At 41.6% G+C, this 121,162-nt stretch overlaps 1 protein-coding gene across 2 annotated transcripts; it reads left to right on the top strand.

Moving 5' to 3' along the window:
- The first annotated feature begins 60,470 nt into the window (after positions 1–60,470).
- Positions 60,471–114,417, top strand: LOC128692558 (zinc finger protein 84-like). Of its 2 annotated transcripts, XM_053781703.2 has the most exons (3): positions 60,471–61,094; positions 104,570–105,064; positions 110,426–114,417. In XM_053781703.2, exon 3 carries the CDS (start codon positions 112,656–112,658, stop codon positions 113,796–113,798), a length of 1,143 nt encoding a protein of 380 aa, XP_053637678.2. In that variant the 5' UTR covers positions 60,471–61,094; positions 104,570–105,064; positions 110,426–112,655; the 3' UTR covers positions 113,799–114,417. The 2 variants fall into 2 exon arrangements, with proteins under 2 accessions (XP_053637678.2, XP_053637679.2); XM_053781704.2 differs by lacking the exon at positions 104,570–105,064.
- Positions 114,418–121,162: the final 6,745 nt, after the last annotated feature.

Raw genomic sequence — 121,162 nt, 5'->3', positions numbered from 1 at the left:
AGGTGATATTTGTATTATTAGTTGACAGGGTGTATCAGGGAGATAAGATGTTTTCTGATGGTAGTTTTGAAGGTGATGAATGTGTCTGCAGTTTTGGAATTTTCAGGTAGGGTGTTCCAGATTTTAGGGCCTTTGACATACATTGAATTTTTGTAAAGGTTTAGTCGGACACGGGGAATGTCATAGAGATGTTTGTGTCTGGTGTTGTGCCTGTGGGTTCTGTCACAACTATCAAGAAAGCATTTTAGGTCAAGGTTAATATTGGAATTTAAGGTCCTGTAGATGTAGACTGCACAGTAGTAAGTGTGGATGTACTGAACAGGGAGTAAGTTTAGATCTATGAAGAGTGGGGGGGTGTGTTGCCAGGGATGGGATTTAGTGATTATTCTTACTGCGGCTTTTTGTTGGGTTATTATTGGCTTTAGGTGTGTTGCTGCAGTTGAACCCCAAGCACAGATAGCATAGGTGAGGTATGGATATATAAGTGAATGGTATAGTGTGAGAAGGGCAGTTTGCGGCACGTAGTATCGTATCTTGGAGAGGATCCCAACCGTTTTGGATACTTTTTTGGTTATGTGTTGGATATGAGTGCTGAAGTTCAGGTTGTTGTCGAGGTATAGGCCTAGGAATTTGCCCTCATTATGCCTGGTAATTAGAGTGTTGTCGATCTTAATGTTAATTTGCGCATCTCCTGCTCTGCTACCAAACATAATGTAGTAGGTTTTGTCAACGTTAAGCGTAAGTTTATTGGCTGTCATCCAAGTCGATATTTTGATCAGCTCCTCATTAACAATGGTGTTGAGGGTTGCAAGATTAGGGTGAGAGATGACATAAGTCGTGTCGTCAGCAAAGAGAATGGGGTTCAGGTGTCGAGATACGTTTGGAAGATCATTGATGTATATGAGGAAGAGCAGGGGACCAAGGACACTTCCCTGCGGAACTCCAGTATCAAGTGGCTGTGTTGTTGATGCTGTGTCTTTAATGGTGACATACTGATACCTATTAGTAAGGTAAGATTTGAAATATGCAAGCGCATGGCCTCTTATACCATAATGGTCAAGTTTGTGGAGTAGGATGCCATGGTCTACTGTGTCAAAAGCTTTTCTTAGGTCAATAAAAATTCCTAGTGGATATTCCTTATTTTCCAATGCTGTGTAAAGCAGATCTAGCATTTTTATAATTGTATCATTAGTGCTTTTATTTTTCCTGAATCCAAATTGGCAGGGGTTGAGTATGTTTTGTGACGTTATAAATGAATATAGTCTCCTGTGCACGAGTTTCTCAAAGATTTTGGATAGCAATGGTAAGTCTGATAATGGCCTATAGTTGTTTAAATCTGTAGGGTCACCATCTTTATGTGTTGGTGTAACCCTTGCCGTCTTGAGTAGTTTCGGGAAGGTGCTAGCTTCTAGTGACTTGTTAAAAAGCAGTGAGATAGTATGCGAGAGGACATGGGCCACTCTCTTGTACAATAATGGTGGGACATGAGACAGATTCCCTGAGTTATTTTTAAGTGACTTTATAATCTCGGTGACTTCCATGGGCTCAATTGGAGCAAGATAGAAGGAATTTGGGAAATTCCCATCTAGGTAGTCCCTGGCATGGGCATTGGTATATGGGATTTTTTTGGCGAGATTAGAACCTATGGTCGAGAAGAAGTCGTTTATCTTGTTAGCTGTGTCGGTGGGTTGCAGTGGTGTTTCATTAGGTTTAGTTAGGACAATATTCTTGTTTTTTTCAGTTTGTGGGTCCCTAGAATCTGAGAGAGTGTTTTCCAGGTCTTTTTTATATCTCCTCTTGTGTCAGTGAATCTACTGGAGTAGTATAGTTGTTTGGCTTTCTTTATTACTTTGGTGAGGACTGATGAATAGTGTTTAAGAATATCTTTGTGTATTAAGCCCTGTCTATATTGCTTTCCATATTGGTGTTTCTTATCAATGGATTTCAGAATGGTGCTGGTTAGCCATGGGCAACCAAGCCGTTTGTTTGTGATCTGTTTCGTTTTTATAGGACAATGTTTGTTGTATAGTCTAAGTAGTTTGTTAAGAAAAATGTCTGTCCAGTCGTCAATACCATTGGCCTTGGAGAATTCTGTAGGCCAGTCAACAGTCTCTAGGTCAGCTGTGAACTTCCTTATTGAGGCCTCATCATGAAGTCTAAATGAGACTTTGTTGTATTCAAGTGGTGGTTTACTAATGTTTGTCAAGAGGAAGGTAGGGTAGTGGTCTGTAGTGCTATCTGTGATTATCCCTGATTTAAGGGGGGCTAGTATATTGCTCCATATGTGGTCTATGATGGTTGCACTTGTTTCAGTGAGCCTGGTTGGTTTAGTTATTGTTGGTATGAGAAGTGTGTTGTTCATATTGTTGATGAAATCAGTTACAGGCTGATCATCTAGTAGGCCAAGGTTGATGTTGAAGTCTCCAGCTAAGAGAAGGTGGTGCTTATTCATTTGTCTGTTTGTTATTAGTGCCTTTAATTTCTCACTGAAGTTTGGGATGTTAGTGTGGGGTATCCAGTAAATGGCACCGATTGTTATAGGCGTCTTAAGGTTTTTTACAGTAAAATTAGCAAAAATGTATTCTCCATATTCATCACTAAAGGAATTGGTGCTGATACAAGATAATTGGTTAGAGTAATAGATTGCAATACCACCCCCAACTTGGTATGGTCTGTAGTTGTGGATTGCTGTGTATCCTGGTAGAGGGTAGATATATATTGTGTCCTGTTTTAGCCAGGTCTCGGTAAGAATAATGCAGGAGAAGGGTGTCTTTAGTGATTCAAGGAGTGCCAGGAGGTCATCATAGTGTTTGCTTAAGGACCTATGTTGTAGTTAAGTACTGATAGACTTTTATCATTGTTTAGGATAGTGCTGGCTTGTGATGCTGTGTAGTAAAGGCAGTTACTTTCCAATAGGTTTTGATTGTGTGTCAGATTATGTAGGTTTAGATCAGGGTCAACGTGATCAATCATCTTCTAGGTTTAAATTATGGTTATTTATATCCTGAGTTGTGGTGTTGAGTTTTAGTACTGATATCTGTAGTGGTGGGAAGTTTGGACAAGTATATAGCTATAGCATTTTGGTCATGTAGAGTATAGTCACTAATACACATAATGAAGTTGGTGTTGTCTATGTGTTGTGCTGGAATGAGCTAAAGTACAACTATGTATAAACTAATAATATAAAAATACAAATTAAAAATAGCACAAGACTCTCACTTGTAATTGCACTAAGGTCTAATGTAATGACTTTGGTATAGTCTATGTATTGACCTAGAGTGAGCAATAGTACAACTAGGTTTAATCTAATAATGTAGAAATACAAATTAAAAATAGCAAAAGGCTCTCACTAGTAATTACACTATGGTCTAATATAATGACTTTGGTACTGACTATGTATTGAGCTAGAATGAGCTATAGTACAACTGAGATAAGATAAGATTTCGTTCGGATTTTTAACCCCGGAGGGTTAGCCACCCAGGATAACCCAAGAAAGTCAGTGCGTCATCGAGGACTGTCTAACTTATTTCCATTGGGGTCCTTAATCTTGTCCCCCAGGATGCGACCCACACCAGTCGACTAACACCCAGGTACCTATTTGCTGCTAGGTGAACAGGACAACAGGTGTAAGGAAACGTGTCGAAATGTTTCCACCCGCCGGGAATCGAACCCGGGCCCTCCGTGTGTGAAGCGGGAGCTTTAGCCACCAGGCCACCGGGCCCTGAGTTTAATCTAATGATATAAAAAAGGCACAAGACTCTCAGTTGTAATTGCACTAAGGTGTTATATAAGTTGTTTACAAGAATTAGAGTATAACTAGATTTAAATTGACAAGATAAAATATACAAGTTAAGGTAGCAAAAGAATAAAAAAAAGTAGAAAAAAAAAATATATGAGGTAGTTGGTACTAGTTAGCAAAAGATAGTTAAGGGCCTTGAACAATAATATAATTGAAATATACACTAATTGCACACACAATATAGTCACTAAGATATGAAAACAATCTTAGAGTAGGACTTACAATATAAACTTATAATATAAAAATACAAATTCAAATGGTACTTGCAATTGCACTAGGGTCTGGTATAGGTTGTTGACAAGATCAAGAGTATAACTAGATTTAAATTGACAAAATAAAATTCACAATTAAAGTACCAAAAGAATAATAGTAAAAAATAACAATAGTAATGTCTTGGTTATAATATGATAGTAAGATGGCAACAAAATGTTATGGGAAGTATAAAATAATGTTTAATGTAAAAAAGTAAAATTGACTGGTAGTAAATATGGTGTTTAATAAAATTTTAGTAAGTAATAATGATTACAAAAAAAGTGAAAAAGTAATGTTTATTTCATTCAATATTGCACTGGTAGTTATACTAGAGGTTATATGGCAGCACAAGGTAATTAAGAGTACTCTAAGATAGTAAATGTGGTATTAAAACTGGTTAAGGTAATTAGACAAGTAATGGTTATTAAATGATGTCAAAAATGTTAAGAGTAAATTGTATTGATAGTAAAAATGGTAATTATTAATTTTAGTAAGTAATATCAATTGATAGTATTTAAAAAAATATGAGGTAGTAATATGGACAGAGAAAGTATCAATTCAGCTAATGTTTAAGCAAACAATAGTAAATAAGAAAATTACATAAGGTGACTTATGCTTACTAGTAAAATCACAAAATGAGGTAGTTGATTATTTAATTACTAAGAGATTGTACAATGAAATTTGAACAATAATGGAGCAAAACATACACTACATTATGTAGGCTTTTAGGTTGGACATTGTTTAGTTATTTTCTGTAAGATTAGTATCCCTGAGAAATCGTAATAGATCATCAACCATACCCCCGGCCGGGATTGAACCCGCGGTCATAGAGTCTCAAAACTCCAGCCCGTCGCGTTAGCCACTAGACGGGCTGGAGTTTTGAGACTCTATGACCGCGGGTTCAATCCCGGCCGGGGGTATGGTTTATTTGCAATCGTGTCATTACGATTTCTTAAGTCAGTAATAGATCATTCTCGTTCGTGATTGTGTACAGTTGACCTACATTTGTTCCTAACTAGAATTTTCCAATCCCATGTGAAGCATTGGTGTATTGTGTCATTATTCTCCCGCTTAAGTTTTCTGACTCTATACAGGAGGTTCTGACGTTTTTTGGTAAGACACTCGTTTATGTATACCTCTTTCTTTACTTTAATAGATGCAATAATTAAGTCTTTTTTCCTGTCATGTGAGTGGAATCTAAGCATAACACTTTTTCTACTATGGGATCCTAGTAACCTGGCTTCTTTTATTTCTGACTCTGGTACTGTAACTTTTGGTTGGTCCTTTATGATCTGCAGAGTAATTTCTTTACTGTTTGTTTGGTTCATATCACTGGGAAAAAGTGGATTGTTAACTATTACTGCGTCCGATAGTTTATCTTGTTCAGTTTTATCTTCTTGGAGAGCAAAGTAGTCACTGAACTGGTTATCTAAGTTGTTCTTCCATTCTTTTACTGCTTCTTCAACCTTTGTATTAAGAGATATTATTTGTTGGGTATGGCTATCTATGACTGTTTGGATGGTCTTGTCACAGTTAGTCATTCCTGGTGTTGATAACTTTTGTTCAAGACTGAGGATTTTGTTCTCGAGTTGTGTCATCCTGGTGTTTTGTTTTGTTAGCGTCTCTCGAAGGTTCATATTTTCAATAACTAAGTTGGAGATGCATGTCTTTAGGGTATCTGGATCGTTGGTCATACCTGAGAGACTACTTGGTAGGTTGAATCCGGGGAAGAGAGGGGAGGATGGGCTCGTGGCAGCCATGTTTGTTGTTATTGTTGTGGTGTCACCTTGAGTTGTTATTGTTGTGGTGTCGCCTTGAGTGGTGGTGAGTGGGGTGGTTGCTGGGCCGCCGTCCTCCTGACTACACTTGTTGAATAGTTGATTTTTCGGTGTTTTCTTGCTGGCCTTGGTGCTGTTTCCTCTTAGATTGCGCCTCATAATACTACAGGAATTGTTGTAGTTAAGAAGAAGTTGTAGTTATACAAAGTTTAGGGTTACGTTGTTCGGCTGGCAGCGGGGTGTTGCTTTCGGTTTGTGGGCAGTCTTCCTTTGATCTCTATTATTTTCGATTTGTAGGTTTCACTGTTGGTAATCTTTGGTCATTCTGGGTGCTACGTTGGGTAGTGCAGTTTTGTTTGTAACTAGGTTATCATAGGAGCATTGGTAGCTCTGATAGTTGGAGAAAAGTACGGAGCTTGGAGGTTGCTGCTGCCGCTGACGAGTGCCGCTGACGAGTGCCGCTGCCTACAAGCGAGCGGTCCATGTCCTTTCGCATGCTATTACATTACTTTTTAACAAGCCACTAGAAACTAACACTTTCCCGACACTACTCAAGACAGCAAGGGTTACACCAATACATAAAAGTGGTGACCCTACAGACGTAAACAACTATAGGCCAATATCAAACTTACGATTGCTATCCAAAATCTTCGAGAAACTCGTGCACAGGAAACTATATTCATTTATAACGTCACAAAACATACTCAACCCCTGCCAATTTGGATTCAGGAAAAATAAAAGCACTAATGATGCAATTATAAAAATGCTAGATCTGCTTTACACAGCATTGGAAAATAAGGAATATCCGCTAGGAATTTTTATTGACCTAAGAAAAGCGTTTGACACAGTAGACCACGGCATCCTACTCCACAAACTTGACCACTATGGTATAAGAGGCCATGCGCTTGCATATTTTAAATCCTACCTTTCTAATAGGTATCAGTATGTCACCATTAAAGACACAGCCTCATCAATACAGCCACTTGATACTGGAGTTCTGCAGGGAAGTGTCCTTGACCCCTGCTCTTCCTCATTTACATCAATGATCTTCCAAACATATCCCAACACCTGAAACCCATTCTCTTTGCTGACGACACGACTTGTGTCATCTCCCACCCTAATCTTGCCACCCTCAACACCATTGTTAATGAGGAGCTGCTCAAAATATGGACTTGGATGACAGCCAATAAACTTACACTTAACACTGGCAAAACCTACTATATTATGTTTGGTAGCAGAGCAGGTGTTGCGCATCTTAACATTAAGATCGACAACACTCTAATTGCCAGACATAATGAGGGCAAATTCCTTGGCCTGTACCTCGACAACAACCTAAATTTCAGCACCCATATCCAACACATAACAAAAAAAGTATCCAAAACGGTGGGGATCCTCTCCAAGATACGATACTACGTGCCGCAAACTGCCCTTCTCACACTATACCATTCACTTATATATCCATACCTCACCTATGCTATCTGTGCTTGGGGTTCAACTGCAGCAACACACCTTAAACCAATAATAACCCAACAAAAAGCCGCAGTAAGAATAATCACTAAATCCCATCCCTGGCAACACACCCCCCCACTCTTCATAGATCTAAACTTACTTCCTGTTCAGAACATCCACACTTACTACTGTGCAATCTATATCTACAGGACCTTAAATTCCAATATTAACCTTGACCTAAAATGCTTTCTTGATAGTTGGGACAGGATCCACTGGCATAACACCAGACACAAACATCTCTATGACATTCCCTGTGTTCGACTAAACCTTTACAAAAATTCAATGTATTTCAAAGGACCTAAAATCTGGAACACGCTACCTGAAAACTCTAGAACTGCAGACACATTCATCACTTTCAAAACTACAGTTAGAAAACATCTTATCTCCCTGATCCACCCCGACAACTAACTACATGATAACCACCTGGTGGTTCACAATTACACTCACTCACCCACTGACTATAAACCCAGAAATACTAATCTTAAAATAATAAATCCTAACTAGTCATAAGTTTGCCTATGATACTCCAATATAGACACCTTGTATTGTGCCAAAACAAAAGCATTCACATTGCCAAACTCACAAATTATGATGTAGTCACTTAGCCTTAATACCATAATCTGTAAAAATTTAATGTTAAGATTTAATCTAAGTCTGTTCGAAATGCCTAGCCATGCTAGGTGTCCTAGTGGCCCCCTCTGTAATTAGTATTTTATAACATGTACACCACACAATACCCAAAACCTGTAAACCCCACATTGTAACCCTTATAGAGAATAAACTTGAATTGAATTGAATTGAAATATTCAAGAAAAACAATATCAAGAGTAAATTGTGTGATGTGGAGAGCTAATAATAAGGCATTGGTCACGAGGCAAATTTTCATTGACTGGGTCCATGAAGTGTTTGGCCTGAGTGTGAAAAAATACCTCCTGGAAAATAACTTGCCACTCAAGTAGCTCTGATACTGGACAATGCTCCTCCTCATCCTCCAGACTTGGAAGACCAATTGATTAGGGACTTCAGTTTTATAACAGTGAAGTTCTTGCCTCCTAACACCACTCCTTTCATCCAGCCCATGGACCAGCAGGTCATTTCAAAGTTCAAAACACTATACCAAAGCACTGTTTCAAAGGTGCTTTGAAGTGACCTCAGACACTGACTCGACCCTAAGAGAGTTCTGGAGGAATCACTTCAATATCCTCCATTGCATAAGCCTTATAGGTAAGGCTTGGCAGAGAGTGAACACCTGTTGTGGAATCTTGTGTGTCTTTGGGGAAGTCTGTGGGTTTGGAGGTGAGTGGCGAGGGTGTGGAAGAGTTGGTGAAGGACCACAAGGATGAGCTAACCACTGTAGAGCTGCAAGACCTTCAACTGGTACAGCAACAGAACACAGCTGAGGAAATTGCTTCAGAGGAGGGGGAGGAAGAGATTTGGCCTCTGGACCCTGAAAGGTTAAGGTCATCAAGAAAGAAGGATTACTAACTGTTTCAGATGGACCATGTGACTGTACTGGCTGAGCAGCTAAGGGTGTGCATCCTTTGTTATGAATAGGAAAATGCTTAACTTGTATATTCTCTGCATACCTGTCTAGAATATATTCCAATTTTTGTATTATTATTATTAACACATCAGCCGATTCCCACCAAGGCAGGATGGCCCGAAAAAGAAAAACTTTCATCATTCACTCCATCACTGTCTTGTCAGAGATGTGCGTTTTCTATAGTTATAAAACTGCAACATTACCACCCCTCCTTCAGAGTGCAGACACTGTACTTCCCATTTCCAGTTTCCCTTAATCCCTTCATAAATGTTATTTTGCTCACACTCCAACAGCATATCAAGTATTAAAAACCATCTGTCTCCATTCACTCCTATCAAATACGCTCACTCATGCTTGTTGGAAGTCCAAGCCCTTCACACAAAAACCTCCTTTACCCCCTCCCTCCAACCTTTCCTAGGCCGACCCCTACCCCGCCTTCTCTCCACTACAGATTTACATACTCTTGAAGTCATTCTATTTTGTTTCAACCTCTCTACATGTCCAAACCACCTCAACAACCCCTCCTCAGCCCTCTGGATAATAGTTTTGGTAATCCCTCCTAATTTCCAAACTACGAATTCTCTGTATTATATTCACACCACACATTGTCCTTGGACATGACATCTCTACTGCTTCCTGCCTTCTCGTTGCAACATTCATCACCCATGCTTCACACCCATATAAGTGTGTTGGTATAAATATACTCTAATACATTCCCCTCTTTGCTTAAACAGACAAAGTTCTTTGTCTTCACAGACTCCTAAGTGCACCAATCATCAGTTCTATGATTTACCTCATCCATCATAGACCCATCTGCTGACACGTCCACTCCTAATTACAGTGGACCCTCGACCAACGATATTCATTCCAGAGAGCTTGTCCTTAGCCGAATTTATCATTTGCCGAATTAATTTTCCCCGTGAGAAATAATAAAAATCCAATTAATCCATTCCAGACACCCAAAAGTATGAAATTTTTTTTTCACATGAAATATACATTTTCTTACACAGAAAACAATGATACATGCACAGTAAATACTACGTGAAGAATAAATGACACTTACCTTTATTGAAGATGTAGTGATGAGATGGGAGGAGGGGAGATGATGGTGGTGTATTATTGTTTGGAAGGGAAATCCTCTTCCATAAGGACTTTAGGTACCAAGTCCTTTTCCGGGGTTACTTCCCTTCCTTTCTTAATGCCACTGGGAACAACTTGACAGTCACTGGACCTCTGTCACACCAAAAATCTGTCCATAGAGCTCTGTACCTAGCGTTCCTTTAAGATTTTCCTAAAATGCGCCACAACATTGTCATTGTAAGTCACCAGCACGGCTTGCAATAGCTGTGTCAGGGTGATGTTCTTCCATAAAGGCTTGCACCTTTGTCCACATTGTACAAATGTCCTTAACCATTGAAGAAGGCAACTTCCTCCATTTCTCTCTCCCCTCCTCTGAAGCAATTTCCTCAGTTGTGATCTCTTGCTGTTGCAGATGCTCTTGCAGCTCATCAGTGGTTCTTCATTGTTGTCCTCCACCAACTCTTCCACATCCTCCCCACTTACCTCCAACCCCATGGACTTCCCTAATGACACAATAGATTCCACAACTGGCATAGGCTCCTGAGGGTTAGCCCCAAACCCTTCAAAATTCCTCTCTTGTACACATTGTGGCCACAGTTTCCTCCAAGCAGAGTTCAAGGTCCTGTTAGTCACTCCCTAAAGTGATCTTTCCAAAACTCTCTTAGGGTCAATTCAGTGTCTGAGGTCACTTCAAAGCACTTTTGAAACACTGCTTTGGTGTACAGTTTCTTGAAATTTGAAATGACCTGCTGGTCCATGGGCTAGAGGAGAGGAGTGATATTAGGAGGCAAAAACTTCACTTTTATAAAGCTCAACTCCCCTGCAGTTCACTCTGGCAAGTCTAAAGGATGAGCAGTAGCATTGTCTAATACCAGGAGGCACTTGAGGTCCAATTTATTTTCCAGGAGGCACTTGAGGTCCAATTTATTTTCCAGAAGGTAATTTTTCACAATGGGGTCAAACACATGATAGAACCAATCATAAAAAATGTCCCTAGTGACCCATGCCTTACTGTTTGCCCTCCACATCACACACAAATTAGCCTTGATGACACTGTTTTTCTTGAACACACTGGGATTTTCAGAGTGATACACGAGTAGAGGCTTCACTTTGCAATCCCCACTAACATTACTACAAAACATTAGAGTTAGCCTGTCTTTCATAGGCTTGTGTCCTGGCAGTGTTTTTTCCTCCTGTGTAATGTAGGTCCTGTTTGGCATTTTCTTACAAAACAGGCCTGTTTCATCACAATTAAACACTTGTTTGGGTTTTAATTTTTCAGTGTCTATGTGTACCTTGAATTCCTGCACATATTTTTCAGCTGCTTTTTTGTCACAACTGGCAGCCTCACCATGCCTTATCACACTGTGTATGCCACTACGATTCATAAATCTCTCAAACCAACCTTTGCTGGCCTTAAATTCACTAACATCACCACTAGTTGCAGGCATTTTTTTAATTAAATTGTCATGGAACTGCCTTGCCTTTTGACATATTATTGGCTGAGAAACACTATCTCCTGATAATTGTTTTTCATTTATCCGCACCAACAACAGTCTCTCCACATCTTCGAGTATTTGTGATCTCTGTTTTGAAAACATACTTGTACCTTTCACAACAACAGCTTCCTTAATTGCCTTTCTGTTGGCCAAGATAGTAGTGATGGTTGATTGGGGTTTGTTACACAACCTGACCAGCTCAGAGGCATGCACTCCACTTTCATACAGTGGACCCCCGGTTCACGATATTAATCCGTTCCTGAGAGCTCATCGTAAACCAAAATTATTGGAAAGTGAATCAATTTTCCCCATAAGAAATAATGGAAATCAAATTAATCCGTGCAAGACACCCAAAAGTATGAAAAAAAAACTTTTACCACATGAAATATTAAGTTTAATGCAATAGAATAATTACAATAACAACAATAACAATAGAATAATTGACACTTACCTTTAATGAAGATCTTTTGATGATTGATGGAAGTTTTAGCAGTAAAGGTCGAGAACCAAAACCTAGTCATTGTGGTAGTCTACAAGCCTCCGGATGCAACATCCCAGCAATTCCAGGAACAGCTGTTAAAAATTGACCACTGTCTGGAAAATCTTCCAGCTCCTGCACCCAACATCTTGCTCCTGGGGGATTTCAACTTAAGGCACCTAAAATGGAGGAATATAGCAAATAATATTGTTGCAGTAATAACACCAGGAGGCAGCTCTGATGAAAACTCACACTCACACGAGCTTTTAAATCTCTGCACAAAATTCAATTTAAACCAGCAAATAATAGATCCTACTAGACTGGAGAATACACTAGACCTCATCTTCACTAACAATGATGATCTGATAAGAAATGTCACCATATCAAAAACAATATACTCAGATCACAACATAAATGAGGTTCAGACATGTATGCGTGGAGCCCCAGACCGACAGAATGAGACTAGTCACGAGGGAGCATTCACCAAATTCAACTTCAATAACAAAAACATAAAGTGGGACCAAGTAAACCAAGTCCTAACCGATATAAGCTGGGAAGATACACTAAGCAACACAGACCCCAACTTATGCCTAGAAAAGATTAACTTGGTGGCACTCGATGTATGCACAAGGCTTATTCCTCTAAGAAAAAGGAGGAGTAGATGTAAAATAGAAAGAGACAGGCGCTCCCTTTACAGGCGACGGAAAAGAATAACAAGAGCGGCTAAAAGAGGTCAATATATCTGAAATGCGTAGGGAGACACTGGTCAGAGAAATAGCAAGCATCGAACTCAAGCTAAAGGAATCTTATAGGAGTCAGGAATCGCGGGAAGAACTAAAAGCCATAAATGAAATCGAAAGAAACCCAAAGTATTTCTTCTCCTATGCCAGATCAAAGTTGAGAACAACGTCCAGTATTGGGCCCCTACTTAAACAAGATGGGTCCTACACAGATGACAGCAAGGAAATGAGTGAGCTACTCAAGTCCCAGTATGACTCAGTTTTTAGCAAGCCGCTAACCAGACTGAGAGTCGAAGATCAAAATGAATTTTTTATGAGAGAGCCACAAAATTTGGTTAACACAAGCCTATCCGATGTTATCCTGACGCCAAATGACTTCGAACAGGCGATAAATGACATGCCCATGCACTCTGCCCCAGGGTCAGACTCATGGAACTCCGTGTTCATCAAGAACTGCAAGAAGCCCCTATCACGAGCTTTTTCCATCCTATGGAGAGGGAGCATGGACACGGGGGTCGTCCCACAGTTACTAAAAACAACAGACATAGCCCCACTCCACAAAGGGGGCAGTAAAGCAACAGCAAAGAACTACAGACCGATAGCACTAACATCCCATATCATAAAAATCTTTGAAAGGGCCCTAAGAAGCAAGATCACCACTCATCTAGAAACCCATCAGTTACACAACCCAGGGCAACATGGGTTTAGAACAGGTCGCTCCTGTCTGTCTCAACTATTGGATCACTACGACAAGGTCCTAGATGCACTAGAAGACAAAAAGAATGCAGATGTAATATATACAGACTTTGCAAAAGCCTTCGACAAGTGTGACCATGGCATAATAGCGCACAAAATGCGTGCTAAAGAAATAACAGGAAAAGTCGGTCGATGGATCTATAATTTCCTCACTAACAGAACACAGAGAGTAGTCGTCAACAGAGTAAAGTCCGAGGCAGCTACGGTGAAAAGCTCTGTTCCACAAGGCACAGTACTCGCTCCCATCTTGTTCCTCATCCTCATATCCGACATAGACAAGGATGTCAGCCACAGCACCGTGTCTTCCTTTGCAGATGACACCCGAATCTGCATGACAGTGTCTTCCATTGCAGACACTGCAAGGCTCCAGGCGGACATCAACCGAATCTTTCAGTGGGCTGCAGAAAACAATATGAAGTTCAACAATGAGAAATTTCAATTACTCAGATATTGTAAACACGAAGAAATTAAATCTTTATCAGAGTACAAAACAAATTCTGGCCACAAAATAGAGCAAAACACCAACGTCAAAGACCTGGGAGTGATCATGTCGGAGGATCTCACCTTCAAGGACATTGTATCAATCGCATCTGCTAGAAAAATGACAGGATGGATAATGAGAACCTTCAAAACTAGGGAGGCCAAGCCCATGATGACACTCTTCAGGTCACTTGTTCTATCTAGGCTGGAATATTGCTGCACACTGACAGCACCTTTCAAGGCAGGTGAAATTGCTGACCTAGAAAATGTACAGAGAACCTTCACGGCACGCATAACGGAGATAAAACACCTCAATTTCTGGGAGCGCTTGAGGTTCCTAAAACTGTATTCCCTGGAATGCAGGCGGGAGAGATACGTGATTATATACACCTGGAAAATCCTAGAGGGACTAGTAACGAACTTGCACACGAAAATCACTCACTACGAAAGCAAAAGACTTGGCAGACAATGCAACATCCCCCCAATGAAAAGCAGGGGTGTCACTAGCACGTTAAGAGACCATACAATAAGTGTCAGGGGCCCGAGACTGTTCAACTGCCTCCCAGCATACATAAGGGGGATTACCAACAGACCCCTGGCAGTCTTCAAGCTGGCACTGGACAAGCACCTGAAGTCGGTTCCTGACCAGCCGGGCTGTGGCTCGTACGTTGGTTTGCGTGCAGCCAGCAGCAACAGCCTGGTTGATCAGGCTCTGATCCAGCAGGAGGCCTGGTCACAGACCGGGCCGCGGGGGCGTTGACCCCCAGAACTCTCTCCAGGTAAACTCCAGGAGGAGGGGAGAGTGTTGAACCTATTGTTTAGAAGGGGAATCCCCCTCCATTAGGACTTGAGGTAGCAAGTTCTTTTCCGGGGTTACTTCCCTTCTTTTAATGCCACTAGGACCAGCTTGAGAGTCACTGGACTTCTGTCGCACAATATATCTGTCCATAGAGGCCTGTACCTCTCGTTCCTTTATGACTTTCCTAAAGTGATTCACAATATTGTCAGTGTAATAGTCACCAGCATGGCTTGCAATAGCTGTGTTAGGGTGATTTTCATCCATAAAGGTTTGCAGTTCAACCCACTGTGCACACATTTCCTTAATTTTTGAAGTAGGCACAATGGATTCCACAACTGGCAAAGGCTTCTCAGGGTTTGCCCCAAACCCTTCAAAATCTTTCTTAATTTCCATACTAATTCTCACCCTTTTTACCACAGGGTTGGCACTAGAAGCTTTCTTGGGGCCCATGGTGACTTATTTTGCAGAAACAAGCACCAAAAACAGTGATAATATGGAATGTACCAAATGTATCCTTAGATGCACGCACACTGGCTGGCTTGTAAACACTGGCACACACGGGGCAGTTCAGGCCACACGTGGACACGTCTCGTACGAATCATATCGCATACCAGGTTTTGTAATGGGAACCAAGGCAAATTTTTTGCGATATAATGCATCAGATACCAGATTTATTGGATACCGATAGCATCGCGAACTGGGGGTCCACTGTACTTTGTGATTATCTCTTTCTTCAATTCCATAGTAATTCTCGCCCTTTTTACCACAGGTTTGGGGCTAGAAGCTTTCTTGGGGCCCATGGTGGCTTATTTAGCAGTTACAAGCACTAAAAACACTGGAATAATACAAAATGTATCGCAGGTACATGTGAAACCAACCTCAGTGGCTTGTAAACAACACACTAGCTGAAGGCTGGGCAGCTGGGGTGCGCTCAGGTGCGGACACGTTTGGAACGAATGTTGTTACCCGAGTTTTTCATCGTTGGTCAAGCCAGTATTTTTATGCAGAAATGCATCGTTAGCCGATTTTATCGTTAGACGATGCCATCATTGGTCGAGGGTCCACTGTATCTGAATACATTCACCTCCTCCTCCATACTCTCTCCCTCCTAGTCTTTTTGTTATCCTCATCACCTTACTCTTTCTTACACAGTAGACAGTCATTTAGCATGGTAGTTACATTCCTGAAAATGCTGTGTTAGGTAAAATCGTGTTAAATGAACTGAAGAATTTATGGCAAAAATAGGGTTACGTTGTTGAGAACCCCCAAAAAGCCAAACAACTTTTTTTTTAGACCAACAGATCTTACATAAATAAAAGCGAATATGTAATTGTAGTTCATTGTCGTGATATATTACTGCTTAAGACTGCAAATTCAATAGAAATAATAGTATTCTTACTTTAAATTGTGGGTAATGGTGTGTGGATGATTGTGGAGAGAGTGGATATGGATGGTATAGCCCTACTGGGCTGAGGTGGATGGTTGTTGGTTGTCGACAAAAGTGGATGTTAGAGGTTCTGGTACTGAAGTCGATGGTTGTATTGGAGTGTGCATAAATTCTGTAATGGATCTCTGGGCTGTTTTACCCTGCAATACATTATACAGCTGACGGTAAGGCATCATCAGCTGGTCTAGACCCCGTTTCAAAGCACTGCTTCTAGATTTGTCAGGGTCCTCTTCAGTGAAAAAGTCTACAACTTTACCAATAATATGGAACTGCTCATGTAATTGCTGCAATGTTAACTGTTTTTCTTCAGGTTCTTCTTCATCTTCTTCTGTTATCTCCCTCCCTTGTATCTGTGCATCAAGCTCTGCCAACATTTCCTCTGGACTCCTGTCTTTATCATCATCATCATCTTCTAAGAGCTCATTCACATCTTCTTCACTCATATCTTCAAAACCATCACCTGGTAACCTCCTTGCCAGCTGAACAATTTCCTGAACCTGACTCTCAAGCAAGGGAAAACCAGTGAAAGAATTAACTACAGAAGGCCATAACTTTCCCCAGCCTACATTTAATGTTGATTGGGGCACTTCATTCCATGCACTTCTAGCATAGCTGATAGCATCTGCAATGTTAAATTTATTCCAGAAGCTTGGTACTGCCAAGTTGGAATCATAGTCCATTGATGCAACTAGTTTTTTCATAATTTTTTTTGTGTAGTTACACCTGAATGACTTAATAACTCCCCAATCCAGTGGTTGTATTAAAGATGTATTTGGAGGTAAAAATACAACTTTTACATGTGGGGTCACATCCAGCAAAGCTTGTGGATAAGTACGAGAATTATCAAGAATGAAGAGAGCCTGGAATGCAAGGTTCTTGCTGTGCAGGTGATGCTTAAAGTGATGCTTAAACCAGTCAATAAATATTTCCTCTGCCATCCATGCTGACTGGTTTGACCTCCAAATTACTGGTAAAGTGTTTTTATCTACACCTTTCAAAGCACGAGGATTCTTAGAGTGGTAAATAACCGTGGGCTTACACTTGAAATCACCTGATGCATTACTGCAAAGGAGCAAGGTGAAGCGATCCTTTGCTGTCTTGAAGCCTGGTGCACTCTTCTCTTGCTGACTGATATAAGTTTGTGTTGGCATTTTTTTCCAAATAAACACTTTTCTCATCAGCATTAAACATTTGATGTGGCTCATAGCCACCCTCAGAAATAATTTCCTGCAATTCAACAGGGAAATTACTTGCTGCTGTATGATCAGTTGAAGCACTTTCACCAGAAAACTTAATATTATGCAACTTAAAGGTGTGGAACCAGCCTGCGCTAAACACATACTTTTTCAGGCCTTCCTTACCACACATTGCTTTAAACAACTGTAAGGCCTTTTCCCTAATTAACATGAAATTAAATGGTGCACCTTTCTTTGTCTTTTGTTCAATCCACTCAAGCAACAAGTTTTCTGTTTTATTTACATGTTGGGACCTACTTGCCATTCTTTTCATGAGATGATGTCTTGGGTTATTCATTACACAAGCTCGTATATCTGCCTTGTTCTTTTTAATTGTACGAACCAACGCTTCATTAATGCCATAGGCCCTCACTATATCCACCACATGTGATCCACTCTTAACCCCTTCAGGGTCCAAGGCCAAAATCTGAAGTGGTGCTCCAGTGTCCAAGAAATTTTGAAAAAAAAAAAATTATTTTTTCTTACATAATTAAAGAGCATATTTTTGTGAAGGTAATAAGACAAAAAAAAAAATTCTGATCAGTACTTACCGAGATACAGTGCCAAGAAGTTTGTCCAAAATGATGTGGTGGTGGCAACATTGATGAATTCCACATACGCGCATTACAGTGGACCCCCGGTATCCGATGGCATCGGTATTCGATAAATCCGGTATTCGATGCATTATATCACAAAAAATTTTCCTCGGTATTCGATACGATTTGTATGAGACCTGTCTACATGTGGCCTGAACTGCCCCTTGTGTGCCAGTGTTTACAAGCCAGCCAGTGCGTGCGCATCTAAGGATACATTCGGTACATTCCATATTATCCATATTATCACTGTGTTTGGTGCTTGTTTCTGCAAAATAAGTCACCATGGGCCCCAAGAAAGCTTCTAGTGCCAACCCTGTGGTAAAAAGGGCGAGAATTAGTATGGAAATTAAGAAAGATTTTGAAGGGTTTGGGGCTAACCCTGAGAAGCCTATACCAGTTGTGGAATACATTGTGCCTACTTCAAAAATTAAGGAAATGTGTGCACAGTGGGATGAAGTGTAAACCTTTATGGATGAAAATCACCCTAATACAGCTATTACAATGACAATGTTGTGGCCCATTTTAGACAAATCGTAAAGGAACGGGAGGTACAGAGCTCTATGGACAGATTTGTTGTGCGACAGAGGTCCAGTGACTCTCAAGCTGGTCCTAGTGGCATTAAAAGAAGAAGGGAAGTAACCCTGGAAAAGGACTTGCTACCTCAAGTCCTAATGGAAGGGGATTCCCCTTCTAAACACTAACACCTCTCCCCTCCTTCCATCCCATCAATCATCACCAGGTCTTCATTAAAGGTAAGTGTCAATTATTTTATTGTTATTGTAATTATTCTATTGCATTAAACTTAATATTTCATGTAGTAAAATTTTTTTTTTCATACTTTTGGGTGTCTTGCACGGATTAATTTAATTTTCATTATTTCTTATGAGGAAAATTGATTCGGTTTTCGATATTATCGGTATTCGATGAGCTCTCAGGAATGGATTAATATCGAATACCGGGGGTCCACTGTACTTTATTTAGCAGTTTTTGTAGTTTTTTCTTTTCTTTTCCAATTTTTTTCTTTTCCTACTAACATTTGGGGCCTGAGAGACTAATACTGTATACAGTGGACCCCCGCATACCGTACGCATCGCATAACGTTCAATCCGCATACCGCTCGCTTTTATCGCAAAAATTTTGCCTCGCATACCGCTCAAAAACCCGCTCACCACTCTTCGTCCGAGACACGTCCAATGTGCGCCCTTAGCCAGCCTCACATGTGCCGCCGGTGGCATTGTTTACCAGCCAGCCTCCGCGGTAACATCCAAGCATACAATCGGAACATTTCGTATTATTACAGTGTTTCTGGTGATTTTATCTGGAAAATAAGTGACCATGGGCCCCAAGAAAGCTTCTAGTGCCAACCCTACAGGAATAAGGGTGAGAATTACTATAGAGATGAAGAAAGAGATCATTGATAAGTATGAAAGTGGAGTGCGTGTCGCCGACCTGACCAGGTTGTACAAGAAACCCAAATCAACCATCGCTACTATTATGGGCAACAGAAAGGCAATCAAGGAAGCTGTTCTTGCCAAAGGTTTAACTGTGTTTTCGAAACAGAGATCGCAAGTGATGGAAGATGTTGAGAGACTCTTATTGGTGTGGATAAATGAAAAACAGCTAGCAGGAGATAGCGTCTCTCAAGCGATCATAAGCGAAAAGGCTAGGAAGTTGCATGAGGATTTAATTAAAAAAATGCCTGCAACTAGTGATGATGTGAGTGAATTTAAGGCCAGCAAAGGTTGGTTTGAGAGATTTAAGAAGCGTAGTGGCATACATAGTGTGATAAGGCATGGTGAGGCTGTCAGTTCGGACCACAAAGCAGCTGAAAAATATGTGCAGGAATTCAAGGAGTACATAGACAGTGAAGGACTGAAACCTAAACAAGTGTTTAATTGTGATGAAACAGGCCTGTTTTGGAAGAAAATGCCAAGCAGGACCTACATTACTCAGGAGGAAAAGGCACTCCCAGGACATAAGCCTATGAAAGACAGGCTTACTTTGTTGATGTGTTCCAATGCTACTGGTGATTGCAAAGTGAAGCCTTTATTAGTGTATCACTCTGAAACTCCCAGACCGTTCAGGCAAAAGAATGTCCTCAAGGAGAATTTGTGTGTGCTGTGGAGGGCAAACAGTAAGGCATGGGTCACTAGGGACTTTTTCTATGACTGGTTACACCATGCATTTGCCCCCAATGTGAAAGATTACCTAACTGAAAAGAAATTAGAACTTAAGTGCCGCCTGGTGTTAGACAATGCCCCTGGTCATCCTACAGACGTGGCAGAGCGACTTTATGGGGACATGAAATTCATTAAGGTGAAGTTTTTGCCTCCTAATACCACTCCTCTCCTGCAGCCCATGGACCAGCAGGTTATTGCAAACTTCAAAAAACTGTACACAAAAGCTCTGTTTGAAAGGTGTTTTGTAGTGACCTCAGAAACTCAACTGACTCTAAGAGAGTTTTGGAGAGAGCACTTTAATATCCTCAATTGTGTAAACCTTATAGGTAAGGCTTGGGAGGGAGTGACTAAGAAGACCTTGAACTCTGCTTGGAAGAAACTGTGGCCAGAATGTGTAGACAAAAGGGATTTTGAAGGGTTTGAGGCTAACCCTGAGATGATTATGCCAGTTGAGGAATCCATTGTGGCATTGGGAAAGTCCTTGGGGTTGGAGGTTAGTGGGGATGATGTGGAAGAGTTGGTGGAGGAGGACAATGAAGAACTAAGCACTGATGAGCTGATAGATCAACTTCAACAGCAAGAGGCCAGACCTGAGGAAACTGGTTCAGAGGAGGGGAGAGAGAAATTGAAGAAGTTGCCTACTACAAAGATTAAGGAAATCTGTGCAATGTGGCTGAAAGTGCAAACCTTTATGGATGAGAATCACCCTCACACAGCTATTGCAAGCCGTGCTGGTGATTATTACACTGACAATGTTGTGAAACACTTTAGGGAAGTCATAAAGGAACGAGAGGTACAGGCCACTATGGACAGATATGTTGTGCGAAAGAAGTCCAGTGACTCTGAAGCTGGTCCTAGTGGCATTAAAAGAAGAAGGGAAGTAACCCCAGAAAAGGACTCGACACCTCAAGTCTTAATGGAAGGGGATTCCCCTTCTAAACACTAACACTCTCTCTCCCCTCCTCCCATCCCATCAATCATCACCAGATCTTCAATAAAAGTAAGTGTCATGTAATTGTGCATGCCTTTTTCAATTTGTGTGTATTAAAATTAACATTTCATGTGGTAAAAATTTTTTTTTTTCATTCTTTTGGGTGTCTTGCACGGATTAATTTGATTTCCATTATTTCTTATGGGGAAAATTCATTCGCATACTGATCATTTCGCATAACAATCAGCCCTCTTGCACGGATTAAAGTCGCTATGCGGGGGTCCACTGTATAATGTATATATATAAACTCACTGTATTGGACACATTAACCGCACTAAAGTTATCATCATATTATTATTTACCACTGTTGTTTATTACAATAAACATGCACAAATCTTGTATAATACTAATGTTCTATCATATATTTACATATTTACAATCACTGGACATGGTTTTAGAACTGCTGGAGCTTGTGGAACTCCTTGAAACAAGGCACCATACACAGAGGCACCTTACATTCCTCACACATAAACCGAGTGTCTTTGCATCTTTGTTGCCTTCGTTTTGTTTGTGCACAGACGATTCATCTCTTCTGAGCAAATTTCTTCTGAGTTGAAGGAAGCTGTATTATGAAATGATCACCTTCCCTCCTCAAACACTTGGGTATATCCTGAGGAATTCGAGGACCTTGTTGTATAGCAGGTGTTCTTACCTGGTACTTCATTATGAGTTGTCTGACAACAAACAAACAAAATTCACCATACGGTGGTATGTTGCCAGTCTTTATTTGGTACATATTATATGCATTGAGCATTGAAATGTCCATGAGATGGAAGAAAAGTTTCATGTACCACTTGTAACTCTTATGAACACAATCAACAAAACCAATCTGTCTGCATGTCACATTTGTCAACCAAGCACATGTTTTGTGTATAATCAATCACTGTCACTGGTTTTCAAATACATTCATTAGTCACTCGATCAACTTTGCCACTGTCTTGCATTTCATTACGGTGAATGGTTGTCAACAATGTGACATCTCGTTTGTCATGCCACCATAATGCCATGATGTCATTGGCAGTAAACACCTGCACGTCATCACCACAAGCACCTGCGTTGAGCCTGGGCATATGTTTACGGTTAGAACACACTGTGCCACACACATCTGTCTTATTCACTTGCAAGAAATCACTGAGTATTGGGCTTGTGTACCAGTTGTCGGTATATAATGTATGCCCCTTACCAAGATAAGGTGCCATCATGTTTCTCACTACGTCACCTGAGATACCCAATAACATCTTGGTATCTTTCAATGTTTTACTTCCCGTGTATACAACAATATCCAACACCAGGCCACTGTCACAGTCACAGAGTACAAACAGTTTTATACCAAAGCGTTTCATCTTGCTCCGTATATACTGCTTGAATGACAGTCTACCTTTGAACAAAATCAAAGACTCGTCAATTACAAGATTCTTGAATGGATAAAAGTATATGCTGAACTTTTGTTTGAGATACATAAAAACATTTCTAATCTTGTATAACCTGTCACTTCTGTCAGGCCTGGTTTTGTCAGAGAAGTGCAACATACGTAACAGTAAGATAAACCTGTTCACTGGGATGATTTCACTGAAGACCTGGGTAGAAATTAGCCGATTTGTGGACCAGTATGCTTTTATATTATGCTTATAGACATGAGGCATAAGCATTATTGTTGCAAAAAGCAAATACATTTCTGCAACAGTTGTCTCTTTCCACTGGTGTAGTCTTGACTGTGGTGATATGATCGTATTTGCCATGGTGTACTCAAAATACTTATTACTTTCCCTGACAATAGTTTCCATCAATGGCTGGTCAAAGAATAATTCAAAGAATTCCAGTTCATTGGCCGTGGTTCCAAGGGGACAAGTAGGTAGAATTCCACTTTGAGAGTCATCAAAGTGGTTGGGCTTGGGAACAAAATTGGGATTTTGCTGCCAATCCCAGATATGGTTTGCTGGTGGATACTGGACATCATAGGCTAGTTGTGTGGGTGGTTGTGGTTGTGGTGGGCTGGTGGCTGACGCTCTGCTTTGTCCTTGAACTGAGGAGTCAGCAGAGTGGGTCCCAGCCTGGGCTGGTGAGTCACGCATGGCGGTGCCACTACCATCACCACTACCACCATCTGCTGAAGCGTGCAGTCTATCCATGCCAAGTGTAGCCACATCATCCTCACTATCACTATCTAAACCTGGTGTAGGGCCACGGGATGTACTCCGGGATGTACTCCGTCCCCTGGGCACAGCATAGGGTACACTACCCGAGCGCATGCGGCGGCGTACATACCGACGCTTCACTGGTGAATATGATTCCTCACTATCACTACTCGAATGATCGTCAAGCGCAATAAAATCACAATCCACGTCACTATTAACATCATTACTGAAGTCAGAGGCCTGGCCACGCGAAAATATTAGTTTTCTCTTGCGTTGAGGTACAACTGGCCGTGACTGATGAGTGCCCACGCCAGAGGTAGAAGGTTGAGGATCGTCAGGGTTTTCTGCACTATTATCGATATCCTGGTCATTCCTTTCGGTCACTAACTGATCAAAGCCAAAGAATTCGTCTTCATTTCCACTTCCATCAGTGTCAGTACTATCAGATAGGAAGAGGAGAGTCCCAATTTTCCATGGAGTGAGAGCTGATTTGCGACGAGGCATGATGAACAAGGGTAACTGAGCCGGCGTTCCCACAATGCTATGCGGGCGCCTAGATTTTTTGTTTATGATGCACACCCACCACACAGACCCGTTCTCTCACACGTAGGCCTATGAGCACTTTTACGCTAAATTTGACGGCGCTAGAATTTTAGCGTAGATCTACGGTTTGGACACTCAATGTGAAGCCGTAGATCTACAGGATGGACCCTGAAAGGGTTAAGCTTGTCTAATATCTCAGTTTTTTTTGCAATTCCTAGACTTGAATGCTTAAACCTTTTCTTGTCACTTTCAGCAACACTTGTATGCTTACTGGGTGCCATGAGTGCTTGGCAGATTTAACAAATGGCAATGAAAATATGTAGTACAATGACTGTAAATAAACACAGCAAGGTTCCCGAGTATCTTCGTTCTGCATATGTATTAACCAAACTGGAGGCTGGGAGTGTGATGGGGGTGGGTGTGGGTGGCAGGGGGATGGCAGTAGGCCTCTCCCATTGACTCAATGGTATAACCCACCACGGGCAACCAGGTGACTGGGCGACCGTGCACTCAAAATTTTTTCCCCTCCCGCTAATCATGTTAAATTGATTATACAACGTGTAACATAAAATTGTGTCAGAATTCTTCAATCGTGCCATACTCAAATCATGCCAAATAAACTCATGCTTTCATAGAAAACCTGGAAGCTTTCTACAACAGATGGGAACATAAAAAGTCTGGGCTGAATGGTACTGCCCTTGATACTGGCCATGTAGTCACAAACTGTAAGGCTGGAGGTGATGTCCTGGGAGACAGTAATAGTAAAGCTGGAGGTGCTGTCCTGGGAGACAGTAATGGTGAAGCTGGAGGTGCTGTCCTGGGAGACAGAAATGGTGAAGCTGGAGATACTGTCCTGGGAGACAGTAATGGTGAAGCTGGAGATTTTGTCCAGGTAGTCGGGAATTATATGCAGGAAGGAATACATATAAATGACCTCATAGGGGACAGGAGCCATAGTAGGGAAACAAGTGTAGTCAAAGATAAGATAAAACCAATATTGCAAACTAGAAATACCGCAGGAAATAGCAAACAAGAGGACTCCAATAGCAATAGTGAGGATAAATTACCAAAAACAACTGGTGGGAGCTCCATTGTTGGTGCTAGGGAGGATAGAAGTAAGACAGGGAAACATGCACCAACAGGGAATACAGTCACAGAAACCCAAGGCAAGCGGAAACCAAGCCTGTGCACATACTATGCACTTGGTATCTGCTGGCATGGGAAATCTGGAAAAACAGATGGGACATGCAACTATGACCACCCTAGAAAATGCCATGCCCATATGACAACAGGAAAATGCAAACTCCCTTCCTGTAAGCTTTTTCACCCTGAAATGTGTACCTCTTCAGTACAGGAAAGACTGTGCTATAACTTAAATTGCCAGGCATACCATCTAAAGGGGACAAAAAGATACAAAACATCCAGGCCATGGGAAAACCTGGGTAGCCACAGCCACTCAAAAGGGAGAGGTTTTTTAGTGCCAGGAAGGAAAAAAAACTGACAGGAAATGGCAGAAATCGTACACCAAATCCAGTCATTCCTGGAGTGGAACCACAGTCGATGGCCTCCACTCCAAACCAACAGATACAGATACTAATGCCGGAAAAAAAATCCCCCCCCAGTACCAACAATACCACCAGTCCGATAACATTCTTCTTTGCAAATATACAGGGTCTAAAGCCAGCAACAAACAACAAAATACCTTTCATCCGTGGACTGCTTGCAGAGGCAAAGGCAATGTTCGCGGCTTTCACTGAGACCCACATAAAGGATCACTTGGACAACGAAATATGGATCCCAGGTTACACCCTATACAGATGTGACAGAGTGAACAGGCAAAAGGGGGGGGGGGTTGGCCTGTACATTGCAGAGTCACTTGTTTGCACAGAACTGCTTAATGCCTCAAATGACGTAGTGGAAGTTTTAGCAGTAAAGGTCGAGAACCAAAACCTAGTCATTGTGGTAGTCTACAAGCCTCCGGATGCAACATCCCAGCAATTCCAGGAACAGCTGTTAAAAATTGACCACTGTCTGGAAAATCTTCCAGCTCCTGCACCCAACATCTTGCTCCTGGGGGATTTCAACTTAAGGCACCTAAAATGGAGGAATATAGCAAATAATATTGTTGCAGTAATAACACCAGGAGGCAGCTCTGATGAAAACTCACACTCACACGAGCTTTTAAATCTCTGCACAAAATTCAATTTAAACCAGCAAATAATAGAGCCTACTAGACTGGAGAATACACTAGACCTCATCTTCACTAACAATGATGATCTGATAAGAAATGTCACCATATCAAAAACAATATACTCAGATCACAACATAAATGAGGTTCAGACATGTATGCGTGGAGCCCCAGACCGACAAAATGAGACTAGTCACGAGGGAGCATTCACCAAATTCAACTTCAATAACAAAAACATAAAGTGGGACCAAGTAAACCAAGTCCTAACCGATATAAGCTGGGAAGATATACTAAGCAACACAGACCCAAACTTATGCCTAGAACAGATTAACTCGGTGGCACTCGATGTATGCACAAGGCTTATTCCTCTAAGAAAAAGGAGGAGTAGATGTAAAATAGAAAGAGACAGGCGCTCCCTTTACAGGCGACGGAAAAGAATAACAGAGCGGCTAAAAGAAGTCAATATATCTGAAATGCGCAGGGAGACACTGGTCAGAGAAATAGCAAGCATCGAACTTAAGCTAAAAGAATCCTTTAGGAGTCAGGAATCGCGGGAAGAACTAAAAGCTATAAATGAAATCGAAAGAAACCCAAAGTATTTCTTCTCCTATGCCAAATCAAAATCGAGAACAACGTCCAGTATTGGGCCCCTACTTAAACAAGATGGGTCCTACACAGATGACAGCAAGGAAATGAGTGAGCTACTCAAGTCCCAATATGACTCAGTTTTTAGCAAGCCGCTAACCAGACTGAGAGTCGAAGATCAAAATGAATTTTTTATGAGAGAGCCACAAAATTTGATTAACACAAGTGTGGCATGCAAAGAGTACGTAACCTTTATTCGGCGCATGGACACACCCTCATTTACAGGCTATCTCCCCCAACCAGCGAACCAGGTTGCTAAGAGTTGATGATGGGGCCCCATCGTTCAACTAGTGACCAGGTTCTAGCCAATAAGAAGGTGGGATTGGCAATCGCAGAGGTTATGTGGATACCGCTCTCCTGTCTGCCCTTGTCATTCCCACTCTAGAGCTGGTTGAAGCACGGTCTGCTATCTTGTGGCTTCTATTTCTGCCTTGCTTACCGTGGAGTGCACTATATTTATCACTGTACATAGTGTACATATTGCTGTTCTAAATTGGTGAAGGATAATATAAGTCTAAACTTTTCTACTGTGTTTATTTGCTCCCATTACACCTGGGATAACAGGCCATTTGAAATCCTAGGTTGTAATATGGGTAGCCTGTCCGAGAGCTGGACTTAGAGAAACGGTTGAGCTTAGGGTGAAGCTTGTAGCAGGAACATTGTGTAGCTTGCTGTTTCGCTTCGCTTTACAAATTTTGCGTGTCAGTTGCTTATTATCAGCCTTGCTATTGTGTGATCGTTCAACAGCTCGCTACTAGCTTGTTCAGTGTGCTCGCTTCGCTACGGTCAATCTTGTGTGCAGTCGGCTTTGCTTGTATGCGTATTCTGCAATCGTACTGTGCATAGCTAAGCGTGTTCTGCAAATTAACGTGTTACGTTGGGGTATTCGTACTGTGCATAGCGAATAACTTATGCCACCTAGACGAGTCAGACGCCTGGTGTCGGCATATACTTTGCATAACCTACCTAAATTGTCCCTACAGCGTTGTTGGCAAATTGCTCGTTCCATTGGCATTCCCTATAAACGCACTCTTACAGCTGCGCAACTGCGTTCACTTATTGCTGACATACTTATTGAAGAAGAGATGGCACATCAAACTCCTCCCTCTACGGGAGCTAGGGAAAAAACTCTTATGTTCTCGCATGAGGAAGATGATACACCTACGGAGCAAAATGGTCAGTATGGTGCAGCTGGGTTGTCTCGAGGTGAATCAGCGTCGTTGGCACTTGAGCTGGCAAAAATCACGCTGGAGCAAACTAGGGAACAGAGAGCATTCGCAAGGGAAGAATTTGATAGGGAAAGAGAAAGGAGGCAGTTTTCGCATTCTGTAAACGATTTCAGTTTACAAAAAGCAGTACAGCTTGTTCCCCGCTTCAATGAGGCCAAACCAGAGCAATTTTTCGAAAGCTTCGAAAATCAGGCTCGAGCCTTGAGGTGGCCGGAACAGCACTGGGCAGCGTTGGTTCATACAGCATTATTGGGTAAGGCACAGGAATTTACGTCGGTATTAACTGACGCTGAATTCTCTGATTATCAAGTAGTGAAGACCACAGTGTTGGGAGCATATACATGTATCCCAGCTAAATATCGTAAGACCTTCAAATTGAACAGGCGGCAGCTTGGTCAATCCCTGGTGGACTTTGTGAGACAGCAAACCAAAGCTTTTACCAGCTGGTATAAAGCGAGTGGTGTCTCTAACTTTGAGGAGCTGGTGCAGCTTATTCTGATTGATAACCTGCTGGAGTCTGTGGGACCAGAGGTTCGTGTCTTTCTGCAGGATCGTGACTTAACCACTGCATTGGAGGCGGCCAGGTTGGCTGATACCTTCGAAACGAACCGCTCCTTGTCCGAGCGGTCCCGTCTCTCTTTTCAACAGTCTGGCGTGAGCAGAGATCGACAACATTGGAGAATGAAGTGCCAGCCGGAGGGAGAGCGTCTACGTCATCCAACCAAGTCACCTGGTGAGCCACGCTTCTCAACATATGGTCCCCCTGCGGAGAGGCAAACTACTTATGGAGCATCTCGACAACAATATCCAGAGAGGCACCAGCCAGAACGACACCACTTGCAACGTCATCAGGGAGTAAAGGGCAAGCCTGTCGTCTGCTTCAGGTGCAATAAAGTAGGTCACATCAGTTCCAACTGCCCCCAAAAACCTCAACCCATCGGGAAAATCTCTAATATCCCTAGTAACATGTCCCCTAGAGAAGTAGAAAAAGGTATGGCCCCTTATTATTGCGAAAGTCTTATTTCCCTTCAGGAAAACTCAGAACCAACTAAAGTAAATACCTTTAGAGATACTGGAGCATATTGCTCACTTGTCAGAGAAGGAATATTACCCCTTTCAGAGAATACTTCCTTGAATTCCTCAGTTTTATTGGAAGCCTATGGAGGAGCTATATATTCAGTTCCTTTGCATAAAATTTATGTACAGTGCAAATATTACACTGGGTACTTGACTGTAGGTATCTCAAAAGGATTTCCCATGAAAAATGCCATGTTATTACTGGGTAATAACATTACTACTGTTACTTCGTGTCCTGAACCTATAATGATTAATGCTTCTCCAGTGTTGGCCATAACTCGGGCAACATCCCAAGGGTTGTCTGGGGAGAATGTTGACCTATCCTTGGACGACTCCGATCTCGGAATAGCCACGTTGTTTTATGAGACACACCGGCCGGAGTCTCGTAAATCAAGTGAACAGACCCCGATCAAGCCTTCCTATTCCCAGGTTGCAGGATTGCCAGATGTCTCTGTTTCCATGCCCGAGGGACTGTCCTTCCGGGAGGAACAACGAAAGGACCCTTCTTTAAAATTCGCTTTTCAGGCAGCCATGGGTAAATCCTCTTGGGGTCATCCAGTCAAGTATGAAGTTAAAAATGATTATTTGGTTTGCACTGAGACTGGTAAGGAGAAAGAGGGCCGGCAATTATACGACAGGTTAGTGGTTCCAACCAAGTATAGACCTCAGATATTAAATATAGCTCATAATACGTCATCAGGAGGTCACTTAGGAATTACAAAAACCTTGTATAGAATCACAAAAGAATTTTATTGGCCAAAATTAAAGAAAGATGTGAAGAATCATATTAGGTGTTGCCGAGAATGTCAGCAAGTTGGAAAACCTGGACATTCCATTAAACCTGCACCTCTCCAACCCATACCTGCTGATGGAGAACCTTTTGCAGATTTAATTATAGATTGTGTAGGTCCACTACCTAAGTCAAAGTCTGGAAATCAGTATTTATTTACAATTATGGATAAAGTAACCAGATATCCTGAAGCGATCCCAATGCGTAGTATCAATACTAAAGCTATTCTCAAAGCTTTAACAAAATTCATTTCTTGTTTTGGCATTCCTAAAACTATACAAAGTGATCAAGGTACTAACTTCACTGCCAAAGCATTTAGGGAAGTATTAACTAGGTTAGGGATAATTCACAACTTATCCACTGCCTATCACCCTCAGTCCCAAGGCGCCTTGGAAAGATTCCACCAAACATTAAAAACAATGATGAGAAGTTTTTGCATGCACTTTCCGACAGATTGGGATGAATCTCTACCTTTGTTGCTGTTCTCAGTACGAGAGACGGTGCAAGAGTCTACAGGGTATAGTCCGTTTGAGCTGATCTTTGGGCACAATGTACGAGGTCCTCTTCGGGTGCTCAAAGAAGGATGGATGGGAGAAGACGTAAGCTCAGCACTCTACAACCCGTCTTCAAGGTTGCAGGTGGCACGTGAGTTAGCCACGGCTAACCTAAAGATAGCTCAAAGTAAGATGAAACAGAGGTATGACAAAAGTGCACAATTCCGCTCCTTCCATCCAGGAGACAAGGTGTTGGTGCAGGAACCTATACCTGGCCACACCTTGAAAGCTAGATATACGGGACCTATGCAGATTGTAAGTAGATTATCTGATTTAAATTATGTGGTAGCTCCCATTGATAAGACCTCAAAAACAAAAACTTACCACATTAATCAAATCAAGGCCTTTCATACACCAGATAAAGTCCCAGTAATGACTCTGTCCTCTACCTCTGAGGACGACTCTGACTCTTTGCACTCTATCTCTGAAATTAATACTAAACTTTCAAATTCTGTCCTCCTCAAGGATCCTAGCCCGTTAATGGATGGATTATCTGAAATACAAGCAACCAACTTAACTGAGCTTCTACAGTCATATCCTAATATTTTTTCGGATGTGCCGAAAAAATGTACGTTAGGTTACCATGATGTAGATGTGGGAAAATCTAAACCAATTAAACTCTCCCCCTACAGAGCTAATCCTGAAAAGCAAAGGCTACTTCAGCAGGAAGTAGACTTCTTGTTAGAACATGGTTTAGTGGAGGAGTCATCTAGTCCATGGGCTTCACCGTGCATCCTAGTAAAAAAGGCTGATGGAGGGTTTCGTATGTGCACAGACTACCGTAAAGTGAACGAGGTCACAATCACAGATGCTTACCCTCTTCCTCGTCTGGATGACGTAATTGACTTTGTGGGTAAGGCTACTTTTGTGTCCAAATTAGATCTCCTTAAAGGTTACTATCAGGTACCTTTGACAGATAAGGCGAAGGAAATCTCTGCCTTCGTGATTCCAGGAGGTCATTATCAGTATACAGTTACCCCCTTCGGAATGAAAAATTCCCCCTCTTCATTCCAGAAACTCATCCATCAGGCTATTAAAGGACTTGAAGGCACGGCAGCATACCTAGATGATATTGTTGTGGTGTCTGATACTTGGGATCAACACCTACTTAGACTTAAAGCTCTGTTTGAGACCTTTAAGAATTCCCAATTAACAGTTAATTTATCTAAATCTTCCTTTGGCCAGGCCACTATCACTTTTCTAGGCCATGAAGTAGGTAGTGGTAATGTTGCACCTAAACTTGCTAAAGTTCTTTCGATTAAAGATTATCCAGTTCCTCATGATAGGAAATCTCTTCAACGTTTCCTAGGCATGATAGGATTTTACAGAAGATTCTGTAAGAATTTCTCAGATATTGTAGCCCCTCTTACCTCTCTTACCAGTCATAAAGTTCCCTTTAATTGGACGTCAGATTGTAACACTGCTTTTAATAAAGCAAAAAGATTATTGTGCTCTGCACCCATTCTCCTGTCTCCAGACTTCTCCAAACCTTTTTCATTACAGGTTGATGCTTGTGAGTCTGGGGTTGGGGCGGTACTATTACAAATCGGGAACAAGGAGCTGCAGCCAATCGCATACTTTTCAGCTAAGTTCCAGCCACATCAGAGAGCTTACTCTACCATTGAAAAAGAAGCCCTCGCGCTGGTAATGGCTTTGGAACATTTCGATGTTTATGTGGGCCAGACATCGCAGGTGGTCACAGTCTACAGTGATCACAACCCGTTAGTCTATCTCCAAGCCATGAAGAATCACAACACAAGGCTTATGCGTTGGACGCTCAGGCTGCAGCCCTACAACCTAAAAATAAATTACATTGCCGGCAAAGAAAATGTGTTGGCAGACTCTTTGTCAAGAGTCTAGTTTAATATTTTATTTAGGTTAGGATGTATTTGTGGTAACCCCCCTTTCAAGCTCTTTTTTTTATCCCCTGATGTGGGGTTTTTTTTTAGTGAGGGGATACGGGCTACCGTCCGCTTGTATCTTGGACCTATGTTGGCCTATCTGACTGCTGTCTCACTCTGAGTTTAGGGTTTGGCTTTTGGTCACTAGGAAAGCTGAGCTCTATCTAAGAGTTGGATGGTGGAGAGGATAGGCGGTCCCATTATTTGGTGCCATGGCGGCACGGTTACCACTGGGAGGTGGCAGCCTAATCCTGAGCCTTCTCGGGGGTGGGGGTGTGGCATGCAAAGAGTACGTAACCTTTATTCGGCGCATGGACACACCCTCATTTACAGGCTATCTCCCCCAACCAGCGAACCAGGTTGCTAAGAGTTGATGATGGGGCCCCATCGTTCAACTAGTGACCAGGTTCTAGCCAATAAGAAGGTGGGATTGGCAATCGCAGAGGTTATGTGGATACCGCTCTCCTGTCTGCCCTTGTCATTCCCACTCTAGAGCTGGTTGAAGCACGGTCTGCTATCTTGTGGCTTCTATTTCTGCCTTGCTTACCGTGGAGTGCACTATATTTATCACTGTACATAGTGTACATATTGCTGTTCTAAATTGGTGAAGGATAATATAAGTCTAAACTTTTCTACTGTGTTTATTTGCTCCCATTACACCTGGGATAACAGGCCATTTGAAATCCTAGGTTGTAATAACAAGCCTATCCGATGTTATCCTGACGCCAAATGACTTCGAACAGGCGATAAATGACATGCCCATGCACTCTGCCCCAGGGCCAGACTCATGGAACTCTGTGTTCATCAAGAACTGCAAGAAGCCCCTATCACGAGCCTTTTCCATCCTATGGAGAGGGAGCATGGAGACGGGGGTCGTCCCTCAGTTACTAAAAACAACAGACATAGCCCCACTCCACAAAGGGGGCAGTAAAGCAACAGCAAAGAACTACAGACCAATAGCACTAACATCCCATATCATAAAAATCTTTGAAAGGGTCCTAAGAAGCAAGATCACCACCCATCTAGAAACCCATCAGTTACACAACCCAGGGCAACATGGGTTTAGAACAGGTCGCTCCTGTCTGTCTCAACTACTGGATCACTACGACAAGGTCCTAAATGCACTAGAAGACAAAAAGAATGCAGATGTAATATATACAGACTTTGCAAAAGCCTTCGACAAGTGTGACCATGGCGTAATAGCGCACAAAATGCGCGCTAAAGGAATAACAGGAAAAGTCGGTCGATGGATCTATAATTTCCTCACTAACAGAACACAGAGAGTAGTCGTCAACAGAGTAAAGTCCGAGGCAGCTACGGTGAAAAGCTCTGTTCCGCAAGGCACAGTACTAGCTCCCATCTTGTTCCTCATCCTCATATCCGACATAGACAAGGATGTCAGCCACAGCACCGTGTCTTCCTTTGCGGATGACACCCGAATCTGCATGACAGTGTCTTCCATTGCAGACACTGCAAGGCTCCAGGCTGACATCAACCAAATCTTTCAGTGGGCTGCAGAAAACAATATGAAGTTCAACGATGAGAAATTTCAATTACTCAGATATGGTAAACATGAGGAAATTAAATCTTCATCAGAGTACAAAACAAATTCTGGCCACAAAATAGAGCGAAACACCAACGTCAAAGACCTGGGAGTGATTATGTCGGAGGATCTCACCTTCAAGGACCAAAACATTGTATCAATCGCATCTGCTAGAAAAATGACAGGATGGATAATGAGAACCTTCAAAACTAGGGAGGCCAAGCCCATGATGACACTCTTCAGGTCACTTGTTCTATCTAGGCTGGAATATTGCTGCACTCTAACAGCACCTTTCAAGGCAGGTGAAATTGCCGACCTAGAAAATGTACAGAGAACTTTAACGGCGCGCATAACGGAGATAAAACACCTCAATTACTGGGAGCGCTTGAGGTTTCTAAACCTGTATTCCCTGGAACGCAGGAGGGAGAGATACATGATTATATACACCTGGAAAATCCTAGAGGGACTAGTACCGAACTTGCACACGAAAATCACTCACTACGAAAGCAAAAGACTTGGCAGACGATGCACCATCCCCCCAATGAAAAGCAGGGGTGTCACTAGCACGTTAAGAGACCATACAATAAGTGTCAGGGGCCCGAGACTGTTCAACTGCCTCCCAGCACACATAAGGGGGATTACCAACAGACCCCTGGCAGTCTTCAAGCTGGCACTGGACAAGCACCTGAAGTCAGTTCCTGATCAGCCGGGCTGTGGCTTGTACGTTGGTTTGCGTGCAGCCAGCAGCAACAGCCTGGTTGATCAGGCGCTGATCCACCAGGAGGCCTGGTCACAGACCGGGCCGTGGGGGCGTTGACCCCCGAAACTCTCTCCAGGTAAACTCCAGGTAAATGACGGTCTACTGGATTCACTTTTAATTTTGTTTTACATACCCTACCAAACTCATCCACCAACCTCTGCAACTTCTCTTCAGAATCTCCTAAAGCACAGTATCATCAGCAAAGAGCAACTGTGACAACTCCTACTTTGTGTTTGATTCTTTATCTTTTAACCCCACACCTCTTGCCAAGACCCATGCATTCAATTCTCTTACAACCCCATCTATAAATATATTGAACAACCATGGTGACATCACACATCCTTGTCTAAGGCCTACTTTTACTGGGAAGTAGGTCTTAGACAAGGATGTGTGATGTCACTGTGGTTGTTCAATATATTTATAGATGGGGCTGTAAGAGAAGTGAATGTGTGGGTCTTGGCAAGAGGTGTAACAGTAGTTTAATTAACCTGTTGAGAGGGTTAGTGAAAATATTTCAGACTGAGGATAACTAATCATGACTTTTTAAGGTCTTATTTAAGCTACCCTACACTAGAGGATGTAGCGAGAACCATACCATCGAAGAGGGGAAAACAACATAACACACTTTAACAATGACAATGAAAGTTCAAGAATGGTAAATGAATTACACAATTCATCTGTACAAGAGGTGAAGTCTAAAGCAGCAGATTCCCAGAGGAATTTATACTGATGAAAGACAGGAGACAGGTGCTACCCAAGGTAAACATGGCCAGTGATATATAGTGTCAAGGACTGCAACTGATTTGGGCAAATAAATGCCTGCAAATTTTTGCACCTATTTCCACACTGCACTCCTAGAATTGTTAGAATTCAAAATTTAAATATTAGTCCACCAAAAAGCATACCTGGCTGCTCATATAACACATCTGCCATGAATTATTGCTTTTTTGAAATCTAGATAGTAGACAGCAGCCCAACTGTATCTATACAGTACCTGCCCCATGTTGCACTTTCGAGTCAGATGGTCACAGCACAATCTAGTGATCACTAGGGAGTACTTTTATGAAAAGGCTTCACTGAGGTTTGTTAAATGACAATTCTAGTGGATGAAAGAAGTAACAAAAAATGCTCTACAATGGGTAAAGCACCTGAGGTTGGAGAAAGAAGAGAGGTGTAGTGTGTAAAGAAAGTCAACTTCATAATTTTAATTTGTCATATTAGATAATGATGGTTATAGTAATGATAATTAGGAATAATAGGGAAGTGGTTACTATTAGAGTGTATTAGGATAATTTGCCATCACTTAATCAAAGTCCAGTGCTACAGTTGAGTAAATCAGTAGATCAATACATGACGAGTATTAGTTCAAAAAACAACATGGACTTCAGACCTGGTATTCAAAATGCATAGTAAAAGTGGTTTAAAATGACTCCAGTAGGTCACATGAGTCACAATAAGACCCACACTATAGAAAATAATGGTATTTAAAATATAAAATAATCAGTGATTGAGAAAAGAATGAAACTAGGAATTATAGGTCATCTGAAAATAAACAGAGAATGAGAAACATACAAAATGCATATTGTGTATAAATTATCTTGAACGTTGACTCGTGTATAATGAAGTCAACTTTGAGTAAACATTCTTGTACATATACAGTGGACCCCCGCATAGCGACTTTAATCCGTGCAAGAGGGCTGATTGTTATGCGAAATGATCGGTATGCGAATGAATTTTCCCCATAAGAAATAATGGAAATCAAATTAATCCATGCAAGACACCCAAAAGTATGAAAAAAAAAAAATTTACTACATGAAATGTTAATTTTAATACACACAAACTGAAAAAGGCATGCACAATTACATGACACTTTTATTGAAGATCTGGTGATGATTGATGGGATGGGAGGAGGGGAGAGAGAGTGTTAGTGTTTAGAAGGGGAATCCCCTTCCATTAAGATTTGAGGTGTCGAGTCCTTTTCTGGGGTTACTTCCCTTCTTTTAATGCCACTAGGACCAGCTTCAGAGTCACTGGACTTCTTTCGCACAACATAATTGTCCATAGTGGCCTGTACCTCTCGTTCCTTTATGACTTCCTTAAAGTGTTTCACAACATTGTCAGTGTAATAATCACCAGCACGGCTTGCAATAGCTGTGTGAGGGTGATTCTCATCCATAAAGGTTTGCACTTTCAGCCACATTGCACAGATTTCCTTAATCTTTGTAGTAGGCGACTTCTTCAATTTCTCTCTCCCCTCCTCTGAACCAGTTTCCTCAGGTCTGGCCTCTTGCTGTTGAAGTTGATCTATCAGCTCATCAGTGGTTAGTTCTTCATTGTCCTCCTCCACCAACTCTTCCACATCATCCCCACTAACCTCCAACCCCAAGGACTTTCCCAATGCCACAATGGATTCCTCAACTGGCATAATCCTCTCAGGGTTAGCCTCAAACCCTTCAAAATCCCTTTTGTCTACACATTCTGGCCATAGTTTCTTCCAAGCAGAGTTCAAGGTCCTCTTAGTCACTTCCTCCCAAGCCTTACCTATAAGGTTTACACAATTGAGGATATTAAAGTGCTCTCTCCAAAACTCTCTTAGAGTCAGTTGAGTTTCTGAGGTCACTACAAAGCACCTTTCAAACAGAGCTTTTGTGTACAGTTTTTTGAAGTTTGCAATAACCTGCTGGTCCATGGGCTGCAGGAGAGGAGTGGTATTAGGAGGCAAAAACTTCACCTTAATGAATTTCATGTCCCCATAAAGTCGCTCTGCCACGTCTGTAGGATGACCAGGGGCATTGTCTAACACCAGGAGGCACTTAAGTTCTAATTTCTTTTCAGTTAGGTAATCTTTCACATTGGGGGCAAATGCATGGTGTAACCAGTCATAGAAAAAGTCCCTAGTGACCCATGCCTTACTGTTTGCCCTCCACAGCACACACAAATTCTCCTTGAGGACATTCTTTTGCCTGAACGGTCTGGGAGTTTCAGAGTGATACACTAATAAAGGCTTCACTTTGCAATCACCAGTAGCATTGGAACACATCAACAAAGTAAGCCTGTCTTTCATAAGCTTATGTCCTGGGAGTGCCTTTTCCTCCTGAGTAATGTAGGTCCTGCTTGGCATTTTCTTCCAAAACAGGCCTGTTTCATCACAATTAAACACTTGTTCAGGTTTCAGTCCTTCACTGTCTATGTACTCCTTGAATTCCTGCACATATTTTTCAGCTGCTTTGTGGTCCGAACTGGCAGCCTCACCATGCCTTATCACACTATGTATGCCACTACGCTTCTTAAATCTCTCAAACCAACCTTTGCTGGCCTTAAATTCACTCACATCATCACTAGTTTACCTGGAGTTTACCTGGAGAGAGTTCCGGGGGTCAACGCCCCCGCGGCCCGGTCTGTGACCAGGCCTCCTGGTGGATCAGAGCCTGATCAACCAGGCTGTTGCTGCTGGCTGCACGCAAACCAACGTACGAGCCACAGCCCGGCTGATCCGGAACTGACTTTAGGTGCTTGTCCAGTGCCAGCTTGAAGACTGCCAGGGGTCTGTTGGTAATCCCCCTTATGTGTGCTGGGAGGCAGTTGAACAGTCTCGGGCCCCTGACACTTATTGTATGGTCTCTTAACGTGCTAGTGACACCCCTGCTTTTCATTGGGGGGATGGTGCATCGTTTGCCAAGTCTTTTGCTTTCGTAGTGAGTGATTTTCGTGTGCAAGTTCGTTACTAGTCCCATCTCTCCCTCCTGCGTTCCAGGGAATACAGGTTTAGGAACCTCAAGCGCTCCCAATAATTGAGGTGTTTTATCTCCGTTATGCGTGCCGTGAAAGTTCTCTGTACATTTTCTAGGTCGGCAATTTCACCTGAAGTGAAAGGTGCTGTTAGTGTGCAGCAATATTCCAGCCTAGATAGAACAAGTGACCTGAAGAGTGTCATCATGGGCTTGGCCTCCCTAGTTTTGAAGGTTCTCATTATCCATCCTGTCATTTTTCTAGCAGATGCGATTGATACAATGTTATGGTCCTTGAAGGTGAGATCCTCCGACATGATCACTCCCAGGTCTTTGACGTTGGTGTTTCGCTCTATTTTGTGGCCAGAATTTGTTTTGTACTCTGATGAAGATTTAATTTCCTCATGTTTACCATATCTGAGTAATTGAAATTTCTCATCATTGAACTTCATATTATTTTCTGCAGCCCACTGAAAGATTTGGTTGATGTCCGCCTGGAGCTTTGCAGTGTCTGCAATGGAAGACACTGTCATGCAGATTCGGGTGTCATCTGCAAAGGAAGACACGGTGCTGTGGCTGACATCCTTGTCTATGTCGGATATGAGGATGAGGAACAAGATGGGAGCGAGTACTGTGCCTTGTGGAACAGAGCTTTTCACCATAGCTGCCTCGGACTTTACTCTGTTGACGACTACTCTCTGTGTTCTGTTAGTGAGGAAATTATAGATCCATCGACCGACTTTTCCTGTTATTCCTTTAGCACGCATTTTGTGCGCTATTACGCCATGGTCACACTTGTCGAAGGCTTTTGCAAAGTCTGTATATATTACATCTGCATTCTTTTTGTCTTCTAGTGCATTTAGGACCTTGTCGTAGTGATCCAATAGTTGAGACAGACAGGAGCGACCTGTTCTAAACCCATGTTGCTTTGGGTTGTGTAACTGATGGGTTTCTAGATGGGTGGTGATCTTGCTTCTTAGGACCCTTTCAAAGATTTTTATGATATGAGATGTTAGTGCTATTGGTCTGTAGTTCTTTGCTGTTGCTTTACTGCCCCCTTTGTGGAGTGGGGCTATGTCTGTTGTTTTTAGTAACTGTGGGACGACCCCCGTGTCCATGCTCCCTCTCCATAGGATGGAAAAGGCTCGTGATAGGGGCTTCTTGCAGTTCTTGATGAACACAGAGTTCCATGAGTCTGGCCCTGGGGCAGAGTGCATGGGCATGTCATTTATCGCCTGTTCGAAGTCATTTGGCGTCAGGATAACATCGGATAGGCTTGTGTTAATCAAATTTTGTGGCTCTCTCATAAAAAATTCATTTTGATCTTCGACTCTCAGTCTGGTTAGCGGCTTGCTAAAAACTGAGTCATATTGGGACTTGAGTAGCTCACTCATTTCCTTGCTGTCATCTGTGTAGGACCCATCTTGTTTAAGTAGGGGCCCAATACTGGACGTTGTTCTCGATTTTGATTTGGCATAGGAGAAGAAATACTTTGGGTTTCTTTCGATTTCATTTATGGCTTTTAGTTCTTCCCGCGATTCCTGACTCCTAAAAGATTCTTTTAGCTTAAGTTCAATGCTTGCTATTTCTCTGACCAGTGTCTCCCTACGCATTTCAGATATATTGACCTCTTTTAGCCGCTCTGTTATTCTTTTCCGTCGCCTGTAAAGGGAGCGCCTGTCTCTTTCTGTTTTACATCTACTCCTCCTTTTTCTTAGAGGAATAAGCCTTGTGCATACATCAAGTGCCACCGAGTTAATCTGTTCTAGGCATAAGTTGGGGTCTGTGTTGCTTAGTATATCTTCCCAGCTTATATCGGTTAGGACTTGGTTTACTTGGTCCCACTTTATGTTTTTGTTATTGAAGTTGAATTTGGTGAATGCTCCCTCGTGACTAATCTCATTATGTCGGTCTGGGGCTCCACGCATACATGACTGAACCTCAATTATGTTGTGATCTGAGTATATTGTTTTTGATATGGTGACATTTCTTATCAGATCATCATTGTTAGTGAAGATGAGGTCTAGTGTATTCTCCAGTCTAGTAGGCTCTATTATTTGCTGGTTTAAATTGAATTTTGTGCAGAGATTTAAAAGCTCGCGTGAGTGTGAGTTTTCATCAGAACTGCCTCCTGGTGTTATTACTGCAACAATATTATTTGCTATATTCCTCCATTTTAGGTGCCTTAAGTTGAAATCCCCCAGGAGCAGGCATTTTTTTAATTAAATCCTCATGCAACTTCCTAGCCTTTTCGCTTATGATCGCTTGAGAGACGCTATCTCCTGCTAGCTGTTTTTCATTTATCCACACCAATAAGAGTCTCTCAACATCTTCCATCACTTGTGATCTCTGTTTCGAAAACACAGTTAAACCTTTGGCAAGAACAGCTTCCTTGATTGCCTTTCTGTTGCCCACAATAGTAGCAATGGTTGATTTGGGTTTCTTGTACAACCTGGCCAGGTCGGCGACACGCACTCCACTTTCATACTTATCAATGATCTCTTTCTTCATCTCTATAGTAATTCTCACCCTTATTCCTGTAGGGTTGGCACTAGAAGCTTTCTTGGGGCCCATGGTCACTTATTTTCCAGATAAATCACCAGAAACACTGTAATAATACGAAATGTTCCGATTGTATGCTTGTATGTTACCGCGGAGGCTGGCTGGTAAACAATGCCACCGGCGGCACATGTGAGGCTGGCTAAGGGCGCACATTGGACGCGTCTCGGACGAAGAGTGGTGAGCGGGTTTTTGGGCGGTATGCGAGGCAAAATTTTTGCGATAAAAGCGAGCGGTATGCGGATTGAACGTTATGCGATGCGTACGGTATGCGGGGGTCCACTGTATAAGACTATGCTAGAAGTGGTCTTACATTGTAGGAAACATCAGGGAAAGGATGAATAGACTGTTAAAGAATGTAGCCCAAGAGAGGAAAGTTGTGGAAAAAGACACTTATGTACAGTTCAGGACATTTATTAAAGGAAACGTTTTGCCACGAGTGGCTTCTTCAGTCCTAATACAGAGAAAACTAAGAAAACATATATATATATAGTGGCAGGAGTCGGGTGAGGTGATGCGTGGGTAGAGGTGGTAGTAGTAGTAGTAGTAGTAATGGAACTAAGGAGGTGAGGCTAGAGAGGGACCTGCTGGCATCAAGTAACACCAGTTCCCAGGATGGGTAATATCCTCTTGCTTAGTAATTTTGAAATACTGTAACTACCGGATTTTTGCTTTATAGTGTTACTGACAGAAATTAGTGCAGCTTCAATGCATTTTCTCCGTCTTAAGTCGTCTTCTTTAATAACTAGTTTAGCTTCATTGAATTTCATCCGGTAGTTACAGTATTTCAAATTTACTAAGCAAGAGGATATTACCCATCCTGGGAACTGGTGTTACTTGATGCCAGCAGGTCCCTCTCTAGCCTCACCTCCTTAGTTCCATTACTACTACTACTACTACTACTACCACCTCTACCCACGCGTCACCTCACCTGACTCCTGCCACTATATATATATATATGTTTTCTTAGTTTTATCTGTATTAGGACTGAAGAAGCCACTCGTGGCGAAACGTTTCCTTTAATAAATGTCCTGAACTGTACATAAGTGTCTTTTTCCACATCTTGTCAGTATCACCATACCATTTCCTCAAGAGAGGAAAGTTTAGTTTCTTGGGGACAAAAACAACTGAAGAATAAGCATCTGGAGCTCTCCCAGATTTACCCAGTATCCAATAATATTACACTGTAAAAATAATACATAACTTATATAAACAGGCTATGAGAAGGCAGGATTAGTGTTTGTGGTGAGGGAGCAGGATTAGTAGGCTGTGAGGAGGCAGAATTAGTATGCTGTAAGGAGAGAGAATTAGTAAGCTGTGAGAAGGCAATATGAGGAGGTAAAATTAGTAGGCTGTGAGGAAGCAGGATTAGTATGCTGTTGGGAGGCAAGGTTAGTATGCTGTAAGGAGCAAGAATTAGTAAGCTGTGAGAGGGCACTATTAGAAGGCTATGAGGAGAGACAATTAGTAGGCTGTCTGGATGCATGCAAGTGGCTTTCTACAGCTTGGACTTCATATTGATTTGTGATGGTTTTTCAAGTGTTTTATAAATATTTCATGTTTATATTTTTAAGTTTATTGATTTTATTATTTAACAAGAATACAATTGTACTGCAACACAACCAAAACAATCCTATGATGTGCAAGTGGCAGCTTATGTGTATACTACCATATACTAGTATGTATCGTTATTCGAACCTCTTTTAACACAACAATTTTTTTTTTTTTTTTTTTTTTTTTTTTTTTTTTTATCTGAAAATGTTCCTTTAACCCTTTCAGGGTCCAGATGCGGGAGGATGACAGTTGGCAAACTTTACACGATCTACAATAAGTAGTGACATCTGAGGACATTTTTGGCCAAAAATAGGTTTCCCTAATTTTATTTAAGGTTTTACGATGCGAGAAATGTCCGGCCACTGGCAGATCATGAGCCATTTTAAGAACAGTCTCTCTGCATTGACTTGGAACAACTAAGATGGAATAGTCTATCTCATCTGAATTTAATTTGAATACTGACTTGTACAAGATACCTTTTGTATATTCAAATTTATATGAAAAGTTTTTCCTTTGGATAACTTGATTTTGTTTAGAGGCATTATGACAATTCTGAAGAGAAAGGCAATTACGTTGTAAATTGACAAAGGAGTCCTTCTATATATCTAAAGGCTTAAAGTCAGGGAAAATCAAAGGATGGATAGTAGGAGAAGCCTGGGCTTTGGTCTGAGCCCTAGTCAAGACATTTATGGAATCAGAGGTGATGTCTTCACTTTCATCTAACAAGTGAGCCGGTGATCCTACTACTTCGCTTTCGAGAGTAGCATCACTGGTTTTTAATCCCACATGAATCTCGCTAGACATTGTCTCATCTGAACTTTCGAGGGGCTTCTCTGACTCTACAGGAAGAGGATCTGAAAAGCTTATGTCCACCTTTGGTGATGAAAGGTCAACCTCAGAAGGAAGAATGGCACCTTTTACATTACCTATTAGTACGGAGCAAGAAGTGATGGGAGCTAGTACGGCTTCAGACCAACCTGTGAACCATTTAGACCTAATGTAACAACGAATGGTAGGAAAAGTGTCCGTACGGCCCAAGTAGTCTGAAAATATAGCAGAGGAATGAGTTTCTTTAAGATTAGGGAACAGCTTATCAGAAATGACTATACATGTGCATCCAGTGTCTCGTAAAATGGTAGATACATTAAGTCCATTAACTGTTCCTGAACAGAAGGGTGCTTGGTCATTACAGTCTTTAAAACATCTTCCAACTTTTTGGACCTTCTCAGAAGGACAATCTGGACGTTTATGTCCCTTAACACCACACAAATGACAAACAGGAATAAAAGAAGTCATTTTACTTTCCACTAGAGGTTTCGACTTCTTAAGGTCTAATGAACCCTTGCCCTTAGGGTTCGATCCCTTTAGGTCTTGATAGGAATTGTGAGCCTCAGCATACAGGTCAGCAGCCTCAGCAACTTCCTCAGCTTTAATCAGGTTACGTTCTCTGATGAATGTTCGTATCTGGTGAGGAAGAGCTGTCAGGAACTGGTCAGCAACCATGAAGTCTCTAAGAGATTCATAACTGTGATCAATTCCTGAACTCTCTATCCAAATGTAAAAAGAAACGAAAGAGTGTTACTTGTAACTGTTGAAAGTTTTGGCCAGGCTGTAAGGTGGCATACTTGAAATCTTTCTTGTAAGAATTTGTGGTTTTTTGATATGCTTTAAGGATTGCCTTCTTCAGTAGGTTATAATTGTTGTGATAGAAACACAGGCCTTATCTCTAGGCTTAACTGAACATAGAATCTTCATAGTACTTCTGCAACAACAAAATATAATGACTAGTACATCTAATAACTGCTTCTACAGGGATGGTGATGTCTTGCATATGTCAAGAGAAAAGTTATAACTACAGGCCACATACTTAAACTCACCATGTAATCTGCATCACTAATATATGGATAGAAGAGAAGAGAATCACACACCATGTGTTGGCGCCCATGACACACACCAAACTGTTGTTGTTGTTAAGGGCCCCGAGAGGTGGTGCAGTATTATCCTGCTGCTGCTCCCCACAGGAGCAGTATCACTACAATCTCCTCCTTCTAATATATCAGAGACAGTAATCTCCCAAACTGTTAGGTGGGCGACGTACACGTCCCGACCTTCGTAGCCCTTGAGCCTCTTCACCTGGTTCAATATTTTCCAGCGGGGTTTGACTAACTGCTGGAGCAGAATCCTCTATTTCCATAGGGGTAGTCTCAAGGGGCTTTCCAGGAGAAAACGAAGCATCTTTCACATCTATTGGTGTATCTTGAGATTCCACACTAATGGGGATTTCAACTGGGGCTAAATGTCTTGTAGATACTGTAGTCTCTTCACCATTTTGGTAGCGAATGTGGGCGTAATGTGGATTAGCTTGCAGGAGCTCTACCTCTTCCACTAAAGGATCCGTCTTGTTCATCCTACGGTGACTCTTCAGGAGAACGGGTCCAGGATGGCATAACCAAGTGGGCACGGAGGCTCACGTAGAGGAACGATGAATAGTTGAGGAGTCTTTCATGAGGGGTTGCATTAGTAGCTGTGCACAGCAATGATCTAATAGAGTGAAGAGCATCAGGTAGGACAGTTTGCCAGTGTTGAACAGGTAGATTGCACGACTTCAATGTCATTGTAACTACCTTCCATATAGTACCATTGAACCGCTCCACTTGACCATTGCCTTGAGGGTTGTAGCTTGTTGTTCTGCTGCAGGCAATACCTTTGCTAGCCAAAAACTCCTGAAGTTCGTTACTCATGAACGAGGATCCCCTGTCTGAATGGATATAAGCTGGCATACCAAAAATAGAGAACAACTGTGAAAGACAACTAATAACAGTTGAAGCAGTCATATTTGCACAGGGGAATACAAAGGGAAACCTTGAATATTCATCTACTATGTTAAGGAAATACCTATTCTGATTTGTGCTTGGTAGAGGTCCTTTGAAATCTATATTCAGTCTCTCGAAAGGCTGGGTGGATTTTATGAGATGAGTCTTCTCTGGCTGATGAAAGTTTGGCTTGCACTCTGCACATACTCTGCATGCTTTGATCACTTGTCACACATCTTCCACTGAGTAGGGCATGTTCTTTGATTTGACAAAATGGTACAGGCGTGTAACTCCTGGGTGACACAAAGCCTTGTGGAGCGCTGAGAGTGATTGCAAATCATGACATGCTCCTCCACAGTGGGACCTAGAGAATGCATCAGGTGAGATGTTCTCTTGACCCGGTCGGTACAGAATATCAAAGTCATAACACGATAGTTCCATCCTCCAGCGTAATATCTTGTCATTCTTTATCCTACTTTTGTGCTTCTTGTCGAACATATACATCACGGACCTTATGGTGAAATGTCTACCAGTTAAATAATGCCTCCAGTGGCGAACTGCTTCCATGATGGCCTGGGCTTCCTTTTCTACAGCAGCGTAACACTTCTCTGATCCTTGAAAAGTTCTCGAAAAGAAGGCTACTGGTCGTCCTGCCTGAGATAAGACTGCAGCAATGGCAATGTCAGATGCATCCGTTTTCACTTCGAATGGTAGGGACTCATCAATGGCTTGAACTACTGAGTTTTCAATGTCCTGTTTGAGAGTATGGAAAGTGGCTTCTGCTTCCTTTGTCACAGGAAATGTGGTGGCACTCAATGGGCGGACTTTACTTGAATAGTTGTAGATCCATTGTGAGTAATAAGCAAAGAGACCAAGAGTTCTTCGGAGTGACTTTTTGCCTTGAGGCACTGGAAGTTCCCGTAGAGGTCGTAGTCGTTCAGGGTCTGGGAATATTGAACCTCCTTCCACTACATAACCAAGGATGCTAAGCCTTTTAGTTGAAAAAGTGCACTTTTCCTCATTGTAACTGATATTTTTCTTCTTGGCGGCTTCCAAAAACTTATCAAGGTTTGCATCATGTTCCTCCTGGGTCTTGCCACAAATGGTAACATTATCTAAATACGCGTAAGTTCCCATGAGTTGCTCTTCCTGAATGAGTGAATCCATAATTCGTTGGAAGCAGGCTACCCCATTGGTGACTCCAAAAGGGACTCTGGTAAACTGATACAGGCCATCACTAGCCTGAAATGCTGTGTATGGTTTATCTTCATTCCTTATAGGGACTTGATGATAGGCATTCTGTAGATCAATTGTGCTAAACACATAGTACTGAGCAATTTTGTTCACTGTATCATCAATTCGAGGTAGAGGGTACCCATCAAGAAGTGTAAATTTATTGATTGTCTCAGAGTAATCGATAGCCAGTCTCCGTTTCCTATAATCATCTTTAACAACAACAACCTGCGCATGCCAAGGGGGAATTACTCGGTTCTATAATACCCTCCTTCAGCAGCCTCTGATTTTCTTTCTCAATGAACATCTGTTCCTCATAAGAATAGCGGTGTGACTTAGGTGATATAGGATGGCAATCCACGGTAAGATTTGCAAACAGCTTTGGTGGATCTACCCTTAAAGTGCTAAGTCCACAGACAACAAGAGGAGGCAGTTCACCCCCATATGTTAAGGTGACACTACCATGCAGCTTCTGAAAGTCCTGACCAAGGATAACATCAGAGCACAGTTGTGGCAGAATAGCTAAATGTACATCTTGATAATCCTTTCCATTAACTCTGAGATTTACCTTACAAAACCCTAAGGTCTGAATAGAGAGAGATGTTGATGCCATGGAAACGGTACCTGATGAGTGATGTACAGATGAGTGGCGTTTAACTAAGTCAAGGTTGATGAAACTCTCTTGAGCTGCCACTATCAATAAGACCATCTACTCCTGTTCCTTTGATGAATACTTTCACAACTGCCTTTGACAGTGAATTTGGAGTAGCCGCAGAAGTCACTGTTGCTAGAGTCGCATGATCACTGGAATGTGTGGAGGCACTAGCTCTTGTTGATGCATTAGCACAACATACTTTAGCAAAGTGACCTTTCATGTGGCATTTATGGCACATTGCTTCACGAGCAGGACACTTTGGACGTGGATGTCTTGAAAAACCACAAAAGAAACACACCTTACCTGCTGCTGCTGTCACTGAGGCAGGTTCCACAGTAACTTCATTGCAAGAGTCTTGGTCAGGAATTGCAGCACTTACCACTCGAGAAGGCTGAGTGGTACTGTATACTTCAGAATTCTTGTTGCCTAGTCAAAGGCAGTGGCTAAGTCTAGAGTTTTATTCTTCAATAAACGCTGCCTTATTATTAGTGATTGCAGGCCACTGATAAAAGCATCCCTGATGGACTCTTCACAATACTGAGCAGCTGTCACTGCCTGGAAGTGACAGTCCTTACCTAAAATTTTCAGTGCTTGAAGGTATTCCTCTAAGGATTCATCAATCTGCTGGCGGCGAGTTGCAAGGCGATAGCGTGCAAAGATTTCATTTGTAGGTTTAATATACTGAGACTTGAGGGTTTTGATAGCATCTTCGTAGGTATTACACTCAGAAATAGCCTCATATATCTTAGATGACACAAAATTGATGAGCAGACTTAGTTTATCTAGATCTTCTTTAGGAAGGGCTCCCAAGAAGTTTTCGAAAGTCTTAAACCAGTGCTTCCATTCCTGAGCAGCTGTTGATAAGCTGGGGTCACAGTCTAGCCTCTCAGGTTTCAGTAAACGCTCCATGTTGTGATGTAGTCTAGCGCAGGATCACCACCAGGTAGCCCAGGATTCTATGTTCAATAAATTGTTGTGATAGAAACACAGGCCTTATCTCTAGGCTTTATTGAACATAGAATCTTCATAGTACTTCTGCAACAACAAAATATAATGACTAGTACATCTAATAACGGCTTCTACAGGGATGGTGATGTCTTGCATATGTCAGGAGAAAAGTTATAACTACAGGCCACATATTTAAACTCACCATGTAATCTGCATCACTAATATATGGATAGAAGAGAAGAGAATCACACACCATGTGTTGGCGCCCATGACACACACCAAACTGTTGTTGTTGTTAAGGGCCCCGAGAGGTGGTGCAGTATTATCCTGCTGCTGCTCCCCACAGGAGCAGTATCACTACAATAATTACATATGATATCCTGTGACAAAGTTGCATAGATATTCAAAGCTGTACCAGAAAATAACATTCCTAACCTGGTAGCCCAGGTGTCAGCAGGCCATTCACAGAGGGTAGCGGTATTTTCAAACCTGATAATGTATGAAGTAATGTCTTCACCCTCTGTGAAGGGAGGTAAATTAGGTGTTGGAATATGTGCACTAGCTGCATGATGTTCAATTACTCCTTCCTCTAATTGTTGTTGTGCAAGAGTTATCTTTTTATTCTCTAATTCAAGGCGAGCTTTTTCGAGCTCGCGATCCTTTTCTCTCTATTAACTCAAGTTCTCTAGCTTTTTCCTCACGTTTTCTAGCTTTTTCCTCATGTTCTCTAGCTTTTTCCTCACATTCTCTAGCTTTTTCCTCATGTTCTTTAGCTTTTTCCTCACATTCTCTATCCTTTGCTCTTTCCTTAATTTCTCTTAATTTAACTTGTTCTTCACGTACTCTAGCTCTCTCCTCACGATAAAGTCTATCACGCTCCTTTTTGTCTTCTCTCTCTCTTTCTAACTGTCTTTCTTGGATTTCTCTCTCAATTCTCTCTCTCTCCTTTTTCTCTTCTCTTTTGATTCTCTCTCTCTCCTTTTCTTCTTCTCTTTCCCTTTCTAACTGTCTTTCTTCTCTCTCAATTCTCTCTTTTTCAAGTCTTTCCTGGATCTTAGCACTAATGAAAGATTCTAAATTTTTCCCTGTTATTCCTAACTTACTTCAAGCGTTCATCCAAAACTGGTATTCCTCCATACTGGCAAGAATAACTTAAACTATCAGGGGAAATGAAACGGATATTAAAGAAAACGGAGGGTTCAATTCCTGCTCCGCTCGAACTGTAAATAAACCAGAGGGCTCGATCCCTGCTTCAATTAAACAATATGTATTAATGAAAACGAAGGGTTCTATGCTGGCTCCGAGCAAACAGTAAGTAGAATGGGGTCACTTGACCATCCAATCTTCTCACCAACAAATCAAGTGTCCTACGACAGTTCCCTTGATAAAATAAAGAGCTCAATGAAACAAATTGTCACTGGAAAATCTCGGGTCCCTAGAGTCTAATCCTCCAAAGTGTTTCAAGCTCAAGCAAAAAGGTGGCAGAATTAAATATTATATCCTGCTTGACTTGACTTACAATAAATTGAGACTATAAAAATCACCAAATCTTTTAAATACCTGTACTGTAGTCCTACCATAGAGAATGATTACTCATGGCTGGTGGTAACCATCTGTGGTATGCGGCATTGAAGTTCCAATGGTAGATTCGAGATGGAGTTGAATCTTGATACAGTCGAGTTGATCCTGGCAAGGTCGCCACTTGTGAAGGCTTACTCAGCCCTGTAACAACTTCAGACAGTATTACCAAGGCTGGCTCCTCCTCAGGAAAATTAATGAATAGAAAAAGAACAAAAACTGACAAACATAAACACTTTATTATTTAGAAAATATAAAATATAAAACACTTATATATGAAATATTAATCCTACATTAAAGAAAATGAAAAATGAAAAATATAAATGATATCTGAATTCAACGCTAATATATATATATAAAACTTGGGTGTCTGGTGTTGGTGACACTGCGTGTTGTTGAAATCGTAGCCGTTGCCGACGATCGGGGGGGGGGGGTCGCAGGTGTTGGTGACAACCCACTAGCTCGTTCTTCACAGATTTTCTAGCCATCAATAATCCGTCCAGATGACAGGAAAGCAGGTTTTTTTCCACTGCAATGATTAAGGGTTATATCCTACTACTTGCATACACAAACAGGTAAGTGCATCAGAAATTGGGACGCCTCAGAACGTTAGTCCGTCTCCTTCAATTTCTACTCGTTGATTAGCAGGTGACCCTTTCTGTCCTTTCAAGTTGTAAAGAGAGGCAGATTACCCACTGCTTAAGAAATCACTCTCCATGATAAGTACAATACCTAAAAGATGTGGTGATTATTAAAACATTTTAACCTATCAAGACTGAAAGGACTAAGTTAATTATTGGTCAAAAGTGAAGCTTTCAACCAATAAGTCCACTAAAATATGATCAGGCGTGTACTTACAGTAGTGTTGGGAGCTGTGAGTCGAGTGATTTACTGTTTGACCGGAGCCCCACACGTCACCTTTCGGGGGGGGGGGGAAGAGGGAGGGGAAGGGATAGCGGGAGCTAGGCTGACCCTACCTTAACAAGCAGCCGGCAATCAAACTATCACTTTCGGGGAGGGGGAAAAAGGGGGGGGGGGAATAGCGGGAGCTAGACTTACCCTACCTTAACAAGTAGCCGGCAATGAAACTATTGTTACTATATACTCCCTCGTTACTCCTATCTATTGAACTTTTCCCTCACATTCATCCATTTGGGATCATTTTTGTTAGATCTAATTTCCCTACTCGGAACAAAAGTTGTCTGGGCAGCTAGAACTATGCTCTGAAAAACGTCATAATGGCAATCAAGACCACCTGCCTGACCCATAGTCAGGACATCCCAATTTAGCCCACCCAGGAAATTTTTGTCCCATGAAATTGGCCAAGCGAAAGTTTGGGACAGAGATTTGATTGCAGTTATCTGGGTATTTCCATGATATATTGAAACTAAGTGATTTGTGATCGCTTTCCCCAAGCTCATCATTAACCTCGAGATTATTAATGAATAATTCTTTGTTGGCAAGTACCAATTAGATTTTTTTCTCTGGTTGGTTCTGTCACAAGCTGTTTTAAAAAGCAATCCTGAACTGTATCAAGAAAGTCACTAGACTCAAGATTTCCTGTCACATTGTTCCAATCAATTTGTCTAAAGTTAAAATCTCCCATTAATACAACATTTTCATATCTAGATGCCTTATGAATTTCGTCCCATAACAGCTTACTGCTTGACCCAATGACTGGATTCAAAGCTGAGAGTTTCTAGGCGCCCTTAACACCCAAACGGATTATTTGGAAAAAAAAAAAAAAAAAAAAAAAGGTATCTTCTGACTGGATTCATAAGCTGACGGGGTTTTAGGTGGTCTTATCAAACACCCAAACAGAGTGGTAAGATTACCCCAAACACAAGCACATACAAGTAAAATAGTCCGCTTTAAGGAAGCTGTTAGTAGAATATACAGCAAAAAAAAAAAAAAATAAAATAACATGAAATCCTGTGTAGTCTGCAACCAAACAAACAAACAGGCTACTGAATGGATTACATGCACTTTCTGTGGGAAATTGACCCACACTCCTTGTGTAAATATTCAAGAATCATCTACAAGTGATATTAAACCAGGGAAGTGTTTTTGGGTGTGCCCAAATGAGACCGAACTGTGGAATAAAATCACATTGGTATTAAAACATGATAACATCAAAACGGCCTTCATAAAAAAATGACAGAATTCTATAACAGATGGGAAAATAAAAAAACCTGGGCCAGAGAAATATTGAAGATAAATTACCAAAAATAACTGATGAAGGCTCCATTGCTAGCACTAGTGCTGAAGATAGAAAGGAGACAGGAAGACACGCACTAATAGGGAATACAGTAGGGAATACGGTCACGAAAATCCAAGGCAAACAGAAACCAGGCCTATGCAAATTCTATGCACTTGGTTTCTGCAGGTATGGGATATCTGGAAAAAACAGATGGGACGTGCAACTTTGACCACCCCAGAAAATGCCGTGCACATATGAAAAGAGGAAAATGCAACCTCTCTTCCTGTAAGCTATTCAACCCTGAAATGTGTCACTCTTCAGTTCAGGAAAGACAGTGCTATGACTTATATTGCCAGGCACACCACCTCAAGGGTACAGAAAGACACAGAACCTGGGTAGCCACAGCCACTCCAGAGAGAGAGAGGATTCTTTTTTTAGCGCCAGGAAGGGAAAAAAGCTGGCAGGAAATGACAGAAATCGTACACCAACACGAATTTCTGGACTGGAATCACAGACGATGACCTCCACTCCAAAACAACAGATATTAGTGTCAAGAAAATAAGATCCCCCACCCATACAACCATTACCACCAATCCGACGACATTCATCTTTGCAAATATACAGGGTCTAAAGCCAGCAATGAACACCAAAATACTTTCCATACGTGGACTACTTATAGAGTCAAATGCAGTGTTCGTGGTTTTCACAGAGACCCACATAAAGGATCACTTGGACAATAAAATATGGATCCTGCGTTACAACCTATACAGATGTGAGAGAGTGAACAGGCAAAAAAGGGAGGGGGGGTTGGTCTGTATATCACTGAGTCACTTACATGCTCAGAAATACTAACTGCCTCAAGTGATGTAGCTGGAGTTTTAGCAGTAAAGATCGAGACCCATTGTGGTTGTAAACAAGCCTCCGGATGCAACGTCCCAACAATTCCAGGAACAACTTTTGAAAATTGACCACTGTCTTGAAAATGGGGGAGTTCAACCTAAGGCACCTAAAACGGACGAACATAGCAAATAATGTTGTTGCAGAGATAACACCAGGAGGCAGCTCAGATGAAAGCTCGCCCATACACGAACTTTTAATCTTTGCACCAAATTCTCCTTAAACCAGCAAATAATAGAGCCTGCATGACTGAAGAATACACTGGACCTCATCTTCACTAATAATGATGATCTGATACGAAATATATTAAAAATAATATACTCAGATCACAACATAATCGAGGTTCAGATATGTATGCGCGGAGCCCCAGACCGACAAAATGTGATCAGTCACGAGGGAGCCTTCACCAAATTCAACTTCAGTAACAAAAACATAATGTGGGACTAAGTAAACCAAGACCTAAATGATATAAACTGGGAAAATATCCTAAGCAACTCGGATCCTAACCTATGTCTTGAACAAATTAACTCTTTGTCACATGAGGTATGCTCAAGGCATATTCCCTTAAGGAAAAGGAGAACATATAAACTAGAAAGAGAAAGGCACTCATAAAATAAGAGAGCAGCTACAAGAGGCCAATACATCTGCAATACGTAGCGAGACACTGGTCGGATATATAGCAAACATCGAACTTAAACTCAAAGAATCTTACAGGAGTCAAGAAAAGCGGGAAGAACTAAAAGCCATAAAATGAAATTGAAAGAAACTCAAAGTATTTATTTTCTTATGTCAAGACTGTTCAACTGCCTCCCAGCATACATAAGGGGGATTACCAATAGACTCCTGGCTGTCTTTAAGAAAGCACTGGACAGGCACCTAAAGTTAGTACCTGACCAAACAGGCTGTGGTTCATACGTCAGCTTGCGTGCGGCCAGCAGTAACAGCCTGGTTGATCAGACCCTGATCTGCAATGAGGCCTGATCTCAAACCGAGCCGCTGGGGCATTGACCCCCGAAACCCTCTCCAGGAAAACTCCACGTAAATCAAAGTCGAGAACAACATCCAGTATTGGGCCCCTACTTAAACGGGATGGGTCCTACACAGATGAAAGCAAGGAAATGAGTGAGCTACTTAAGTCCCAATATGCCTCGGTTTTTAGCGAGCCGCTAACCGGACTGAGAGTTGATGATTTAAATTAATTTTTTATGAGAGAGACAGAACTTGTTAGACACACACCTATCTGATATTATCCTGACTCCAAATGACTTCGAAAAGGCGATAAATAACATGCTCATGCACTTTGTCACAGGCCCAGACTAATGGAACTCCGTGTTCATCAAGAACTGCAAGAAGCCCCTATCATGTGCTCTTAACATCCTATGGAGAGGGAGCATGGGCACTGGGGTTGTCCCACAATTACTAAAAACAAGAGACATAGCCCCACTCCAAACAGGGGGCAGTAAAGCAATAGCAAAGAATTACAGACCGATAGCACTAACGTCCCATACCATAAAAATCTTTGAAAGGGTTCTAAGAAGCAAGATCACCACCCATCTAGATACCCATCAGTTACACAACCCAAGGCAGCATGGGTTTAGAGGAGGACGCTCCTGTCTGTTCCAACTACTGGACCACTACTGCAAGGTCCTGGATGCTCTAGAAGACAAACAGAATGCTGATGTAATATACACAGACTTTGCAAAAACCTTTGACAAGTGTGACCGTGGTGTAATAGCACACAAAATGCGTGATAAAGGAATAACAGGAAAAGTTGGTAGATGGATCTATAATTTCCTAACAAACATAATACAAAGAGTAGTAGTCAACAGAGTAAGGTCTGAGGCGGCTACGGTGAAAAGCTCTGTTCCACAGGACACAGTAATCGCTCCTATCTCGTTCCTCATCCTCATATCGGATATAGACAGGGATATAAACCACAGAGCCGTGTCTTTCTTTGCAGATGACACCTGAATTTGCATGACAGTCTCCTCCATTGAAGACACTGCAAGATTGCAGGCGGACATCAACCAAATCTTTAAATGAGCTGCAGCAAACAATATGAAGGTCAATGATGAGAAAATTCAATTACTCGGATATGGAAAACGTGAGGAAATTAAAACTACATCTGACTATAAAACAAATTGCAACGAAACAATAGAGCAAAAACTAATGTCAAAGACCTGGGAGTGGTCATGTCAGAGGATCTCACCTGCTTGAAAAACGACAGGATGGATAATGAGAATCTTCAGAACTCTTGAGGACGCTTGTTCTCTCTAGGCTGGAATACTGCTGCACACTAACAGCACCTTTCAAGACAGGTGAAATTGCTGACCTAGAAAATGTACAAAGAACCTTCACATCACACATAACTGCGATGAAACACCTCAATTACTGGGAATGCTTGAAGTTCCTAAACCTGTACTCCCTAGAACGCAGGCGGGAGAGATACATGATCATATACACTTGGAAAACCCTAGAAGGATTAGTACCAAACCTGCACATGAAAATCACTCCCTACGTAAGCAAAAGACTTGGCAGACTATGCAACGTTCCCCCAATGAAAAGCAGGGGTGTCACTAGCACGTTAAGAGACCATACAATAAGTGTCAGGAGCCCGAGACTGTTCAACTGCCTCCCAGCATACATAAGGGGGATTACCAACAGACCCCTGGCAGTCTTCAAGCTGGCACTGGACAAGCATCTAAAGTCGGTTCCTGACCAGCCGGGCTGTGGCTCGTACGTTGGTTTGCGTGCAGCCAACAGTAACAGCCTGGTTGATCAGGCTCTGATCCACCAGGAGGCCTGGTCACAGACCGGGCCGCGGGGGCGTTGACCCCCGGAACTCTCTCCAGGTAAACTCCAGATGAATTTTATTGTGGGTAGCTGGCCAAGTGGCAAACGCGACGGTCTGGAGTTTTGAGATTCTCTGATAGCGGGTTCTATTCTCACCCTTGGTATGGTTTGTTTGCAATCATGTCATTACGATTTCGTGAGTCATGTTGACGGCTTTGGGGGGACTTGAGCTAGAGTTCGTCACGGCCATGCTAGCGGGAGATTCGTCTGTAAAAGCTTGCATTTGTGGTCACAGTGGTGCCTATGGTAACCTTCCTATGGTGTATAAATATACCTAGTTGGACGAATCTTATTGTGGCTAGTTGGCCCAGTGGCTAACGCGACGGTCTGGAGTTTTGAGATTATCTGATCGCTGGTTCTATCCCCGCCTGTGGTATGGCTTGTTTGCAATCGTGTCATTACGATTTCGTGAGCCAAGACTGTTCAACCGCCTCCCAGCATACTTAAGAGGGATTACCAATAGACCCCTGGCTGTCTTCAAGCAGGCACTGGACAGGCATTTAAAGTCAGTACCTGACCAACCGGGCTGTGGGTCGTACGTTGGACTGCATGCGGCTAGCAGTAACAGTCTGGTTCATCAGGCCCTGGTCCACCATGAGGGCTGGTCACAGACCGGGCCGCGGGGGCATTGGCCCCCGGAACTCTCTCCAGGTATACAGCAAACTATCACTACACCTCGGGAAAACGGAAGCCATACTCCTTGACACGAAACATAAATTGAAAAGGGTAAATAATTTTAATGTCTAGTGTAATGGGGAACCTATTATTACAGTAAATTCTCTGAAATATCTGGGAATCCTCTTTGACCCAAGCATGTCAAGAAAACTAATAGGGAACAATGTTGTAAAGAAAGCGGCTTCCCTACAGACAGGCACAGTGTAAGATAAGATAAGATAAGATTTCGTTCGGATTTTTAACCCCGGAGGGTTAGCCACCCAGGATAACCCAAGAAAGTCAGTGCGTCATCGAGGACTGTCTAACTTATTTCCATTGGGGTCCTTAATCTTGTCCCCCAGGATGCGACCCACACCAGTCGACTAACACCCAGGTACCTATTTGCTGCTAGGTGAACAGGACAACAGGTGTAAGGAAACGTGTCAAATGTTTCCACCCGCCGGGAATCGAACCCGGGCCCTCCGTGTGTGAAGCGGGAGCTTTAGCCACCAGACCACCGGGCCACCCACCATGTGTAGGTCTCATACACTGTATTATAGACTACTGCTCTTCATGGTACTCTGCCTTAACAAAAAAAAAAATGAAAGGCTACAAATCACCCAGAACAAAATGGTGAGATACATTCTGGACCTGGGTTTAAGAGAACATATAGGCCAGAATGAATTACAACAACTGGACATGCTGAATGTTGAAGGGAAAATAAGTCAACTGAAGCTAAATTACGTTTATACAATTGCTCACAATCAGTGTCCCCAATATCTTACTGCCAATTTTATTAAGGCACTCAACTCACACACTGAGGTCCGGAGTTTGAATCTCCGGTACGGCTGGGAATCATTAGGATGTGTTTCCATAAGGCACCTGCTGTCCCTGTTCACCCATCAGTTTAAAATGGGTACCTGGGTGTTAATCGACTGGTGTGGGACGCATCCTGGGGCAAAACTGACCTAATTTGCCCGAAATGCTTTGCATAATAAGCGACTTTCTATATAGTAGTATGTCATTGATGTCAGCTAGGCCTGTATACCTTGTGTATCTGGAGTTTACCTGGAGAGGGTTCCGGGGGTCAAGGCCTCCGCAGCCCGGTCTGTGACCAGGCCTCATGGTGGATCAGGGCCTGATCAACAAGGCTGTTACTGTTGGCCGCACGCAAACCGACGTACAAACCACAGCCTGGCTGGTCAGGTATTGACTTTAGGTGCTTCTCCAGTGCCTGCTTGAAGACAATCAGAACTGGTAATCCCCTTTATGTATACTGAGAGGCAGTTGAACAGTCTTGGGGCCCTGACGCTAATTGTGTTCTCTTTTATCGTTCAAGTGGCATCTCTGCTTTTCATTGGGGGGATGTTGCATCGTCTGCCGAGACTTGCTTTCATAGGGAGTGATTTTCGTTTGCAAGTTTGGTACTAATCCTTCTAGGATTTTCCAGGTGTATATAATCATGTATCTGTCCCGCCTGCGTTCTAATGAGTACAGGTTTAGGAACTTCAAACGTTCCCAGTAACTGAGGTGTTTTATCGCAGTTATGTGTGCTGTGAAGTTTCTCTGTACATTTTCTAGGTCAGCAGTTTCACTTGTCTTGAAAGGTACCGTTAGTGTGCAGCAATATTCCAACCTCGAGAGAACAAGCGACCTCAAGAGTGTCATCATGGGCTTGGCATCCCTACTTTTGAAGGTTCTCATTATCCATCCTCTCATTTTTCTAGCAAATGTGATTGTATCAATGTTATGGTCTTTGAAGGTGAGATCTACCACCATGATCATTCTCAGGTCTTTTACATTAGTTTATCGGTCTTTTGTGTGGTTGGAGTTTGTTTTATACTCCGATGCAGTTTTAATTTCCTCGTGTTTTCCATATCGGAGTAATTTAAATTTCTCATCATTGAATTTCATATTGTTTTCTGCAGCCCATTTAAAGATTTGGATGATGTCCGCCTGTAGTCTTGCGGTGTCTTCAGTGGAGGAGACTGTCATGCAAATTCGGGTGTCATTTGCAAAAAAAAGACAAGGCGCTGTGGCTAATATCTCTGTCTATGTCAGACATGAGGATGAGGAACAAGATGGGAGCGAGTACTGTGCCTTGAGGAACAGAGCATTTCACCGTAGCCGCCTCAGACTTGACTCTGTTTACTACTACTCTTTGTGTTCCATTTGATAGGAAATTATAGATCCATCTACTAACTTTTCCTGTTATTCTTTTATCACATATTTTGTGTGCTATTACACCATGGTCACACTTGTCAAAGGCTTTTGCAAAGTCTGTGTATATTACATCTCCATTTCGTTTGTCTTCTAGAGCACTTTGGACCTTGTCACAGTGGTCCAGACAGGAGCGACCTGCTGCAAACCCATGCTGCCCTTGGTTGTGTAACTGATGAGTATCTAGATGGGTAGCAATCTTGCTTCTTAGAACCCTTTCAAAGATTTTTATGATATGAGACGTTAGCACTATCGGTCTATAGTTCTTTGCTATTGCTTTATTTTCCCCTTTGTGGAGTGGGGCTATGTCTTGTTTTTAGAAGCTGTGGGACGACCCCTGTGTACATGCTCCCTCTCCATAGGATGTTAAGGGCACGTGACAGGGGCTTTCTGCAATTCTTGATGAACACAGAGTTCCATGTGTCTTGGCCTGGGATAGAGTGCATGGGCATGTCATATACCCTCTTTTCGAAGTCATTTGACGTCAGGATAATGTCAGATAGATTTGTGTCTACCAAATTCCGTGGCACTGTCATAAAAAATTCATTTTGGTCCTTGACTCTCAGTCTGGTTAACGGCTCGCTAAAAACTGAGTCATATTGGGATTTGAGTAGCTCACTCATTTCCTTGCTGTCATCTGTGTAAGACCCATCTTGTTTAAGTAGGGGCCCAATACTGGATGTTGTTCACAACTTGAATTTGGCATAAGAAAAGAAATACTTTGTTTTTTTTTTCTATTTCACTTATGGCTTTCAATTATTTCTGCATTTCTTGACTCCTGTAAGATTCCTTTACCTTTAATTCGATATTTGCTATTTCTCTGACCAGTGTCTCCCTACATATTGCAGATATATTGGCCCATTTTAGTCGCTCTGTTATTCTTTGCCTCCGCCTGTATAAGGAGCGCCTTTCTCTTTTTAGTTTACATCTCCTTTTTCTTAAAGGATTATGCCTTGAGCATACGTCGAGTACTACAGAGTTAATCTGTTCTAGACATAGGTTGGGATCTATGGTGCTTAGACCATCTTCCCAGTTTATATCATTTAGGACCTGATTTACTTGGTCTCACTTTATGTTCATGTTATTGAAGTTGAATTTGGTGAAGGCTCCCTCGTGACTGATTATATTTTGTCAGTCTGGGGCCCAGCGCATACATGTCTGAACCTTTATTAGGTTGTGATCTGAATATATTGTTGTTGATATGGTGACATTTCGTATCAGGTCATCATTGTTAGGGAAGATGAGGTCCAGTGTATTCTCTAATCATGTAGGCTCTATTATTTGTTGGTTTAAGGTGAATTTCGTGCAGAGATTTAAAAGCTCGTGTGTGCGAGTTTTCATCTGAGCTGCCTCCTGGTGTTATCACTGCAACAACATTATTTGCTATGTTCGTCCATTTTAGGTGCCTTAGGTTGAAACCCCCCAGGAGCAAGATATTGGGGGAAGGAGCTGGAAAATTTTCCAAACAGTGGTCAATTTTCAAAAGCTGTTCCTGGAATTGTTGGGACGTTGCATCCGGAGGCTTGTAAACTACCACAATAACCAAATTTTGGTTCTCGATCTTTACTGCTAAAACTTCAACTATATCATTCGAGGCATTTAGTAGTACCGAGCACATAAATGACTTTTAGAAATAAAGATATTATTATTATTATATTATTACACTTACTTGTGTAACTGTATTTATGTGTAAGTGTACCTAAATAAACTTATTTACTTATGGCAAACACCAACAAGTGTACAACACATTGAACTTATGTATAAGTGTAGCTAAATAAACTTACAAGAGTGAACTTGAGGTGAGAGGTTGGTGGAAGGTAGAGGTGTTTGCTCAGGGAGTAAGACACTTGACTCTGCCAGTGTTCAGTTCTCCTCGGCTCAACCTCATCTAAGTTGACAATTTAATGTTCCAGAGATAACTTGTTTTCTTTCTTATTGCCTAGCAATAAAATTATTATTATTATTATTATTATTATTTTTTTTGTTTGGTCAATATTTTGTGTTACTGAATGTTAGTGCTCAATAAAGCCTCAGTTGTGGTGGCCCTCAACAACTCTAACAACAACAACATCTAGTCAAGTTTATAAAAAGTATTTTATCTTATTTATTATTAATTTGGACATGATACATAGCTGTACAAAGAAATACAGTGGTTCTTGGACTTCTGCACCAGCCTTCGTCGGGTGTGGATGCCTCTCTCTCGCCTGAGTATCAATGACAAATTTCCCCCGTTCACTCTGGGACACTTGTCCTCATGTATTTTACCCGCCGGACACTCTACAGGAGGGACACCTGTTCGTCGGCTTACTTTCAGCCAGCTCAATTTTTCCGCTCTGCGGATAATTCTTTAACGGTCTTTGGTGGGAAGCCGGTTACTGTACTCAGGTGGGGGTGTGGGCGTCCCGCTGTGGGCTTGGCAAGGATGTCCACCGGATCTAATTGGAAACTTCATGTTTCTATCTCTATTTATAAAAGAACTTTTGTTCCTTTTCTCTCATCGTCCAGCCTTGGGCAACAATTTTTCCTCGCACCATCGAGAAGTCGGGCTCGATGCGGCTTATGCTGTCAGTGGCCCTCATAAACCCAACAAATAAAGAATAAGAAGAAAGATTTTCTTAGTTATTGTCAATATTTGAAGCTCTGGAGTAACTACCACTGTAACATTTATTTGTGAGGTAAGTAAGCATTCACTCATATTGTTATTTATTGCCACAATGTGATAAATTAGCGGAAATAATGATAATATTGATGCAACTGATCACTATATTACCAAGACCTCTTTAACTTTAGTAAGTTTATTGATGTTCAGTTAAACTTAAGTTCAGTGACACAAGTTCAGTTAATTACAATTATCATACATAGTAACATTGTAAATTACCCAAGATAACAAAAAAATTCAAAGTGATCTATTTTCTTGTAATATTATTGTTTGATCCATACAGGTTTAGTCCTCTACCATGAATGTTATAATAACAAAAGTTTTGATTGGTGAGAGAATCTTCCATATATAACTTTAGTTAAAGTATCTGTCAACATTCTAATATAATCTACTAGAGAAGAGTTCTTCCATATATAACATTAGTTAAAATATCTACTAACATTCTAACATAACCTTTTGGAGTAGAGTTCTTCCATATGTAACTTTAGTTAAAATATCGACCAACATAGCATAAAAGATCTTATACTGTTGTTTATGTTGCGTGATAACTCATCACTGACCTCACTAACTTACCATATGAAGAATAATATTTTGTTGGAATTATTAACCTGGAGGCTTGGTAACCTAGAAAACCCAGTAAAGTATACCTAGAGGGTTAGTAACCTAGAAAACCCAATAAAGTATACCTGGAGGGTTAGTAACCTAGAAAACCCAGTAAAGTATACCTGGAGGGTTAGTAACCTAGAAAACCCAGTAAAGTATACCTGGAGGGTTAGTAACCTAGAAAACCCAATAAAGTATACCTGGAGGGTTAGTAACTTAGAAAACCCAATAAAGTATACCTGGAGGGTTAGTAACCTAGAAAACCCAATAAAGTATACCTGGAGGTTTAGTAGCCTAGAAAACCCAATAAAGTATACCTGGAGGTTTAGTAGCCTAGAAAACCCAATAAAGTATACCTGGAGGGTTAGTAACCTAGAAAACCCAATAAAGTATACCTGGAGGGTTAGTAACCTAGAAAACCCAATAAAGTATACCTGGAGGGTTAGTAACCTAGAAAACCCAATAAAGGATACCTGGAGGGCTAGTAACCTAGAAAGCCCAATGAAGTATACTTGGAGGGTCAGTAACCTAGAAAACTCAATAAAGTATGACTGGAGGGTTAGTAACCTAGAAAACCCTGATGTTGGTGACTTTGCAATGTAGTGAAGTAGCTTGGTCCTTCATAATAACATCTTCATAAATGTTGTGATAAATGTTTGTGGTGAATGTTGCAGAACTGTTCTAATTGTCAAATGTTCATTTATATAATTGTTTCTCATACTTAAACCAGTAGGGCTCCACTAATATGGCAGGTTAGGTTCCAGGCTACTGCTAAAAAGCAGACATTGCCGGAAAGCAGAACGTCATTTTTGTTCCATTTATAAATGATATAAATGCCGGATAGCAAGTTTACACTAACATATATATTTAGTTAGTGACTCAGGAAATCGTAATGACACGATTGCAAACAAACCATACCACGGACGGGGATAGAACCCGCGATCAGAGAGTCTCAAAACCTCAGACCATCGCGTTAGCCACTGGGCCAGCTAGCCACAATAAGATTCATCCAACTAGGTATATTTCTACACCATAAGAAGGTTAGCATAGGCACCACTGGCTGGAGATTCGTCTGTAAAAACTTGCATCTGTGGTCACAATGGTGCCTATGCTAACCTTCCTATGGTGTAGAAATATACCAGTTGGATGAATCTTATTGTGGCTAGCTGGCCCAGTGGCTAACACGACAGTCTGGAGTTTTGAGACTCTCGGATCGCGGGTTCTATCCCCGCCTGTGGTATGGTTTATATTAAGTTAGTAATTGAACTAGGCATTAAAAAACAATGAAAAGTTAAATACACACACAGTACACTCATTACTTACCTTAAAGTATTTGTAGTCTTAATGAAGGGTGAGAGGTGAGTAATATTTATTGTAAGAGGTCAAGTGTGGTAGTATGGCCACCCCACCTACACGTAATATACATTTAATGGACCCTAGAGTGATAAAATGCAAATAGAGTACACTCATTACTTACCTTAACCCTTTCACTGTTGAGACCTCTGAACACAGACCTGCTCTCAGTGTTGAAAAGTGTTCAAAAAAAATTATTTTTTCTTACCAAAATCTTAAGAATATTTTTCTGAGTGTTTAAAAAAAAAATTTGCACTCAGTTCTTACTGAGATATAGCGGCATGAAGTAGACAGAAAGTGAACCACTGATGGCAACATCAGCGACTGCCACTCACTCGGTAATATTATTTTTACCTTTATTCCATTTTTTCTTTAATATTTTTAGTATTTTATTTTTTCAAGTAACTTTTGTGGCCTGTGAGACCAACATGATGCATAATATATATAGCCTCTCCTCACTTAGCGTTGTACTCGTTTAATGACGCCTCAGACTTACGACGGGCTCTCTGACCAGTATTCATACCTAAATAATGTATATTAGAGCTGATTTCCTCTATTCTGTACATTTCAATGTACAGTACACTACTGTATAAACATTTAAAAATATACCAGAAATGTTATAAATGGTGCAAAGGTGACATTAAAATAATTTCAAAGATGGTTGACACAAACACACTACCATTATAGTATGTTCCTCACTTAGTGATGAATTCGTTTAACGACGTGGTCTCAGGAACAGAACTCTGTCATTAAGTGAGGAGAGGCTGTATATATCCACTCATTGTATGTAACACAATAACTGCACAAATATTGTTATTATATTGTTTACAAAACCTGTTTGCACAAACCAACAATAAAAAAGTTGTTTATTACTATTGTTCTTTAATATATATACAGAGTCAACTGGACACATTCCTAGAACTTCTACAGCTTGTGGAAAGTTGTTGTTGTGTGTGGGTGGTTGAAGGTAGCCTTTGTTGTGGATGTGCTGAGAGCAGCATGGTTGGTGTCACATGACACATTACACAACCACCACCACCCATTACCCACACCGTCTTCCCCAACAAAAATGCTATCTTCCCCATTACCCATATGGAAATAAGTCACTTTGGCTTTTTGGGTTATTCTAGGTTGATGGTTGTCTGGGTTTTCAGCACTATTTCTGGTATCTTGGGCATTGCTTTCAGTCACAAACTCCGCAAAACCATGAAATTCATCTTCACTGGCACTTTCATCTGTGTTAGAACTATGACTTGAGAAGGGAAGGGTCCCAGTTTTATCACAAAGCATGGTAAACAAGGCCTACTGAAATGGGACTCCCACAGTGCACCACTGGCTCCCCGATTTTTTTTTATACTACGCACACTGACCATACAGACCCATTCTCTCACATGTAGGTCTACCAGCTTTATCCCTTTAGATTTGAAACCGCTAGAATTTTGGCATACTAATACGTCACCAACACTGGCTTGTAAGCCATATTATACGGCACCAACAGTGAAAGGGTTAAAATATCTGTAGTTTTAATGTAGGGCGAGAGGTGAGTAAATGAGATAAAACAAATAAATGAGAGAGAGAATAAGTAAATGAGAGAAGGCAGAGATGCAGAGAATGTAAACAAGCAGATGAACATGTCTGATTAATAATAATAATCATAATAATACAGTGGAACTTTAATTTTCGTTTGCCCTGGCTTATGTCGAATTTTGACGACTTTTTTCATCAAAATTTTGTCCCAGTTTTTGTTCATCACTTGTACTGAACATGTCCCTCTGCACTCAAACAAAGCATCCCACTAATTCTGAGTCAGTCTGTCTTTGCTTCTCGTCAATAGAGGGTGGTAGTGATGGTGGTAGAGGGTGGTAGTGATGGTGGTAGTGATGGTGGTAGAGGGTGGTAGTGATGGTGGTAGAGGGTGATAGTGATGGTGGTAGAGATAATCTCCTCCCTTTCCCCCCCTCGCCGCCTTCCATATGCCAAAAAGAGTCTTCAATAAAGGTAAAAGTGTTGTTAAATGTTTATTTATCCATTTCATTAGTCCTTTATATTTATTTCTCATTGTTTTCTGTATGTAAAACTAAAGTTATTCTCTATAAAATGTATTTTTTGTTAATACTTTTGGGTGTCTGGAATGGATTAATTGGATTTACATTATTTCTTATGGGAAATATTGCTTCGTTTTCATCGAATTTGGGTTTCATCAGACTTTCTGGAACGAATTAATGACGACTGCTGAAGTTCCACTGTAATATCTTTCTTTCTACAAGTACATGTACATGATATGCAGGCCTAGCTGACCTCAATGACATACTGATATATAGAAAGCCACTTGTTAGGCAGAGCATTTCGGGCAGATTAGGTCAGTTTTGTCTCAGGATGTGACCCACACCAGTCGACTAACACCCAGGTACCCATTTTACTGATTGATGAACATAGACAACTGGTGTAAGGAAACACGCTCAATGTTTTTACCCTTCGAACCCAGACACTCACAGTGTGAAGCAAGAGGTTTAGCCACCACCAGGCCACAGGGCTAAAGCTTATACCATAATACAAACACCTTACACTGTGTACAAGTTATCTTCATGTCGGTACAGTACAATAAATAAAGAGCAAGACTCATTATCATGGAACACACTATTTTTAAAAGGAATGCCACTCTGAGTGAAGGCATATGAAAGAAAGAAATTTTCTACAGTTACCCCCAGTAATATTGTGTATGCATTTTCTTTCGTGTTGAACTATAGAAAACGTTATTCTTTCCGACACTGCTACAAGACGACTGGAAAAGTATCTCGTATTTATGTTAATTTATTCTACTCTCAGGTGTATTTATCGTGTCTATATGTTACGTAGCCCGTTTATTACATAATTCTGAAAAAATATCATAGAAGAAAGAAACCCAAAATATTTTTTTTTTGTTAGACCAAATCAAAATCGAGAACAATATCCAGTATTGGGCCTCTCCTTAGACGAGATGGGTCCTATACAGATGACAGCAAGGAGATGAGTGAGCTACTCAAGTTCCAATACAAAATGTTTTTTAGCGAGACGCTAACCAGACTGAGAGTTGATGACATAAATGAATTTTTTATGAGAGACAAAGAATTTGGTAGACTCGAACGTGTCAGATATTATCCTGATGCCAAATGACTTTAAAAAGGTAATAAATGACATGCCCATGCACTCTGCCCCAGGCCCAGACTCATGGAACTATGTTCATCAAGAACTGCAAAAAGCCCCTATCATGTGCTTTTAACATCCTATGGAAAGAGAGCGTGGACACAGGGGTCATCCCACATCTGCTAAAAGCAACAGACATAGCCAAACTCCACAAAGGGGGCAGTAAAGCAGTAGCAAAGATCTACAGACCAGTAGTGCTAATGTCCCATATCATTAAAATCTTTGAAAGAGTTCTAAGAAGCAAGATTGCCATCCATCTAGATACCCATCAGTTACACAGCCCAGGGCAACATTTGTTTAGAACAGGTTGCTCCTGTTTGTCCCAACTACCGGACCACTATGACAAGGTCCTGGATGCTCTAGAAGACAAACAAAATGCAAATGTAGTATACACAGATTTTGCAAAAGCCTTCAACAAGTGTGACCATTGTGTAATAGCACACAAAATGCATGTTAAAGGAATAATAGGAAAAGTTGGTAGATAGATCTATAATTTCCTAGCAAATAGAACACAAAGAGTAGTAGTAAACAGAGTAAAGTCTGAGGTGGCTACAGTGAAAAGCTCTGTTCCTCGAGGCACAGTGCTTGCTCCCGTCCTGTTCCTCATCCTCATATCTGATATAGACAGGGATATAAGCCACAACACCATGTCTTCCTTTGCAGATAACACCCGAATTTGAATGACAGTGTCCTCCATTGAAGACTGCAAGACTCCAGGCTGCAGAAAACAATATGAAGTTCAGCAATGAGAAATTTCTATTACTCCGATATGGAAAACACGAGGAAATTAAAAATGTATCAGAGTACAAACACAATAGAGTGAAAAGCTAATCTAAAAGACCTGGGAGTGATCATGTCAGAGACTCTCACCTTCGAAGATCATAACAGTGTATCAATAGCATCTGCTAGAAAAATGAGATGATGGATAATGAGAAGCTTCAAAACTAGGGATTCTAAGCCTATGATGAGACTCTTCAGGTCACTTCTATCTAGGCTAGAATATTGCTGCACACTAAGAGCACCTTTCAGGGCAGGTGAAATTGGTGACCTAGAAAGTGTACAGAGAACCTTCACTGCACGCATAACTGCGACAAAACACCTCAATTACTGGGAACTCTTGAAGTTCCTCAACCTGTACTTCATAGAATGCAGGCGGGAGAGATACGTGATTATATACACTTGGAAAACCCTAGAGGAATTAGTACCAAACTTGCACATGAAAATCACTCCCTTTGAAAGCAAAAGACTGCAGACAATGCAACATCCCCCTAATGAAAAGCAGGGGTGCCACTAGTATGACAGACAACACAATAAGTGTTAGGGGCCCAAGACTGTTTAACAGTCTTGGGCCTCCCATCATACATAAAGGGGATTTCTAATGGACTCCTGGCTGTCTTCAAGAAGGCACTGAACTGGCACCTATAGTCAGTACCTGACCAGCTGAGCTGTGGTTCAGTCATTGGGTTGTGTGCGGCCAACAGTATCAGCCTGGTTGATCCACCATGAAGCCTGGTCACAGACTGGGCCATGGGGGTGTTGACCCCCAAAACTCTCTCCAGGTATACTCCAGGTAGATGAATTCATGAAAATGTTTATATTAATGTAATACAGTGGACCCCCGCATAACGATATTATTTCAATCCAGAAGTCTGTTTGGGTGCCGTTATAGACCGAATTTGTTCCCATAAGAAATATTGTGAATTAGATTAGTCCATTTCAGACCCCTAAAAATACACCTACAAAAGCACTTACAAAAATAAACTTACATAATTGGTCGAGTTGGGAGCTGATCGTTATCCGGGGGTCCACTGTATATGATATTTGATGTCCCTAAGGGTATAATTGCGTATTATTATTTTCATTATTAATATAGCATCTTTAAGACTAATAACATGTAGGCAGCCTGTACTGTCTGCATAGACAGCCTATGCTGTCTGCCAGCTGAGCTCATATTTTGTGCCATGCTTGTGCTGCCACCTAAAGGCCTATGCCACTTCAGTATGCCCAGACCTGCCTGTGTCTCACTCTGGCAGCTCACTTCACTCAATCAACAGGTCTACTCCCTCTCTCCCTCGCTGGACATGGCCCTCCCGGGCCATGGGCACAAACACACTGCCTGTGTACCTGGATATCGCAAATAAAGTGAGAAGCCTCCGAAGCCTTATCATTGAACCCCGCTCTGCAGGAATGGCCCAATAAACCTGTAAACATTGGTGACAGCGGTGGTCGCAGCAATTGTGTTTGCCCCGAGGAGGGAAGGAAGAGGAATGAAGTTGTCTTCACTTCATCACCCCACACAAGAAGCATCCGTCTCTCAATGAGTTATCCTGATGTCGTGTCAGCACGTTTCAGCATCTAGACACAGGTACACGCAGGATCTATTCGTAATTTGTCGAATTTCTTCGAGAAATTAAGTGTTCAGCATCACTTGTATGTTGCTGCTGTTGTTTTTCAGCTAAGCACGGCTATTTCAGAAAGTCAGAGGTGAGTTTTTGGTGATTTCTGCATCCAGTATGAGTATCTCACCGTGTTGTGCATGGGAGAGGAGGAAGTGGCCAGATCCTCCCTCGCCATACACTGACCCATGCTCATACCATACACCACCATGCCATCACTCCCTCTGCTTTGTTTTCTGCTGTTTTCCATGTGAATTCATTGCCAGGGCTGTGTATCCGAGTGCCTGAGGCCACTCGAAGCCACGTGGATCACCAAGCCACGTGGATCACCAAGTCACATGGATCACCAAGCCACATGGATCACCAAGCCACATGGATCAGCAATCCAGGTAGATCACAAACCCATGTGGATCACAATGCCACGTGGATCTACAAGCCATGTGGGTTACCAAGCCAGATGTCCCAAGCCACATGCTCTGGTCTGCTGCCGCATCACTCCACTGACTTCACCACACGACGTCACCCACGATGCTGCCCAACTTCACAACGTCACCCACGATGCTGCCCAACTTCGCGATATCTGCCTGATGTCACCTTGCGATGTCGCTCCATGACATCCCTCATGACATCACTCCAGGACGTCACCTCGACACATCTGCTGACGTCACCTCGCGACGTCTGCTGACGTCACCTTGTGATGTCACCCCATGACATTACCTCACGACGTCACGCCTGATCGACTGTTAGTTTCACAGTGAGCAATATGCTGTATTGTCGAGAAGATATACGTCATGTGTTAATTCCTTTCAGTGTTCTCATATGTTCGTCTATAGCTTAGTGTCGATGTTTGTACAGAAAAGCGTCATTTGCTAGTAAGCCCTGCTGTACCGCATGTGCACTGTGGGTGTGCACAGTTTCCCGTGTGTCCTGTGAGGTCTTGAGTCCAGCTGTGTGTGGACCACAGGTCTGCGCCCCGACCACTGTGTAGCACCTTGTGTTACTTGTCACCCGGTGTGACCTGCACGTTTGACAGCTGATATTAGTCAGCCCTGAGCATCTGAGCCTCTTGTACAGAAAGCTTTTTATGTTCGCCGCTCACATACTGCAAACTTGGTTCGTATAAATACATCTTGCATATTACTGGCACCAGCAAGAGAAAGGTAAAGTGGAAATCAGTTTTCTTCCGTGGCATACAGAGTGTAGTAGGATACAGACAGGATGTCAGCACAGCATATCTGTGGGACATGTAAAAAAATCCTTGGAAGGAAATCCAGAATCACATGCAACCTATGCTCTTCCAAACACCATATCTCTTGTACTAGACTAAATACAGCCTCAAAAAATTACCTCGAACTAGCAAGGTGCTTCTGGTTGTGCAATAAAGATGTAGAACTTTGGGCAGGTATCAGAAAGGTACTAAGGAGAGTAATAAATGATAAAAATAATCAAGAAAACAAGGATGACCTCTTGGATAGTCTACCAAAAATATATAAAACATGGGAGCAAGAGATAGTGTATCAAAAAATGCAGAATGTCCATACCACAACAGATGACTCGAAACTATCTAGTCACCCACATGGTGCTAAGCCAGACCCATCCCCAGGCTCCCCCAGTCATAGCACTAATACCCACAGTGCTGGTGCTGGCCCAGGCTCCCCCAGTCATAGCACTAATATCCACAGTGCTGGTGCTGGCTCAGGCTCCCCCAGCCATAGCACTAATACCCACAGCGCTGGTGCTGGCCCAGGCCCAGCCGCCGACCCAGACCCAGCCCCAGCCCCCAGCCCAGTGCTGACCCAGACCCAGCCCCCAGCCTTACTGCCAGCCCAGAGTCTCCTAGGGACACTACCAAAACCACCACAAAAACAGTAAATATACAACCATCTAAAACCGTAAATATACAACCATCATTGCACAAGACCGTGGCCCACAGTACAGATGTTGGAGAGGAGTCTCCTCCTTCTTCCTCTGCTGGGGAAAGTAGATGGAATCCAGGACGGGGTGGCCCTGGCTTGGATACTGAGGATTATAGTGCAGTCCCAGAACCTGCAGAAATTGACAACACACCTCCCAACAATTCTCAACCAAAGGTGAATTTGTGCAAATATTATGCTTGGGGCATCTGTAAGCATGGAATAACAGGGGAAAAAAATGGGACATGCAACTTTGACCATCTCAAAAAATGTAGCGACCTCCTGTCTAAAGGAGTGTGTCGTTCTTCTTCCTGTACTTTCTTTCACCCAAAAATGTGCCACTCCTCGGTCCTCCAGAAGCAGTGTTACAACATCGAGTGCCCTGCATACCATCTAAAAGGGACCAGGAGGCACAGACCCCACAAGACAAACAACAGTAGCTACGACAACCCAACTCCAGGTGATTTTTTAGTGGCAGGAAACGAAAAAAGAAAATGGAAGGAAATAACAAAAATAGTCCACCACCTTGGAGCCTTGTTGGACTGGAGGCGCAGCCAGTGGCCACCCATGGTCCTCCAGAATTACAACTACTGATGCCAATAACAAAATCCCCCCAACAAACACAGAATACAACCTCGTTCATATTTGCTAATATACAGGGCCTTAAGCCATCCACCAACAACAAAATACCATTTATCAGTGGACTTCTAGAGGAGTCTAATGCAATGTTTGCAGCCTTCACAGAGACTCACACAAAAGATCACTTTGACAGTGAAATATGGATAAGTGGTTACAACCTTTTTAGATGCGACAGAAAAAACAGGCAACAAGGGGGGGTTGGCCTGTATGTCAAAGAGTCCCTTATCTGCACGGAGTTGCTGAACACCACAAATGAGGTAGTTGAAGTTCTATCAATAAAGATCGAGAACCAAAACCTAGTCACTGTGGTTGTATACAAGCCACCAGATGCAACCTCACAACAGTTCAAGGAACAGCTACTGAAAATTGATTACTGTTTGGAAAACCTTCCAGCTCCATCCCCAAACATCTTACTGCTTGGTGATTTCAACCTAAGGCATACAAAATGGAAGAATGTAGCAAATAATGTTATAGCTGAAACAATCCCCGGAGGTAGCGCAGATGAAAGGTCACACACATATGAGCTACTAAGTCTCTGCAAAAAACACCTTAAGCCAGCAGATAGTGGAGCCAACAAGACTAGAAAACACACTTGACCTTATCTTCACAAATAATGAGGACCTGATAAGAGACATAATATCAAAAACAACTAATTCCGATCACAACCTAATCGAAGTCCAGACGTACATGCATAGGGGTCCTGATCAGCAGAATGCATGTACCTGTGAAGGTGTCTTCACAAAATACAACTTCAACAACAAGAACATCAACTGGGACCAGGTAAACCCTGTCCTAAACAAAACATGTTGGGAAGATGTCTTAAATGACATGGATCCAAATCAATGCCTTGAAAGGATCAACTTCCTGGTAGCCGAAGCATGTTCTAGGCATATTCCCCTAAGAAAGAAGAAGAGCAGGAGTAAACTGGAGAGAAAAAGATGCTCCCTCTACAGAAGACGACGAAGAGTCACTGAGCTCCTCAGGAGTGCTAGATCATCTGATACACGAAAGGAGGCGCTGAACAGGGAAGTGGAAACTATCGAACTTAAGCTAAATGACTCTTACAGGAACCAGGAGAGGCAGGAGGAGCTTAAAGCTATTAGTGAAATTGAAAGAAATTCAAAATATTTCTTTTCATATGCCAAAAACAAGGCAAATACCACATCTAGTATCGGGCCCTTACTCAGACAGGATGGGACTTACACAGATGACAACAAGGAAATGAGTGAAATATTGAAATCCCAGTATGACTCTGTGTTTAGTGAACCACTAATCGGTCTGAGGATCGACGACCCAAATGATTTCTTCATGAATGAGCCTCAAAACTCCATAAATGTATGCCAGATTTTCGACATTGCCCTAACTCCGATAGATTTCGAAAAAGCCATTGACAACATGCCTATGCACTCAGCCCCGGGCCCAGACTCGTGGAACTCTGTTTTCATTAAGAACTGCAAGAAACCCATCTTGCGTGCCCTAAGTACACTATGGAGGAGGAGCTTGGACATGGGTGAAATTCCACAGTCACTTAAAACAACGGATATAGCCCCACTCCATAAAGGTGGCAGCGAAGCATTAGCTAAGAACTATAGACCAATAGCTCTGATGTCCCACATCATAAAAATCTTTGAAAGAGTGCTAAGAAGCAGGATTGCAAATCACCTGGATTCCCAAAATCTGCACAATCTAGGGCAACATGGGTTCAGGGCAGATTGCTCCTGCCTCTCACAACTACTGGATCACTATGACATGGCCTTGGATGCACTGGAAGAAAATCAGAATGCAGATGTAATATACACAGACTTTGCAAAAGCATTTGACAAATGCGATCATGGCATAATAGCCCATAAAATACGTGCTAAAGGAATAACTGGGAAAGTGGGGAGATGGATCTTCAACTTCCTAACAAATCGAACACAAAGAGTAGTGGTCAACAGAGTTAAATCGGAGGCTGCCATAGTGAAGAGCTCTGTTCCACAAGGCACAGTACTCGCCCCCATCTTATTCCTTATCCTCATATCAGACATAAACAGAGATATACGCCACAGCACCGTATCATCCTTTGCGGATGATACTAGGATCTGCATGAGGCTGTCATCTGCTGAGGACGCGGTTAATCTCCAAGAAGATATAAACAAAGTTTTCCAATGGGCAACGGTAAAGAATATGATGTTCAATGAGGACAAATTCCAACTACTCCGTTATGGAAAACTGGAGGAGATAATAACTAGAGCAGAGTATACTACTGACTCCGGCCATACAATAGAGCGGAAAACTAATGTAAGGGACCTGGGAGTAGTAATGTCTGAGGATCTCACTTTCAAGGATCACAACAGTGCCACGATCGCATGTGCAAAGAAAATGATAGGATGGATAATGAGAACTTTCAAAATGAGAGATGCCAAGCCCATGATGATCCTTTTCAAATCACTTATTCTCTCTAGGCTGGAATACTGCGGTACATTAACATCTCCATTCAAAGCAGGTGAAATCGCAGATCTAGAGAGTGTACAGAGATCCTTTACTGCACGTATAAGTTCTGTCAAGCACCTTAACTACTGGGAACGCTTGGAAGCACTTGACTTGTACTCGTTGGAACGCAGGAGGGAGAGATATATCATAATCTACACTTGGAAAATCTTGGAAGGAATGGTCCCAAATCTGCACACAGAAATCACTCCCTACGAAAGTAAAAGACTGGGCAGGCGATGCAAAATGCCCCCAATAAAAAGTAGGGGCGCCATTGGTACACTAAGAGAAAACACCATAAGTGTCTGGGGCCCAAAACTGTTTAACAGCCTCCCATCAAGCATTAGGGGAATTGCCAATAAACCCCTGGCTGCCTTCAAGAGAGAGAGCTGGACAGATACCTAAAGTCAGTGCCGGATCAGCCAGGCTGTGGCTCGTACGTTGGACTGCGTGCGGCCAGCAGTAACAGCCTAGTTGATCAGGCCCTGATCCTTCGGGAGGCCTGGTCATGGACCGGGCCGCGGGGGCGTTGATCCCCGGAATAACCTCCAGGTAACCTCCAGGTATGATGAACTGGAGAATCGTACCCCCTACGATTCCCATCGAGATTTGTTTCACTTCACCTCCTGACCATCAGAGTGCAGTTATATGTAGAGAAACAAGTCTGGGGATGCTTAGACTAACCTCTGCTATAACTCCAACTGCTGAGAGAATGACACTCGTCAAGCCGCAGTTAGCCCCTGTCGTCAGGCGATTGTCAGCCTCATGTCACAAGCTTCAGTGAGCAGCCTGCAGAAAGATGATGTCACTTTGACTGCTAGCCTGCTCACTGCAGTCAAGTGTATGCTGTTACAACTTCCAGATGTTTCGCCGAGTCGTCTGTGCCACGACTCGCTCCATGCTCACTGGCAGTGACAGCCCCAGCGACAGTACCAGTTGAGAAATGTCCTCCTGAATCTTTTGCCAGAAGTCCTACCAGTTGCCGAGTACTGACAACGCTTCACTCGAGGACACCAGCAGGTTGTGCCCCAGGTTGAGTGAACCCTGCAGCAACTATGATGCTTCACTGTTCCAGAGGAGACAGTACCCTGTTACGTCACAGCTCAGCTGCAGCAATGTCTCCTGTGTTGCAGTATCTGTTCAGATGCAGGAAGGCATGCAGTGATGCCCATTGACACTCACTGCCTATGACACGATGTTTAGCACACCCCACCTGTTTTTTTCTTTCCTCCTTGTAAGAAGTTTTTTTTTCCACATCCATGTATGTATATATATACAGTGGTCCCTCAGTAATTGCCTGGCCTGAAAGTCGTCCATTTCGGAAATAGTCCTGTTATTTCGTCTAAACATTGGCTTGCAAATGGTCCATTAACTCGCTAATCGTCCTTCGTCCGGGACGCGTACTCACACACTGAGCCGCCTGGGCCTGCCTTCCCAGCCAGTGTACCATTGTTTACCAGTGAGTGACGGTCCCCTCACATGCTCCTACGAAATATTTCATAATATTCCATTGATTTTAGTGCTTGCAAGTGCTAAATGAGCTACCATGGCTCCAAAGAAAGCTTCTAGTGCCAGCCCTTTGGTAAAGAATGTGAGAAACACATAATTTATGAAAAAGTTTGTAGAAAAATACAAAGGTGATGGTGGTAGAGTGGAAGCAGTTGCAATAGTGGTTGATGGTGGTAGTGATGGTGGTAGAAGGTAGTAGTGATGGTGGTAACAGTTGTAATAGTGGTAGAAGGTCGTAGTGATGGTGGTAGAGGGTTCCTTCTTTAGTGATTCAGCGATTCTACCAACTCCTCCAATGTTGTTGGAGTTATATAGGGCTACAGAAAACACCACCGCCTCAGCTGCTGCTTCACCACCATTATGGACGGCTTGCTCTCATTGGCCCTTATATACCCAACAACAACACAACATAACACCTCTCGTGACATATGTAATGACTTATTTTATTCATTCTAGAGTATTTTCTATGTTATTAATATTGTTTATTATGTCATATTAGTTGAATTGTGATAGATAAATAAGCCAAAGAGTTGATATTAGTGTCATATTCTCCAACAATAAACTTGCCATCCCTCCCTCACACAAACAAGTCTCCAATAAGAACATAAGAAAGGAGGAACACTGCAGTAGGCCTGCTGGCCCATACTAGGCTGGTCCTTCACAAATCCAACCCACTAACAGAACAAATGCTACCCAAGCAATAAGCTCAGATGCAAGTCCGACTCAAATCCAACCCCTCTCACTCGTGTATTTATCCAACCTAAATTTGAAACTACCCAAGCCATAGCTTTTAGAACATAAGAAAGGAGGAACACTGCAATAAGCCTGTTGGCCCATACTAGACCAGTCCTTCACAAATCCAACCCACTAACAGAACAAATGATACCCAAGCAATAAGCTCAGGTGCAAGTCCGACTCAAATCCAACCCCTCTCACTCGTGTATTTATCCAACCTAAATTTGAAACTACCCAAGCCATAGCTTTTAGAACATAGGAAAGGAGGAACACTGCAATAAGCCTGCTGGCCCATACTAGGCCGGTCCTTCACAAATCCAACCCACTAACAGAACAAATGCTACCCAAGCAATAAGCTCAGACACAAGTCCGACTCAAATCCAATCCCTCTCACTCGTGTGTTTATCCAACCTAAATTTGAAACTACCCAATGTTTTAGCTTCGATCACCCTACTAGGCAGACCGTTCCACTCATCAACTACCCCTATTGCCAATGTTCATTTATACATTTTATTAGTGCTTTACATTTATTTGGCATTTTTTTCTGCATGTAAATCTATATTTATGCTAGGGAAGTGACCCCTGAAGTGACCTAGAGTCCTTATGGAGGGGGATTCCCCTTCCAAACAATAACCTCTCTTCCCTCTCTCCTCCTCCCTGTCTTCCATTCATCAACAACAGCCTTCAATAAAGGTAACTGTCTTGTTGAATTTTCATTCTTTTGTGCATGTAAATCTATCTTTTAGGTAAAAAAAAAAATTGTTGTTGATACTTCTGGGTGTCTGGAACGAATTAATTGGATTTACATTATTTCTTATGGGGAAAATTGATTCGAAAATCGTCTATTTCAATAATAGTCCCACTTCCAGGAACGGATTAAGGACGATAATTGAGGGACCACTGTATATGCTTTTATTTTGCGTTCTGTGCTCTGTCCCTATTACCCTCCCTCCGACCCCTGCAACTGGCAGCCAGCCCTCCCACCACTGTGTGGTGAGTGTTTTGTTTGTTCATTATTTGCTATTAAACTACAGTATAAATAATGTAAACCCATTCATGACTGCATATTGGAATGGCTATTTGGACAGGTATTGGACGGTGACATGTGTTTACTTTTGAACACAGCAAAGAATCAAACATTTCTGCTACTGCTAATAATAATAATAATAATAATAATAATAATAATAATAATAATAATAATAAATACGATAGAATTGAAGAAGGAAATTGTACAAAAATACGAGGGTGTGGTTGACACATCGTCAGTGTGGCTTTGTTTATGCAGGAGTGAGCATTAGTCTTGGTGCTCTTCCAAACATTTCACAATAATTCATTGTGTTTGGTGTTTGTAGATTGAGTGCGACTGGAGTGGTAGAGGCAGTGGTTGAGGAAGCAGTTGAGGAAGCGGTTGAGGAAGTGGTTGAGGCAGTGGTTGAGGCAGTGGTTGAGGCAGCGGTTGAGGCAGCAGTTGAGGCAGTGGGTGAGGCAGCGGTTGAGGCAATGGTAGAGGCAGTGGGTGAGGCAATGGTAGAGGCAATGGTTGAGGCAGCAGTTGAGGCAGTGGTAGAGGCAGTGGTTGAAGCAATGGCAAAGGCAGCAGTTGAGGCAGTGGTTGAAGCAATGGCAAAGGCAGCAGTTGAGGCAGTGGTATTTAATAACATATATGTTATAAATAATAATAGTACATGTTATTATTAATAACATGTATTATTATTATTATTATTATTATTATTAATAACATTATGTTATTAAATACCACTGCCTCAACCACTGCCTCAACTGCTGCCTCAACAGCTGCCTCATCCACTGCCTCAACCACTGCCTCATCCACTGCCTCAACCACTGCCTCAACCACTGCCTCAACCACTGCCTCAACCACTGCTTCAACTGCTGCCTCAACCGCTGCCTCAACCGTTGCCTCAACCGCTGCCTCAACCGCTGCCTCACCCATTGCCTCAACCACTGCCTCAACCACTGCCTCAACCACTGCCTCAACCGCTGCCTCAACCGCTGCCTCAACCGCTGCCTCAACCGCTTCCTCAACCTCTTCCTCAACCTCTTCCTCAACCACTGCCTTTACCACTCCAGTCGCACTCAATCTACAAGCACCAAACACAATGAATAATTGTGAAATGTTTGGAAAAGCACCAAGACTAATGCTCACTCCAGCATAAACAAAGCCACACTGACGATGTGTCAACCACTCCTTCGTATTTTTTTTACAATTTCCTTCTTCAATTCTATCATATTTATTATTATTATTATTACGTATTATTGTTATTATTATTATTATTATTATTAGCAGTAGCAGAAATGTTTGATTCTTTGCTGTGTTCAAGAGTAAAAACATGATGTCACCATCCAATACCTGCCCAAATAGCCATTCCAATATGCAGTCATGAATGGGTTTACATTATTTATACTGTAGTTTAACAGCAAATAATGAACAAACCAAACACTCACCACACAGTGGTGGGAAGGCTGGCTGCCAGTGCGGGGTCGGAGGGAGGGTAGTAGGGACTCGCAGGTGGCGGGAAACTTAAATATGATTTGGCGGCTGGGAATTTGGCAGTTGGGAATTCGCGAATGTGTGAAACCGCGAATGTTGAGGGATACCTGTACTCATAAATTCTAACGACTTTAAATAAAGCAGGAGAAAGCTGGTAGGCCCACATGTGAGAGAATGGGTCTGTGTGGTCAGTGTGCACCATATAAAATAAATCCTGGAGCACACAGTGCATAATGAGAAAAAAACTCTGACTTTTTTTTTTAATTAAAATGCCGAATTTGTGGTCTATTTTCGTTTAGTATTTATGGTTGTATTTTCGTTTTCTTGGTCTCATTTGATAGAATGGGAAACATATTATAGAAATAGAGGTGATTTAGATTGGTTTTACTATAAAAAGAACCTGGAAATGGAGCTCAAAGTAGGGGAAATGTTTGATTTTTGCCAATGTTCAAAAGTAAACAAATGATGTCATTGTCCAATAAATATCCAACTAGCCATTCTAATATGCAGCTATGAATGGGTTGACACTATTTGTATAATTATTTCAATATTGCAGTAGTCTGCATAAGAGTAATATCAGTGGGGACTGGAGACGTGAATGATGAACAAAGAAAATGTTATTTTAGAGCCAGGAATGTCTGCATTGTTCATTCTGGATCTTATTTTGAAATTGTCACATTTTTTAATTTTCGTGAAATTGGCCAAATTGCAAATTTCTGACCACGTTATTGGGTAGTTGAAATCTGTAAATGGGCAGTTTCTTGTACTCAAGCGATAGAAAAAAACGGAGCTCTAAAGAAATAGCTATGAGTTTGGTCGACTGGAACAATGGAATTAGCCGAGAATATGGCTCAAAGTGGGCAAAATCGCCGATTTGTAAATATCTCCCAGGTCGCTAACTTTGCGAGAGCGCAATTCCATCAGTTTTCCATCAAATTTCATTTTTTTGGCGTCATTACAATCGGGAAAAGATTCTCTATCATTTCATAAGAAAAAATAATAATTTTTTTTTTTTTTAAATTTTGCAACACCAGGAGACACCTCAGGATTGGGGTTTGCGACAGTCAAGGGGTTAATTCTACACTTTATCACTGGCTGGCACTTTAGCTTTTATCAATAACTGCTGCTTTAGTATCGTACATATCGTAGAATCTCTGAATCACTGCAGAAGGCACATTCACCCCTCTCTCTTCCTCCTCCACTTTGGTACTTTGCTACAAGTTTTTTCTTGAATTTTATTGTGTTTATTTCTTTCTTTGGGCCCATGGTGGCTTATTTAGCAGTTACACTGGAATAATACAAAATATATCGCATGTACACGTGGAATCGTCCTCCCTAGCTTGTAAACAATGGCACACTACCTTGTACATGGGCTCAGGCCACGCGGACACGTTCGGGACGAATGTCCTTAATTGAGTTTTTCATCGTTGGCCTAGCCAATATTTTTACGCAAAAATGCATGGGTATCCGATTTTATCACTATCCGATGGCATCGTTACCGGAGGGTCCACTGTATTTCTTATGGGAAAAATTGATTCAGTTTTTGCAGGTTTTGGTTTTAGAACCACCACCTAGAATGGATTAAGTTTGAAAACCGGGGTTCCACTGTAATTGTTAGTTACATATTATTTTTACTATTAATGATCAGTATTAAAATAGCAAGTACAAATTAAATCAAAGTACTACAGTAGTTAGTTTTAGTTTAATATCTTTATTATGCACCCCATACCCATCCTTTGGGTGGTAGTCAAAGGATTACAGAAGTACATTACGTGTCCAGGGACTGGGCCCCAAAGTTTTGATGGCTGAACAAGGTACAAAGGTAATGAATCATCTACACATCATACATAGTTACAGTCATGAACAAATTACAAAAGAAATTATTAGAGATTATTAGTGCAAATATAAATTGGTTCACACACACACACACACACAACACACAACACACACACAACACACAACACACACACAACACACACACAACACACACACACAACACACACACAACACACACACAACACACACACAACACACACACAACACACACACAACACACACACAACACACACACAACACACACACAACACACACACAACACACACACAACACACACACAACACACACACAACACACACACAACACACACACAACACACACACAACACACACACACACCACACACACACCACACACACCACACACACCACACACACCACACACACACACACACACACACACACACACACACACACACACACACACACACACACACACACACACACACACACACACACACACATAGCCGGACTCACACATACACTCCCCCTCTCCCCCACCGGCATCTCACTCCTTCCCCTGATCTCTCCCCTCCCTCTTTCACCCTCCCCTTCCCACATCTCCCTCCTTCCCCCTCTGCCTCTCCCACTCACCCACTTGCTTCTCCCTCCTTTCCACTCCTCTCCCACATAGCCACAGTTCCTCCTCTACCCCCCCCCACACTCTGACATACACAATACTAACCTAACACAGAATTACATAGCTTTCCCACTCTGAGGCAATCAGGATAAAACAAAAATGGGTTGCCAGAGAGCAACAAGAAAAACCAAGGGACAGGAGGAGGAAACTGCAAAGGAAGAATGGGCAGCAGAGCTCACAAAAAGGGAACATGAATGGGAAAAGAAACTAGAAGAACTTAGCATGAGAATGGAAGAGAGGATAGTAATGGAAATCAGGAAGTGGGAGGTGCAAGTCAAAGCAGCAGAGGCCAGGATACAGAGTTTAGAAGAGGAACTGAAAAATCTGAAACAGCCTAAAGAACTAAAGAACATTTTGGGATTAACAACAGAGACTGCTACCTCAGTCACAAATAAGGGGACTGTAGGGAAAGAAGGAGCAAAACTGCATGTAGAAGCTCAATCAGTGGAGACTGTAGTAAATGAAAGAGCTAAGCTATATGTGGAGGCCCTAACAGACCATAGCAGAGCCCAGGGAAAGCCGAGAAGGGAAAATGACAGGCCACTGACCCCAAGTACAGTAGCTAGTGAAACTGAAGAAAGGAAAGCTGCAATAGAGGAAACCAAATTGAATGAGGGGATACACAGGGATATGCAGTGGGAGAATGAAAGGGTGAGGTCAGTCTTTGTGTATGGGCTCCAGGAAGTTGAAGGGGAAACATATGAAGAAAGAAAACAAGGGAAAAAAAAAGCAATTGAAAGCATCATGAAAGCAATAGGAGAAGACGACATGACCCAGCTGGAAAATTTTCGGAGAATAGGGGGGTTTGTAAAACAAAGAACCCGGCCAGTGAAAGTGACCTTCAAGGCAGAATCGACTCGGAACAGGATACTGCAGGAGAAAGCACGATTAAGGGACATGCCGGCATACAGGAAGGTGTATCTCGACCGCGACAGAACACAAGAAGAAAGGCGGAAACTGAGAGAGATGGTACAAAGGCGAAAGGAGGAAAGAGAGGGGATGGAGAAGACAGACAGGAGATCCCAGACACAGGAAGATCAAATACAGCCTCCCTCACAACTTCCTATAGAAGCCTCCCAACCAGGTCAGCCCCAGTGCAACCAAACACTCGAAACCAAAACATCCATGCCACATCCAATGCCCCCACCCACTACACTACAAACTCCAGCCCTACAGCAACCACCCATAGTTCCTTATCAGGTCTCCCACTTCCCCAACCCCAATACACCTCCCAGACCACAGTCTTAGAAAAGAATTTGAAGGTGTGGTATACAAATGCAGATGGAATAACAAATAAGTATGAGGAGTGGCACAAAAGAATCAAGGAGACATCCCCAGACATAATAGCACTCACAGAAACAAAACTCACCAGAATAATAACAGATTCAGTCTTTCCATCCAGATATCAAATCCTCAGGAAAGACAGAGGGAGGAGAGGGGGAGGAGGAGTTGCACTGCTCATTAAAAACCAGTGGGGTTTTGAGAAAATGGAAGGAATGGATGGCACGGGCGAAAGGGACTACTTAGTAGGAACAATCCAGTCTGAGGGACATAAGGTGATAATTGCAGTAATGTACAACCCACCACAGAACTGCAGGAGGCCAAGAGAAGAATATGATGAGAGCAACAGAGCAATGGTTGACACACTAGCCGAGGTGGCCAGGAGAGCACACATGGGGGGAGCAAAGTTACTAGTTATGGGTGATTTCAATCACAAGGAGATTGACTGGGAAAATCTGGAGCCCCATGGGGGTCCTGAAACATGGAGAGCCAAGATGATGGATGTGGTACTGGAAAACCTCATGCATCAACATGTTAGAGACACTACCAGAGAGAGAGGAGAGGATGAACCAGCTAGACTGGACCTTGTATTCACCTTGAGTTTTCGGACATCGAGGATATCATGTATGAAAGGCCCCTGGGAGCTAGTGATCATGTGGTTCTGTGCTTCGACTACATAGTTGAGCTCCAAGTGGAGAGAGTAGCAGGAATAGGGTGGGAAAACGAAACTACAAAAGGGGGAACTACCCAGGCATGAGGAACTTCCTTCAAGACATTCAGTGGGAGAGGGAACTGACAGGAAAACCAGTACAAGAAATGATGGACTATGTGGCAACAAAATGCAAGGAGGCAGATGAGAGGTTTGTTCCTAAGGGAAACAGAAATAATGGGAAGAACAGAACGAGTCCTTGGTTCACCCAAAGGTGTAGGGAGGCAAAAACTAGGTGTACTAGAGAATGGAAAAGGTACAGAAGACAGAGAACTCAGGAAAATAAAGAGATTAGCCGAAGAGCCAGAAACGAATATGCACAGATAAGAAGTGAGAGAGTGAGAGAGTAATTGTGGTAGGGGACCTGAATGCTAAAGTAGGAGAAACTTTTAGAGAGGGTGTGGTAGGTAAGTTTGGGGTGCCAGGTGTAAATGATAATGGGAGCCCTTTGATTGAACTTTGTATAGAAAGGGGTTTAGTTATAGGTAATACATATTTTAAAGAAAAAGAGGATAAATAAGTATACACGATATGATGTAGGGCGAAATGACAGTAGTTTGTTGGATTATGTATTGGTAGATAAAAGACTGTTGAGTAGACTTCAGGATGTACATGTTTATCGAGGGGCCACAGATATATCAGATCACTTTCTAGTTGTAGCTACACTGAGAGTAAAAGGTAGATGGGATACAAGGAGAATAGAAGCATCAGGGAAGAGAGAGGTGAAGGTTTATAAACTAAAAGAGGAGGCAGTTAGGGTAAGATATAAACAGCTATTGGAGGATAGATGGGCTAATGAGAGCATAGGCAATGGGGTCGAAGAGGAATGGGGTAGGTTTAAAAATGTAGTGTTAGAGTGTTCAGCAGAAGTTTGTGGTTACAGGAAAGTGGGTGCAGGAGGGAAGAGGAGCGATTGGTGGAATGATGATGTAAAGAGAGTAGTAAGGGAGAAAAGTTAGCATATGAGAAGTTTTTACAAAGTAGAAGTGATGCAAGGAGGGAAGAGTATATGGAGAAAAAGAGAGAGGTTAAGAGAGTGGTGAAGCAATGTAAAAAGAGAGCAAATGAGAGAGTGGGTGAGCTGTTATCAACAAATTTTGTTGAAAATAAGAAAAAGTTTTGGAGTGAGATTAACAAGTTAAGGAAGCCTAGAGAACAAATGGATTTGTCAGTTAAAAATAGGAGAGGAGAGTTATTAAATGGAGAGTTAGAGGTATTGGGAAGATGGAGGGAATATTTTGAGGAATTGTTAAATGTTGATGAAGATAGGGAAGCTGTGATTTCGTGTATAGGGCAAGGAGGAATAACATCTTGTAGGAGTGAGGAAGAGCCAGTTGTGAGTGTGGGGGAAGTTCGTGAGGCAGTAGGTAAAATGAAAGGGGGTAAGGCAGCCGGGATTGATGGGATAAAGATAGAAATGTTAAAAGCAGGTGGGGATATAGTTTTGGAGTGGTTGGTGCAATTATTTAATAAATGTATGGAAGAGGGTAAGGTACCTAGGGATTGGCAGAGAGCATGCATAGTTCCTTTGTATAAAGGCAAAGGGGATAAAAGAGAGTGCAAAAATTATAGGGGGATAAGTCTATTGAGTGTACCTGGTAAAGTGTATGGTAGAGTTATAATTGAAAGAATTAAGAGTAAGACGGAGAATAGGATAGCAGATGAACAAGGAGGCTTTAGGAAAGGTAGGGGGTGTGTGGACCAGGTGTTTACAGTGAAACATATAAGTGAACAGTATTTAGATAAGGCTAAAGAGGTCTTTGTGGCATTTATGGATTTGGAAAAGGTGTATGACAGGGTGGATAGGGGGGCAGTGTGGCAGATGTTGCAAGTGTATGGTGTAGGAGGTAGGTTACTGAAAGCAGTGAAGAGTTTTTACGAGGATAGTGAGGCTCAAGTTAGAGTATGTAGAAAAGAGGGAAATTTTTTCCCAGTAAAAGTAGGCCTTAGACAAGGATGTGTGATGTCACCGTGGTTGTTTAATATATTTATAGATGGGGTTGTAAGAGAAGTAAATGCGAGGGTCTTGGCAAGAGGCGTGGAGTTAAAAGATAAAGAATCACACACAGGGTGGGAGTTGTCACAGCTGCTCTTTGCTGATGACACTGTGCTCTTGGGAGATTCTGAAGAGAAGCTGCAGAGATTGGTGGATGAATTTGGTAGGGTGTGCAAAAGAAGAAAATTAAAGGTGAATACAGGAAAGAGTAAGGTTATGAGGATAACAAAAAGATTAGGTGATGAAAGATTGAATATCAGATTGGAGGGAGAGAGTATGGAGGAGGTGAACGTATTCAGATATTTGGGAGTGGACGTGTCAGCGGATGGGTCTATGAAAGATGAGGTGAATCATAGAATTGATGAGGGAAAAAGAGTGAGTGGTGCACTTAGGAGTCTGTGGAGACAGAGAACTTTGTCCTTGGAGGCAAAGAGGGGAATGTATGAGAGTATAGTTTTACCAACGCTCTTATATGGGTGTGAAGCATGGGTGATGAATGTTGCAGCGAGGAGAAGGCTGGAGGCAGTGGAGATGTCATGTCTGAGGGCAATGTGTGGTGTGAATATAATGCAGAGAATTCGTAGTTTGGAAGTTAGGAGGAGGTGCGGGATTACCAAAACTGTTGTCCAGAGGGCTGAGGAAGGGTTGTTGAGGTGGTTTGGACATGTAGAGAGAATGGAGCGAAACAGAATAACTTCAAGAGTGTATCAGTCTGTAGTGGAAGGAAGGCGGGGTAGGGGTCGGCCTAGGAAGGGTTGGAGGGAGGGGGTAAAGGAGGTTTTGTGTGCGAGGGGCTTGGACTTCCAGCAGGCATGCGTGAGCGTGTTTGATAGGAGTGAATGGAGACAAATGGTTTTTAATACTTGACGTGCTGTTGGAGTGTGAGCAAAGTAACATTTATGAAGGGATTCAGGGAAACCGGCAGGCCGGACTTGAGTCCTGGAGATGGGAAGTACAGTGCCTGCACTCTGAAGGAGGGGTGTTAATGTTGCAGTTTAAAAACTGTAGTGTAAAGCACCCTTCTGGCAAGACAGTGATGGAGTGAATGATGGTGAAAGTTTTTCTTTTTCGGGCCACCCTGCCTTGGTGGGAATCGGCCAGTGTGATAATAATAAAAAAAATAAAGAAGGGAGGCTCAGCGACAATATGAAAATGACATAGCATCAAAAGTCAAGACTGACCCGAAGCTGTTGTACAGCCACATCAGGAGGAAAACAACAGTCAAGGACCAGGTAATCAGACTGAAGAAGGGTGATGGGGAATTCACAAGAAACGAGCGGGAGGTATGTCAGGAGCTCAACACGAGATTTAAAGAAGTATTTACAGTGGAAACCAGTAGGACTCCAGGAAATCAGAACAGGGGGGGGGGGCACCAGCAAGTGCTGGATGAAATACATATAACCAAGGAGGAGGTGAAGAAGCTGCTGTGCGAACTTGATACCTCAAAGGCGGTGGGACCAGACAACATCTCTCCGTGGGTCCTTAACCCTTTCAGGGTCCAAGGCCCAAATCTGGAGTCATGCACCAGTGTCCAAGAATTTAAAAAAAAAAAATTTGTTATTTTTTCTTATGAAATCGAAGAGAATCTTTTTGTGAAGGTAATAAAACAAAAAGTACGAAATTTGGTGGAAAATTGACGAAATTATGCTCTCGCGAATTTTGATGTGTCAGTGATATTTACGAATCGGCGATTTTGCCGACTTTGACTCCCATTTTAGGCCAATTACATTATTCCAATCAACCAAATTCTTAGCTATTTCACTAGTATTACTTCTATTCTATTGATTGAGCACAAGAAATCGCCAAGTCAACTGTTTCAACTACAAAATAAAGTGATCGGAAATTGTTAATTTGGCCAATTTAACACAAAGTTCAAAATATTCCAATTTCAAAATAGGGTCCAGAATGAACAATGTAGGCATTCCTGGCACTAAACTAACATTTCCTCTGTTCATTAGTTATGTTTTGAGGCTTTACAAATAAATTCCATTTTGATTTTTTAATCACATAATGAATTTTTATTCACACCAAAAAATAGAAGATTTACTGTTATGCAATACTGTAATAATTGTATAAATATCATCACCATATTTGTGAATGTATATTAGACCCACCAGCTGACGTGTGTATTAGACGTGTGAGGTCGTTTGTTTACTCTTGAATATCGGCAAAAATTTAACATTTCTGCTACTTTGAGCTCAGTTTCAAGCCATTTCCAGTGCTAAAACCAATCAAAATCATCTCTATTTCTGTAATATGTCTTCCATTCTATCAAATGAGACCAAGAAATCGCAAATACAACTATAAAAAACATACGAAAAAACACTGCAAAGTTGCTGTTTTAATCGAAAAATCATGATTTCATTTTTTTTCTCTCATTATACACAGTGTGCTGCAGGATCTGTTTTATGTGGTGCACACATACCACATAGATGTATTCTCTCATATCTAGGCCCAAATGTACCACTCACAGTTTATCAGAGTGAGCTGAGGTCATGGCGTAGATCTACGGTTTGGACCCTGAACGTAAAGCCGTAGATCTACGGGACGGACCCTGAAAGGGTTAAAGAGGGAGCAGAGATATTGTGTGTACCATTAACAAAGATCTTCAACACATCATTTGAAACTGGGCAACTCCCCGAGGTATGGAAGATGGCAAATGTAGTCCCAATTTTTAAAAATGGAGACAGACATGAGGCACTAAACTACAGACCTGTATCACTAACATGTATAGTATGCAAGGTCATGGAGAAGATCATCAGGAGGAGAGTGGTGGAGCACCTGGAAAGAAACAAGTGTATAATTGACAACCAGCACGGTTTCAGGGAAGGAAAATCCTATGTCACAAACCTACTAGAGTTTTATGATAAGGTGACAGAAGTAAGACAAGAGAGAGAGGGGTGGATCGACTGCATTTTTTTGGACTGCAAGAAGGCCTTCGACACAGTTCCTCACAAGAGGTTGCTGCAAAAGCTAGAGGATCAGGCACACATAACAGGAAAGGCACTGCAATGGATCAGAGAATACCTGACAGGGAGGCAACAACGAGTCATGGTACGTGACGAGGTGTCAGAGTGGGCGCCTGTGACAAGCAGGGTTCCACAGGGGTCAGTCCTAGGACCTGTGCTGTTCTTGGTATATGTGAACGACATAACGGAAGGGATAGACTCAGAAGTGTCCTTGTTTGCAGATGATGTGAAGTTAATGAGAAGAATGAAATCGGATGAGGATCAGGCAGGACTACAAAGAGACCTGGACAGGCTACAAGCCTGGCCCAGTAACTGGCTCCTTGAGTTTAACCCTGCCAAATGCAAAGTCATGAAGATTGGGGAAGGGCAAAGAAGGCCGCAGACACAATATAGTTTAGATGGCCAAAGACTGCAAACTTCACTCAAGGAAAAAGATCTGGGGGTGAGTATAACACTGAGCATATCTCCTGAGGTGCACATCAATCAGATAACTGCTGCAGCATACGGGCGCCTGGCAAACCTACGGATAGCGTTCCGATACCTCAGCAAGGATTCGTTCAAGACTCTGTATACTATTTACGTCAGGCCCATACTGGAGTATGCAGCACCAGTTTGGAATCCACACCTAGTCAAGCACGTCAAGAAATTAGAGAAGGTGCAAAGGTTTGCAACAAGACTAGTCCCAGAGCTACGGGGATTGTCCTACGAAGAAAGGCTGAGGGAAATCGGCCTGACGACACTGGAGGACAGGAGGGTCAGGGGAGACATGATAACGACATATAAAATACTGTGTGGAATAGACAAGGTGGACAAAGACGGGATGTTCCAGAGATGGGACACAGACACAAGAGGTCACAATTGGAAGTTGAAGACTCAGATGAATCAAAGGGATGTTAGAAAGTATTTCTTCAGTCATAGAGTGGTCAGGCCGTGGAATGGTCTAGAAAGTGAAGTAGTGGAGGCGGGAACCATACATAGTTTTAAGGCGAGGTATGATAAAGCTCATGGGGCAGGAAGAGAGAGGACCTAGTAGCAGTCAGTGAAGAGGTGGGGCCAGGAGCTATGAATCGACCCCTGCAACCACAAATAGGTGAGTACACACACACACACACAGGAGCCAGGAGCTGAGTCTTGACCCCTGCAACCACAATTAGGTGAGTGCGCATACACACACACACACACACACACACGGCCAGATTAAGAAGTCTCTGGGCCCTAGGCTATTCAGATTGGCGGGGCCCCTTTGAGTTATGGGTAAGCGAAGCGACCCCTTCCAGCTTGGGGGAGGGGGGGGTCGGTGTGAGCCTGTTTAAGGTCTAATTAAATACATTCTGGCTATTTAGATTAAATTTAATAGGGAAAGTACATCAAGACAACCCAAACCATTTACCAACAGCCATTATAACTATCTTGTTAAATCATGCATTTTAAAGAGAATAAACTCAAGACAGCATAGTATTACTAGATTAGGCTATTAAAGTAGTGACATCATGTACCTATTATATTCAGCATAACCACTACAGCACTATTATTCCCTTTATAAATCACTAACATTATTGTTATCATTGCATCATGCATAAGACTATCAAATCATATAAACTCAAGAAAGTAAAGAATTGTTTATATTCACAGGCACTTCTTAAATAAACTTTTTTCTGGATTTCATATTGGCAAAATCATCAATTATATTCTGAAAATCAATATTTCTTGTTAGATCAGACTCAATGGTCAACAAGGCTAGGTTACACAATTTGTCTTGGCTCATTGTTGAACGGAGCTGGTTTTTCACTCTTTTCAAAACAGAAAATGAACGTTCTCCTTCACAGTTAGTAGCTGGAATTGTTGGGTAAAGGCGATACACTATGTCAACATTAGGGAAGGTTTCTGAGATACCTGCATTTCTTAAATGTTTCAAAGCAGCTGAGGGTGCACATTTTTCAGGTGGAGCTTTAATCTGATTCATATACCCAGAAAAATGAACTATTTCTTCAACAAATGTGTCCTGAACATCTGCTGAAAGGTGTTGTTGCAACTTTAATGCAGCTTCTCTCAATTCTGCATCTGGCATAGTAGTAATTTTGAACAGAAATCCAAACTTGTCATTGAGATTCTGGTAGATTTCTTTTCTTTTCACCAATTCTGTAATCAGTGATTCCAGAATGACGAAGTATGTAGCTGTCTTACATTTCTGCCTTGGTAGCAACACAATTTCATTGTCTGGCTCTTCAAAATTGCATTTCCTCTTCCTTGACCGCTGATGATCAGCCCGGTAACTGTAGTCTTTCACCAGCAGTTTAGCTTTCTCTTCAAACATTTCAAAAGCTTCATCATTGCAAAGTGAGCTTACAAATTCCACTAAGCCTGCATAGAGGTTAGCACAAGTAGCCATTTCAATTTCAATTTTCTGAAGTGTCTTGTTCGTGGCATTTAACCGTTCCAGTATACAGTCCCAAAGCACACAGAGTAAGGCCAATTCAAAATCTTCCAATTTTGATGCTAAGCTGGCTGCTTCGCTTCTTGTAGTTGCTGTCTGGTCTTCATCCTCTGCTATTTGGATCAAAGCAGAACGTATTTCAGCAAAGCTGTCTTTCAAAGCATGTGTTGCATCATGCTGTGCTGACCACCTTGTTGTTGATAATGATTTGATGACATCTCCATGAATGGTTGACTTGAGTATACTCCACCGATGCGTTGAAGCAGAAAAAAAATTAAAGAGTGCTTGTAAAAGTCCAAAAAATGAAACTGCAGCGACACAACACTCCGCAGCACATGACCCAACAAGATTAAGAGAATGTGCTGAGCAGGGCACATATTCAGCAAGTGGGTTGATTTGCTTGATACGGGCTTGCAATCCATTATATTTACCTGACATGTTACTTGCATTGTCGTAGCTCTGGCCACCTCAATCCATAATAGAGAGATCATGTTCAAGCAGAGTATCCAGTACTACATTCATCATTGTTTCTCCATCATGGCCTGAAAGAGGAATGAATTTTATAAAGCGCTCTACAGGCTTACCACTGGAGTCGACAAAGCGAACAATGAATGTCAATTGATCTGTATGTGAAATATCGGGTGTTGAATCTACACTTATTGCAAAGTATTTTGCAGTTTTCACAGCTGCTATGATGTTATTGAGGACCTTCTTAGTCATCAGTTCAATAAATTCATTGCATATAGTAGATGACATGTAAGATACAGTGCCTCTTCCTGCATTCCCAAGTCGTGACACATGATTTGCTAAGAATGGATCGAATTGTGCTAACAGTTCTATGATCCCTAGGAAATTGCCATTGTTTCCCGAACCAAAAACCTCATTTTCTCCACGGAAAGCAAGTCCTCTTAGAGCTAAGAATTTTACAACGTAATCCGGCCCTGCACACACACACACACGAGTGTGCGCACAGGCACACGAGCTCACACACACACAAGTACAAACACACACACGCATGAGCCCGCACATGCACGAGCACACACACACACACACACACACACACACACACACACACACACACACACACACACACACACACACACACACACACACACACACACACACATACACACACACACACATACACACAGAGGTATGATAAAGCTCACGGCTCAGGGAGAGTGACCTAGTAGCGATCAGTGAAGAGGCGGGGCCAGGAGCTCGGACTCGACTCCCGCAACCTCAACAACCTCAACTAGGTGAGTACACACATACACACACACACACACACACACACACACACACACACACACACACACACACACACACACACGCACATGAACACACATGATCGCACGCGAACACACACTCACATGAACGCATGTGCACACACACTTGAGCACTACAGTAGACCCTCATATTACATGGTAGTTACATTCCTGAAGAAATGCTGTCTTAGATGACTCCGTGTTATATAAACCAAGGAACGTACGGGAAAAATAGGGTTACGTTCCAGGGACACTCAAAAAGTCAAACAACTTTTTTTTTACACATCCAGATCTTACAAAAATATAAATGATGTTGTTGTTTTTGTTGCTTAAGACTATAAATGCAACAGAAATAATATTATTTACCTAAAATTGTGAAGAGAGTGGAGATGCATGGTGTGGCCCTACTGGGCTGAGGTAGATGGTTGTTGGTTGTCGGCAGAAGTGGATGGTTAAGGTTCTGGTACTAAAGCTGATGGTTGTACCGGAGTGTGCATAAATTCTGTAATGGATATCTGGCTTCTTTTACCCTGCAGTACATTATACATTATTCCAGAAGCTTGGTACTGCCTGGTTTAGAGTATGAGTCCAATGATGCAACTAGTATTTTCATCTCTTTTCTTGTGTAGTTACACTTGAATGACTTAATAGGTACCCGATCCAGTGGTTGCATTAAAAATGTTGTATTTGGAGGTAAAAATACAACTTTTACATGTGGGGTCACAACCAGCAAAGCTTCTGAATGGGTATGGGAATTATCAAGAATGAAGAGAGCCTTGAATGCAAGGGTCTTGCTGTGCAGGTAAAACTTGACTTCAGGAATAAAGTGATGTTTAAACCAACCAATAAATATTTCCTCTCTCATCCATGCTGACTGGTTTACTTCCAAATTACTGATACGGTGTTTTTATCTACACCTTTCAAAGCACAAGGATTCTTAGAGGGTAAATAACCATAGGCTTACACTTGAAATCACCTGACGCATTACCGCAAAGGAGCAAGGTGAAGCAATCCTTTGCTGCCTTGAAGCTCGGTACACTTTTCTTTTGCTGACTGAAATAAGTTCTTGTTGGCATTTTCTTCCAAAAAACACTTGTCTTGCCAGTATTAAAACCTTGATGTGGCTCGTAGCCACCCTCAGAAATAATTTCCTGAAATTCAGCGGGGAAATTACTTGCTGCTGTATGATCAGCTGAAGCACTCTCACTAGAAAACTTAATATTATGTACATAACTTATTATGCAACTTAAATTTGTGGAACCAGCCAGCACTAAACACACACACTTTTTCAGACCTTCCTTCCTTATCACACACACTGCTTTAAACAAGTGTAAAACCTTTTCCCTAATTAAGATGAAATTTAGTGGTGCACCTTTCTTTGTTTTTTGTTCAGTCCACTTGAGCAATAGGTTTTCTTTTATTTACTTGTTGTGATCTACGTTTCATTCTTTTTTTGAGATGACAGCCTGGGTTATTCATTACACAAGCTCAATTTTCTTTGTAACTCCAAGACTTTAATGCTTAACCCTTTTGTTGCCACTTTCAGCAACACTTGTGTGCCTACTAGGTGCCATGATTGCTTGGCAGATACAAGATATGTCAATTAAAATATCAAAACACAGACCATAAAGACAGCTAGCTCCTAGAAGAGAATGGTCTGAGATGCGTATGAGTAGAAGGCTGGGAAAGAGATAGCAGGGGATGGTGGTAGGACTGCTTTGCAGAGACAGTGGTTTCACCCACAGCCAGGCAGTGGCCTGAACTAGGGAAATGTCCCAAGAGCGATACTCCAAATTTTTTCCCCTCCTGCAATGAAGTGTTATATAAAATTATGCTGCAATTTTTCGGTAGTGTAATACCCAAAATGTGGTAAGTAAATCCATGTAATATGAGGGTCTACTGTATCATGTGGAAAGTTTTTACTTTTTGCCCTGCAGCATTTTAAGGATTAAGGTACAGTAACTAAAAGGATGCATTGCCAGTTTTCTTCCTTAGTGGGGTGGGTGGTGGTGTGGAAATTGTCAAAATGGGATGTTTCCTGGCAGAGATTCCACAACATAGACTACTCTGTTATTGTGTAATAATAATAATAATAACAGAATCATTTATATATGTAGAGGAGGGCCCCGTGTAATTGTGGTGGGTTAGGTTCCAGGCTACCGCCATAAGATGAAAATTGTCGTAAATCAAATAACACTTTTTTCATTTATAAATGCATAAAATGCTTTATACAGTGGACCCCCGCATACTGTTGGCCTTACATAACGTTAAATCCGCATACCACTACATTTTATCGCTAAGATTTTGCCTCGCATACCGCTAAAAAATCCGCTCAACGCTGTTCGTCCGAGACGCGTCTAATGTGCGCCCTTAGCCAGCCTCACATGTTCCGCCGGTGGCATTGTTTACCAGCCAGCCTCCGCGGTAACATCCAAGCATACAATCGGAACATTTCGTATTATTACAGTGTTTCTGGTGATTTTATCTGCAAAATAAGTGACCATGGGCCCCAAGAAAACTTCTAGTGCCAACCCTACAGGAATAAGGGTGAGAATTACTATAGAGATGAAGAAAGAGATCATTGATACGTATGAAAGTGGAGTGCGTGTCTCCGAGCTGGCCAGGTTGTATAGTAAACCCCAGTCAACCATCGCTACTATTGTGGGCAACAAAAAGGCAATCAAGGAAGCTGTTCTTGCCAAAGGTTTAACTGTGTTTTCGAAACAGAGATCGCAAGTGATGGAAGATGTTGAGAGACTCTTATTGGTGTGGATAAATGAAAAACAGATAGCAGGAGATAGCATCTCTCAAGTGATCATAAGTGAAAAAGCTAGGAAGTTGCATGAGGATTTAATTAAAAAAATGCCTGCAACTAGTGATGATGTGAGTGAATTTAAGGCCAGCAAAGGTTGGTTTGAGAGATTTAAGAGGCGTAGTGGCATACATAGTGTGATAAGGCATGGCGAGTGCCTCCTAGTGTTAGACAATGCCCCTGGTCATCCTACAGAGCGACTTTATGGGGACATGAAATTCATTAAGGTGAAGTTTTTGCCTCCTAATACCACTCCTCTCCTGCAGCCCATGGACCAGCAGGTTATTGCAAACTTCAAAAAACTGTACACAAAAGCTCTGTTTGAAAGGTGCTTTGTAGTGACCTCAGAAACTCAACTGACTCTAAGAGACTTTTGGAGAGATCACTTTAATATCCTCAATTATCCTCCGTAAGCCATGCGTGTCGTATGAGGCGACTAAAATGCCGGGAGCAATGGGCTAGTAACCCCTTCTCCTGTATACAATTACTAAAAAAGAGAAGAAGAAAAACTTTATAAAACTGGGTTGCTTAAATGTGCGTGGATGTAGTGGTAGGGTGTGCAAAAGAAGAAAATTGAAGGTGAATACAGGAAAGAGTAAGGTTATGAGGATAACAAAAAGATTAGGTGATGAAAGATTGAATATCAGATTGGAGGGAGAGAGTATGGAGGAGGTGAACGTATTCAGATATTTGGGAGTGGACGTGTCAGCGGATGGGTCTATGAAAGATGAGGTGAATCATAGAATTGATGAGGGAAAAAGAGTGAGTGGTGCACTTAGGAGTCTGTGGAGACAAAGAACTTTGTCCTTGGAGGCAAAGAGGGGAATGTATGAGAGTATAGTTTTACCAACGCTCTTATATGGGTGTGAAGCGTGGGTGATGAATGTTGCAGCGAGAAGGCTGGAGGCAGTGGAGATGTCGTGTCTGAGGGCAATGTGTGGTGTGAATATAATGCAGAGAATTCGTAGTTTGGAAGTTAGGAGGAGGTGCGGGATTACCAAAACTGTTGTCCAGAGGGCTGAGGAAGGGTTGTTGAGGTGGTTCGGATATGTAGAGAGAATGGAGCGAAACAGAATGACTTCAAGAGTGTATCAGTCTGTAGTGGAAGGAAGGCGGGGTAGGGGTCGGCCTAGGAAGGGTTGGAGGGAGGGGGTAAAGGAGGTTTTGTGTGCGAGGGGCTTGGACTTCCAGCAGGCATGCGTGAGCGTGTTTGATAGGAGTGAATGGAGACAAATGGTTTTTAATACTTGACGTGCTGTTGGAGTGTGAGCAAAGTAACATTTATGAAGGGATTCAGGGAAACCGGCAGGCCGGACTTGAGTCCTGGAGATGGGAAGTACAGTGCCTGCACTCTGAAGGAGGGGTGTTAATGTTGCAGTTTAAAAACTGTAGTGTAAAGCACCCTTCTGGCAAGACAGTGATGGAGTGAATGATGGTGAAAGTTTTTCTTTTTCGGGCCACCCTGCCTTGGTGGGAATCGGCCAGTGTGATAATAAAAAAAAAATTGTGTAAACCTTATAGGTAAGGCTTGGGAGGGAGTGACTAAGAGGACCTTGAACTCTGCTTGGAAGAAACTGTGGCCAGAATGTGTAGACAAAAGGGATTTTGAAGGGTTTGAGGCTAACCCTGAGAATCCTATGCCAGTTGAGGAATCCATTATGGCATTGGGAAAGTCCTTGGGGTTGGAGGTTAGTGGGGATGATGTGGAAGAGTTGGTGGAGGAGGACAATGAAGAACTAACCACTGATGAGCTGATAGATCAACTTCAACAGCAAGAGGCCAGACCTGAGGAAACTGGTTCGAAGGAGGGGATAGAGAAATTGAAGAAATTGCCTACTACAAAGATTAAGGAAATCTGTGCAATGTGGCTGAAAGTGCAAACCTTTATGGATGAAAATCACCCTCACACAGCTATTGCAAGCCGTGCTGGTGACTATTACACTGACAATGTTGTGAAACACTTTAGGGAAGTCATAAAGGAACGAGAGGTACAGGCCACTATGGACAGATATGTTGTGCGACAGAACTCCAGTGACTCTGAAGCTGGTCCTAGTGGCATTAAAAGAAGAAGGGAAGTAACCCCAGAAAAGGAGTTGACACCTCAAGTCTTAATGGAAGGGGATTCCCCTTCTAAACACTAACACTCTCTCCTCCTCGCATCCCATCAATCATCACCAGATCTTCAATAAAAGTAAGTGTCATGTAATTGTGCATGCCTTTTTCAGTTTGTGTGTATTAAAATTAATATTTCATGTAGTAAAAATTTTTTTTTTCATACTTTGGGGTGTCTTGCACGGATTAATTTGATTTCCATTATTTCTTATGGGGAAAATTCATTCGCATAACGATAATTTCGCATAACAATGAGCTCTCTTGCACGGATTAATATCGCTATGCGGGGGTACACTGTACCATGTTTACACTATCATATGTTAGCAATAGAATTAGGTGTTAAAAAACAATAAAAGTAAAAACTCATACAGTACTCTCATTATTTACCTTAAAACATTTGTAGTCTTAACCCTTTCACTGTCAAGACCCCCTGTTCACAAACTTGCTCTCAGTGTCGAAGAATTTAAAAAAAATTTTTTTTATGAAATGATAGAGAATCTTTTTCCCAATGGTAATGACACCAAAGTATGAAATTTGATGGAAAACTTGCAGAATTACTCTGTTGCAAAGTTAGCGGTCTTGGCAATATTTATGCATTGGCAATTTTGCCAACTTTGAGCCCTATTTTCGGCTGATTTCCTTATTCCAGTCGACCAAACTCATAGCTATTTAGCTAGAACTCCTTTTGTTCTATTGATTGAGTACAAGAAACTGCCTTTTTACCAATTTCAACTACCCATTAAAGTGATCAGAAATTTTCAATTTGGCCAATTTTATAGATAATTCAAGGAAAGCCAATTTAAAAATAGGTTCCAGAATTAGCAATGCAAACATTTCTAGCACTAAAATAACATTTTCTCTGTTCATTAGTTACGTCTCCAGGTCCCTCTTATATTACGCATGCTTTCCATTTTTAATTTTTATTCATTCAAAAAACAGAAGATTTACTGTTATGCAGACTACTGCATTATTGTAAAAATAGTATAAATAATATCAGCACATTCATGAAAGCATATTAGATCCACCAGTTGACTTGTATTGGACGCGTGATGTGATTTGTTTACTCTTTAACATCGGCAAAAATTGAACATTTCTGCTATTTTGAGCTCAATTTCAGAGTACTTTTAGTCCGTAAACCATTTAAAATCATCACTAGTTCTGTAATATATCTTCCATTCTATCGAACGAGATCAAGAAAATGAGAATACAAACATAAATACTTTACGAAAATGCACCACAAATTCGCTCTTTTAAACGAAAAATACGGCCACAGTTTTTTTTCTCATGGACTGCAGGATTTCTTTTATACTGTGCACACTGACCACTCAGACCCATTGCCTCATATGTAGGCCTGCCACCTTTCTCCCGCAAGATTGAAAGTTGCTTGAATTTTGTTGCACTATTACGGGACCGACACTGGCTTGTAAGCTGTAATATTACAGGACTGACAGTGAAAGGGTTAATATAGGGTGAGAGGTTAGCAGTACAGGTTGGCCATCACTATTCTGACAATCAGTAATCCGGTTCCATCGATAATCCTGCACTAATTTTGGCTGGCATAACTTCAAATTTCCAGGGTCACAACATCAACCTGCTGCTACTGTTTGCTGATGCTACTTAACCCTTTCGGGGTTTCGGCCGTTACTAGTACGGCTTACGTGCAGGGGTTTTTGACGTACTGTACTAGTACGCATAAATTCTAGCGCCGTCAAATCTAGTGAGAGAAAGCTGGTAGGCCTACATATGAAAGAATGGGTCTATGTGGTCAGTGTGCACAGTATAAAAAAAATCCTGCAGCACACAGTGCGTAATGAGAAAAAAAACTTTGACCATGTTTTTGAATTAAAACAGCGACTTTGCACTGTATTTTCGTATGGTATTTATTGTTGTATTCTAGTTTTCCTGGTCTCATTTTATAGAATGGAAGACATATTACAGAAATTGTGATGATTTTGACTGATTTTAAAATGAAAAGTACCTTGAAATTGAGCTCAAACTAGCAGAAATGTTCGATTTTTACCAAAGATCAAAAGTAAACAAATCATGCCAAGTGTCCAAGACACATCAACTGGTGAGTCTAATATTCTTTCACAAGTGTGCTGATATTATTTATACCATTTCTACACTAATGCAGTAGTCTGCATAACAGTAAATCTTCTATTTTTTTGTGAGAATAAAAATTCAAAGTGGAAAGCAAAAGAATGTAAGAGGGGCATGGGAACATGACTAATGAACAGAGGAAATGTTATTTTAGTGCTAGGAATGTCTTTTGAAATTTGTGTGAAATTGGCAAAATTGCTAAATTCTGACCACTGTATTGGATAGTTGAAATCGGTAAATGGGTGGTTTCTTGTACTCATTCGATAGAAAAAATGGAGTTCTAGCGAAATAGTTATGATTTTTGTCGACTAGTACACTGGAATTGGCCGAAAATAGGGCTCAAAGTGGGCAAAATCGCCGATGCATAAACATCATTGAGACCGCTAACTTCGTGAGAGCATAATTCCGTAAGTTTTCCATCAAATTTCTTTTGAAATTTGGCCGACCCTGAGAACAAGTCTTTGAGAGGACCTGCCGACCCCCAAAGGGTTAATGCATAAGTAATTCCAATTTCTTTTTCTCCATTTGTTATAACCTGCTCACTTTTAGCCCTAGCCATGGTTCTTATGAATAATGCTTCTCATTGTGTAAAAAGATAAGGTGAAAGGTAAGGTGACTTTGAAGCCACTGTCGGTCACCACAAGCTCAGCTCACTCAGATAAACTGTGACCGGCAAATTTGGGCTTTCATATGAGAGAATAAGTCTGTATGGTAAGTGTGCATTATTTAAAAAAATCCTGCAGCACGCAGTGTATAATAAGAAAAAACTGCAACCATGCTTATGGTGTAAACCCGATTTTGTGGTGTATTTTCATATGGTTTGTATGGTTGTATTCTCATTTTTTATTGTTATAATATTATTATTAGTATGTACGTGGTGATGGGCTCTTGATCTAGGGAATTGGATCTGTGCTCCAGTTTCCTAAATAAATAATAATAATAATAATAATTATTATACACATGTATTAATAATAATAATTATAATATGTACTAAGAATAATAATTATAATATGTACTAAGAATAATAATAATTATTTTAATAATAATAATACAATATAATAGTAATAATAATATGTTGTCATTTTTAGACATTTCTCATAATTGTTTTTTTCATATTTTTGTGCCAAATGCTTCAAAATACAAATTGGTAACCCTCTGGGTGGCTGTAGCTACTGCTAGATCATAGCTATCTCAGTGCTAACCAAGGGTTTACCCTTTCAGGGTCCAAAGGCCCTCTCAGAGACTTGTTTTCAGGGTCCCCCAAATTTCAAAAATAAAAAAAATTATTTTTTCTTATGAAAAGATAGAGAATCTTTTCTCGATCATAATGACACCAAAAGTATGAAATTTGATGGAAAACTTAAGGAATTATGCTCTCGCGAAGTTAGCGGTCTCAACGATGTTTATGCATCGGCGATTTTGCCCACTTTGAGCCCTATTTTCGACCAATTCCAGTGTACTAGTCAACAAAAATTACAGTGGATCCTCACCTAACGATATTAATCCGTTCCTGAGAGCTCAACATTAGGCGAAATTATTGTTAGCCAAATTAATTTTCCCCATAAGAAATAATGGAAATCAAATTAATCCGTTCCTGACACCCCAAAGCATGAAAAAAAAAATTTCCCACATGAAGCAATTTTAATACACACAAACTGAAGAAGACATGTACAGTTACATGACACTTACCTTTATTGAAGATCTGGTGATGATTGATGGGATGGGAGGAGGGGAGAGTGTGGATGGTGTTAATGTTTAGAAGGGGAATCCCCTTCCATTAGGACTTGAGATGTCAAGTCCTTTTTTCAGGGTTACTTCCCTTCTTCTTTTAATGCCACTAGGACCAGCTTGAGAGTCACTGGACCTCTGTCACACAACATATCTGTCAATAGAGGCCTGTACCTCCCGTTCCTTTATGACATTCCTAAAGTGTTTCACAACTTTGTCTGTGTAATAGTCACCAGTACAGCTTGCAATAGCTGTGTGAGGGTGATTTTCATCAAAAAAGGTTTGCACTTTAAGCCACATTACACACATTTCCTTAATCTTTGAAGTAGGCAACTTCCTCAATTTCTCTATCCCCTCCTCCGGAGCAGTTTCCTCAGGTCTGGCCTCTTGCTGTTGAAGATGATCTTGCAGCTCATCAGTGGTTAGTTCATCATTGTCCTCCACCAACTCTTCCACATCCTCCCCACTAACCTCCAACCCCAAGGACTTCCCCAATGCCACAATTGATTCCACAACTGGCATAGGCTTCTCAGGGTTAGCCTCAAATCCTTCAAAATCCCTTTTGTCTACACATTCTGGCCACAGTTTCTTCCAAGCAGAGTTCAAGGTCCTCTTAGTCACTTCCTCCCAAGCCTTACCTATAATGTTTACACAATTGAGAATGCTAAAGTGATCTCTAAAAAACTCTCTTAGAGTCAATTGAGTTTCTGTGGTCACTACAAAGCACCTTTCAAACATAGCTTTTGTGTAGGGTTTTTTGAAGTTTGCAATGACCTGCTGGTCCATGGGTTGCAGGAGAGGAGTGGTATTAGGAGGCAAAAACTTGACCTCAATGAAGCTCATGTCCCCAGAAAGTCGCTCTGCCACGTCTGAAGGATGACCAGGAGCATTGTCTAATACCAGGAGGCACTTAAGGTCCAATTTATTTAGCAGGGGGTAATTTTTCACAGTGGGGGCAAATGCATGGTGTAACCAGTCATAGAAAAGGTCTCTAGTGACCCATGCCTTTACTGTTTGCCCTCCACATCACACACAAATTAGCCTTGAAGACATTGTTTTTCCTGAACACTCTGGGAGTTTTAGAGTGATACATCAATAAAGGCTTCACTTTGCAATCACCACTAGCATTAGCACACATCAACAGAGTAAGCCTGTCTTTCATAGGCTTTAGTCCTGGGAGTGCCTTTTCCTCCTGAGTAATGTAGGTCCTGCTTGGCATTTTCTTCCAAAATAGGCCTGTTTCGTCACAATTGAACACTTGTTCAGGTTTCAATTCTTCACTGTCTATGTACTCCTTGAATTCCTTCACATTTTTCAGCTGCTTTTTGGTCCGAACTGGCAGCCTCACCATGCCTTTTCACACTATGTATGCCATTATGATTCTTAAATCTCTCAAACCAACCTTTGCTGGCCTTAAATTTACTCACATCACCACTAGTTGCAGGCATTTTTCTAATTAAATCATCATGCAACTTCCTAGCCTTTTCACATATGATCGCTTGAGAGATGCTATCTAGTGCTATCTGTTTATCGTTTATCCACACCAATAACAGTCTCTCAACATCTTCTATCACTTGCGATCTCTGTTTCGAAAACTATTGTGGCCGTTTTCTTGGCCACAATAGTAGCGATGGTTGATTGGGGTTTTGTGTACAACCTGGCCAGCTCGGAGACACGCACTCCACTTTCATACTTAGCAATGATCTCTTTCTTCATATCCATAGTAATTCTCACCCTTTTTGCTGTAGGGTTGGCACTAGAAGCTCTCTTGGGGTCCATGGTGACTTATTTTGCAGGTGCAATCACTAAAAATGCTGTGATAATATGAAGTGTTCCGATTGTATGTTTGGATGCGACTGTGGTGGCTGGCTTGTAAACACTGGCACCCATGGGGCAAGTGAGGCATGCTCAGGTCGCAAATGGACACGTCTCGAACGGAACGAACCGCATTGGGCGAGTTTTTTAGCATTAGCCGAGGCAAAATTTTTGCGTTGAAGTGTATCACTAGCCGGATTTAATATTATGTGATGCGTTCATTAGGCGAGGGTCCACTGTATAGCTATTTAGCTAGAACTCCATTTTTTCTATCGAATGAGTACAAGAAACCACCCATTTACCGATTTCAACTATCCAATACAGTGGTCAGAATTTAGCAATTTTGCCAATTTCACACAAATTTCAAAAGATGCCAATTTCCAAATAGGGTCCAGAATAAACAAGAAAGACATTCCTGGCACTAAAATAACATTTCCCCTGTTCATTAGTCACGTCCCCATTCTTTTGCTTTCCATTTTGAATTTTTATTCTCACTACAAATAGAAGATTTACTGTTATGCAGACTACTGCATTAGTGTAGAAATGGTATAAATAATATCGGCACACCTGTGAAAGAATATTAGTCTCACCAGTAGACGTGTATTGACGCTTAGCATGATTTGTTTACTTTTGAACTTTGGTAAAAATCGGGTAAAAATCGAACATTTCTGCTACTTTGAGGACGCAATTAGAAGCTATGACAAAAGCTAGAGAAATGAAGAAGGCAGCAGCATAAGCTGAGGCAGCTGGCTGCCGCCGCAACCACCACCACCACTGTGGCTACAGTGATCATGTCTTCACCTATATACACCTACCATCCGACTTACGACCTGCTCGACTTATGACCATTTGACTTACGACCTTGTTTTCTATGCCAGATTTCTGGGAAATAAACAACTGTTTGTGTTGTACACAGTGTTTATCCTAAACCTTACAGTATAAAATACAGTACTAATAGCATAAAAAGTAAAGTAAAACATGAAATACCAAAATAAAACAATAAAATAAAGTCTTTACAAAAATATGATGTTGATATTCAGTAGTAAAGTTCGACTTACGTCCATTTCGACTTACGACCGGTTTCTCGGAACCGAACTCGGTCGTAAGTCAGATGGTACCTGTACACATCTGTCTTGACCACACCTGTGGTTATATATGTGACAACCTCACCACTAATCATAGATAAACACAAGCTAGGTGTGGGGTTATGGACTGGGAAGATACTAGAGTGGGAGAGTAAATGGCAGATGCTTTCTGTCACTGCCGGCGTCACCATCGCTTGCCATATTATGGCCTATTTTATTCATTCTAGAGTGTATATCATGTTTCTATTTTATTATTGTTTATTATGTCATATTAGATGAATTGTGATAGAAAACTAAGCCATAGAGTTGATATTAGCATTATTTTGTCATGCCTCCTGGGAGGTTAGAGTGGATTAATTGCATTTCAATTAATTTAAATGAGGAAAATTGACTCAGTATATGAACAAATCAGGATACGAGCAAGGTCACGGAACGGATTAAATTCGTAAGCTGAGGTTCCACTGTATATACAAATGTACAGTCACTGGACATGTTCCTAGAAGTTCTGCAGCTTGTGGAACTCTTTGAAACATGGTTTCATACATAATCGTTTTTACACTCCTCACACACAAAATGAGTGTCTCTGCATTTTTATGTTTTTTTTTTTTTTTGTATGTGTACAGACAAAACACCTCGTTTGAGCAGTTTTCTTCAAAGTAGTATCAGGCAGTTGTATTAGGTAGTTATCCTAGGTAAATGGTCATGTGTCATAATTAATAATAATGATAATGTTAATTTCTGGAGCTCATCACCAAAATTTATGCATCACATGTGACCAATTTAATCAGTTAGGGGGGTTACTATATTACACCAGTTGCATTCTGTAAGAAGTGTCATTGGTCACTGCTCTAAGACCCTTACATTATCTTCCCTCCTCACTGATGGCCCAACCTTTGATACAAACTCTATCTTTGACTTTTTCACAGCAGCAGATTTATTACACAAACTTTGAAGGTATTTCTTTTATCACTCAATACTGCCCTTATTAACTCTACCTCTGTTATACTTTCCACCCTTTCTAGTCTCAGATCAAGTACAGTGGAACCTTGGCTTACGAATGCCCCACCATGCGAATTTTTCGGGATACGAACACTCGATCAATTTTTTGCTTCTGGATACGAACGAAATTTCAGGATGCAAACTTCCCCTTCAAGGGAGGTTCCTTGGTGTGGAGTTCTTGATCAAGGGAATTGGATCTGTGCTCCACTTCCCTAAATTAATAATAATAATAATAATTATTATTATTATACATATGTACTACTAATAATAAAACACTGCAGTAGGCCTGTTGGCCCATACTGTGCAGGTCCTTCACAGATCCAACCCACTAACAGAATAAACATACCCAAGCAATAAGCATTGACAATTCTATTTACTCATCTCAACTGTGTGTTAATAGAGTTACAGGAAGCTGACATCAAAGAAATGCTGAACACTGACCATGATGCACCTGTTGTGCATTTCTTGAGTGATGGTGAAATTAGTTGAATTGTGATATGAACCAGGATGCCCTCTCTTGAGCAACTCTACCAGCAGCTAAAAGAGGAGCTTAGGGTTGCTAAGCTGGAGATACAGCGAGTAATGGAGGAGAACAAGAGGATTCGTAGTAATCCTGTTGTGAGTCCTCTCGTTAAGAGAGGAACCTGGTCAGTGGCTGCACAACATGGAACCAAGTTGAGGATCAAGAAGACTGATAGAGAGGCAGAAACAACAAAGAACCAGAAGACTACTGTGGAAACTTCCAATCCATTTTCGGTGCTACCTGACGAATGTGGGTTGTCTATTGGGAGCATCACAACGAGCACCAAGGAAGCATTGGCAAACGTGGGTGAAACATCCCCAGAAACCCCAACAAAGACCATCGAGACCATCACAACGAATTCCACAAGTGAAGGTAAGAACATTGTTTTAGTTAGAGACAGTCAGGTTAAGTTTATAGATAGGGCATTTTGTCTTAGGGACAGGAAGAGGAGGCAGAGGGTATGTTTTCCTGGGGCTGGGATGGGAGGTATTGTTAACCGTCTGGACGACATCACGAAAGGTAACGGGAGCAATCCTGTTATCTGCCTCAGTGCGGGAGCCAACGATGTTGGCAGACATAGGAGCGAGGACCTGATTAGCAGGTATAGGTCAGCAATAGAAATAATTAGGAAGAAGGGTATTTTGCCAAGGAGAGGATTTGGAAATGAATGGTTGTCCAGGGCAATTGGTGTCAATTGCTGGCTGGACAAATACTGTAAGGAAAATGCGGTAACATTCATTGACAACTGGGACCTCTTCTATGGCAGAAATGACATGTATGCCAGGGATGGGGTTCACTTATCTAGGTTTGGGGTAGGGGCACTGGCAACTGCAGTGGAGGGAGCTGTTAGGACTTTAAACTTGGAATACACCTACCATCCGACTTACGACCGAGCTTGGTTCTGACCAACTGGTCGTAAGTCAAAATGGATGTAAGTCGAACTTTACTACTGAATATCAACATCACATTTTTGTAATGGCTTTATTTTATTGTTTTATTTTGGTACTTCATTTTTTTACTTTACTTTTTATGCTGTTAGTACTGTATTTTATACTGTAAGGTTTAGGATAAACACTGTGTACAACACAAACAGTTGTTTATTTCCCAGAAATTTGGCATAAAAAACACGGTCATAAGTCGAGTGGTCGTATGTCGAGCAGGTCATAAGTCAGATGGTAGGTGTAGTTAGTGGTATGGGTTTTGGCGGGAAACAGTGAAGTCCCAGTGTAGTAATATTATGAGTTCTAGGGTAACTAGTAATAAGCAGAACAAGGTAGATATTGGAAAGCCAGTGGCACTAGGTGACAAGGACAGTAATAGGTTTAGTAGAAAAACAGAAATGAGCAGGAAGGGTAAAGAGAAAGGAGGGTCTTTCAATGTATATTATGCTAATAGCTGTAGTGCTAGGAATAAGATGGATGAGTTGAGATTAGTTGCTAGTGCAGGTAACATTGATGTATTTGCCATAACTGAGACATGGTTTAATTCAGAAAGTCGGGACATACCTGCAGAATGTCACATTCAGGGTTTTAAATTGTTCCAAGTAGATAGAAGTATCGAGAGGGGGGGTGGGGTGGCATTGTTTGTCCGAGATCGCTTGAACTGTTGCATAAAAACGGGTATTAAGCCTGAAGTAACACGTAAAGAGTCTGTTTGGATAGAATTTTCAGAGGAGCATGAAAAATTGATTTTACGAGTGATATACCATCCCCCAAACTTAGATAGGGACCAAGGGAGACTACTATGGGAGGAAATTGTTAAGGCCACAAGGCATGATAATGTAGTAATCCTAGGAGACTTGAACTTTAGTCATATTGATTGGAATTTCTTGACTGGGAATTTAGAATTTAACGACTTCTTAGAAGTAGTTCAGGATTGTTTTTTGAGGCAATTTGTGACAGCCTACAAGGAGAAATAACCTGTTTGACTTAGTTCTGGCAAACAAGGAAACCCTTGTTAATAATTTAGAAATTACAGAGGAACTCGGCACAGGCGATCACAAATCAATTACCTTTAGCATTGAGTGGAAGTATGACAGTAGGAATAATTCAGTAATGGTTCCAGATTTTCGCTTAGCAGATTACAATGGGCTTAGAGAACACTTATCATCTGTGGACTGGGGTAACAAAGAGAGCTATCAGTATGACAGCTTTCTTAACACAATACATGCTGCCCAAAGAACATTTATTCCATATAAGGAAATTAGATCGAATAGAATTAACCCAAAATGGATGAATAATAGGCTCAAATATCTTTTAGGGCAGAAGATAGGAATTTTTAGAAGTATCAAAAGAGGTCCCTTTTAATTGACATTAAAAGGGACGTTAAAAAGGGGATAAGAAAAGCTAAACGGAGTATGCAATTAAAGTTGCTAGGGATTTGAAAACTAAGGCAAAAAGTTTTTTCCAGGTGTATAGAACAAAAGTTAGGGATAAGATAGGTCCCCTTAAAAATAATTTGGGGCATCTTACTGACAAAGAGAATGAAATGTGCTCAATTTTAAATAATTATTTTCTCTCGGTTTTTACACAGGAAGACACTTACAATATCCCAGTAATTAATTTTTATAGTGGACCTGAAGAAGATAAATTATGTAACATCACAGTCACTAGTGAAATGGTTATGACACAAATAGACCGTCTGAAACAAAATAAATCACTGGGTCCTGATGAGCTTCTTTTCAAGGGTTCTTAAGGAATGCAAAATGGAACTTTGTGAACCGTTAACTAATATTTTTAATTTAACTCTTCAAACAGGTGTAGTGTCTGATATGTGGAAGATGGCTAATGTAATTCCTATTTTTAAAGCAGGGGACAAGTCGTTACCTTCAAATTGCCGCCCAATAAGCCTAACCTCAATTGTAGGCAAATTACTAAAGTCAGTTATAGCTGAGATTATGAGAAGCATAATCTGATTAATGATACTCAGCATGGATTCACGAGAGGCCGTTCTTGTGTAACTAATTTACTAACTTTCTTCAGTAAAGCTTTTGAGGCTGTTGGTCACAACAAAGAATTTGATATTGTTTATTTAGATTTTAGTAAGGCTTTCGATAGAGTACCACACCAAAGACTGTTAAAGAAAGTGGCAGCTCATGGCATTGGGGAAAAAGTGGTCATGGATAGAGTCATGGCTCACAGAGAGGAAGCAGAGAGTGTCTATAAATAGGGTTAAATCCGAGTGGGAATCTGTAACAAGTGGCGTACCACAGGGATCAGTCTTAGGCCTGTTGTTGTTTATAATATATATCAATGATCTTGATGAGGGTATTACTAGTGATATGAGCAAATTCTCCGATGGCACAAAGATAGGTAGGATAATTGATTCAAACATAAATGTCAGGGAACTTCAGGAGAATTTAGACCAACTCAATAACTGGTCAGAAAAGTGGCAGATGCCATTCATTGTAGATCAATGCAAGGTTCTGAGGCTAGGGAGTGTCCACAACCTAGCACTTATAAGTTAAATAATGCAGAACTTAGCCATACAGATTGCAAAAAGGACTTGGGGGTTATGATAATCAGCAACCTTAAACCAAGACAGCAGTGCCTAAGCTTATGTAATAAGGCAAACATATTACTGGGATTTATACCAAGAAGTGTAAGCAGCAGAAGTTCAGCGGTTATATTACAGCTTTATACATCATTAGTAAGGCCTCACCTAGACTATGCAGCTCAGTTCTGGTCTCCATATTACAGAATGGACATAAATTCATTAGAAAACATTCAGCGTAGAATGACTAAATTAATACATAGCATTAGAAATCTTTCATATGAAGAAAGATTGAAGACCTTCAAATTACATTCACTTGTTAGATGAAGAATGAAGGGAGACATGATCGAAGTGTTTAAGTGGAAGATAGGTATTAATAAAGGGGATATAAATAAGGTCTTGAGGATATCTCTCCAAGAGAGAACCCGCAGTAATGGATTCAAATTAGACTAGTTTAGATTTCGAAAGGATGTAGGAAAGTATTAGTTTGGAAATAGGGTAGTTGATGAGTGGAACAGTCTACCTAGTTGAGTTATTGAGGCTAAAACCTTGGGTTGTTTCAAATTTAGGTTGGATAAATACATGACTGAGAGGGGTTGGATTTGAGTGGGACTTGCATATGAGAGTGGATAGAGTTATTAGAGCTTATTTCTTGGGTGGCATTGAAAATTGGGTTGGGCAAATGTTTTGTTAGTGGGATGGATTGTAAAGGACCTGCCTAGTATGGGCCAACAGGCCTGCTGCAGTGTTCCTCCTTTCTTATGTTCTTATATAAATAAGCTGTAGAGTTGATATTAGCATCATATTGAAGTAATTTGTCGTGCCTCCTAAGAGCAGGAATTCCACTGGAATGGATTAACCCTTTCAGGGTTTTGGCTGTACTAGTACAGCCTACGCACCAGAGTTTTTGACGTACTAGTACGCCTAAATTCTAGCACCCTCAAATCTAGTGAGAGAAAGCTGGTAGGCCTACATATGAAAGAATGGGTCTATGTGGTCAGTGTGCACAGTATAAAAAAAATCCTGCAGCACACAATGCGTAATGAGAAAAAAAAACTTTGACCGTGTTTTTGGATTAAAACAGTGACTGCACTGTATTTTCATATGGTATTTATTGTTGTATTCTAGTTTTCCTGGTCTCATTTTATAGAAAAAAATTGAGATGATTTTGACTGGTTTTACAAAGAAAAGTACCTTGAAATTGGGCTCAAAGTAGCAGAAATGTTCGATTTTTACCAAAGTTCAAAAGTAAACGAATCATGCTATGCATCCAATACACATCAACTGGTGAGTCTAATATTCTTTCACAAGTGTGCTGATAATATTAATACCATTTCCATACCAATGCAGTAGTCTGCATAACAGTAAATCATCTACTTTTTGTGGGAATAAAAATTCAAAGTGGAAAGCAAAAGAATGTAAGAGGGGCATGGGGACGTGACTAATGAACAGAGGAAATGTTATTTTAGTGCCAGGAATGTCTTTCTTGTTAATTCTGGACCCTATTCGGAAATTGGCATCTTTTGAAATTTGTGTGAAATTGGCAAAATTGATAAATTCTGACCACTGTATTGGATAGTTGAAATTGGTAAATGGGTGGTTTCTTGTACTCATTCGATAGAAAAAATGGAGTTCTAGCAAAATAGTTATGATTCTTGTTGACAAGTAGACTGGAATTGGCTGAAAATAGGGCTCAAAGTGGGCAAAATCACCGATGCGTAAACATCGTCAAGGGCGCTAACTTTGCAAGAGCATAATTCTGTAAGTTTTCCATCAAATTTCATACTTTTGGTGTCATTATGATCAGGAAAAGATTCTTTAACTTTTCATAAAAAAAAAAAAAATTTTTCTTTTTTGAAATTTGGCTGACCCTGAGAACAAGTCTTTGAGAGGGCCTGTCAACCCTGAAAGGGTTAATGCCATTTCATTTAATTTAAATGAGGAAATTTGACTCGGCATACGAACAAATCGAGATACGTACGAGGTCATGGAACAGATTAAATTCGTAAGCCGAGGTTCCAGTGTATTGTAAACCCTTCACACATCCTGCCCTGAAATGCTCTATCACCCTTGTGGGTTTACTGCTTAGTTTGATTATAATAATAATTATGCCACAAATATTATAATAATACAACAGGTATTACATCAGATATTTATATTCAACATAATTATTTTTAATATTCTTGAAACAAAAGTTTAACAGAGTATTACAATGTTTAATTTTTTTTTTTTTTTTTGCAGGTCATCCCAGTAGCAAAGGTTGGTACTTGTAGTACCAATACTGCTGGTCATCCTGGTAGCAGAGGTTGGTACTTGTAGTACCAATACTGCTGGTCATCCTGGTAGCAGAGGTTGGTACTTGTAGTACCAATACTGCTGGTTATCCTGGTAGCAGAGGTTGGTACTTGTAATACCAATACTGCTGGTCATCCTGGTAGCAGAGGTTGGTACTTGTAGTACCAATACTGCTGGTCATCCTGGTAGCAGAGGTTGGTACTTGTAGTACCAATACTGCTGGTCATCCTGGTACCAGAGGAATTAGTTGTTGTGTTAATTTTCAGTATAATAAGTCTCCTGATATTGTCAAATAGGTACTGAAATATTTAGTGATAACACTGTGTTACCACAGTGTTAGAAATATATAGTGACAACACAGTTACTACAGTTTTAGAAATATATAGTGACAACACTATGTTACTAGCGTTTGAAATATAACATTTACATAACATTTACAGTGTAAACATCAGTGTTATGAAGTTGCTGTGAAGTAATATTGTTAAACATCATTTTAACATCCTACTGTGTTAACACTCATCATTGTGTTACACACAACATTGTGTTGACAACATTGTGTTGCCAACATTGTGTTAGACACAACATTGTGTTACAGACAACATTGTGTTACAACACTGTGTTACAACATTGTGTTACAACATTGTTTCACACACAACATTGTGTTAACATTGTTTCACACACAACATTGTGTTACACACATTATCTCTGATTGTATTATAAATTTTTCACAATTTTTGTTGTTACAAAAGTGTTGTGACAACTTTATCAAGAAACATTGAAATTCATGAACAGTATTAGATAAGCCTTCAAGGTAGGTGGTGAACTGCTTGTTTGATCCAAGGAATTGGAGATATCCTCCCATTATTGTAAACACCCATCTTATTCCTCAAGCTTGACCATGTTTATGTAATAATAGAGTATTAGAGAAATATTGTTTTGAGTGTAATGAAGTGACCACAAAATTGTATCTGGTTAAGCACTTTATAATTTATTTATAAAATAATCAGGCCTTTTACTGTATCTTATATAGATCTACATTACTCTTGTAGATCACTCTTGTAGATCTGTGTTATTGACCCCAGTGTCAGTCATATAGATCTGTGTTATTCACCCTAGTATCACTCATGTAGATATTCATTATTGATCCCAGTGTCTCTCGTGTAGATCTATGTTATTGACCCAAGTGTCACTCATGTAGATCTGTGTTTTAACACACCATCCTCCCATTTAGAACTATGTCTTAAGCACACCATCCTCACATATAGATTTATGTCTTAAGCACACCATCCTCAAATATGCTGTCAGTAGTAAATTTTGGTGTACACATGTGAGAATGGGTCTGTGCAGTGAGTGACATCATAAAACAAATTTTACTCCATGATGAGAACAAACCTCTGACCTTGTGTTTGATTTAAAATAACTATGGAGTGTTTTCTAGCATGCTTTTTATGGGTTTTTCTTGGTATCAATTGATTAAATGAATGTCATAGTATTAAAATGAATAATTTGGTAGATTTCAGGACCAAAAGTATTTGAAATATTGAAATTTTAACAATTTTCTTAAAAGAGGGAAAGGCCTCCTCTTCCCACCTCATCTTTTTTATGGGTTTTTACTAAATTTGCTTCAATTGTTGGAATGCCCTAAACCATGACAATCAATCCTGTTTTTTTTTTGTTACCTGAGAAATAATTGTGTGTGATGATGGATTCAAGATAAAGTGAAGGTGTAATATACTAGAGGCCTGGGGATGTGATTAATGAACACATTATAAATAAATAATAAATAAATAATAAATAAATAAATACTCTGTTTATTTTTTATTGTTTTCAAATTAGAATTTGTTGAATTTTGTGTAAAATTAATAAAATTACTTTTGTGGATTTGTGCTAGAGCAAGAAATCTAAAATTTGTTCAATAGGAGCAATAATATAGGACTCAAAGTGAATGAAACTACTAGTGCATAAATTGTGCTCAGATTACCAACTTTGTGCCTCTGTAATTCCATAAGTTTGCATCATACATGTATTTTGTGTTTTTGGTGTCAGTACATTCTCAGTAGATTCTCAACCTTTTCTGAAGAAAAAAGTTTTTTTTTTTTTTTCATGGAAAAATCCTGACACTGTTAGCATTTAATTTTGGGGTCCTGATAGTGAAAGTGTAAAGTTATTGTTCGCTATGTCTAAAATACTTGAAAAAGAATGTGTTCCTGCAACACACATTACAGTTGATGCAGAAGACAAACTATATCAGTTTTCACATTCCTCACAAAATGCTCTCTGTGTATCATTAATAACAGTTAATGAAGACAAAAAAACTGTTCAGTGTTTAATGTGTTTGAAAAAATTTTCTAAAAAAAAATGTTTAACGAGACACTTGAGAATTCATACTGGAGAGAAACCACATCAATGTTCACAATGTCTGAAAGAGTTTACCAGAAAATGTCATTTAGTTGAACACATGAGGATTCATACTGGAGAGAAACCACATCAATGTTTAGAATGTCTGAAAGACTTTACCAGTAAATCTAATTTAGTACAACACATGAGAATTCATACTGGGGAGAAACCATATCAGTGTTCAGAGTGTTTAAAAGAGTTTTCTCAAAAACCTCATTTAGTAAACCACATGAGAATTCATACTGGAGAGATACAACATCAATGTTCAGTGTGTCTAAAAGAGTTTTCATATAAATGTTATTTAGTACAGCACATGAGAATTCATACTGGAGAGAAACCACATCAATGTTCAGAGTGTCTAAAAAAGTTTTCATATAAATCTAGTTTAGTACAACACATGAGAATTCATACTGGAGAGAAGCCATATCATTGTTCAGAGTGCTTTAAAGAGTTTTCATATAAATCTAATTTAGTACAACACATGAGAATTCATACTGGAGAGAAACCATATCAATGTTCAGAGTGTATAAAAGAATTTTCAGAAAAATCTACTTTAGTTCAGCACATGAGAGGTCATACTGGAGAGAAACCACATCAATGTTCAGAGTGTCTAAAAGAATTTTCAGATAAATTTAGTTTAGCAAAACACATGAGAATTCATACTGGAGAGAAACCATATCAGTGTTCAGAGTGTCAAAGAGAGTTTTCAAGAAAATCAAGTTTAGTACAACACGTGAGAATTCATACTGGAGAGAAACCACATCAGTGTTCAGAGTGTTTGAAAGAATTTTCAAATAAATCTAATTTGATAAAACACATGAGAATTCATACTGGAGAGAAACCATATCAGTGTTCAGATTGTCTAAAACAGTTTTCAGAAAAATCTAGTTTAGTGAAACACCTGAGACTTCATACTATTTAGAAATTTGAGTGTTCAATAGCTAAAAGTTTTCTCTCAAAAACCCAATTCATTTTAAACAAACACCAAGCCATATGAGAGGGAAATGTTGTCAAGGGACAGTGTGATTAGAAGACATTATAATATGTGATGGCAGCATCATATGTGATAGCAACATGTTTGATAATTACTTGGAGATAAAACTGAGTCTTTCAAATCTCTGAATATTCATTTACAGAAATTTAAATTAGCATTACATGTGAGTATTCATTCAAAAAAGTTTTCTTGGTGTTCTTAAATTAGCCATATTCAATCAAGAAAGCTTTTCTTGGTCTTTTTAAATTAGCAATATTCTTTCTAGAAAGCTTTTCTTTTCTTGCTGTTGTTAACTTGGCAGTATTCAGTCAAGAAAACTTTTCTTGGTGTCATTAATGTAGTAGTAGTCTTAGAAGCTTTTGCTAATTGGTGACACTTCACAACAGGTGTTTTGATGCCTGTGAAGAGCCTTTTTCCAAGAAAATTTCATTACCTTCCTTTCCTCAGATTGAATCTGGTTGTCTGCCATTCCCTTGGCACTGTATGACCCTAGTTAGTTTACTTCTTCATCATTAATATAAAATAAATATACCAGGTGTGTCTGCAATATTTTTTCATTAAGATCCTTGATAATCTTTTATACTTTGAAGCATAATCCCAAATACGACACAGTTTTGTTTTAAGAAAAATTTGTAGGCCAAGTTTCAAAAGCATGAATTTCAAGTAGAGAATGTGTAGAGCATTATATGGCACTAATCCTACACAAATAACCCACACATAAAAGAGAGAAGCTTACAACAACGTTTCGGTCCGACTTGGACCATTGACAAAGTCACACTAATCCTCTATGCAGAAGCGAGTGTTCCATCCTTGTCTGATTGCCGTGATGCCCATTGCCTTCGCTACTTTGTACGCTCTCACGATCTCCACAATCCTTCCATTTATAGAATGGTCACTGATATTAGTAGACATTCTTTATTCGTTCGCCGCCCCTGTTTGCTCCGTCCCTTTTCTCTTCGCCTACATTCACTCTTGTCTTCCCTTCAGTTACCACCTTTATATGTTCATGTAGCATCTCACTTTTCCCTACCCCCCTGGGAAGTTCCAGCTGTTCGGGTCTGTTCTTTCTCACTCCCTTGCTCGAAAGCTCAACTGCCTACGGTGGCTTCCCGCTCTCTTTTTCTTGATCACTTCCACTCCCATTCTCATGCCACTGTTGTGTACACAGATGGCTCTAAGTCTTCAGACGGCGTCGGATTCGCAGCAGTGTTTCTGGACAGCGTCGTGCGGGGGCATTTACTATCTTCGGCTAGCATTTTTACTGCTGAATTGTATGCCATTCTTGCAGCACTTATTCGTATCGCATCTATGCCTGTGTCATCATTTGTGGTAGTCTCAGACTCCCTTAGTGCTCTACAGGCTATACGAAAATTTGATACATCTCACCCCCTAGTTCTCCGTATCCAACTTTGGCTACGCCGTATCTCTACCAAACATAAAGATATTGTTTTTTGTTGGGTCCCTGGTCATGTCGACGTACAGGGCAATGAACAGGCAGACACTGCTGCGCGGTCAGCAGTACATGACCTACCAATTTCCTATAGAGGTGTTCCATTTCTGGACTATTTTGCTGCAATAGCTACCCACCTTTGCACCCGTTGGCAACAACGTTGGTCAACTCTGCTCGGTAACAAACTTCATTCTATTAAACCGAGCATAGGTTACTGGCCGTCTTCTTGTCATCAGTGCCGAGGTTGGGAGACCACTCTCTCCCGCCTTCGCATTGGCCACACTCGTCTTACTCATGGGTATCTCATGGAGAGGCACCCTGTTCCTCTCTGTGAGCAGTGTCAAGTTCCAGTATCGATTAGCCACATTCTGTTAGACTGCCCTCTCTATCAACGAGCACGCAGAATTTACCTCCAACGTCGTCTTCGTTCTACTACTCTCTCTTTACCTTCCCTTCTTGCTGATGGACCCTCCTTTAATCCTGACTCTCTCATTGACTTCTTGACAACGACTGATTTACTCCACAAACTCTGATGATACTTTTTGCACTCCCCTCAGCCCTTTCTAGTTCAGTCTCTTGCTGCCCTTTACCCTTTCACCATCCACTACCCCGCTGTTATTCATAACCTATTACTCGTCCATCTCCCTTTTGCCACCTGATGCCCTCGCTTCCTTCCTGCCCTGCAGCACTGTATAGTCCTTGTGGCTTAGTGCTTCTTTTTGATTATAATAATAATAATAATATATGGTACTAATACATGTGTATGTATTACTGACTTTGCATGTGATGCTGAGCCTCTGACACATTACAAAGGAGTTTCTAGTAACATAAGACAAAGAGTAAGAAAAAAGTAATTTTACTTACCTTTTAATGTTTGTTCATGCTTCCATGTTATAGGATTATCAATTTCCAACAGTTATGTATAGTATCAGTAAGTTTGTTTTAAAGTAAATCAGGTTTATATCTTGCATCTAGAGTTTTATATCTTAGTTAAATGTGCTACTGATGATGTTTTCGGTAGTTTTGCTTTCGTTTTATTCCTACAGTTTACAATGGGATTCATGTCAGGACTTTTTCCTGGCTACTGGATAACATTGATATTGTTTTCTGCCAACTGTTTAAACCTTCCACTGTTGGTCCCATAACACTACGGCTTGAGAGCCAGTGTTGGTCCTGTAATACTACGCCAAAATTCTAGTGGCTTCAGATCTAGCGAGAGAAAGCTGGTAGGCCTATATGTGAGGGAATGGGTCTGCATGCTAAGCGTGCGCAGTATGAATAAATTCGGGGCACACGCATTGCTTTGTGGGAACGCCATTTCAGTATACCTTGTTTACCATGCCTCACGGTAAGAAACTCCTCACTCCCAACGTCGTCTCCACTCTGCTCCCCTATCTTTACCTTCCCTTCTTGCTGATGGACCCTCCTTTAATCCGGACTCTCATTGACTTCTGGACAGCAACTGATTTGCTCCACAAACTCTGATGATGATACCTTTAGGACTCCCCTCAGTCCTTCCTACCTTAATCTCTTGCTACCCTCTACCCCTGCACTATCCACTGCCCCACTGTACTCCATACCCTAATAATCATCCCTCTCCCTCTTGCTACCCAATACCCTCACATCCTTCCCTGCCCTGGAGTGCTGTATAACCCTTGTGGTTTAGTGTTTCTCTTTTGATTATAATAATCTTTTAAGGCACATTGGCCAAAATATAGCTTTCCACACTCTTTGAAGCGGTGTGCGTGTCATAACTACAGAATTCTGAGCAAGTGCATGCTCTTTCCCACATCACTTCCATTGATAACATATCGGTCACCTTCCGTAAGCACGCTACTCTTAATTCTTGCAGTGATGCTGTGGTTCTACCATGCACCATTGTACAGAGTGATTTTTTGTCTTGCGGTGATGATATTTTGGAACAATTAGTCCTTCAAAACCTACCTATTCTTAAGGTAGATACATCCTGCCCGCTCATGGGCAGAGGCACTTTCCTAGAAACACTGCTTGTTTAACCTTCAACTGCCGTGAACTTCCGTCCTCTGTATTGCGGGCCATTAATTAAAGGTCCATCAAGTAGTTCCCACTCCCTAACAGTGTTGTAAATGCTGACATTTTGGGCATCCCGCTAAATGCTGCAGATCTGCGACAGAATGCCCGATCTGCGGTGCAGCGGATCATTCCAATACATCTTGTAGTCTTCCCTCTCCTCTCATGTCTCAATTGCAAGGAACCTCCTTCTTCCTTTTCCTGCCATCACCAGGTCTGTCATAATGAACGAGAGATCCGTTACCCTAGAGTGCAAGGGCCTTACACTATGGCAGTCTCTCAGCTCCACCTTCAAGGAAAACTTCCTCGTGTCCCGTATGCTTGAGTAGCCCGTAGACCTCCAACCTCGACAGTTCTCCCACCTCCCAATCCCTTTGCATCCGTGTCACCCGGGGTCACCCCAGTTTTTTATGCTTTTAGTTTTATCCTCTGACACTCCTACCTCCGCACCACTTTCTATTTCTACTTCTTCATCTCGCTCGCTCACTTCTCAGTCTACTAGATCTCGCAGACCTACACTTTCCTTGCGTCCATCTCCTGTACAGAATCTGTCTTCTACCTCGGAGACTAGTTCTCACCCCCTTTCCAGCTCTCACCCCCCATCCCATGTAGTTCCCTCTTCCCCTGTTCCTCCCTATCTTCTTCCATAGTTACTATGCCCTCCAACCTCCTTCCTCTCCAGATACACTGCAAGACTCTTCTCCCCCAGTCAACATATCTCTCCAGGCTCATATTCCCTGCCCTCCTCAGACCTCTTTGATTGCTTTCATAGTTACTCCGACCTTTACTTGCAATGCCTCTCCTGTCTCTGACATGGCATCGTTGGCTTCCTTATCAACTGAGACATTAGGTGCTATCTCCAGCTATATGGCGGAGACAACACCCACGATTGAAACTAATGTGTCTCCATCTACCCCTTCTATTTCATGACCCACACAGCAATCTATTCCTCTGCAATATTCTAAGTCTTCCTTGCTTACACACTTACCGTTACCCCCACACTTTAACTTTACTGATCCAATTGTTGCTTTCCCAGTTGTCTCCAGTATGTGTTGGGTTGCAAGAGCCCAAAATTCGTTCTGCTGTCATTCACCACTTTTTGGGCTACTTGCTGAAAGTCGTGTTAATTAATTCCTTTCAGTCAGTGTTCTCACATGTTAGCGTATGGCTTAGTGTCAATTTTGTGCACAGAAAAGCATCATTTGCTAATTTAAGCCATGTTGTACTGCATGTACTGCGGGTGTTTGCAGTTTTCCGTGTGTCCTGTTTGGTCTCGAGCCCAGCTGTGTGTCGACCACAGGTCTGCAGCCAGACCCGTGTGTTACCGATGCTGCTGCCCGACATCACGATGTCTGCCTGACGTCACCTCGAGATGTCTGCTGATGTCACAATGCTGCTGACATAACCCGCAATGTCACGCCTGACATCACATGATGTCACATCGAGTGTTTCAGTAATTATGTCAGTATTGTCGAGAAGATTGAGAGAAGATATATGTCGTGTTAATTAATTCCTCTCAGTCAGTGTTCTCACATGTTAGTGTATGGCTTAGTGTCAATTTTGTGCACAGAAAAGCATCATTTGCTAGTTTAAGCCATGCTATACTGCATGTACCGCGGGTGTGTATGCAGTTTTCTGTGAGGCCTGTGTGGTCTTGAGCCCAGCTGTGTCGACCACAGGTTTGTGGCCAGACCCCTGTGTAGCTCTTTGTTGCCTGTCACCCGGTGTGACCAGCGCATTTGGCAGCTGATATTAGCCCTGAGTGTATGAGTCCCTTGTACAGAAAGCTCTCATGCTCGTTGCTCATAGATGTTCTGCAGAATCGTACCTGCTACGATTCCCATCAAGATTTGTTTCACTTCACTCCAGACCTTCAGAGTGCAGATATATGTAGAGAAACAAGCCTGGGGATGCTTAGACTAACCTCTGCTGTAGTTGCAACTGCTGAGAGAATGACACTCGTCAAGCCGCAGTTAGCACTGTCAGCAGGCGCTGTGTCAGCCTCGTGTCAAGCTTCAATGAGCTCCTGCACAAAGATGATGTCATTTTGACTGCTAGCTCACTCACTGCAGTCTGGTGTATGATGTTACGACTCCCAGGTGTTTCGCCCAGTCATCTGCCATGACTCGCTCCCGCCGGCAGTGACAGCCCAGCGACAGTACCAGTCGAGAAGTGTTCTCCTGAGTCGCTTGCCAGAAGTCCTGCCCAGTTGCCGAGTTTTGACGATGCCTCACTCGAGGGCACCAGCATGTCGTGCCCCAGGTTGAGTGAAACCTGCAGTGACTCCTACGATAACTGCTTCACTGTTCTAGAGGAGACCATACCCTGTTACGTCACAGCTCAGTCACAGCCATGTCTCCTGTGTTGTAGTATTTGTCCAGACGCAGGAAGGTGTGCAGTGATGCCCATCGACGCTCACTGCCTATGGCCATGATGTTTAGCACACCCCACATGTTTTTTTCTTCCCTCCCTGTAGGAAGTTTTTTTTTTCCATGTCCATATGTATATACATGTTTTTATTTTGTGTTCTGTGCCCTGTTCCTACGAGAGAGAGACCAAGTTTTTTTACCACCAGTATTGTCGCGTCGGGATGACGCGAGGTAGGTGGCCGAGCAAATGTAGACAGCCTGTACTGTCTGCACAGACAGCCTATGCTATCTGCCAGCTTTGTTCATATTTCGCGGCACTCGGGTGCTGCCCCCTCTCTCGGCCTGCCCAGGTCAGTGGGACGCTGGTCCCACTCGCACTCTCACTCAGCGGTCTAGAAGCAGTCAACAGTCCTACTAGCTCTCTTCCTCATGGGCATGGCCCTCCTGGGCCTTGGGAACAAACACAAAAGCCTGTGTACCCACCACGACATTGCAAATAAAGTAAGAAGCCTCCGAAGACGTATCATTCACTCACCCGCTACCAGAATCACCAAATCTTGTTCATAGTGGGACTGCTCTGGGAGAGTACAGGATGGGCATGGGACTGCTCTGGGAGAGTACAGGATGGGCGTGGGACTGCTCTGGGAGAGTACAGGATGGGTGTGGGACTGCTCTGGGAGAGTACAGGATGGGTGTGGGACTTCTCTGGGAGAATACAGGATGGGTATGGGACTACTCTGGGACAGTACAGGATGGGTGTGGGACTGTTTTGAGAGAGTACAGGATGGGTGTGGGACTGCTCTGGGAGAGTACAGGATGGGTGTGGGACTACTCTGGGAGAGTACAGGATGAATGTAGGACTGCTCTGGGAGAGTACAGGAAGGTTGTGGGACTGCTCTGGGAGAGTAGAGGATGGGTGTAGGATTGCTCTGGGAGAGAACTAGATGAGTGTGGGACTGTTCTGGGAGAGTACAGGATGGGTGTGCGACTGCTTTGGGAGAGTACAGGATAGGTGTGGGACTGTTCTGGGAGAGTACAGGATGGGTGTGGGACTGTCCTGGGAGAATACAGGATGGGTGTGGGACTATCCTGGGAAAGTACAGGATGGGTGTGGGACTGTGTGGGAGAGTATCTGATGGGTGAAGGACTGCTCTGGGAGAGTACAGGATGGGTGTGGGACTGTTCTAGGACGGTAAATGATGTTTGTGGGACTGCTCTGGGAGAGTACAATACATGTGTAGTAGTCCTCTGGGACAGTACAGGATGGGTGTGGGACTTCTCTCTCAGAGTACAGAATGGGTTTGGTAGTGCTCTGGGAGAGTACAGGATGAGTGTGAGACTGTGCTGGAAGAGTACAGGATTGGTCTGAGAGTACAGGATAGGTGTAATAGTGCTCTAGGAGAGTATAGGATGCATCTGGGATT

The sequence above is a fragment of the Cherax quadricarinatus genome, unplaced genomic scaffold, assembly GCF_038502225.1.
Source record: "Cherax quadricarinatus isolate ZL_2023a unplaced genomic scaffold, ASM3850222v1 Contig913, whole genome shotgun sequence".
In the NCBI taxonomy this organism is placed as follows: Eukaryota; Metazoa; Arthropoda; class Malacostraca; order Decapoda; family Parastacidae; genus Cherax; species Cherax quadricarinatus.
Note: the sequence above shows the minus strand (reverse complement) of the source record. Positions and strands in the feature narration are given on the sequence as shown.

Bases quoted from the DNA above. Each gene is read 5' to 3' on its own strand.
- LOC128692558 (XM_053781704.2), top strand. From the start codon at position 112,656: ATGTCTAAAATACTTGAAAAAGAATGTGTTCCTGCAACACACATTACA.